This window comes from Pecten maximus, chromosome 16 (genome assembly GCF_902652985.1).
Source record: "Pecten maximus chromosome 16, xPecMax1.1, whole genome shotgun sequence".
Lineage (NCBI taxonomy): Eukaryota > Metazoa > Mollusca > Bivalvia > Pectinida > Pectinidae > Pecten > Pecten maximus.
In genome coordinates, this window is record NC_047030.1 from 5,549,886 (window position 1) to 5,667,931 (window position 118,046).

The following is a 118,046-nucleotide window of genomic DNA, read 5'->3' on the forward strand; positions in this document are numbered from 1 at the left end:
AATTATGTACAGGTACAAGTTTTCATATTTTAGTTATTTTTCGTATTATGATGACACTTGTTTGTGCCATCGGAAATTATTCAGACTTTGGCTTGTATATTCGTTTTATGGCTATGAAATTGAATAGTAACTGATTGACTATCTTGGTAATAATCATGCATGTATCATTTTTCATTAAGAGGTACGTTGGTTTAGTCGTAGGACGCAGGACTTTGTAACCGAATTGACTCTGGGTCGAGTCTGACACGGGTGCGCTGGTGTATCTTTGAACAGTATAGTTTACTCCATTGTGTACCAGCCGTCTCAGCTGTAAGCTAGTACGTAGCAGGGCAACACAGTGAGCGGAAATGGCAGCTCCGGCTGTATGCTCCCCGGGGAGTTGAAAAAGACATTGGCTGGTTGCTAAAGGTCCAATAACAAAGGATTATAATGTGTGAACCGTTTTAGTGCTGTGATATAGCGGTATAGGAAACTCCGAAGGATTTTTTTTTTAAATTATTATCAAATGTACTTAAACATTGCATACCAAGATTGAAATCAATGTAGTTGCTCGGTCTGATATTCTAATTTTAAAAATTGCACGACATATCATCCAATAATTTCATGTAGAGTTTATGTTTTATATTCCAGGAATAAAAATTGATAAACTTTATATGAATTAAAATGTGGTTGTTCATAAATATATACTTGCTTTGTCTTCTGTATGCATACAACCCAATAAGAGCATTCAAGAACGGTGTTTACTTGAATGGGCCCATATGTACCGCTTAAATTGCATTTCAGATTTAATATCTTAGATACACATGCATGACAATGTTCACCGTCCATTATACTGACACCGCAATTGGTAAGAAATATTTGGATAAAAGCTATATTAACATATCAAAATCGCCATTAAATGTTTTTAGATAGGTATTGCCGTTTAAACACAAAATCTAAGCAATTTTCTTAAAACGGATGTACAAACAAAAGACAAAGAATATAATGAAATTATAATAATAATAAAATAGCAATAATCCTTGACTTAAATAGGATGTCGTTAAAAATATTACAGACATCTTCGTTTAGAACAGAATAATTATATTGGAAAATATGTACGTTCCAACCTAAACAACAAAACGACAATTTTGGTTCTTACATAAAGTTTATTTCATTTCGTTTGTGTGGGTTTTTTTAAAGTATTTTATTATATCAATGATAACAATATTAATTACTGTCTAGCGTAGTAATATAGCTTATCGTGCTCTTCCTCGGAGAGGGTGTAATACCCCCTTCCCTGTGCGTCCCAGGCAACTGAATCCACGTGTTTGTTATAGTGGAAAGGAACACTAATAGGATTTTGCATGAGCGTGTCTCTCACACTACTTCCAGGAGTTCTCTGCCAATAGAATACCTGGTGATGAGTTTGTATTAAAATCTCATTACCGTCAAGGGAAATATCTCCACCCGATGGATCTTCATTTCCAGTCGAAAGAGGCAGGGTAGTGAGGTTAGCTACAACAGCTATAGTGGAGTTTTCCCAGGCGGAGCTGTCAATCATCCCGACTTGACCTTTGCCATTGGCTACCTATCGGTAACAAAACGTATTTAATATCACAGAGAAAAAAATATCGTTTGTCATTTCGCAGATGTTGAGCTTAGATTATTTGGGAGAATAGTCTCCCCTTCTTCCATATTTAATTATTTTGGCGAAACCTTAATATAATAACAAGGTTTCATATAAAATGTATATATTTCCATAACCTCATTTGGCATACAAGCATGGTTTCGTAAGGAATGGTATGCATTGACGAATATGAAATATTTTAACCTACAGTGCACCACTCAAAATAATTGTTGATGTCTCATCCTTGCTATATATTGCTATACTCCATAGCATATGCTGTAATCTTAAATCATTGTACAACATTTACCGATAGAGTAAATGACTTTAAATTCATTCTTGTGTATAGATGTTTGATTTTCGATCCCTTTGTCATTTTAGAACATGTTTAAAATCTGACATTACATTTTATTTTCAATTTTTTTTACATGTAGGAAAGGTATGTACCGAAGTTACGATGGTCAACGAAACTAAGTACGTTAGTCATTATTGTTTGTTCAAATTAAAAAAATAGTACCCTACCATAATTTAAGACAGAAAGTATGTTTTAAAGAGCTCATGCTAAAGTGTATATAGTACATCAATTATGTATCTAGAAATCATCAGATGATGCTAGGGGTCAAAAGTTTGGAAATCTAAAATTGTATTCAGGTTGAAAGTATTTACGATACAAGGCTACATTTACGATAAAACGTTATATTTACGATAAAAGGGCCAAGAGGGGGGGGGGGGGGGGGGGGGGGGATTTGTTTATGTGCATTAATGATTTTTACTGTATTAATTTTGATTTATGGAAATATCAAAATATCGGAGGTAGTGAAATGAGTTTCATAATAAACATGTTCTTCTAAGATACAATATAGTTACGAAAGGAGTAACACATACACATGAAATAAAATAAGAAGCATTTCTCTTGTGACTATTACTTACCTTGGATATTACATAAACGTTACCCTGGGGGTCTACCATAAGCGTCTCACTGTCCTGCTGGGGAGGGTTCCATCTGCATTTATAAATATTCTAGCTATAAATAACCATGTAGAAGGATAACTTTATCTTAAGCACGTATTTCTCTTCAAAACAAGATGTCACTAATTGAAAATGAAAATTCCATGATAACACATTTTTTTTTCGTCTGAAATGATTTGAACATAAACTATGATATTAAATCCCAACTCATCTTCTATGAATTCAAAGGGACATAACTCTTGATAGGATGGACAGTCGAACAGATTTCTCTTTAACACACTTCGTTGTGATGTACAAACAAACTGGTTCCGAGTACCGTTTTACTTAAACGGAACTCGGAACTCGGAACCAACTTCAGGCTCCCTCATTACCTGGCAACTGCCCCACATAGGTTTCGAACTCGCAACCCAGAGGTGAAAGGCTAGTGATAAAGTGTCGATCCCAAAATTGATGCAATATATAACATAATAGAATTGACAACATATTTGTGTACGTATTACAAGAGTCACATGTATGTACATGAAACGAAGTTGTGCCTCAACATCGACAGTTATGTCTCCACCCATCAAATCCATGACAGCTGGCTCCCGGATTTTGTAAATAATATTCCGAGCACCGTCTCCAGAGTGATCACCAATATCTCCTGGAAAGTGAAATTATGTCATTATTTAGTAGTCAATTTTAAATTGTGCTATTTAAATAGAAAAGCTTATTTCGAGTTATCAAAGTTATTAAAATGAAAGTAAGAATTAACCATACCTATATATATGCAGTGCCCCCCACTTCCGTCGCACGGCCCACACGCGATGTCTTCCCAATCATGGTTATGAGCACCATATATGTGAATAGTCTTCTGTCAAATAAAACGTGAAAGGTATACAACACGTCCATCATGAGAAACACACAAAACAATCGTTGATGTATTCATAATCTATAGTAGAAAAACTATGTATATGTGAAAATAATAATAATAAAAAACATTTTTATGATACCACTCACGTCTTTTCAATCGATTTAACATTGATGTTTTTAAAGGGCGTAAGATGACTTGCCACATACATTTACACCTTTTATACATGCCCTGGAACAGCCATGTTGTATTTTTGAATCCAAAGTATCAAAGAGGCATGGTTATTATTTACTTACATGTGCTAATTACTTCGTAGAGAACACATTTCTCCCATTGAAAGGACAACGATGACAAAACCTTACAGTACTACGGCATAAAGATACTAATAAGTCACACCAAGAATAGGAAATTACAATACATCACAAAAACGGGGGCCATATTGTCACAGTTCATGTACTGATAAAATACCTGTAATTCTCACAACGACAAGATCATGACAGTCGCATTAAATGTATAACACCAAAGCAGTATATCACAGAGACACAGTGTTATAGCCAATGTCAACACCGATAACTAAGCGTCACATCACATATAAAATACAAAAACGTCCTACCAGTAAGACATCATAAATTCACTGTATATATACACTGTATCATTATCATAAATTAGATAGTGTCACATCACATATGAAATACAAAAACATACTACAACTAAGACAACGTCATAAATTTACTGTATATATATTAATGTCATAAATTAAATAGCGTCACATCACATGTAAAATACAAAAACATCCTGCATCTAAGACAACGTCATAAATTTACTGTATATATATTAATAACATAAATTAAATAGCGTCACATCACATATAAAATACAAAAGCATACTACAACTAAGACAACGTCATAAATTTACTGTATATATATTAATAACATAAATTAAATAGCGTCACATCACCTGCAAGATATCAAAACATTTTACCACAGAGACAAAGTTATAGTCATTGTATAATATAACACCAACATTAAATATAAAATATCAAAACCTTAACCAAACAGACAACGTCATCAATTCACTGTATATATACTGATAATAAGGCGTCACATTGCATATAAAATACCTAAACATTCTACCACAACGACAAAGTAGGTGTTATCATTGTTTATACTGAGTAAAACTTCAAATAAAATATCTGAACATTCTACCTGAGCGACAAAGTGTGGTTGTCAATGTAGGTACTGAGAACATAGCGCCAAAATCACATAAAAATACCAAACATTCTACTGATAACATAGCTTTGAATTACATATAAAATGCCAAAACATCCTACCACAAAGACAAGTTACTGTACATGCTAGTGTCAAATCTAGGATTTTCTGTTAACAGCGTAGCAGCGCATATATAGCCCATTAAGGGTCATCTATATAGCAGAATAATGTTGAATTTCAAACACGAATAAATAGCTTAAAATTTGCACAAAAATAGTCATGTAATATACCAAAATGTTTGTTTGGACATGTAGTGTCTTAAAATCACAGCTAATTTGATGTAGATGCTAACAATTTCTTCTATGGAGTTATTTTGTGGTAAGTTGTAGCATGGAATAATTCTAAGCCACAAAAATAACCAAACCTGAAAAATAGTCCAGCTGTTATGCTCACAGGTGTCTATAGCACAGGGTAGGAGCATTTGACCGGATTTGACTTTATATAGGTATAAACACATATTTAGTTTTGACCTTGAAATGCAAATGGCGGCTGTGGATGATATTACACAAATATGGCATAAAGGGAGGCATTTCAGCCATTAAAAACGCTCCTCCTATATCATACATTTAAGACATCTGATTATAGTAAGAATGACCATTTTAAGACAAATTGTCAAACTGGTGTCTTTTACCCCAAACTCAACGGATGAACATTTTTCCCTAAAAACAGTCTTCCTGCCATGTCTAGAGTTCTCTATAATATCTAATATGAGCATTTTTGGCGTTTGAAATATCTTCTTATATGCCATAATTGCCTGATCTTATTCACAACCGCCATTTGCATTTCAAGGTCTAAATAAAATCAGTGTTAATACATATCATAAAGTCCAATCTAGTCAAACCAATGCTCCTAGTTTGTGCTTTAGACCCTTGTGAGCAAAACGACATGACTGTTTTGCACAATAAATGAGATACGAATGAGTTAATTATGTCCCCTGAAACATGCATTTTTCCCATGTTTTGTTGAAATTTACGAACTACTGAACAAATTGAATGGCAACAGCAAGGCCCAAAGTTTGACATGATACATATCAAAATTTCATCAAGTTACTTCTATTAAATTGCATTCTTGTAGGGATGTATAGCCTTGTAAAGTATCAACTGTTTTGGCAGGATTTGCTGTTTAGATGCCCCTTAAGACGTCCTTTTCACAGACAATAAAATACTGACATAAACTCAAAGTTACAAATATCCTACAAATCTTTGGACCACGCACAACATTAATCATAAGGCGTACTATACAATCATTGTTTGTGATAAGGTTACCTTTTGTTCCCCAGTGAGAGCACTGATGGCGTACAGTTTAGGTCCATCCCCCTTATCATTGTGAGCATATAGAATGTTTGGATGTACTCTGCTGGCGCATAAACCGGAAGTCTGATCAGGATGGGAAACGTGGCCCAAAGCAGTTCCGAGTAAGAAATGTGGCGAAGCTGAAATCATATCATAGAAATAAATTAATGCGAGATATCTCTTAACCAAATATACAACCACATTTAATTCTTACGCACGTACATAAATGTTGAAGAGGACGAAATAACGAAAGCATTCTAAAGAATCAACACTTCTTAATTAATAAGACATACCCAAACCGACAGTCAGTGTAATTTGACAAGTGTCAAGACGACACCAACAGAAGAAATAAAGCACACAAGGATAAAACAAGCAAAAACGATGAAGATACGAAATGTTGCAGTAGCAGCAGCAACTTTATAATGACCTATACAATATACCACAGATATTGTTGTTTAATGTCCTCGAAACAACAAGTCATATATAATAACGGGTGTCTAATAATACACAAAAATACCTAACTGGTGAAACCGATCTACATTAGATGATACATTACTTAGTAAAAAACAATAATTATTTAAATTAAAATAGAAGATTTTGATAATACTAAACTTTCTTTAGATATAGACCAATATATGAACGATATTTGATTTTCCTGTGGAATGTAAGCATCAGGAAGTTTAGCATACTATTTATACGGAATATTTAAATCGAACAAATACAATACGAATAACCAACTTTGGATAAAACGTAAACGGGAATTACAGAGTCAGAATCATGTCCCTGTAGAGGATTGTCACTTTTACCACAAGTCATCTTTAAATCTGAAAATATAAATTCTGTCTTTTCGGATTGCATACTCATTTCGTTTATCGTAATTTGTTTATAATGATTAATGATACGGGTTTGTACAAACTTATCTTAAATGTTTACTACTGTCAACAATTAGTTCATGTTAAAACCTAATTCCTTATAGAATAAACTATTTTAAACATAATTTGTTTGTATTAGGTATTTTAGTTTATTACATCCATCAATATATATTTTGTGTGACGTCCATCTGTAGCCAATCACGCATGTGGGTTAATGTTGCATTTATAATTAAAAAGAACAAAAAACATCATGTTTTAATATAAATTCAATATTTAATGATTTCCCGGTTAGTTCTGTTTGTTTTTTTGATCGGATTTTAATGTTAGGTGTCCAACGTCTTTATCGGGATGTTTTCGTCGTTCCTCGTGTTCTCGCGTGGTCACGTGACCGGCACGAAGGACTACATTAACACTTGATCGGTAAATATGGCCAGAGCACCCGACCAACGTATTTTGTCGTACAAACAAATATGATACACTTATTCATCGTGCTAAGAAACCGAGAAAAAGTGCTGTACATTCTTCTATTTATTCAAGTATGGTTACATAACGGCGTTATAAACTGGTGTTAATTGAAGAAATGCCGATTAATTGACTACTTTTTAAGTAATTTTGACGATGTTTGTCATTTTCGTAAGAATGTACAGCACTTTTCGTTGCTCTCATACAATTACCTTCACGCTCGTACCTGTTTCATAAGTATTGATTTAGGGTAGTCGGGTGCTCTAGGACGATTCATAGAGCAAGTGTTAATGTTCATTCTCCAATATTGGAACTCTTCAGTGTTTTAAGTATCGAAATCGGCATATAGAAACGAACAAACGTTAATAAACGAATGCAATGGATCGTAATTAATTCAATAAATTATTTACAGATGATTTCCAAAGACATAAGGTATAGTTAGAAGTGTTCGGCTGTACACATGCAAGTTTGTAAATTCGTCACTGTGATGAAACCACCGTCCTCGTCGTTGCCATGACAGCCGATCGAAGCTGCGATCACGAATACACTGACAAAGTGAAAGTTGAAGTATTTTTCGCAACATGCGGTTTAAACTTAAAACTACAATCACACCTCATATTGATTGGGGTTGTTTAATCATACCTGATCAATTGAATTATCAGAAAACTAACAAAAACATTAAAAAACACAGAATGAAGCCTTCGTGTCAGGCAGTGCAGACACAACGCGGGATCTGTAAACAATGTGACGTCATTGGAATGTACAAGTTGCAACAATGTACAACAATGTATATTTTACATGAATACACTAATGAGCAACAAAACGGGACGCAACATTAACCCACATGCGCATCCATGTTTAAATTTACTATTTGGATAAGGAGCACGTATAAAGTAACAAACCGAACTAAATATCCAAGTGTCATTATACGGATCGGTATTGCATAATGTCTTCTCAGTGAGGTCATGTAAGGACGGTATCTATGAACCGAACTCTCTGTCTAGACAATCTAAACGTAGCTCAAATGGATAGATTTCCCGCATGTGTAATCAAATAATAGAGTGTACTCGTGGTATACATTTACTATTCTGGTTTAAACCCGTTGAATCATTGTTATAACGCTCTTTCATAGATTTAAACTTCATGGCAATATTAAATACCATGTAAGCGGGTATGAAGGAGACAGCAGGAGTGAAAAATAAAATCACAAAAAGTAATAAAGAAAGAAGGAAAGAAGGAAACAAATAAACAATATGTAAATATTGTTAAAATGGAGACATCACGTCAATTATGGCACCTAAGTACTTCTAGAAGCAGCCACCTCATGAAGACTGCTAAGCTTAACAGAGGGAATGTTAAGACATACACCGTCAATCATAGAGTCTTCCATATGCCTATATACACCCAGCCGGGTCGGGGAAAATATGTATCCTTCCTCTCTTGATTGGTTACAGACAACGTCAGAATGGGAAGGGGAAATGGGCATTTGCTGCGAAGAGTTAAGAGGAGGAAAAGATTCATCTGAAACAGCTGAGGCGCCTGGAGAGGATTTCCTGTGCTTACCTATACCCATAAGGCTGTCAATTTCGGCCATGATGTCAGCTAGGGTATCTCCCATTTCCCCAAATCTACCAACGCTACCTATCATACTGACAACCCGATATGGAAACAATCCGACGTGTTAAAATCAAACGGATTCAGGACTACTGCTACGTACTGAAAAATAGAAACCTGACCGTGCACCACCCTCGCGACGTGTGGCTATAAATAGCTTTCACAAACGACACTGTTTATGTCCAGTGAATACCGCAGTATAACCATTTATGAAAATGCGCTATAAAATAATGTAACGAATTTTGGATATGACAATATGTTTTCTTTGGTCCCATGAAAATTATTATGAAAATGTTTACTGTATATATATACAATGTACATAGATCTGTATTCGTCAGTTAACACAAGGGTAAAGTGTACCTCTACTTTGCGTTGGAATGTTAAAACAATACATTCGTCCCAAAACAGACAGACAGGCCAGAATTAAGGCCAGCATGATTAGGTGTCGACTTGAAGAAAGAAAGATTAGATTGTAGAAGGGATCTCTTATAGGAGCACAATATTCTCCAGATAACGGTGCCCGTGTACATAAAAGATCCGAGCCGACATTCTGTTATAATATTTTTAAAGATTGTAGCACACATCACAATGGGCCTATTTTAAAATGAAAGATATATTTCCTGCAAACCTACGAAAAACACAACAAAACAGAGAAGTGAAGAAGTCGTTATGAATGACATACATATAACGAGTGTTAAATCTTAATACAAACAAAAATATATTTGCAGCAGTCCTGGCAAGAGAACAAGGAAACATGCAAGACGTGTATAAATTTAGGAAACAATGCACATATACAAATACACATATTTTATTCAGGCTCAAACACTTTTGGTGATAAATCTAGTATATGAATTACCTGTAATGTTTTTCAATTATTAGTAAAACATTTGGAAAGACAACGTATATGTACATGTATATTGTTTTCCATATTTAGTTTTTTAAATGGTCATGTTTGGATAATTATGAAGTAAAGTAGCATGCAGTCATCGTCATTGCAAATTGTTCACAGTGCGTCTTGTCAACGCTAAATCGTAACATGCACAAGGGAACTTAACCCCGGGAGGGATGTAGGGTTATCGTGTCTGTGACATTACGGTGTCAGTATAACGGTGCTCCTTGTTGACGCTCAGTAGTAAAATCACAAGGAAACACAACCAACCAATCGCAAATTGCATGGAACATGTATTGTTCGTAACCTTGAATTTATCGGTCTTTATTCCGTGAAACTACTGGCCCTAGTCTCTGACGCAAGGCATCCTGGTTATTGACTCGTTTGAAGAAAAGTGTGCAGTCATATACTTTTTAACAAACCCTTGCTTACACTTATTCTTATATAATTACTGCATGCGTATCCATCCACACCACCACACACAGAGATATATAAAGAGAAAGGGAAAGAGAGACAAAATAGAAAGACAGACAGACAAAATGGAGACAGACAGACAGACGAAAGGAGACAAGGGGATAGACATGTAGAGAGGTTCCCATACACTTTTATTTACTGATAAGGTACTACTGAGTGATATTTAGAAAATATAAATACAAAATTTAATTTCTATGTATGATGTATTATCAGGGCGTGTGCCATTTAAAGATAAAGATATGTATATATATTACACGTTCTTGTTAGAACGCCGATGTGGCGCAGTGGTATAAGCTGCGGGTATTTCTGGCTAGGCGATTGGGTGTCGTAGATCGTGAGTTCGAGGCCCGGTCAGGGCACGAGTCAAAAAGTTGTTTTCCTTCTTCATTTGTGTTGTTATACTTGTATATATTAAGAAAAAAAAACACATGTACCATATTAAGTCATATTTCTAACAAAGGCAATCCACTTTCTCCAATTACTTTCAAACTTCTTTTGAATGTTATCACTTTTACCTGAAATGATATATTTTTGTACACTATAATGATCTTAAATAACATTATAATGCTTAATAAGTGTTAGTATTTAATTATCAACCATATTAACATGTGGTGAAGCCATACCTTAATGCCTCCCATACTGTGTCCCATACTTCTTTTGAAAATTTCTCAAGCATGTCTCAATCTTTTGTGATAATGTCCTTATGTGTACTCCTTGTATCCTGATGATGTTTCCATAACCCTATATCACAGTCAGAAGTTAACCTCCTCACAGTTCACAATGACCTTTATAGATATATTTATTATATTTCTTATATTCCCCCTAAACATTATTTTTCGTGTGACGCTGACAAGTGTGATTCGATAAATATTGACAGAGTTTTTTTGGGTTTTTTTTGTACTCAGCTTTGGCTCATTGACAGTTTGGCTTGGTCAATCTTAACAATCAAACAAACTCTTTAAGAAGCAAAAGTGTTAGCATTAATTAGTAAAAACGTGATTTTTAGTGCACCTACGTTTGCTATTGCTTTATCATAATATGTCTTATTTGGTGCTTAGCACCGCGCCATTTCATCATCGTACATATATATTGACAGAGTTAATCTGTCATTGTTCCCTGCCTGCAAGTAGACGTTACTCGTACACGACGATTGATTATATTTTACAATATAATACATGCATTAACAGATGATACTATAACTAAAAGACACTCTTTCAGCTGTTTAATGAAGCCGACAACAATGAAGCAAAGTGATATATCAATCAAAGTTTTATATAATGTTCCAGATCTGTGTAACGGGGAAGATAAAGTGTCTCCTTCCCAGCCGTATCCGGATGAGTTCTAAGTAAATCCCTCAGTTCCGCCAGGATACACTGTTTGTCATCTGGTGACATCTGGGTTATACCAGACAAAGTTGAGTACATTTCAACTATACCGTCAGCAGTATACTGAAACAGAATCGATGATGTTAGCATGATATCTGACAGATCGATAGAAACTTTCGAAATAATGTATGCATCTTTACCTACAATAATACACCTATCTTAGACAGTGAAAATGTTTAAGCGGCATATAATTCTATCTAAATTCAGCCACCTTCATCCTAAAATACACCTGATTCTATTCACGTACTCCTTGTGAAGGATAATCCAGCGTTTTACTTTCCTGGTGCGCAATGCCTCCATCATTGTTGAGAACCTCCTTCCATTTGAAGGTGTAGTAACTAACTGTTTCCGGTATTAACTCTCTCCTGTTGTATACTTCACGTAGAGCCTTAACCCAATCCGTCCGCCTGTCTTCTATATTCCATATCAGCACTGTACAAAATAGTATATAATTATTAAACCACTTATCTATAGTCTAGTATCCCTTGTATATTGTTTGTAAGATAAAATATTTAACAATTAGCCACATGGTGGAAAGATAAATGAAAGCTCTTTCCCCGGGTTTTTAAAGTGACAGTAGTTGTTATGGCGTCGCATTGCTAAATCTTCATTCGAAACACTATGCTGTTTCAAAATGCTGCATGTAATTGTTCAAGGAAATATGGCCAGATATCATTGGGTTAAACATTTTTTCATCAATTTTGTGAGGTTTTTTTTTAAACATGTTTTTCATTGACTTAGATGATGGACTCCCGTAGGGAATAGTTTATACAAATCATATGGAGTATATTCTGCAACGCGTATGGAATATTCTGCAATTCATATGGAATAGTTTCTACCCCTAGTGTGATACATACTCTACAACTCGTATATTCTATAACTGGCATGGGCTATATTCTACAACTCGTATGAAATATATTCCACAGCTCGTCTAGAGTATTTTCTTCAACTCGTATAGGAGTATATTCTACAACCTGCATGGTATACATTTTAAAACTCGAATGGAATATTTTCATCAACTCGTATAGGAGTATATTCTACAACCTGCATGGTATACATTTTACAACTCGAATGGAATATATTCTACAACTTGTATGGAATATATTCTTCAACTCGTATAAGATATATTTTACAACTCATTTGTGATACATTCTACAACTCATTTGTGATATATTCTACAACTCGTAAGGAATATATTCTACAACTCGTAAGGAATATATTATATAACTCGTAAGGAATATATTCTACAACTCGTAAGGAATATATTCTACAACTAGTAAGGAATATATTATATAACTCGTAAGGAATATATTCTACAACTCGTAAGGAATATATTCTACAACTAGTAAGGAATATATTATATAACTCGTAAGGAATATATTCTACAACTCGTAAGGAATATATTCTACAACTAGTAAGGAATATATTCTACAACTCTTAAGGAATATATTATATAACTCGTAAGGAATATATTATATAACTCGTAAGGAATATATTCTACAACTCGTAAGGAATATATTCTACAACTAGTAAGGAATATATTCTACAACTAGTAAGGAATATATTATATAGCTCGTAAGGAATATATTATATAGCTCGTAAGGAACTGAAGAGGCTGTGTAAATCAGTTAGGTAATCAATAATGCTCTTATAAAATGGTCGCAGTTCACAATCATTTGTACGACGTTTACTTCCCTTCAACAGTCCACACAAGCAGCAACGTAGACTATCTAACTGAAATATTAACTACATTTTGAACAAATCAATAAAAGCGACAAACCAGGAACTGACTTTTTAATTCGAACTTATCGAAATTTATTTGTAAAAGTCACAATGGTGGTCATTGTTTTCCGAGATTAAAGATTGTAATTGCTTCTCTAGTAATCCTCTTAAAGCCTTTTCCTGATTAATTCTGAAAGTAAGTGTATATTATTAAACTGACTAATGTTATAAGGGATACAGTGTATAGGAGTGTCTTGAGCATATTAACTAGTTTTAAACATATATACTTGGTGTCATTGCGTCTGTTTGATTCTATACCATTAACCCTATTTGGCATGGTATAGTCTAACAGAATTTCCTGTTATGATGAACATTGGTTAATATATTAATTGTAGAGAAGTCTTTTACCGTTTGTTTTGGTATATTTGGCGTTTTACACAGAAATCAAGCTCATTACGCATTTTACGCTTCTGTAAGGTCCTTATTGTACAATGTTGCCACCTCAAATCGCTCGTATTTTGTGTATAGTTTATTACGGTCAAGTTATTCCACAATGTAAACAAGAGCGTACGCACACGATACACAGAAACATCAATTAACCGGATGGCCTACAAATGCATAAATAGGAACGTCTACTTTCAATACTCCACAAAAAGATCAACGCGACAGGTCATTCTGGTCAGAGTTTCATAAACTTACCAATATTTCCACGTGGTTTTAACACTCTTAGCATTTCTGATAATGCTTTTTCATTGGCAAACCAATGAAACGACTGGGCGGCCACAATCCCCTTAAATACAAAACATGATAATCATCTACATAATCGTTATTGAATGTATAGATATTTACTATCGTAAGATAAACTGATGTAGACCAATCTGTAATTTGATAATAGTAAAGAAACGATATTCAGCAACGGTGATAATTAAATTAACTCAGTCATTTCACTTAGTTCCGTAATGTATTAGTGATACTAATGAGATCACCTAAAGGCGATATGTTTAATTTTTAGTTGAAGTCATACGTTTCAATATGAGATATAAAGTACGTACCTGAACGGAGTTATCTGGGAGAGGAATTGATTCGGCGGGAAATTGTTTAGTTTCGACGGTTAAGCAATTTCTCTTTAATGTACTGAAGAAGTCTGGCATCGGTTCGGAAGATATAAATTTCCTCCCCTTGGAAAAAAAGGTTTGAGTAAATATAATATGTAGGGCGCTATGATACTTAATTAATTTCAATAATATATTATTATGTTTAATTTGTTTGATTGATACAAACCTCAGGAATCATTTTAGACAGGGACTTTGTGAACAAACCGGTTCCAGCTCCTAGTTCCAATATATCACATTCTGAAGAACTCAAGTCATCTTCTAAAATTGTCAACAAGTACTTTAATACATAAACGGAATAAATCACTATTAGGGATGCTTCGTACATATCATTCGAAACATTGCCTGATATTCATCCTAAAATAAGTAAATATTAATATTAGTATGGCGGTATTGTTACTTAAGCAAATCAGAACAATATCAGTATAATTATTGCTTTAAATATACATTCATGTATATACATAATGATAGGAGAAATGGTTATTCAAAAGAATAAATAAATAAAGAAATTCGGGATTAATATTGTAAACTTTCACTATTGTATCATTCCAATATAAAAACGTTGGATCTCTGGAAGCCTAAAAACTCTTATATTTTGAACGTGAGGGTCTAGGAAAACATATATTTCTTACCATGTAGACCCTCGAAGTTTGTAGAAAGCTTACGGAGGACCCATGTAATCGACTCATCAGTGTAAGTAGGTCGATGCTTGTCGTACCTGGCACCCTGAGTCACAGGACACACAAAATGTTATCAAGTAAATCTGATAAAACACAATGTACATGCTTTCGTTTTAGGTCCCCTGATAGGCACTGACCTAATATAATCGTATTTGTCGTCGTGGTGCTTCTTGAGTCGTGTGTCGGTAAACATTTTACTTTTTCGACTTCTCCGAAAACCCTTAACCAATTTCAATGCAGGGATCTTCCATAGCGAATGATCAATCACAATTGTAGAGTATATGGTCACCCGACCCCGATCCCAGGGTACTTAGAGGCGGGCCAATATTGGCCTAGTTGTCTGATTCAAACAACCTTTTCTCAAGACCAATACATAGTGAACCAAAAACTCTTCATGAATAGAAAACATTAGATGCTTTGCAAAAATTCTGAATTATATGACCCGGAGGTTTCACGTTTCCTCCTAGGAGGGGGCAAATTTCCCTATAGTTTATATATATATATATTCTGGTTTAACATCGCACCTCTATTTCAGCATAGCTGATAATATTCTTTTGGTCCCGGATATGGCCCCGGATGTGACGTTACTGGTCAAGAAGAAGTATGTGATAGATCAATGTAGCGGTAAATGCAAAATGCAGACATGCAGTTAAAAACGAAACAAAATTAAGATTGAATGCAAGCTGAATTTATAAGCGGATGTATCTTTTCAAATAACACACACATTAATAAAATTATATTCCTGATTCAAATACAGTCTTATTATCACCAAAATGATTCAAACTGATATAATTTTGTTATCCATGCTGAAACGTATTATTGCTTCGTTAATTTATTTCATCAGCAGTTTTACATTATAAACAATAGCATTAAAACTATTCCGTTTATCTTTTATAAAGATATTCTTGTTAATTTTAAGTCATCTTAAATGGCGATGTCTACACACTTTGATCTAGAAGAAACCTAGATATTTCTATTGTTTGACTTAAGACATTTCTGCTTTGTTGTAATGCTTAATTATGTTATCATGAACATTTTGGATCTCCAATAAGACAAAGAGGGCGGTGAATGATGAGATAATAGTGGAAGTTTATAGTGACACTGAAATGTGACATCCAGACCTGATAGTGTGACACATCACCTGGTCGCATTGTTACCGTTACAGGTACACCAGCCCTTACCGCAAACGTAATAGCTCAACATTAAACAACACGTACATGCCACGTCTGTGTAGCAGTATTCCACATGTAACATCTCCCATATCATTGATGTGTATTATATTTAATTGTATTATGCAACATCTGTTCCTACAACTATATTTGTGATTTTCTACCTTTATGTTTGGTTATTTTGAATGTTACATCAGTCATAAACATCAAAACAATTTACTTAATATAATGCTATTATGTAGGTGCTATACTGTGTGTGCAGTTTAATGTTCCCTACTTGATGAACGATGACGACGATAAAAATAATGATAATACACAAAATGGTTCATAGCAACTTGATACAGTAGCACATAGATGTTTTTTCAATCATTCGGCTCATCAGTTTAACTTAATTGAATTGAAGATATTAACAAACAGACGTTGACAACAGTCATGCCTGGATATACTTACATCAGTGAAGCCATCCCTGACAAGTGCGTGTAGTCTCGTGTCGGTAGACATGATGATACGCTTTTGTCCTCTTTTCTAGTCTGGTGAGCTTCTTGCTGACCTAGTTATAATTGTTATCTAACTTACATTGTAATATGTCGTTTTTCCATTATTTTACACAATGCACATGTTCCTATGACGACAGTAATATATAGTCTCATCATTAACGTACACAATGCACATGTTCCTATGACGACAGTAATATATAGTCTCATCATTAACGTACACAATGCACATGTTCCTATGACGACAGTAATATATAGTCTCATCATTAACGTACACAATGCACATGTTCCTATGACGACAGTAATATATAGTCTCATCATTAACGTACACAATGCACATGTTCCTATGGCGACCGTAATATATCGTCTTACCGTGATCGTATACAATGTACCAGTTCCTATGGTGACCGCTATATATCATCTCGCTAAGCAAAATCATTTAATGTTTCAATGTTGTTTTGCAAAATAATCGCTGTCTTCTCGTCTGAAATAGTTCCAAAATTTAACCAAAATAAAATCAAATGTTGTATGTAAATACGAGATGAAATGTTTTGTATGAGAAAATTTTAACTACTGATATTGTGGAGTACTGACAAAGAGTTTCAAATAGAACACTTGAATATGTTCATGGTTAATAAGATGATTAGGTTGATGTCCAGAAGTGGCCGACATAGCAAAACGATGTGCGCGAAAAAAACGGGGCAACTCTATTATAGTGTAAACACACTGTCATGCTACAACTCGACACTTCAGTGGGTTAACGCTACATCAGCTCATATGACGATCCAAAGTGCGGTGTCCATGGATATATTTTATCTTGAAGCTTAGAACATGTTCGGTCTACACTGATATGGTTGTGATCTCCAAAGAGATCATTTCCCTAATTGCTTTGGATGGCGTGCAGCGTGTATCTCGAATGTTGTTCAGTGAGGTAGCCGACAGCTACTACAGGGATATTTCACCTCAAAATGGCCCTGGATGTGCAAACTAACAAATACTCCATCTTATACATTTCTCCACTCACTTTTGCTTTTGCTGATAAGTCTTAGACAGAAGAAATTGCTGAATTATTTCAATAATTTATGTATTAATAATTTAATACAGATGAAATTGTACTTGCAATATTTTTTTTTTATAATTACACTAGGTCTCCCATTGCTTCAATGTTAAGCAGCTCCGCATCTATGAGCGGATAGATAAAGTCCAGAACACATGACATGATTGTTATGCTATGTTTGTCAATGTTATGGAAACGTTTTACTGTGTGCTACGAATGAATCAAACATAGCGATGATTCTGATTGATAACAATTGCATTACTATGTCCTGTTTTGGCGTTTTGTTGATAATCGTCACTACAAAGTTTTATACTTTGTGTCAGAATTGGTTGCGAACCAATCACAGAAAAGAATTTGATTTGAATATGCTATTACTTAACTGAACATATAGGGAAATGGGTAAAAAGGGGACGTATTTATTGAAGAAAGACTGAGTTTAACATATGTAAATGTAAATATAACATTTAACTCTCGTCCGATTGCCCTTATTTTTGTGATCATAAATGCAATATATGTGACGGATAAATATTTATTGCACTATTACATGAATACTTATGTCATCCAAATTGCATTTATAGTGACAACAAAAACAATATAAAAAGTATATGAAAACTTGAATTAGTACAGTATACTGTACGATTGTTTATGACCTCTTGCTGTTATAAAATGTTCCTAGCCATTGATAACCTTTATGCGTCGCGATGGAAGGTTTTCTTTGACCAGTCAATGTTGTTTCGTATGTATCGACATACTTCCATATCGTGAATGACTACACATACGAAAACCTATTATAACATAGTAACCCTGCCCTAAATAAAGGGTGTTGACATGTTAGTCTAAGTTTACAGATATGCATTTTTATCTTTACTCGTCGTAACTCAACATTTTAGAATATGTCTATAAATAAACACAGTTATTTGGACACAACATGAGACATACTAAGTAGATCAGAAGGATACTAATAATGAACCCTTAGTGAGATTGGAATATTGACCGAATTATAGGTCCTTAATTTTTACCGTGTTCATGAAATTTGTTTACAAGCGGATAGAATGACAGTTACATTTATCTTTATGACAGTGAATTTAAATTTGGGACATTGTGACATCACACTATTATGACGTCATCAACGCAACATTGATTTGATATTTCTAATAAAATTATGACTATGTTTTTGTCAAAGATAATTGAGGAAAATCTAGCAATTCTTATTTTACTAGTTTGGTTGGTAAATGATTAAAAATTATGAAATAAGAAATAAAGATTACAGTTGAACACAATTCAGTAATCCAGGATTCCTGGAAGTTATCAAAAGGACATCTTCGCAATAACAAAAATGGATATATTCAGTATTATGTGGATGGGGAACGTTAATGTCATTTTTCTTCAAATACCTTGACAGACTTTCAAATTTACCACTAGTATTTTAAGGTCGACTTTGCGGAAGCAATATGACTAAGGCCATGCTGATGGACATTCAACAAATTGGGGACATTTCAGGACGATGTCGTCTAAAAAGGTGTCTCCTTCTGATGTCATTTAGGTCAAGGGTACATTGGTGCTAGATTATACATCATCTGGTTCGTAAAACGACCACTTGGCCGAACCAAATTCAAATGTAATTTTAGAAATCATATATTGTTTATAATATGATGCTTCGTATATTACCTACCTCCCGGGTAATCATCGACATTAACAAGACAAACATTCAATACACACAAAACAGCATTAAACTTCGTTTGTTTTATTACAGTGATGACAATAATAAAAACCAACGAATGATTTAAGTGTTAATTCAGCTTATCTCGAAATAAAATTTTGTGAATTTACGTTGCGTTTTTATTCATTTGCTATGCCATTAACCACGTATTATCGTATGTTAGTTAAAGAATTACCACTAGCTACACATTTTTTTCGAAGCATATGACAGACTAGCTAGACCTCGTTAAAATGTGGAGCCAGGTGACCAATGATTGCTGGTCGACTTGGTCAGTATTGTATTGTATTTTTTATTATTATTTGTTTTGTAACAACACACGGAAGTGATAGATACAATATATTTTGACATGCATATGTATGATAAAGTATAGGAACAAATGATTCGATTTAGAACACTATGGTAGAACACGTTAGGATTTATTTCGAATAAAGAAATAAAAACATAGAGGCCTCTTTCACCGTTTTACGTACTGAAGCAGATCTACTACCCTTGGGTATATAATGGTGTTTTTTCCGGCTGTTGAGGGATGAGAATTCACGATTTTCATTAACTCATCGAGGGCTTGTTCTTTATTTTCGTCTGACATCCGGGCAAACGCAGATAATGTTGAATAGAAGGTTTTCATGTCCTCCATCGTGTACTGGAAATGAATTTCAATAATTCGGATTAATGAGGAATTTGCTTTGAAATGATAAGGGAGTCTGTCATTATAAACCATTTCAAATGTTTATACAAACAAAACAATTATGTTACATAAGAGACACAACATATCTTAAATATTCTATTATTCAAATATTGCTTCTTCCTGAAATTAACGTTTAAGTTTTTACAATGAACTGATAAGCCAGGTGTTAGTACATATAAAATGTAACCGGATGTGATGTCCGCATGCCAAGGTAGGATATTCCACTCTGATAACATTAAAAAAATATCCAATGCTAAATAGATATATGATGTTTAAGGTTATATCTACTCCTTCGCACGATAATTATTTTACATACATAATATGAAAACGCCGACAAAGATTATTTCAACATGTACAATTAAGTTCATGTACAGGTACCTCAGCAGAGGGGTAGCCCAACTGCTTCCTTGTTTCAAGCCTCAGTCCAGAGTATGCGTCTATGGCGTCTTTCCACCAAAACCTGACATACTGTGGTTCGTCATCACTGTAGAACGTCAATGCCTTTTTAGTGACAGCATCCACCCAGTCAACACTGGTGTCTGGAATGTTCCACACCAAAACTGGACAAGAAAAAAAGATCAACATAATTAATTCGTAGCTCAACGGAGACAAAATGGTAGGTATCAATAGTTTAAAGTCATAAAAACCATAGTATTGTTGCCTAATTATGATGCATGTCTGACAGCATCACGATTTGTGCATAATTGATATTGTTTCATAATTTGATATAAGAACACAGCTCCAGGTATAAGATATTGTCTATATATTGTCTCTTATTGACATGTTGATACAGAACTTTGCACTTACTAAGGCTTCCGTTGGGTTTTAAAACTCTCGTGATTTCCCTCATCGAAGCCTCATTAGCAAACCAATGGAAACACTGAGCAGCCACAATGCCCTGAAATTATACAAACCATATATTAAACACACTTCAACACACAAAACTGTTGTTCAATTTGATGTGCTATATTTTCGAGATTATCTCGGAAACTGTTGGCAAGTGAAACATATTGCATAGCAATGCCGTATCAAAGGACTGAACAGTAGATACAGGAGAGATGATACTGAAGAAGAGAATTATCATTTGATGTTTCTCATATGTCAATATTCAACGAACTAACTTGTATAGAATTATCTGGAAACGGTATAGAGTCTGCTGAGCACTGGGTAGTTTCCACTCCTGGACATTGTTCACGCAGTGTCGATAGAAATTCTGCCATTGGTTCGGTAGCCACAAATTTCATTTCCTGAAATATAAGATGAATCTATGTCATTAGCATTGTTCTAAAAAGGCCTATCGTGATAATATGTTTCCAGTTATAAAATATTATCAATCTACTTTTAAGTTTTTTTTTTGCATATAAATTAGCATACACTAATGCATAATTGTATTATAATATTGCTTTGCTATTATGATTTAAAATTGGTAAAAACATACTAATAATATGAAATGTAACAAACATCGTACTACATGTACCTTACTTTTTGACCTACAAACTGATTGGTTTTAAAACAATATTTGTTATTCATAAATAAATAAATACATTCATAATTAGTTATTCAAAAATAAAATACATGATTTTATATAATAAGGAATAAATCTCCTAATTAATTAACGATAGGCTGTGTATTGTCTTTGATTCATTCTAATGTCAAGACGTACGTTACTAATGTGGCAAAATGTACTATACAAAGAAAAACTCGCTAACCGTATTGCTTTAATTTTCAAAATGATCAGTTTCTTCAAAATTGAAAGATCCTAATATTTTTTTGTAAACCATATAAAGCTGCATTACAATGAAAGCTATCAAATTTAGTGAACATTGTGAATCTCTTGTAGAATCGGATTTTTCTCTTTCAGTCGTTTTTAAGACATAAATCCTACTCTTTCAGAAATGTCAACGCTTTGAAAGGCTACAATGGATTGTATTGTTCAATGTTATGTTCGTTATTCTTACCGGCGGTAACGCTTTCTGTATGTGTCTTGTTAGTTTTCCCGTTCCTGCTCCTAGTTCAAGAATATCACAGTTTCCATCTCAAACAAACAAAAACAAAAACAAGATATATTATTTCATGACGACTGCCTTGAAACAAAGATATATTAATAAAAGTGTTTGAAAGAAGAGGAGTGTTATAATTCAAAACAGAATTGGAGAATTTCAACATCAATAAAGTATTAATAAATTTAGCCATTACACGTAATGCACAAAAAAATCTTCAAGGTAATAACAAATTATCATTTTCTTCTACATTTTTAATGGTTTTAATTTTATCAAATTTATAAGGAAGCTAACCTATTAAAAACAAACTACAACCTACCTCCATTGGACCCACTTTCAGCACTGAGCATGCGTATAATCTCTGACGTTGTTTCCGGTGTGTAGTCTGGTCTGTATTTGTCATAATTAGAACCCTGCAATAAAATCAGTGGTGTATGTTTATATACAGAACGCGTTTAATCATTGTTGCTTTTATACTTCATTACTGCTCAGAAATTTCGAACAATTCAGAGTAATATTTGTTTTTCTTGTTCATGAACGTTTTGTTTATGTTGAAAAACACCAGTTTATCCTATTGCTGAAAACATGTCCAATAAGCCATGTGTTTTTGCGTCATTTTGATACTACCTAATCAAAGCGAAACTTTTGAAATACGGATACGCTATTTTGTAATGTCATTCCATACATGCAATAATGACTTATTTGCTGACTTAAAAGGTTAATATATCATATCATGATATGTGTATCTTGAAAACATTATGATATGTCAACTGAAAATATGTGAAACAATATCTTTACAGCGTTATAATATATAACATAGACAAACTATAATGTATGAAACCGCCCTAAACTCAACATCATGATAGTATCAGCATGAGACCGTCACATTGAGATCATGCATGTCTGGGAAATAGAAGAAACAGAACGGAAACGCTAAATCTACGAAAAAACCCAAATGCATTACAATGCATTCATTTGAACATCACAGCTCGTAAGGCAGTGTCATCCATGCTGTCGAGAAATGAAGATATATAGGGACTATAATGCAGTGCAGTACTGTAATCTGTATTTAACATCGCGTACATGATACATATAACATTAACTCATAAGAGCTATTATCAGGACAAATGTGATTTCACATAAGTAAGAATATATATATATTGATATATTCTTAAATCAGAAGATACCTGGATATCTTTTACATATTTTCCGAAGGCTAGTCATGTATATAGCGTACGTACTCCTATTGAATTATGTAAGCGAATACAGCAGGTAGATTAAGTTAGGGACGAAGAACATATCGGCGATCAATGAAATTATTATCATTTAACCATATATCTTCCTGTATATAGACAGCGTCTTCATTTAAAATAGAAATATGAAAATTATTATCCAATTCTACTATCAAAATTAATAAAACCTTAATATTAAAAAAAATAATATGCACAACTATAGTAATTTATAAGAAATTCGTTAAGCTGATGATACGTTACTCACACTATCTCAGTAAGACAAAGACAGAGGTTTAGTGTGATTACAGTTACTTACATCTGTAAAACCTTCTTTAACTATCTGGAATAGGTTGCTTCTCTTCTCCGCCATTTTTCTTGTCTGGTGTAAGATAGCTCTTAAGGACACCTTGGTCACCATGTACAAAGCCTCTAGTTATGTCAGCTTAATTTCACAAAATGGAGTATACCTGCTCAGCTTTGTTGACGCTAGCCGTTAGATATCTGAAATCTGAAATCTGGACACTAGTATATACATCACACCCAGTTCCCATATGTAATAAAAGTTGGGTCAGCCCAGCATATTCACGAATAAAACAAAACTTTAAGGACTGTTGACGGTATCGTTCAAAGATACGTGATATGGTATATGTGTCCCACATTATCCCCTCGTCGGTTTGACCTATTTTTAACATACACATATCACTTGTTATCTAGTAAGGTATGAACCCTTTTGCTACATACTGTGAAACATCTATCTACCTGTGTTTTAGACAAATTCACGCTTATCAATAGATGAGGCGCCTAGTGCACAAACCAATGCACAATGAATCAGCTAGTATGTGTGGTAGCTGCCATTGTTTGTTTACGTTTTGCCTTGATAGTGGCCCTGTAAATCGACATGTACGCCCGAGAAGTTCCGAATAGAAATAGAGGCACAATGAGGGGAAGCAATATGTAACATATCAAATGATTTTGAACGAACCTGTCTGGAAAAGTGCTGAATGACACATATAATATAGTTCATTATTTATTATTATATTCATTTTTAGTGTAATGAATTAATTGCAAAATACTTGATTAATGTTTCAATCCTGATAGTGTGTACCCATATATATGTATATTTCATGTTGCAAACTATAATACTGATTCAATAAAACTTGGGTAAATATGAACATAAAATAAGAACAGTTAGGTATTGGAACCACTGAGCTTATCAATAAGCATCGAAAACGTCTGAATTCAAGGAAAGCGAATATTCCAAACGAGACCAATCTACGTCTCTCGAAAACATGTGCTGCAAATTTCTGCATCAGTAGTCGAAATCTGTCACGGAAATCGTATGGACTTGTAAACACCGTAGTTTGGCGAAGCAGATGTTACAATATAGACATGGGAAATTTATAATTAAGGAAACTGAAATCATCACGCTTTTCATACAGCTGCTGATAACATCTAGGTAACAATTGTTGTTTACTAAGGTATAGTATCCTTGATTTCATATTCTACAAGATACATCAGATAGACCTGGTCAATAAGTTGTTCCTCCTTGTTTTTAAGGAAATCACATCGTCAATATACCTTGAAATGATATCGCAATCTTAAATAATGGTATCAGCGATTCATCATACATGTATAATATTTTATAAAATAGATCAAAACTGTTTTAAAAAGGCTATGGGTGAAAGTTGGTAGTCCAGCTTTGTATATTAAATTTGATATAGTCTGTTTTCGTTTTCCTATTTAGTCTTTAATACCCAATATTTAAGATAAATTCCAGACAGTGCCCACGTGGATGCCGGAGCAATATACGACACTGGAGCTATCTTAGGTAGTGCCCTTATAGTATGGCTATATATGGCGTGTACATGATAGGTAATCAAACAGATACCCTATCAAACTCGACACTGCGGAACTGTTATCTATCGACTAAAGTACATACAGACTGATTCAGACTTGTTGGATTTATTATTGTTCGGATGGGTGTATCTTCAGTAGTAGTAGAAATGAAGTAATATGGCTGCCGCTTTAGTACCCGACGAAGCAGACAAACCACATCAGGGATGCTCGTTTCATGGTGGAAAATCTCTTATTTACATATGCGAAGACGAAGAGTGTTCCAGACAGAAACAACCGCTTGCATGTACTGACTGTGTCACTTCAATCCACAAAGGACATAAGCTGGATTTATTGGCATCGCGAGTAATCGAGAAAAAAGAGACCCTACTGAAACACATTGAATTGCTTGAAAAAGTTTGTGGCGGTTTCAGTGACGATGGAGAGAGGATCAATAGTTCACTTATTGAGAATGAAAACGAAACCCAAATAATGCTGGATGCCATTAACAGTAGCGAAGATGATCATATTAGGCTAATTGATTGGATCACAGAGGAGAAAGTGGCCCGCTGTGTTTCTACTGGGAAGCAGAATGTAGAAACTTTGTTGAAATACAAGTCTCAGGTACAGATACAAAGAGAAACACTGCATAGCTACTTGTCGTCAGAATGCAAACAGAAAGTTACTCAGGGAACTGATATTGAAGTGTTCTGGATGAAAGACAATACATCGGTTCCTGCCCTTCCAAAAAGTCCTAGTCTTCCTTCTCAGTCATTTCAAAAATGTATCTGTACAAGAGACAAATTGAAAAATGTAGTCGGTGAACTGTCCACTGAGCCAGTCAGCGATACGGCTGAAACCACTCTGACTCTCGGAAAACAAATAGGTGTTCAGGAAAAAACGAGGAAACGTAAACTATCATTGACCTCCAAGATAGCATGTGAGACAGTCCCACACAAATTATGTGCTGGTCAAAACGGAACTTTTTGGATTCGCGGTGAAGATAAAGTCTTACTTTACCGACTTGATTATTCCGGGAAAATCGTCAACAGACTCGAATGTCTTGTGTCCATCACTGGTATGTGTGTTTGTCCAGTTACAAATAATGTTTGGATTTCCGGTGGAGATGGAAGCATAAGAGAAGTGTTTTTACCCCAAATCTTAGTTTTAAGATTTGTTGTGGAGGCCGTACCAACAACAATATGCGTAACCAGGAATGAAACTGTGGTTGTTGGTGACATTATGTATATCAAGTTATATAGCCTGAATGGGAAACCCATATGTACATACAGTAAAGATTCATTTTTCTCACTATCGTTTAAACCTCTGTACCCTGTAAAGATCGTACAGTGTTCTTCATCTGAACGTCTGGCAGTCTTATGCAGCACTCAGTCTTCAAAAATGAAAGATGGTAAGGAAATCCTTGTCTTCAATGAACGGCTAAAGCTCGTCTCGGTTGCTGTCTTAAGTCAATACGCAGACACTATCGACATTTTCTATATGAATGAACTTATTTTTGTCCTGTATAAGGCTATGAGAATCATTGTTTTTAACGCAGAAAATGCAAGCAATGAAACAGCTGGTTTGAAATTGAGAAAAAATATCATTTCAATGACTTTATGTGGAAAGGATTCTTTTGCAGTTGGAACTCAAAACGAAATCCGAATTTACTCTTTTCTGTAACAATGTATAATACGTGTAGATTGTAATCAGAATACTTAAATGAGATACCCAGTTGATGAAATATTGTTTTCGCAAAATAGGACGAAGCAATTGGATTGATACCATCAATGGTGGAGATTTTTGCTATAGTTTTTCTGTTTGCCAAATGCCGGTTAGGCTTATGTGTAAGAAAACGATATCACAATATTTTGTTCATTTTCAAAATGTAATAATTTAAACTTCAGGTTTGAAGTAGCATGCTTGTTGTTTTAGATCGACAATGTAGTCTGCTGCTCTATCTGTAATTGTTGTTCAATGTAGGTGTTTTCTTATTTTTGGCAAAATGCAGGTGCCTCGAAATTTTGACAATTTGTAATAATGTCGCTTGGATATAACACGACCTTTCCTTTTGTTTTGATAACCGTACAAAATCAACAAACCGAATGTAATTGATAGTAGCTTATGTCAATTTTTCAGTAATTCAATTTCAATGTGGTTTTGACAGATCAATTACTACATGGAATCAAACAAACGAAAATAGAAAATGTACTAGATACTTCATTAACTTGATTGAACCACAATTTAGCAAGTGTCGCATTGCAAAAATTATGTATAGAACTGTTAAGTATATAAATGTATATTACTCTTTTCCCCTGTTCTTATTGGATAAGCGACCGTCATGCGCTGGTTGATATATATTACATATCGACATGTAATCTATAAATTTTGAACTGGGCCATTCGGACCTCTGTGTTTTTATATAAGATACTGTACATGTATATCGACAGCCACAAATGAAAACATGATGATGTATTTGTGATAGTAGATAACTTGGGATATTCTAACTCTGTATTTTGTGTTTTTTGAAATGTTTTATTTTATGATACTCTGTGAAGAAAAAGAAATGTTTTCTGTATAATAGGTTAAGAAGTATCATTGATTTAATGTAGATATGTACAAATTTGAAAATGTGAGGACCTTCTCCCTCGGTTAATATTTTGTATTTGGTTGGTAAACACTACATTGTTCTCATGAAACGTCCATGATTGATAATTAGTTTAGCGCGCTCCTTACTGTATAAATTTCACTACGTTATGATGCATTTGCTATATATGTACAGCACGGCAACCATTGAATGTCCATAGATTCATCTTAGAGCTATTGTAATTTCAAGGTCATACGCTAATATTTGAGAGTGTCTAAGGAAGTAATACATGTTTTTTTTCAGACATCACAGATAAAATATTCAATGACTGATAATGTGTCTTAATTTTAGTTTAAGAAACATCTAAATAATAACAACTAGTTTCTGTTTTTGAGATTGTTGATTAATTATTTGAATTCACGATACTGAATACATACATTTTTAAATCAATATTGGTACATCAATGCAAAATCATAAATATGAACAATATCTACTTTGTATACGGTTTCTCAGGTGTACGTGAAACTATAACAATTTGCAATCTCGACATATCCCGTCTACTCTCAGAGGCAAACCTCTGATTTAAACGGTATGCAGACGTCATGGGATCATGTCAACGTCGGGGCTTAAACTATCGACCAATCGCTCTCTAATTGGATACACAGCTGGCTTAGTGAAGGCCGTTGTGTATTTTAATATCAAATGTTTACACACTTTGCGCTTTTACCAACCTTAAAAGTTTCAGCTTCTCTTTTCATCTTTTAAATTTATAATAAAAACTAATTACTGTAATTGCATACCGTAAAATGAGTATTGTTTTGGTTTTATAAGCGATCACTTTAAGACTACATTATTTTTTTCTGTAATTTAGATATTTCTTATTACTGTGTTGTTTAATGGATTTCTGTTATTATGATGTCACCATCTGAGCTAATAGAATAACATTATATTCGCAATCGAATAGATTTTGCTTTCTTGTCACTTCACTTTCTTGGCAAGACCAATGACACCGTCATTGTTTCACCGATACACCTCGAATCAAACTCGTTCTTACGACTTTGATTTTAATTTTCCATCTCTTATATGCGGCTTATTTTGTGAGTTAGATTCCGAATCGGCCTATATGTTACATTGTTACACTATGTTGTTGCTCTTTTTTTTTATCAAATATAATGTACATATGGTATTATCATTTTCAAATGTTGTTTTGAGTAAGAGCATGTTCTGTTTAAGAAGCAGTGGATGCTGCAACTACAACGAATGAAGTATTTTGACATCGTGTCATTATTGATAATGAAATCAGTGATAAAATCTATATGAGATGTCGGATCAATCAATATTGTATGGCTTAGATAATTAGATTGCATGTATCCATCTTTTCCGCAGAAAATAATCCAAGGTACACTGGTGTTTCAATGGTGCAAGTTCTGTTTCTGTTCAAAAAATATAAAATCCTGAAACAGAAAAAAATAGATGTTTATATAAATATTGATACATTCAAGATGATAATATTTACTGTAAATACATTTCTTACATACCTCTTACATATCAACTTGTCGTCATAATACCGACCTATTAGAAATAAAAATGGATATACGCCCCTACTGTTCAAGTGAATATGAAAACCGAATAAACCGAGTTACTTCCCTTTAAATGTGAAAACTATTATGTATTGTGTTACTTGCAGTACCGATACTTTATTATCTAAAATCTTTAAAAAGATGAACTCATTAATTGATTTGATGATTTGATCATCAATACTTTGAATTATTTTTTGTACATATGTAAGCATATATACTTCAACTGCCCTAGAATGAACGGAATTACAAAACTTACTAAAAGAAGTGTCGGCTAAAATGATAACATGAACTTTTTAAAACCTAACAATACTTTAAACATAAGTCACAGGTACAATTTAATTAATTAAAATAATTAGTTAATATAAGATTGTGAATTGTCTATACACGTTACATGTACTTGTCAGTGCTGTGTTGTAATGTGGAAAGTACCTTGTCTAATTTTAGTAACGTAGTGTCATGTACGTGTAGTCCATACTGTGTATGTCCATATTTGGTGGTGTTTACGACTTATATGTAAATTAGGGTATGAAAGTGTAGGAAACCGTGCAAGAGTGAGAGCGAGAATAGTAAAACCGGTGAGTTAGGGTAGAACGCCGCAGTAGCCGTTTATAGTTCGGTAGGACATATCCTCTGGGGTCCGGTGACCAATTATGTAACTGACATGTGTACAGACTTGCCGTTTTACCAGACATAACTGTCTTGGAAGTAATGTTATCCTGACAAATATGATAGAATGACTAATAATTATAATTTTATTTAATAGATAGAATTATTACAGTCAGTGAATATTTTGTCGAGTACATGTAGGCTACGTATGTATATCATACTTATACAGGCTATTTTGTGTTTCAGGGGTTTTCTTTTGTATCAAGTTATGTCCTTATCTCCGGTAATAAAATATAGAAAGAACCAGCAGGAGTGTGCTCGTTTTCCTTCCTGTGACACATATGCATTATATAGAGGATCTGTCATGAGTTTCCCTTCATATTAGATTTATGATACGAGTTTTGAATTTTTTATTTTTGCGAGCCTCTGGCGAGCAAAAATAAAAAATTCTAAACGAGTATCATAAATCTAACATGAAGGGAAACGAATGACAGATTCTTTTTATCATATGACGTTTTCTTTCATCATTCCCCATCAAAAACTGATTTTCTCTTTTGCCTTGAATCGTCACATCTCAACCAAATCACCCGAACCTTCGAAGTAGGTCAATTATACCGACGAGAGAAGAAATAGTTCTAACACAACTGACTCTTGAAAAGGATTCATTTTATTAAATACACGTCTCAAAACAAAATTTCAGCATTTTTTCATTTAATCTATAATAGATAAATTGTCCTTGGTGTTTGAAACAATGAGGAAAATATTTTAGTTTGAAAGTTCATGAGCGACTGGTTTTGATGTGACGAAGCCGTGACGTCACTTGGCGCGATAATGGAGGCTTCGTTGTACAAATGTCTATTCGCTGTCGCTGTCGTACAGAACCATTGTACGGCGCCTTTTCACTGCTTTGTGTTTATCCTCGTCCTCGCGGGAGTTTATGGAGATGTGAAATGTTCCACCGTGAATATTCCCACTGAACATCGTGTTCAGACTGCCGTGAAAAGCGACTTTGGATGCCGATTTGTTGGCAGTGTTGTTTGTTTTGACATTACACGTGTTTGTCGACGACAGTGTCAGCATGTTATTCTGAGTAACCGTTGAAGGCAAGTTGTAAAAAACTACATTGCCGTTTTTCATGAGGATTTTATTAAATAATGTTATTATTTGTTTATTTGAAAAGAATCTAGACTAGATATGTCTCATCGGACAACGCAACCGCAATTTTCTATCGGAGTTGAAATATGTTACTAGGGGTCATAAAATAGATGTTTGCCAGGCCTAGTTTAACATCTTATAGTATAAATATAATTAAAAAACTTAGGATGTTTACATCTTGGATTTTATCTTTGATTGTACAATATGTTATGTTAATAGACCAATTTGTCGTTCAGTTGATTTTTTTTCAAAGTTTACAAGCACTAGTCGCCATTTTTACGAGTCGTAGTAAAAAGAAGTAGGTCGTTCCCACGCGTATGAATACAGTTCTCACGGAACCAGCCAATCAGCGTAGCGGAAGGTGTTATTACACTAGTGTCATAAAGAAAATTTATGTGATGGGTTTATGACACCGTATAAACGGTAGTCATATGATAAATCAATGTATTATGTGTCCTCTTTATTTGTCATTTTATGTCCTAACAATATAGTTATTCCAGTAAGCATACATTATCAAATACCTTGTGTAACATGTACCTCATTTAAATAATAATATGCTTACAATGAGGAAAACGGCTCCCAGCATCACTGCTTTCAACTTGACATCCAAATCCATTGGAACTAAAACAAAAAATGGAGTTTTTGTGAAATTTATGAAATATTCTCTGAATGTTATCATTGCTACGATTTCGATACATTAAATAAAATATTGTATAGTTATTTGACTTCAAATTATTTTCATTTTTATGGGACAAAAAGACAATACAACAAGAAACAAACGATTTGAACTACATAAGTTGGTTGAATTAACATTTGTATTGGTGTCACATGTTTCCAGAGCAATGTCATAGCTGTACTTCATTCTTGAGATTAAATTTAAGATCCGAAATGGAAAGGAGCCAAACTTGCAGAAAATTGCACGGCCTCAACATTCATTCGGAAATACGTATATATAACATTATCCATAGAACTTAGATGAGATTAGGCATAAGTCATAGGTTTCGGTGTTAACATGTAATCTAAGAATACCGGACTTTGACTGCACTCTGCAGCTTAATTCTAATGTTCAAACATCAAACTCATGTGGTTAATGGGGAAACTTGTTAAACGGTTATTGATTGATCATGATTTTTTGTAGATCGCTTTTGCAATAGAATATCGACTGTTTACATTAAATAAATTACCGCTACCACGATATGGTCATTGTATTAAGAAAATCCATCTGCAATGACGTATGCTTCGCAAAGAAATTTTAAGTTCTAAGCGTATCAGGCAAAGTTATTTTTATTTAAAGTTTAAAAGTCTCCATGCAAATCCATATTTTAGTATATAATCTGCACTGATGTGAGCTATGGTCTATTCAGTATGGTTACTCTATGATGTCGGATTACTTCCTTGTTCCTAGGTGTCGTAAGGCCAAAATGACGTAGTTTAACATGCAATTATGTATTTCTTTTTAAAAATAAAATCATACCATCTTTTGAACAGCTTCTGAATCGATTGCCAAAAATGACACACTCACATTACAAACTACAAATACTGTTTGTGAAAAGCAAGGTTAACGAATATAAGCTTACAATTAATTCCAAAATTATCGACCTCTGTATTTAACTCCCTTGTAAACCCACTCCATTTCTTGCTGATCTTTCCTACCTCGTCTGTCCAGTCCTTAGACCACACCTGTAAAAGCATAATTTGATCATAGTGAGTGTCGCTGTATATAACCTGTAAATGTATGTGAAATGCATCAAATATAATTACATTATACAGTGTTTCGTGTAAATCATACAAAACACGCCTGATTTTCCTTTGTTTGAATTAGGATACCTATTGTCACCACCACACATCACCAAACCAAATGCAATCATTGCATCGTCATAATAAAGCATAATTAATGGTATGGTTTTGAATGAGGTCATTAATTCAGAATTTCGCAACGTCTAATATATGAATCCACGGAAAATATATATTGTTTACTTTAAAGATTTGTAATGAGTTTCATTATCGATAATGCTTCTAACAGTTTCTGTATCTCTATATTTGATATTTAAATAATGGAATGTTATCGAAAAATATGCTTCTAGTATTAATCATAATGTCCTGAATGCCTAACAGAAATTAATACAAAATCTAGATAATATGTCTTATGATCGTTGATTACCTGTAACTTTGTCGGGAAACTTTAAAATGACCTAAATCGTTTGCATCTAATGCGCCATGAGGTTTAACCTTTAGCAGTACTTACAATAAAATCTTGGTCCCAACAACATCCATTCACCACACAACAAGGACCCTTTATGTTAAATACAGTTTCCCTGCTAGCATCTCTGATGCTATAGTGGGGGGTCCACAGTGACCGCCTACGAAACAAAGGGGATAAGCTGGTGTTAGATTGTATTTAAACAAATAAAATATCCATATATTGAGGAAATAAGCCCCAAATCATCATCATCATCATCATCAGCAGCAGCAGCAGCAGCAGCAGCAGCATCATCATCATCATCATCGTCGTCGTCATTGTCGTCGTCATCATCATCATCGTCGTCATCATCATCGTCGTCATCATCATCATCATCATCTGGTTATTGCCATGCTATTTCTCAAAGAAGTTTGAATACTATATAATTATACCCGGGAAAAGGTAAATTCAGTTCTTGTTCTTAGAGATTTACCATGTGTATTCTGAATTTGAATAATATTTTGGTGTTTTGATTGTTATACTTCTAAAAGAAACACTTCTTTTTTTATAAAATGTGAAGCAAGTATTATCAACGTTTATTGACATGCTATACCTGTATCGGATAGAAGCGCACTTGGTGTCAACACATTAAAACAGACTTACTCTTGTCGTACATATCCCACAACTGTCCCTACAGGTGCCTCCACAGCTATTTCATGGGCCCATGCATCAAAGTTAGCCAGCCAGCATAGTCCGACGCAGCATTTAAAATCTCGAACACACTTGATGATCTCCTACAAACATGCACGTGTTATTAAAACAAATGGGATGTGCATTTAGACCAGGAGGTAATCCGTTCAGGAATTGAGGAAAGAATTTGCATATACCCATATGTCGTAAGTACGGGTGACCCCGTGTTTCAATCACAAGGCCTGATTCATCAACTGCATGCTCCCAAAGGTTAACAGAAAGATGAAGTGGAGGTCAATAACTAAGGTGTTTCTTTGTGTGCGTGGGTATGAAGTACATTAAGGGATATTGAAGGGCTTAACGGAATAAATGGTTAAGATCTTCATAATATTCTCTTTTTTCTTTCTATCAACGAAATCATTTTGCGTTCGTTATCATTGATGTGCGACTCGGGAAACTATATGTATTCTACTATCTTAATGGCTGTTGAAAACCTTAATAAAATAAAGGATGTGCAATCTTAACAGTGAACTGATGAAACCGTTGCTCAATGTACTTATAATCATCAAGACTACCTCGACTATTAATTGATAGGTGTATATGTATTAGGTTGTTATTTTATAGTAAAATTATATTGTAGCAAGATTTTGGGTATCCTCCCTTTCACACTATGTTCTCATGTTGTACCTCCCAGATATCTTTACATAAGGCTTACACATGCGAGATAATTAATTTACATGTGTGATCTACATGTACGTAATCTGTAACTATCTTTAGCCATGTAACATACCTGTCCGGTATTGTCTGTAATATGGAGACTAAAACCTCGGCTCGACCCACAGCATTGGCGCCCACACATGCCGGATTCTGTCAACCAAGGAACTATTAATACGAGCACCATATCAATGATTACTTGATTTTGTTTCAACATCGAAAGGGCCGACTACGTTCCTTGTCAATGATAAATTAACCCCTGAATACAACGCGTGATAGGGATTTAGTTACACATTTCATTGAAATACTTTTAGGAGTAATCTTAATGATGGCAAATCAATAACATCTTATCTATATTTTTTTGTAGAATAAGTGTGCTATGCTAACAACTTTGGGACAAACGTATATGTACAGTGTGGTGAGTTCGAAAATAATGCGGTTGATGATTATTATGGGTAAAACAAGTTTAACATTTGTAATGCTCTTCATTGATTTATTAGTTTACGGTCCATCAATAGTTAAGGACAAAAAACCATTGACATACGATGCTCAAAATAGTAAATAGATAAACGCATATTCCCCTTCAAAGTGCTAGTTCTGAACTCAAAGGTCTAACCATAACGCGGTGGTGATAATCTTAATACTACTGACTCACCTTCCGCTGCGAAATAGACTTGTTGTCCGTTTGTATTTAGAATTTTGTATTTGTTGGCAGCCTCCCAACCCGGTGAACACTACAAAATAAATGATACATATCAGAGCTGCCTTCTATACAATAACCATTTACCGACACATATTGTACATGTAGTGATATATTGGAGTCATAATTACAATCGGAATATCATTCTATATCATATTGATCTATTCGTAATACTCTGGAAAATTCGAAAACAAACCTACTTTATTAAAACAAACGCCTGTAGATTCTTAGGAGTAAAACTGACTTGAAATTACGCCTTGTTTGAAAATAGATAATTTGTTGTTAAGTTAATAAAGTACATAATAGTGTCCAAGGGGTCGGATTAGAACATGTAATGGGTGTTTATCATTATTCCTATACTTTGGTTTCTACACTATTTTCCAACCAAAGCTTTTTGGATGACACCTTCATCATCAGTCTACATATAGGTGCTATGTTATGGAACGTAGAAGCACTGGATTTGTCACATTTAACACATTGTAGCACATAAAGTTTGGTAAATCGTTTACAATATAAACTCCATCGAATGTTAGCTTCATTCGAAAATAGAACTTTTCTTAAAAATAAGCATGTGTGCGCAAACTATTTAAGACTATTTTGGAATTTTAAGGGCATATTCTCATGAAACTCTTTTAAGATGTAAAATTTGTATCATAGGAAATGTTGGTAAACTAGTTGATGTCGGCGAACTGATAAATGTCCACAGATTTATAACATGTTAGAAAATGACAATAAATTGCAAATGTTATCTACTGAAAACACCCTCCAGTAATATTGTTTAAAAAAGGACTAAATTTTGAGTATACAAAAATAGATATATATAAACGGAACAGATGTATTTTAACTACGGGCTAATTCCCTATTATCTGAACAATGATTGTCGCCCGTTGAAATTGTATTTTACATGATTAAGAATATCATCCCAAAACTTCCATTTATTAATATCTATTAATTTAACTGAAATTTGACTCAAAACAAATCTTCAGAATGTATGTTTTACAGTGTTAACTGAGGGAGGATTATGATACCAATGACTTTATACACGTGTCCTGCCTGTCGTAGCAGGAGAGGTCTATTTGGGTACGATGTAACCCATGGTTCTATCAGCACATCTAACTCATATCCACACCATTATATCATAGTATCAGGTTCTACATCTCTAGAAGGTCATATGTCAAGTTTTATATTATGTTTGATATAGTAATGGATCCCTTATTCGTAAACGTATATTCTATCGTTATATACCTTCGAGATTTTCCATTTGTTGCTTAATTATCAGCTGATCCAACTTTGTGAGATATTCGAGACCTTTCGGACAACCGGCTATTGAATCGGGTCGTTTCATCCACTGTATCAGATGAGGTGGACCTGGAATTTTGTTTACAAGGGAAGCTTCCATCTGGGCATTGCCACCTTGTAATACATGAAAACAGTCCAAATAGAGTGTTTTTAACATATCAAAATATAGCGAATGCATACTCATTATTTTAATATTTTTGTATAATTTGGTATCTTGAATCTTTTTGCAAATTCACTGATAACATACCAAACTTGATATGATGTGTAAAACCAGGTGTGGTGTGAGGGTAAAGGTATGGTACTCCTCAATGAGCTATCAAAAAGTTATTCAAAGTGGAAAATGACTTCATTTTAATGTTATATAAGGATGTGCAAGGTCACACATGCTTTAAGCATTTTCCTTTACAAATTAAGATTGAGATACTAGGGTTTTTTAAGTTTGATTACTTGTCATGAATAAGTGAGGATTTGCCCCTTTTGGCCTGATTACATAAAAGGACATGTACAGTGTCCGTAGATAAATGAGCCTTTCTCATTCGAGAAGATAAGTGCTAATTGACATCTATATTGAATAACATATCCATTGTATGCCCTATTGTTTTATCATATACTGCCCTTAAAGATGCAATATTTTTTCAATGTGATATTTGAATGTTAAATTCCCATATATCATTGTCTAAACAATGTTGAATTGATTGCGACCTACATATTAGACAAGGCGAAAACCGGAGTTGCAGTTTCGAAACAAAAAATACCATTTATTTTTTACACAATGTTATATCGGGGAAAACAATACATATTTATGTTCAGATACCATTTATCTCTGTATTTGTTGCTAGATTCAATGTTGCTATAAATCGTATCTACCAGTTTCAAGCCGAATGATAGAAACATGTTTGTATCAGTAACGAATGATTACCCTAACATTCCAATTTTCCATCGATAACTCAAATTTCAAGAAATGAAAAATAAACTCCAATTCTTTGGAACAAATGTCATAATGACACGTTAATACAACAACATGTTCAACGAAATGCATGGGTGCATTGGTGCTAATTAAATATTAATTCATCTATTTTTTTTTATTTTTCTTATACATGCATATGAAGACACAACGAACATCTCTATTCTGACTGAACTTACCGTTAACTGGTACTTTAATGACGGTGAAACCCTTGACATGTCTCTGTTGTTTTGAAGACATAATTATCTGTTGAAATAAGACAAAGCACAAGCTCTTGCCTCGTAATATTTAATCACATTGGGAAATCTTCAGTGTAATGCCACAATTCCGTATAACGACGAATACATTCCGTACTATCCAAAACATCAGTATGCACGAGAGTAAACAATATCGCAGACGTCTTTTAGTGAAGTTCGAATCGTTTATGCACTGATCCTCGGTATGAAATCGTCGATGTAAACAAACAAAACAGAAGATGTCGCTCCAACTACACCATGTGTTAAAAACGTCCAATTGACTCCAAGTACACACACCAGTTGTAATTGCCCAGACATGAACATAAGTTTTAAGGTGCGTACCGCTTATTACTCTCCTATAAAATAAATTTACGAATGGAATCACTTAACTTCCCGGCGTGCACCTATGTTTCTCGCAAACGTCTAAGTCACCTGGAACTGTGTTGCCTCTGGGGTTTCTTCACAGTTTTACTGTTTATCAGGTGGCACATCTAAATTTATCCTGCAGTCGTTTGATTGCACTGCTGGTCTTATCATTCTGGCGCGTAAAACCTCTCTGTTATTTTTATCACCAAAATATTTACGACTTTTTCATTCTCCTGCTATCTTGAAGTAATTGCCCCGCTATATCAGCATCATCCTAACGTTATATTCTTCTTTCCATTGAGTTCTTACTTATCTTTTTAAACGGATGATTTTTTCCAGTTTTATGACAAAATAAGGCCCCTGATAAAAAAAAGCATGCTTCATTTATCTTGAAGATTACAGAACATGCAAATTAAATCATATCAGTAGATTTGTATATAGAAAATACCCGTATCGATTAATACCCTGTTCATACCATTCATTATTATTTGTTTATCTAGTTTAATGAATATCCTACTTTCAATAATTCGCTAAAAATGCACCATTATTTCTTGATTAAATTTAATCAAATATTTTTTTATTTACTAAGAAGTTTGATGATTCTAATAATTTAAATGCTTTTTTATACGTTTTATAAAGAACTGACATTATTTACAGAATTCTTCGGCCGAAAGTTCAACTCTTTCCACTTTATTAAGAATATGTTTTGGTTACACTAGCAACTATCAAAGATCGGATCTTTAACCTTAAGTTTTATTTTTATGAGGACACTTTGAATGACACTGTACTGTTATTATGTGTGTTTCGTTGTTTATGTTGTAACATTCCTTAGGTTATATTTTCATTATAAGATATTCTTATGTAGTGGTATTGTATCAGCACGAGGTTTTTGACGTTACTCATATTTATTTTAGCATTATTGCTCTCCTCTGTGTTAAAAATAACCAGAAAGTGCTGACTTGTGAACAAAAATGTAAATCATAAAATGAGCAGTGAGTCTCGAAAGCATGTAAGGAAAAAGGCATGTGTTCTAGAAGATCAGGCGTCGCTAAACACAGATCCCGCCATATACTTATGTAAATAAATATAGTTCAAATGATGTTATTATTTTAAAATGAAATCGGGAAAAGGACAGCGAAATCACTAGGTATATACATTTATATGAACGAGCATCGAAATCGTCAAAAATACATCTTACACGGAAATGTTTAAATGTATTAATTTTCCACTGAGATCATAATGTCGATCATAAAATCGTTCTAATTGTAGAAAATCGCGATTACCAGTGAAAAAAATGGTTGTACTGCTTGAAGGTACAGTCAAACCTGTTCTAACGGCCACCTTGGATAAGCGGTCACCTCCATTAAACGGCCAGTCTGTGGTCCGCCCGGTGGAAAACACTATATAATGAACTTTAAATAAGCGGTCACCTGTCTGACGCGGCCAACGGCCACAAAAATCTGCCCGAGTCGTTGTATCGTCCTGTATTAAGCGGCCATTTTGTCCGGAGGTAGACATCCGCGATGATCACATGACCAGGTATTTTTATCAAATTCATCAAAACTTTGATCTTTGTTGGTTTTCATTTCAAAATACACTGTACATGGTATATTGTTATCAGTATCAACAAGTACATTATAATACGATAAATTCAATAAACTGCTGAAACAAGAATTGGGCAACGGGCCGTTTCTGGCCAACCTGGTTTAAGCAGCCACCTGTCTTAAGCAGCCAATATTTGTCGGTCCCTTGGGTGGCCACTTAATACAGGTTTGACTGTAGTAGGCAATGATGTATCCGCAAATACTTCAGTTTTCTCTGTCGAGAGGCAGAGTTTGTGTCATAATGTATATCGGTGCATTAAATTGTAATGCTATGCTGGTTTTGATTTTATGTAACTTACGAGACTAACGAAACATTAGGTTTTCCACTGCTATCTGCTTGTAGGTTTTGAAATTTTGCCTGTGTTCGCAAAACAAAAGTATCTAGATAAAGTACGTTTATATCAATGAACATCAAATTTCTTTAAGTTTAATCTCATCATGCAAACCAAAATGAATACACATAAAACCAAAATATGGATAATTTACATTATTATGCAGTACAATGCATTCCAAATGACGTCACAGAGACACTATGTCAAACTGTGTACTGCGGTTACCAAAACAAGTCAGCATAACAAAATCACTTACCGCCGTTGCTGGTAATCGCGGGCGATTTTATTCATGGTCATTTATTATAGCATGAAATTGCACACAGATGTATAAGGGTATTAACTGTAAACAGTTTACAAGTCTGTGTTGCGGGTAATGTATTATCCGAAACCTAGTTCTAACTGGACAACTGTGAAGTGGTAGCATCGTAAAATATAATATCCGAACTGGAACATCTGCGAAATTTAATATCCGAATGGAGCAACTATGAAATAGTAGCATCGTAAAATTTATTATCCGAAACCTAGTTCTAACTGGAACAACTGTGAAATAGTAGCATTGTGAAATTAAATATCCGAAACCTAGCTTCAACTGGAACTGTGAAATAGTAGCATCTTGAAATTCACTATCCGAAACCTAGTTCTAACTGCGTCAGCTGTATAAATATTAGCATCGTGAAATTTGACAACTATTGTATGTTACGAATATGATATCGTTATGGCAATGGAATGAATTTTATATAAAGAAAAAGATACCAATTATTTTCTGTTCTTTATGTCCTTTAACATTCTGTACATGTAAATATGTTCAAAGTACACCCGTGTTTGAAATCATTACCTGGGGCGGTTATCTATCTTTATGTTGTATTTGTATTACTTGCTCAGCTGACGGTAGCAAAACATGAACATCAAATTTCTTTAAGTTTAATCTCATCATGCAAACCAAAACGAATACACATAAAACCAAAATATGGATAATTTACATTATTATGCAGTACAATGCATTCCAAATGACGTCACAGAGACACTATGTCAAACTGTGTACTGCGGTTACCAAAACAAGTCAGCATAACAAAATCACTTACCGCCATTGCTGGTAATCGCGGGCGATTTTATTCATGGTCATTTATTATAGCATGAAAATGCACACAGATGTATAAGGGTATTAACTGTAAACAGTTTACAAGTCTGTGTTGCGGGTAATGTATTATCCGAAACCTAGTTCTAACTGGACAACTGTGAAGTGGTAGCATCGTAAAATATAATATCCGAACTGGAACATCTGCAAAATAGTAGCATCGTGAAATTTAATATCCGAATGGAGCAACTATGAAATAGTAGCATCGTAAAATTTATTATCCGAAACCTAGTTCTAACTGGAACAACTGTGAAATAGTAGCATTGTGAAATTAAATATCCGAAACCTAGCTTCAACTGGAACTGTGAAATAGTAGCATCTTGAAATTCACTATCCGAAACCTAGTTCTAACTGCGTCAGCTGTATAAATATTAGCATCGTGAAATTTGACAACTATTGTATGTTACGAATATGATATCGTCATGGCAATGGAATGAATTTTATATAAAGAAAAAGATACCAATTATTTTCTGTTCTTTATGTCCTTTAACATTCTGTACATGTAAATATGTTCAAAGTACACCCGTGTTTGAAATCATTACCTGGGGCGGTTATCTATCTTTATGTTGTATTTGTATTACTTGCTCAGCTGACGGTAGCAAAACATGATTAATCCACGTATGTGGTGTGCCGTTCACCTGTTCAGCTCGTACCCCACATAGTTTAACCTCCGGTAAACAGATAATACCTGATAAGCCGTACATCCTTCATCAGGATCATAGTAATGTATACAAAGTTAAAAGGATCGAGATGTTCTGTGGTGAAACACTGTATACAGGTTTGATTAGGAGATGGAATGGGTAAATATATGGTTCATTTGATACGGTATTTAATGTACATATTGCAAATATCATGTTGGAAGATATTATTTGGCATGTGCAAGTCTAAGAGAGCAATTCATCCAGAGACATTTTGATTTCGATGTCTGCAAAAATGCTTGTAGAAAAATCGCAGGATGTCCCATTTAAAAGCCCTTCCCAAACGTTAATCGCTTACGAGATATACAAACCACTAAATCGATAAATCATTTCACCCCATTAACATGAAACAAAACTGCATGAATATTACCGCGTACATTATAAAGAAATATCTTAGATAGTAATATTATTATCCAAATCTCCGTTTTTAATGACACGGTTTACTTCCTTTATAGTTGGTTTCTTTGTGGACGATACGATATCTTGTATCTGACAGAAAATGAATTATGACTTTAAACAGATGTTACTCTGGAAGCAAGTTAGATGGCTTTTGGGTACTTAAAATTATTTATATTTGCAATCGTACCTATACATGTTTATTCTCAATATTCCGTGGAATCACAAGCAAAAACATGTAAATGCTTGTTTCAAAACAAAAATAAAAGTGCACATATACCTGGGTATATTGATATATTTAAGGCTTACAATAACTCTCTAAACCTGATAAGAACTCCACTTTATAAAATACTGACGAATGCTGAATTATTATCAGACTGACAGGATGGTTGCTAATTCTATGTCATTCCATGGCAGAAATATTGAGCTATTGCATATCAATGTTAACCGGAAGAAAACAGTCACTCATATGGCACATACAGATAATGATAAAAACAAAGAATTTTTATTTGAAACATTTAAAATACAAATAAGAGAAAGACTAATGAAATCTGTTCCTGGTATGTTACGAGATATTTAATCTCCGCCTTCCTGTGAGTACTAAACGTTTATAGCCAACTTTTGTTGGTGTTGAGCTATATAACAATGTGTTTGTTATGATATCCTTGGCATCTGTACGGAAACAACTGGTGTTTTTACGAATTCTTCTGAGGAATCTTCACCACCACCTACATAATACAAGATTCCAGGTAAGTAACATGAAGACATAATGATAAATCATAAAGATGATTACATATACAACAGTTTTGCTGGTAATTTGAAACATTTACTATTTATACTTCAACATATTTGGACATCTTCCAACAATCCGACCCCTGTCATATAATCACAAATCCCAATCTTCGAAAGACGTCAATATTGTCAAAGTATATACTCAGTTCAGTATATCTAGTTCACCATTATATAGTTAACTACTTGTGGCACCAGCCTATCACGCTTCTCTATTAACTTATGCAATTAATCTATAAAGTGTATGCAATAATTCTGAATATAAATATGGTCTAAATTCGAAATCTAAACATTTCTTAACGATATTTCAAGGCGTATTCAATATTTGTGCATATTACAACTAAATCGGTACTTTAAATGGAAATTGTCTTAAAGGTGGTTTTGTTATCGAAGTTTCACATTAGAATGGTCACGTATAAGGAGTATATATCTGTTAAAAACAATGGCCACAAAAATTATCACATTCCCTAAAACATGGAAATAAGAAACTTACGTTTTTCACTTCTGTATATTGTTGCAGACCATACTCCCCTCTGTAAAACAGATCGTATCTCATTATCAAGTAATGATTTCAAAAAAAATGAAGGACATACTAGCATGGGATGTTTAAGAGAATTGTATCAAGAAAACCAAAAGCGACAGTATATTTTCCTGAATTCCCTAGCATATTCGAGTTAGTTGCATATTAACCCCATTGTAATTAGATTAATCATGGGTCCAGCAGAAACTAGGCACTAATTGAATACTTAATGAATCCATGTTGTCATATTACGACACTTTGAATATATCTACCCCTCTTCACTGACGTCAGGCTACAATAACCTTTTGCCTTAGGTGTCACAAGGACACTCACCCCAAACAAAATAATACAAATCTATTTTTAACATTATTCATAACATATCCCCGTCAGACTTTTGGTATTTTGGTAAACCTTTTGAGTAATAGTTATTTATTTTCGCCTGGTATACAGCTCCAATCCAATTATTCTCTCAGCGTTTGTCAATCATACGTAAATTAGCGAAGGAACATGAAATCCTTACATGATGGACTATACTTTGGAAGTATAATATTTTACCTAAGGCACAAGATAGATTGGATTTGGGTCGTGCAATAACGTAAAAAATCTTTAAAATATTTGGCATTATATTTTACAGAGAAGTACCTATTAATTATAATTAAATATATGTGTATCAAATTTTATTTTTTTGCTATTTGTTGTTAGAAAATGCATATTTTTGTTGATGTTTTGTTCATTTTGTTAAATTATCAATATGATGCATTGAAAAGGAAGATACATGTATGTCAAACTGATCAAAGTAAGTCAATGATACTCTGTAGTCAACAGTGTAATAAAATCAGCTTTTAGATTACAATATGTTGTCGTTCAGAATACGAAAAAATATAGCACGCATGTAAATGTAATAAAAAAAAAGTATCTACGATGATGAATGTATTGCTAAATTGGTATGTATCATGTAAGAGTTGATAAATAAACATATATATACATACCACTGCAAAGCTATTTCATATATAATACATCATATGTCAGTGGGTTCGTATGCACTTATTTTACTTATCTTTTATTTGTTATGCTTTTCTTAAAGAAATGTCACGAGATTCGACTATGTGACCACGACAATTACTTGGTTTTTAACGTCGATTTGAATAGTAATGTTATTGTATTACAATGTGATCACATAGCGCTGAATAACAAACGAAAGCATGCTAAAACAACAATGAAACTTACAGTTCACGCCCGAGTCCTGACATCTTGAATCCACCAAATGGAGCCATGTAACTGATGATGTTGTAGCAGTTGACCCTTACAAGGGAGACAAATAATGGGAATGTATTATGAATACACAGTCAAACCTTATTATCTCGAACTCTGATAAATCGAAGTAAAACTTCAGTTCCGGCAGTAAAAAAATATCTCGAAGTGTTTCCATGTCTGCATTGGCTTCGGGATAACAAGGTTCGACTGTATATAGAATCTGTGTCAAAATATAGAAGACAAAATCAAACAGACGCTGCTGTTTTGCCATAGTTTCAATATCATAACTCTCAAATCGATTTCTGTAATATCAACACCTGTTGCCCTCTTGATACCGGGACCGCCTTTAAACTAAACGGATAAACAGGGGAAATTAGCTGACCTATATCAGCTCAGTAAAATGTTGTGGCCGGGGAAAATCATGCCAATGTATCATGACATTTCAGTAAAATGGATTTCTTAAAATCAGTTGTTATATTAGTCATACATACGCATCGTTCTATAATGGTCTTATGCGGTAGAAATGATTCCATTTTTTTGTTTATGTTGTTGTTGTTTTTTGTTTTGTTTTTTCTTTTTTTTGCTGTTTTTTGTTTGTTTGTTTTTCATATTTACCAAACAGTTCCGGCCTTAACAGCTTGAGAGAATGTGAATGCCTTGTCGATGTCCTTGGTGAAGATAGCAGCTCCTAGACCATATTGTGTCTTGTTTGCCCTTTCTATCACCTCATCCATCGTTTTAAACTTAATGATTTGCTGGACCGGTCCAAAAATCTATTAAAAAGAAGCAAAATTATACTTTGTTGTTTTAAAATAAATTGGATATTTAAGAGAGATGATTGATTAAAATTCGCTTGAAAGACGACATTTGGCTTTGAATAGCCGCATACTGATTGGAGCAACACCTGTCATACAGATCTCATGTTTCCTCTAACTAAATAACTACACACAGACCTGCCTAGAATTCACCACTTTATCTTATCACCTGTCGAAAGGTGCTAACATATAAGTGTAGTCAATATCGCCTATAGTTCTCCTGGCCGTTCCTACTATATTTTAATAGATCAATTTAAGTTTGCCTCTGATAAATGAAAAATGTAAAGCTACAAACTATCAATTATAACATTATTCCCTCCAAATATATTTGCATAGTTCCAATAGGTCAATAATTATCCCTTTTCATAACCATATTGAAACCGTCTTTAAAAATTACATGTATGTTAACTTCTTGTAAATGTGGTATTCTATACAACTGTGTTTATATCATTAAATATGATTAGTATAAAAATACGCTCAGCCTTGTCTATCTATAACTAAGCAAGTTTCCGACCACAGCAAAACACATCGTACGATAAGAATATATCCACCGCTTCAACCACAACCTATATGTTAAAACCCTGATTTGAATGACAATATTAAAATCATTCCTTGTGTTATCATCAACGGAATGTCAATAATCCAAGAAGAGAATGCTATTCGAATACTTTCGTCGAGGTATAAATGAAGTACCGTCTGTTCAGTTTTTACGTGCAATATTTTAACAATATCTGCACAGCAAGCCTGTTTTCCTTACATCTATCAGGAATTGAAAGCTATGCACGTACAATTATGTTGTGTTTAGACAATTTACTATATACCCTTCAGCCTTGACATTGACCAAAATAGTTTGTGAGTAATCTCAGAAATGGATTGATGAGTCGTTACGCTCAAACCAGTATGATATATAATGAAAGTACAATAAATAAAAAAAAACTGGCGATGTACTACTCCTTCATCGTGGATGTGATAACCATTCAAACCCGCATTGCAATGGCAGACTAAACACATTCCGAGTGACTTGTCTTTCAAATCTAACATTTTCATAAAGAAGAATGCATATCAGGTAACGAACAGTTCATGCCGATCAGAGAATGCAAATAAAAGATTGTAGGACCACCACACAGACATCTGTCTTTTTTCTAGCTTAGCTATATGCCAACCGTGCCAACCTTCTGAGCCGTTATGTTAATCTTTCTTTAAAAAAACACATACAACATTTACTTTGCTCACTCCCAAGGTTACAGTAAATTTATCATTTTCGCTGGCAAATTCAGTTTAGCAGCAAACTAAATTAAAATGTTGTAGAATATTAAATGTAACTTTAACAATTTCAAAATCTTATAATAAAAACGATAGCAGTGCACTTCTGATTAACATTGCACAAGAATGAAGTCGTTTTGCTATCTACTATTATAACAATTTAATTGTAATATATATCAATTTTAACCGTTGAATGTGTATTTGATATAGACCTCTTCCTTTGCTATGCGCATGTCGTCTTGGACTCCTGAGAAGACAGTAGGTGTGACGAAGTAACCCTTGTCACCCAGTCTCTCTCCTCCACACTCCAATTTGGCTCCTTCTTTCTTCCCAGATTCAATCAATTCCATGACTCGCTTTAGCTGTTCATCGTCTATCTATAATACAAACAGCATTTATTCATTGTTATGTTTTATGTACATCCTCTATGAAAGTCATTTTTTTATTTGTTTATATTTATTAATTGGAATAATTGCTTAAATAAAACCCCGTCTTCTATCTTAGTTGCATTGTCAAGATTCATTCGCACCTGCGGGCCGTTCTTCGTAGCTGCATCGAAAGGATCTCCCACACTTCTGGCTTTGGCAATTTGCACACTCTTCTGGACGAAGGTATCGTAGATATCCTCCTGCACGAATGTGCGGCTCGCAGCCGAGCACACCTGCCCAGAATTATACATGACTCCTTCGTGCGCCCACATTACAGCGGCGTCCACTGAAATAGATAGCATAAAACCATAATGTGTTATATTTCTGTACATGTGCATTAATTTCTACTTTAAATCTATGCAAATATATCCGATTATTCACGTACTTGACGTTCTTCTGAAACTGTCAAAACAGTTGAAAGATGTTTCATATTTAATAGTGTTCTCTATACGTTAAAAACTGTCCTAAGGGTAGGGCTTTACAGCAATTGCACGATTCGTATGATGTGACTGAATACTGGATTCTATCTTTTCTACTTTATGCTCTTTCAGTAAAATGTGACTGGTCGTGCATGATTTATATCATTTCATTACGGTTACACTATAAAACTGAAATTGCTCGGCCCACTCATCTCAATTATTGTTGTGGAATTTCGTATTAAGGCCTTATTTATTTTAGGACATGAAATCGCAAAAAGTGGCGTGGATTGAAAAACAGTTGGATGCGACCACACGAATGATTTTATTGGGTGAGTAAGAATGTTAGGAACCACAAGTGGTAAATTTATGTAGTTTGTATAGATCCTACATAGTGATCCTTTACTTACTGTCGGCATCAGCAAAGATCACATTGGGGCTTTTCCCTCCAAGTTCAAGCGTTGGACGTTTCAGATTAGATTCTGCCGCGGCCTTCATTATCAGATGTCCGACCTATAAATTGTTTATAACATTGATAAGTTGCATTCGAATTACGATTATACTCTCCGGTAAACAATTGCTACCAAGTAGACGAGATTATGATTTATCTTCTTCTGCTGGGATCAAGAACTTCCCAAGCTTGTGCTATTTATATAAATGATGATATTTTCATGAATGTGTTGATTTTGTTTACTGATTCTCTACTATTCTCCACAACCTTCTAATAATTTCGCGGATTTATGCTCACGCAAAAGTTAATAGAGTGTGACCAGTATAGTAACAAATCCGTAATTTTGTTACACACATCATCTGACCATGTTCAACCCTTAAAGCAATGATACAAAAATGACATACCTCGGTAGAACCTGTGAAAGCGATCTTGTCCACATCCATGCTACCGGATAGAGCGGCTCCTGCAGTGTGGCCGTACCCAGGGACCACGTTTATAACCCCCGGGGGAAATCCTGCCTGTAATGTATGTAGTAACACAATGTTTATTTGGTTTAGGGGTATAATGTCCTCACAACAATGAAGACTTATGACAACATTCAGGGAGACACCTATAGAAAAAAAAACAAGCAAAGAAAGACAGGGACAGTGATGAAAGATCTAAGATTCGAAGTGTTTGCAATGAGGTAAAAGATATATTTTGGTATCTTCAATGTCCATTGAATAAAAGACACAGAAGAAAATTCCCAAATCTTCAGGGGCCCACTTTCAGTCGCCCGTAATATGAAATGAGGCCTCGTTTCGTTTTTGTAACCTCGCCATCTGAATATGCCCCCTTATTTAACCATAACCGTAGGTCAAATAACACCAAACATTGTAAGATTATGCTTGTATTATTTTACATTTCTTGCCCTCTTTATCATATATTTGTATCATATTAAAGAATTGGTGCCTACCTCCTTGACTAAGGCCGCAACGTAAAGAGCTGTAAGAGGTGTCTGTTCGGCTGGCTTAATTATAACCACGTTACCGGTGGCTATTGCTGGGGCCAATTTCCACATCATCAAAAGAATGGGGAAGTTCCACTAAACAGGAAAAAAAGACATAGTGATTTGTAATGAATGTGTTGTAACCACCTAGTCACAAAAATGTGACTTAATCAAGATAAGCATGGCGGATATCGTCGATGAGGCAGGGGACGCTTACCCTTCCGAAACATCTGACATTAATCTCCTTGTTCTTTTCATAGGCTGAAAACATGCGCTTATCGATCTATGTTGCCCTTCGTTTGAAGAGTTTGAGTAAGAATTAAGATTTCGTTTTGATATCGGTTTTAAACTATGACAAGAAAAAAATTCAACATTTTATCTGATGCAACATTGAAACTTAACCAAGTCACAGATAATATAAAATGTAATCACTTCATCAAAATCAGAATTGTTGACCGGAAGATTTTAGGGCCATTAGTGAGTTTTGTTCGGTAACTTATTTTTGGAAATTTTAACGAACTTACCGGAATAATTTGGCCGCATACTCCAACCGGCTCGTGTCTGGTGTAACAGAAGTAGTCTCCATCTGTCGAGGAGTATATGGTTTCTAATGAGGGCATATTCGTTGCAATGTAATAGTACAAACAGATCTTCTTTACTCCTTTTTACTTTCTTTGTGTGAGTTAAAAGAATACACAACGCCTTATGGAATCGTTTATATATACTAATGAAGATCAAACCGTGCAAAATAGCAACTACTGTCACGCTTATATTAGGTAAATAATACTATAAATAAAATGTATTTATCTTAAATGATTTCTATCACATTGTTTTTATTTGTATCACATTCTTACTTCCCTATATAGAACCTTTCCCATTATTGTAATTTTACCCAATTTTACTCACCAATGGGAATGGTTTTGCCTTGAATTTTATCTGCCCATCCAGCGAAATATTTGATACTACTAGCAGAAGCAACAACAGTTGGATATGAGTTCGTATAAGGCTTCCCGTTGTCCAGGGTCTCAAGGCTCTGCAAAATAAAAGAAAATCGTTGAACCCTATAGTTTGTGTGAATCTCTTAATCGAAACATTATAAATGTTTATAACTGGTTATCGGGTAGCTTTTGTTCGTGTCCATTTTTTTACGAGTTTTGCAACCCCTTCAAAGTGCGGCTCGCATCGGAGCGCGTACAAATTGCCGTGGCTGAATGTCCAGCCATACAATTAACAGAAAATACAACTTTAAATTTTGAAATATTTGAATCAAGTGAGGAAAAATAGTGAAAAATTCAAAAGGTACATTTTAATGATTTTCGTAAACACTGTACCTTACAAAAACAACCTGATTTAAAGTTAAGGTTTGGCCTCTTCAGTGTTCCCATAACAGAGGACACGGAGGGGGGAGGGGGGGATTCTGCTATTCTTCAAGGAGACACCTTTTAGTCGGCTTCTGCAATCAATATGCATTTGGATACAGCGGGTCTTATTCTAGGACTCCCCAATGTCCATCAACAGAGGAAATTAGAGAAGCTATCCCGACCCTGCACCACAATTACAACATGCAGTAAAATGCATATTATTCCCCTGCTCGTGCACCTCTTAATTATGGTTTACTCAAACAATACAGTGTTGATAAACAAATCATATAAGATTCAACAGTCCTTCTTACATGAAGCATGCCAGAAGATTAAACAAACCTACCGACAAGTACTCGGCATCTCGCATAATCAAATCAGCTAACTTGTCCAATAAGGCTCCACGTTTGCTGGCGTCTAGACGTCTCCATGGCGATCCAAGTTTGAACGCTTCTTTTGCTGCATCGATAGCCTTCTGAATATCTTCCTGAAAATGTATACATCATCAATGTCATATTAGCCTCCGGGTCAAACGATGTATATATACATATACATTGAATATTACAATGTAAAGGTTTGTATTTTAATTGCGGTAATAGCACATGTGTTCACGTATGCAATGGAATGAATTTCAGATTATCTTGACTGCATTGAGGTCAGGACATTTTCATAATAAATATTTGTTTCAAACTGCATAGTATGCCATTATTAAGTGTGTTGCGAATACAGCACCTATTTTTGCATTAAAATTGCACTTATTATAAAAAAATATTTGCACTGGAATTTTAACCTTTTTGACCAGTATCAGATTGCTGAAATTGTGGTAGCATTTCTATTCAGCTATATTCCTGCCAAAGCGATATAGAGAAGATAACAAATATATCGGTTGAAGTTCATGTCTTATTTGTAACGCCAATAACGTTCGTATAACTCGTGGCCTTCTTCACCTTTGTGAAGTTCATTTTGACCGCCACTTGTGTAATGTCAAGGATAGGCCAATTTGATAGTCTTATCAACGTTCAACGTGCTGATTCTGTCATAAAAAATATATACTGATAATTTCGGGAAAGATTACGTAACAGGGGCCATGATATAGTACGGCTAATATTCACAAGGGTAACATGTATTTCTCTCAAGTCGAATAGAATGTTTTGGCTGGAATTAACGAGGGTTATATGTACTCTCTCTAGTCGAGCGGTATATTGCGGCTAGTATTTACCAGGGTAACATGTATCCTTTCTAGCCGAGCGGTATATTGCGGCTAGTATTTACCAGGGATACATGTATTCGCTCTAGTCGAGCGGTATATTTTGGCTGGAATTAACGCGGTTTGTTTGTATTCTTTCTAGTCGAGCGGTATATTGCGTCTAGTATTTACCAGAACTACAAATATGTACTTAATTGCAAAGAGTCATTACCTTATCACCTTCCTGTATGTCTGCAATCTTCTCTTCTGTACAAGGATTCAATGTTGGAAACGTCTTCCCACTTACAGAGTTTACAAATTCATTGTTGATGAAAATCTGTAAATAAATAATTTTTGAACATCTTTGGAAAAAATGTTTCAACGTTTGATATTTTTGCTTTTGGAGTTTGAACCTCAGAATTCTATCTATTTCCCGAAATGCGTCTCCCTGATTCGCTCATTAATCGACCACCCTCTGAATAAAATGAGAGTATCTCATCCCACTCACGAAGTTTCGTTTTATTACTTACCTGTGTGTATTTGATCTCGGGTGTTCGGTTAGGCGCCGTGGTACCAGCCATCTTGTTGATTCGTGATAATAAGACTGATGCTCTGGGTGGCGTTGTAAATGATTATGTGTGATTACATGCATGTACATATATGTATACACATGTTTCATATTTGAGATTATATTCTAATTCACCCTTATGCTTGTTTAAGCAGGGATAGAAGATAAGTCAACTTTGACCTTTTCAATGATTCAACGATTTATTTGCAATTACATTTGTAATCATTTGTTTTAGAAAAGATAAATGCAAGAATTATCCACGAGTTATTAGCATTTAAGGAAACACATTTTAAACATGAATTAATCAATAGTAATAAGTAATAGAAACTAAACGACCTAGCACGTGAGATGTGCATCTGACCACTATTTCAAGGCTAAACCCTAGATAGCAGCTCTGAACGTTATATATAATCAGCTGCCTCTCCCTATCGGGACATACATAATGCAATGCCTTTCTAGATTTAGTGATTAGATTGTGTATGTATTATCAGAAGCAACTAGAAACATGTATGCCCGGCTCCCGTCTTGACGAAGATAGAGCTAAACACGAAATAATAACATGTCGAATCTTTTTTTAATTTTCATGCGAGTGAGTATCAGAAATCTCATCAAAATTCTTAACGAGTTCAGCATCCTTATCACTGTTAGATATCGTATGGTGAACTCTGCAAACCTCTTTACGGCATTGTTTACGGACACTGCATTCCTCTGACCACGTCACGGCGGGGTCAACATAAACTATTATAGAGGTCAGTAAGTACAGATTTGAGATTGTGTTGGTAATACTGGTAATCTTCAACGTGTTAATGAGCGTTAAGGAAATCTATGTATTATCAAGTTATGTGTTTGGAAAGGTAAATGATAAAAAGAATAAGAAAAATGTCATTGTGGTAGTAGACTACAGCAGGACAGCCTGGCCAGAGGTGATTATTTTGGTTAAACAGTTAACACTTGTATTATGAAATGCAGAGTATTATTAATGGTGTATTCAAAATGAAGTGGTTTATAAAAGATTCACATTTGTTGAAAAAGCAATGAATGGGTTATATATCAAAATTTGTGGACTATCCGAAAAAGCCTCTTCACAGGAAAATATAGCTTCGGTAGCGGTATGTGTTGGTTCCTAGCAGACGAGATAAGATAGCTGAAAAAGTTGAACATATGTCAAAACAAGATTAACTCTGCTATCGAGATGGAGATGTTTAATTTCAAACAGGTTTCGGTAATAACATTGTACAGAGAACTGTACTACATAACAATTATTAATGTCTTTTTATATGATTATCATTGTTTCCACAGGCCTGATTATAGAGAATAAAAAGGGTTTACCTTTCCTTCCATACTGTATTACAATCGTAAATGTTATACAAACATTACCCTTCATATTACATTGTATATACTTTTGTATTGGTAATATGAAGGGTTAACTGGTCGTTCCCCAAGCACGACTGTATTACGTAGTGTGCAATGAGCCGAAACGCTGCCAAGTACAGACATCTTATATAGTGCTAGTATGATAATGGAGGTAATTTACACAGTGATGACAAAAACCAAACATTTGAGGTTGCTAAATGGGACAGTGTTACGTTGATTTAATTGTTTGCTTAGGATTATCAAAATTAAGGCAAACTTCACGATTACAATGTTATTCGTGAAAGAATAAAACACTTCATATTCCGAATATACAACTCTTTATGCCCACTGTTAACCATGGAGGTGGAACTAGAAACAACAGTGACACAAATGGAAATAAGCTTTAATAACATGATGTTTACTCGTATGCTGATGTGCCAAGCTACACAAAAAGCTCATTATGGCCATTTAAAAAATTCAATCAAACTAATTTAGAGTATTACAATAAAACTGCTTCTTTTTCGAAGACAATTTACTGTTGAAAAATATAGATATAAGATTTGTTTTATTCATATATTATTGTAAATATATTATTGTCTTCAATTCATTTAGCCAGGACACTACCCGTAGATATTAGGCTAGGCTTTACGGAATACTGTGTCTGTGCGAAGTTTCAATGTAACCACTGCTGACTCTTTAGTCAAAATAAATACAAAAGTAAATAGTCAAATTATTTTATCTTTTATTGCACTTTTCCATTAACATGAAACACATAGTCTATGAAGTATACCAAAATAAGAAAAAAATCCATTACAGTTTTTTTGTCATAGTCCAAGTGTTATAACTAATCTTAAATAACAAAATAGCTAATTTTCCAGAATACACGTGTTTGCGTTTCATTCACGATGATATTAAACTCGCTAAACAGCGTAACATGTAAGAATATACACCAATTAATTTATGTTTTGCCAAGGGATAGATTATCTTACGTTCGTATCGTAATTTTAATTAGGAGTATCTGCATTCTTTAATATTGGTCCAATGGCTTTCTGTAATTAACTATTATTCCTGTCATTTTAATCATAAAAATCAAAATCATAATCTCCGTATTCGCCCCGGAATCCAAAATAGCAGCAACGGAAACTGGGTCGATCATATCTACTTCTGCATCTTCCTCTGAAGGCGAAGCGATGACGACATCGATATGGTGAGCAGGAGCAACCCCTACCCATCCCAACATAGTCGTAGTAATAATCTGTGGAAACAATAAAACAGACACATTGGTTAAAGTTAGTTCTGATCACTATGTAAAGGACCGAATTGGAATATAGTCAGTGCTTTGGTTTAACTTCCCCATACCTACAGTCAGAGACATATGATGTGCTACCATACAGACAATAAAATAAAGAACAGACGAGTCTGTAAGATAAATAGTACACAAAGATCCTGAGTATTGCAATATGGGCATCAGTGTTTGTTTTCTTTGATGCTCCTGAAGAAGAAATGCCTTAATCCCGACCTCCAATCCCGCCAATGACCTGTGATCAACGTAAATGCCTTAATCCCGACCTCCAATCCCGCCAATGACCAGTGATCAACGTTCGCCGCCTGTCACCCAAGAATGTACAAGGATACCGCAGGTCCAATACTTGCAATTCCGGAGAAAATAACCCCTGATTCTACTGGGGCCCCGTCATTACATTGTAGTTAACTGACATGTTACGATAGACAGCATGCATTTAATACACCTGCCATGCACATGAATGAGCAATCAAGCATTATTGATAGAAAACGATTTGTCATTTTACTAATCAATCTTTTAATGCATACCACCATTCATATGTTGTATCCTATAGAAAGAACCTTGTTCAACATATTCGTTTCCTAGTTGTTTAATGCATAAATATCAATGTTCAAGAACTCACAATATCTTTACGATTACTTTTTTCGTGTGACTTTTCCTTATAATACATGACTTATTCTACAACCCAAATGCGTATTGTTTATTTTATTTATTTTAGGAAGACCCATCAATGGTTTCCTGTAACCAGACCAATACCTCATTTGACCCATTCTTTGAACAATGCTAGTCATTTAAGCTCTTTAAAGTCACTTTTGACATTATATGAACCCATCCTCCCGTATTATTATGGTGAACATTTCAGGGATCGTCAATAAGCTACCTATTGATATATTATTGATATATACTGTACATTTCTGTCAAACGAAACACGGTGAAGCCAACTTTTTGTCTTAAGTACATTACGTTAGTAGCATTACATATCTAAATCAAATGTTAGAAAAGAAAGATCCGGAAGCTGGACGTGATGTCACCAACCATATTTCCATGTTTGTATCCAGGGACACAAGGAGTTTAAAGGCCCGAGTAGTGATATTTTGTTATTTTCCGGATCTTTTTTTTTTTAAATTTTGAAATGTTTTTTTATTTATTTTTCTGAGGCCACCTGTGGGAGAGCACATGATTCCCATGATAACTTTGCGGAACGAAACATCAATATTCTGGACTAGGACCCTGCTGATTCTAGAGAGCGGTTAAAGAGGCCATCTGCATCTTGGCATTCAGACTCGCACTCAAACAGAACAGGGGCCGCTACCACCTACCACCGGTCTACTCTAGTCTAATTTAGTCACATGATTTAGGGTTAATCCCCGGGTCACGTGACTGAATCCCACGCCAGATTAGTCTGAAGCCTCTGACTGACCACACTTAGGGCTGAAGAGGTCCACCAGGAAATGGTCGAAAGCTATCGATGAATAAAATTATGTGCTGAGTGACATTGCTGTAAAACTGTCATTAAATATCAAATGATATTACTGTCATAGTGTATCACGGGTCGTCCTCTTCTGTAAAATCCCCACGGACGCACTCCTACACCCCTGCCCGCCGGGGGATCCACTCCCGGAGGACCTGTAGATACTGGTTTATCCGTTGGTGGCTGTACAGTCTGCGATTTCGCCATGTAAACTACTACCAGTAGTATTAATACAATGATCCCTTTCATGATTATCTGGAAAGAAACATGCCACTACATAAGTTATAGTCACATCAAAAGGAATGGGCCAAACAATATAATCATAATTTTATTTCTTTCCCGTGGTTGAAATATTGTCCTGTGGAAACTATCATAGGCTTCGTTACATCGTAGTTACGTAAGCAAATGCTATATTTAAAACAAAAATTAAAGAGAGACTGTTTTACAAATTAATCGCTCAACCTGACGGGCAGAAATGATGTGTAGTACATGTACATTAATTATTATTGTAGAGATCAACATATTTTTCAGCGTATCGAGAAGACCATGCTAATGTTTTATATTTGCACTTTGATATTTATGTTCTTTGTCCTCGAATTCATATAGAAATGTTACAATGAATTCAAATACAAGTACCTTTTAATATGTTTCAATTAATCACATATATGCACGTTTAATTATGTTACAATGACTTCAAATAGGAGTACCTTTTAATATCTTGCTATGAATTCAAATAGGAGTACCTTTTAATATCTTACTATAAATTCAAATACGAGTACCTTTTAATATGTCAATATGAATTCATATAAAGAGGACCTTTTGATATGTTACAATGGATTCCTATACAAGGAACTTTTAATGTGTTACTATGAATTCAAATAGGAGTACTTTTAATATCTTACTATGAATTCAAATACGAGTACCTTTTAATATGTTACCATGAATTCATTTACGTGTACCTTTGCCCCTGATCTACATGTAGATACCGTGTAGCCGGCATTTCAAGGTACATTGGTGTAATCGCGATAAATTGATCCATGAAATAAGAATAGTATTAAGCCTGTCGATACATTAACCATCATAATTCGATATAAAGGTGACATTATCCTTGAGTAAATGTCTTTAAAATGAAATAAACAAAGACATTCTGGCGTTATGCTTGATATCTCGTCCCGGAATCGGTAAGACATTTCGCAGAAAAAGGTGGTGATCGACCGCTTTGCGTTTGATGTTATTGTCTATTACTTGTTTACTCCTAGTTTAAACTAGTGTCAAATATACACGATGTCCGTTAACAGTCAGTGTGTCCATTAACAGTCAGTATCAAATGTACACATTATCCATTGACAATCAGTATCAAATGTACACATTTTCCATCGACAGTAAGTGTCAAACATACACATTGTTCATCAACAGTCAGTGTCAAATTTATAGTTATATTGTCCATCAAAGTGTATACATTGTCAATTAACAGTCAGTATCAAATGTACACATTTTCCATGTTAGTGTCAAATGTAACTCTGTCCATCAACAGTCAGTGTCTTATGAAGACATACATTTGCCAAGTCGACACTAACATCTAGTCGTCTCAAATAAGGACATACTTTTGTCCAGTGGATACTACCAGTCAGTCTCAAATGAGGACAAAATTATGTCTAGTAGACAACGGTCAGTGTTGAATGAGAAATAATTATGTCCAGTGGGCACCAACAGTCTCTAAAGAGGACATACTTTTGTCCCATGGAGACAAACAATCAGTCTCAAATGAGGATATACGTTTGTCAAGTGGACACTAACAGGCAGTCTCAAATGTGGATCTACTTTTGTCCATTTGACACTAACAGCCAGTGTCAGACACAAACAACAACTGTCGAATGAGGGCACAATCATTTCCAGTGGGCACCAACAGCCTGTGTCGAATGAGGATGTGTACGTCTAGTGTACACAAACAGTATGTGTCAAAGAATGATATCATTATATCCAGTGGACACAAATAATACCTGTCAACAGAGGAAAATGTTATGTCCAGTTCACACAAATACAGTACCTGCCAACAGTGGATAATATTATATCTAGGGGACGGTAATAGCCTATTATTTTTGAGAGGCTGATTGGTGTTGTATATATCATTTGTGTGCTTAATTCGAAAGTTTGTTCGTTATTTTGATACCACTTCACCACTTTCACAAATCTTTCTAAAATCTCTTTCTCTTTTGGACCGTGTTTCTACTTTATTGGTGACCCATAATCGATAGGCCTACAAATCGTAAAAGGTCAAAGTAAATCCTATTCATTACAGATGACTCACGAATACGTAAAAACAAACGATGACTGTACTCCCTAATTAGTGTAAAGAATGTACGTTGATGACAGACATGTATATTCATCTGCTTATGGAATATACAAAAATCAGATGATATGAAAAATGAATGCATATGTATGTAATTAAAACCGCTGATATAATTCAACAATGCAAGAATTAACCGCGATACCTAAGCGAGCTCAGACATTGTGTCACCCCAAGGGAATATCGTATTCGGTAGTAACTGGTACAGTTAGTATGGCACATATCTTGTGTGTGTTCTGAACAATCTACGTAGTGTTATGCACAAATATTCTGGAGAAGGGCATTTCACTGTTTTTGCAAGTCAAGAGTATACATATTTTGAACGCATTACTTAATTAATTAAACATTCTGTTTTATTTCAGGTACTTAACACCTGTCATGTACAATACATGTAAATGAATGATTACTACGTAATATTGGACAAGGTTGTATATTAACAACAGGGACATGAAAGAATTTCAATAAATATCTAACAGATATCAAATAATGTTTATTAATGAATAAATAATAGTTAATATTGAGTTTCAAAATCTCTAACGTAATTTTAATAAATCAATTTTAACATTTGTAATATATGTGCTGATTAAGTGGACAAATGTGTTAAATTAAAAAGTATGATGATGACGTACGCGTACCTATGGGAGGGAAGAGGTTCTGTCAGTGTTTTGATTGATTAATAATTCATGTGTTTATAACACATGCCATACAACCGAAGTCATATGATTTGTAATAACAAAGAACACTAATAAGACTTTGCTAAATGACATTGATTTGACAGGACGCCCAATGTATCATATATAAAGAACGAAATAAATGCCTTCGTTTCTCATACTTAAATAAAACAGGTTTGATAGGTTGAAGTTTGTGATAGACATGACATCTAAATCCCATTACTGAATTACAAACACATCTGTTAATGTAGAAACAATGTGTGAAAGGTAGTTATCATCAGAACCAGCGTGGAAGCTGGCATTACAGCCGTCGACACCAGTGGACTACTGTCAATCTATACTGGATACATTTTATAACTGAATATCGAATATTGACTTGCTGGTATCATTTATATTGTTATGTAAGTGACAAGACACCAATAATAAACAGATGTTATACAGAGAGTTTGATGACATATGCAGTAAAACAATGTCATATATTTCTCTCTTCGCGTTATTGAAACGGTCTATTAAATTTTCTGGTATCAATTTATCAGGATGAACTTAAAATTATTTTAAAGAATGTCTGTAATTTTCTTTCCAGCTTCTCGATTAATGCTATATATGTTGAAACACTGAACCGTTATCCAGCCGTTCCATCAATCTTTACCGAACAATTTACAGTGATTTGGACAACCATGAATGTTAACGCTGTCCGTCCGTTCATCAAACTTCATTACCAATTGCGGTTAAGCGCTTTTCGATTAACTCTTCTTTTAAATTGCACGTTATCCAGGCTGGTTTGTATATGTATATAAATTTAATTCAATTTCAGGCTTGATGACAATGGTTTGCTATTCATACTTAAAAAAGTTGGTGATACTTTGAATCATGTTTCATTTTTATATTCCATCATATCTACCATGGCAATTTTGTATTTCTATGATTTTTACCGTGACCTGTTGATAACTCTTCTCGTTAAAATCGTTTACCACTTTATTAGGTAAGTCATTTAATTTATATTTAAACGTAGATATATTTAATATAATGATTGCTAACTTCAAACTAGAACTGGTAAATGATATGAACCTTTATCTTCTACAATTGATGTTTCTAATGTGTCTTTAGCATTAAACTCAATTTCTTATATATCTGCCCATTCATTATGAGGTGTATAACATATGCAGACCATGTATTACATATGTACAAATTATATAACAGTAAGTAGTTTGTGTTATTTATTATTACATGTATCTGATTATATTATTACACCACACTGGACTTACGATTTTACCGTACACTGCGTGTCAAAAAATAATAATATATCAAAACCGCTTTATCATTCTCTATTTTGGGGAACCACGTATGTACATGATACATCAAATATACACGTGATAATTATTTCAATTATCATTGTTATTGAAATCACGTATATATATACCTGTATAAGCGTACAGGAAACGTCTGTTTTCACAAGTTAAAACAGAAAATACATGTATGACATTTTCCTTTTAGACTTATTCTTAATCCGTCTAGTATTTCTTAATTTCAAACCGCTCAACTTAATGACTAATATTGTGTTAAACTAAAGTTGGTATACACGTAATATAGGTGTAATTAATAAGACAATTTACAAAAGAAATAATTACAATATACTCCTTTACAGCAAGGTTGTTTTGTTGCTTTTTTGTTGTTGGTTTTTTTTCATTTTAACTTGATTTAATATAAAATACAACTATACAACTACATAGATATTTAAAAAAAAAAAAAAACATAAAAGTTACTAAGATAAACACTTAACTATGTAATTACTGTCAATAAATTCTACATGATTATATAACAATTATATGATAATGATAATTATATGGTAAAACTGTTCCAAAGGTAAGGTTGTAGTACACTGACTACGAATATCTATTAAATATCAATAACCACATAAGGTTTACTTTGCAGCTTGTTAAATATTTCATTCGTCAAAGAAATTGATACCTTATGGTGTTCGTTAGCAAAATTAATCATTCATATTGAAATATTCATTTACCTTTACTTACCTTTTGTCAATACACACATGTACAAATTATCACTTGTCCAAGCTCTAGCGTGTTTTAAGATGAATGTGTAACAGTATCCTCTCTCTGATCGTTAGGTACGGTCTAATTTATGATAATGATCTGCTAATATTGAGGTAACTTCCGAACGTGTATAAATGATCTCACTCATAATGGAAACGTCAAACAGCACAATGTACATGTATTTTAATTTATTAATAATTGTGTTTACGAGACACAGGTATATAGTGCTAAATTAAGGAAGTTAAAAAATGAAAATGAGAACAGAAATATTAAATTTAGAATACCCTTCAAGTGCCTCATTATTTAATTTATAATACACATGTGGATGACAAACCAAAGCAAGCGCCAGGTACAGAAGTATATACAAGGGACCAACTGACCGTATATATATATACATATGGTTATTTTTACGTCAGGCAAACGCTATGATATTACGTACGTATGTTATAATTTAATGCAAATCTGAAAAATGAAACCAGACATATATAAAGATTAAAAATGATTCAGTATACCATGACATATGACAGTTGAGGTTTATGTGCAATATATGCTTTTAGAGATTAGGATGTACTTTTTTAAACAAAGTTAATATTTTAGATGTTTATCTTGCTTCTTTTTAACAGTCAGAAGCTCAAAGTTACATTAAAGAAATACCCTACACAACATGCTACACATCTTTTCTCATAATGATAGGTTGATAGCATTCTCTTCATTTCTATCAATGCACGTAGAATCAATTGATTTGAAGTTGTTTACATTGTTTACAAAAGGAGGAATCACTTTAACATAGTTCACGTTGTTTACATTTGTGACAAACACATGTCGACAAGTCCATAAGTATTATGTTAATTAATGCCGTCTTATCGTATATATGACTGTCTATTTTTATGATTTACTCATCTCGACTATTTGAAAAATAACATTGTTAATGGGAGGTATGCCCTTTCAGAGTTTACGTGCTTGAATTATAGCTACGCTGTGTAACTGTGTGTTGTATTCTTTTTATTGTACCTACTTTATAAACTGAACAAACAAAGCTGATACAATATACCTATACAGTATCATAGTCAGGAAATAAGTCTAATTAATCATTGGTATCATGCTGAAGTATTTGAGAGGTGGCTTCAAGCCAATTGTAATTTTCATTTAATCTCGACCGGTATAACTGCTAATGAAAGGCTTTCAATGTATCCTCTTAGACGGGAAGTTCAGAGGGATGAATTACAATATGACGAAATGGCACTGAACAATTGCTGGGTATAAACAAAAGCATTCCATCTTTTTTTAATTGTTTTCGGTTTATATTTATTTGATCATTGGTCCATAACGGTACAGATATGCCTGTGACACCTTCTATTTGTTTTAATAAAAAAAAAACATCCGGAACACATTAGGTAAACTATATACTTAGATTTCAGCATGGAACTCTTTTTGGAAAGGAGATTCCAATGTAAGGTACACCACATGTAGCATATACCCTTAACACTATTCGCAAAATACTTACGCATACACCTCAGGCATGCATCTCGCACATGGGGGGGGGGGGGGGGGGGGGGGGGGGGGGGGGGGGCTTTAAATAACCTAAGCTGTTGATAGGACGTTAAACAAAACCAAACCAAACCAAACGCAGCACTCTTTTTCCTCTCAATTTATTTACACTGAAATATAACACAACAAAGCGACTTAGGAAAGGAATTGAAACTACAATGATAACACATGCAGTACAGGTATGTCAAAACGTGTTCAAGCGGCGGAACGCTTATCAAGAAGTTACTTGTATAGCAAAACGCACTTGAACGGAAACAACCGCCGGTGATATTTTAAACAATAAGAAAGCAGCCCTTGTTTAGATGGAATTGCTTATTGAAGCTGAAAGTTGCATTAGGTACAAAAAATAAACAGAAGTCTATTTGGTCTATTGGATTTTGTCGTTAATGTATTACAGACCTAATATGTTATGTGTACAATCAATGTAGAAATGGGACCCATACGTATACGGAGGAGTATAATTGTGTTGTTTTTATTTGTAAAAACTGCGGAATCAGGTTTGTATGAAATAATACACGATGGTATAAATTTTATAAAAGTGAATATTCTATTTATTATAAACAATAACTATGTAGCTATGGATGTTAACTAAACCCAATGTATAGCGTAAAGGCAAGTTACCCTGCCAAACATTTTCAATGTATGTTTATATCGATGAAATAATATCATATTCATATAATCATGTTCTATTAACCTAAACTGATGGCAGTTATTAATGTGTGTAACTACTCACGATTACAGACCATATTTTAGTCATTACATAGATGTTTTAATGAAGGTACAAACCAATTCCGTACAGTGTTGTCGTGATAATGTCATTTTACTGTTTATGTACGTCTGTAATATGAATACATGTAGTGAGTTATACACTTATTAATTAATTAATTAATTAATGGGTTTTATGTGATTTATTTAACGCCTATCGTATGAAATTCATGTAAATGAATTATTTATGTATGTAATATTGGGCAGGTTTATGCATCAGTAACATTAATATCAAACTGGACTCAAATAATGTTTATCACTTCATATCTGTAGTATCTCAATCTTTTCACGTAAGGAAAATGACATTTTCCTTAAAACCTTGAACGAAATTAGTTTCTCCCTTCATCTTGATCGTGACATCTTTAAAGCAATACATATAATGATGAAATGTATTTTCATACAATATATATCAGAATACATTACAAAAATTAACACAATTGTATAAATAAAAAAGTGTTTCTCTGGTTGGCTTGAAGACGAAACAATATATTGTGTATATGTTTGTTTATGTGAAAAACGTTTACATTAATATAAGCTATGTCTGATTATGCACTTAATCATTTTTTTTTTTTTTTTTTTTTTTTGCAAAAAATAATTGTTAAAATGTAATTTACTTTTTTCTTCCCTGACAGTATGTGTAACAGGACGGAGAGACATTGCCCTCGTTATAGACGAGTCGGCCAGCGTCATGAGCCACAACTATGCAAAACAACTGGTATTTCTTCAGAACGTGGCATCTAAATTTTCCATTGGAAAACAGGGTACACAGTTTGGGGCAGTTGCTTTTAATACGAACGCTAGACTCGCATTTACATTAGACCAGTACCTGACAAAGCACTCTCTGTTGGCGGCCATAGGCTCAGTGTCATACATCCCGGGAGGAACGTCCATAGGTGCAGGAATAGAATTCGCCCGACAACACCTGTTTACCGCAGCTAATGGTGACCGTTCTGATGTGGATGATTACATGATTGTAATAACAGATGGTTTCTCCGCAGATACCGTGACGTCAGGTATCGCTGCGCGAAACGCGGGAATCACGCTGTTTGCAGTCGCCGTGGACGGATATGACATCAATGACCTTATCGCCGCAACGGGTGACGTCAGCAAAGTATTCACAGCACCCAATTACGATTCTCTGAATACAATTGTTGACCTGCTGGCAAATGCTTTTCCGTGTGACTACTGTAAGTATATGTTAATTTATCCAGAATATACAGGGTTTTCATCACGTAAAATAAAAGCAAGCATTTTGATTCGCAAAAGGAACAACGAGAAATGTTTGTATAATTATGTATAAATATTGAACATCGGTTCCTTTACTATTCTTATCTAATGATTAAAAGTATGTTCTGTTTTGTTTCCAATTTCCGTAAACAATTTCATTCCAAGACTTTTATAATCTATAGCATGCTGAAATAACATATATGTTAGTGTAGGGATGTTTTTGGTATTTTAATGATATTTGATACCAATAACAATCAATGCACAAAATAGAAAATTCAGTCAAAGAATACTAATTCATAGTGCATTCATTAAATAGTTATTATGTTATATGCGGCATATTCGAATGCATTTTATATTTTATTTAATAGTTTGTGGCGAGCAAGTTATAGGAAATGAATTTCCTGATAATACAGTGACCAATGCCGATTTAAGTACTGGTAAAGTATTATCTTATTACTTTGTATATATTTATTTCATTTGCATTAATTTTGGATTTATACTACATCGAATTCTAAAATAGTTTTGATAGTATTGTAATGACTAAAGACAAAAATGTGAATCATGAATCGTATACGGTGCTCATTGGTTGATTAACGCATTATGTTTCTAGCATCACCGACATTTGATCTAGAATAGCAGGTTCATCCACCGTCTTCGGAACAAAAGACGCTTTCATTTTGTGAACTTTGAAGTAACCGTGTAACAATAACAATAATATGTTCGTTGGTATACTACTTTACTGTAATCCACTCCAATGTCTTATGCACCTTCTCATGTACCTGGTGAATAGAGTATTATTTTCACTTTATTTGCGGAATGTGTGTTCTCGAAGTGGAAGTTGTTGACCAATATTAGCCTCATGTTTTGGATTTGAGATTCCTTGTATTATAAAATTTATATACGAAAATGTATTCACCCAGAAACTAAAGGCAAAACAGTTTAAGATGACGCAAAACAGAAATTGCTGCCTTTTGGCTTTCATCGTTTGGTTAATAAGCAGCAGGTCTTTTGTTCTTTTAACATTGTTCTACCAGCAGGTATTTACCATTGTTCTACCATCCTGTTTTTAATATTGTTCTACCAACAGGTTTTTAACAATGTTCACTAGCAGGTCTTTATTATTGTTCTGTCAGCTTATATTTGCCTATGTCATCACTCATCAACAGGTCAAGTCTTCTTGCTCACAGACGAAATGTATATACCGTCCTGCTGTGGGGTAGTGCGAGCTATCCAATTCGTACCTAGCCTTGCAGGTACTCTGGAATTCCTGGTTTGGAGACGAAATTCAAGTGATGGACAAGTATACATGCTTGTTGGAAAAAGTGCTGTCGTCGTAACAGGTACACTCCTTTGATATTAAGCTCAAGGATTAGATCTCCTTTGTATCAAACCCACATCTATCAAACAAGACCCATTACTTAAAACTATGTATGTATTAAAATTATGTATACAACGCTAAATTCTTTTCACAATAAATATTAACGGAAAAACTAGTGTAGTCAATGTAGTGGCTGATGAGGGCCATATTTTGCTTCCTCCATTTTAAGTCGAAAAAAGCGAAAAGAATCGTAAAACCATGAAAAACGGTCATTTCTTTCGAATCATGGGGTGTTCAAAAGCAACTCAATAAATTGCTAATATGAAAAACTGCTTTTGTGAAAATAAGCGAAAATATGCATATAAACGTACAAGTCATCTTCCTAATGTGAGATACATGTACGTATAGTATTTGGTCAAAGTACAGTTTCAATGGAACGGAAATAATCGGTGTCAAATTTGATCTTCCAATATACCACGAAGCGTTGAGTATTCTTACGGATCTTTATGTTACTAAAATGTTATAATGAAAAATATCCAAGAGGGAATTTTTTCAAAATGACTAATGCCTTCTGAATAAGTTCTGTATTAATATATTTGACTTGTCTTGGTTTTCCTGTTGTAGATTCACAAGTCGGAACGATGGTAAATTATACCTTCCAAGTCAGAAACCGTATAGCAGTTATAGACGGAGACACGTTTGGGTGGTATGTAAACTTGATCAGCATGGATCAGTTTGTAAGGCGCGTACAAGACACTTATCCTTCCCAATCGTAACTACTCGGCCATTTCCGTGAATGACAAATAACGAAACACTAAGACTCATTCTCATATTACTTTATTCGCATTTTAAATCGACTATGTTATTGGAGTTATGTCGGTATTCTCAGTTGTTTATCAAGGGGGCTCCCGACAAAGAAAATTGCCCTTTCTATAAGATTTATGACATAATTTAAAGCATTTGTAAATGTGGATGTAAATGTCATTGTACATTTTGTATGTATGTGCATTAAATGATATTTGATGGACGGTTATTTAATAATACATTTGTTTCTTTTGCAAAACTGAATATAATTTACATTGAATATACATATGTAAGAAAGAGCGAATTTAATTCAATTTTTTTTCTGAAATTTCTCAACGTTGAGGAAATGAAATATGTAATCAACATTCTAAGAGTACTTCTGTAAGTATGAATAATAAGCGACACTGCATGCAAAGAAGTAATTATTGATAGAATATTTTACTATGCTGAATCCATGAAGAGTCTACTTTTATAATTAGTTTATTGTAATTTATAAGGTACAGTACCGGAGCAGTAATACCGGCCTATGCGTTGTGCGGAGACGCCGCAACTTGTCCTTGGTCATATCAGATGGCTAACGTGACGTCACTGGATTCAGATGTGGCGACAGATTGGGGGAGTAACACTGTATCAGCGGTATCTGGCCGTGTGTATGATTTCCGAATACACACCAGCAATAGTACGTACATTCATATACACAAATCCACCATTCTGCTGTACATTAATCTGCTAAATAGGTGTTAATCTTCACCATGTTTAATTGTCATATAATTATCGCTTAAAAAATTAATTTAATTCACTCCGCCCTACAGAGAAGATAACATAATAAGACTTGACATATTCATATTCTGATCACGTTCTTAAATGTACATTATGTATGATTATTCAATTTTGAAATAGGGTGTTTTCTGTATTACTAGTTTAGGACCCTTTCCAATTATGTGGTTTACATTAAAGAAATAATTTCAATACCTAAAGCAAATAAACATGCACTCATTCTGGTTCATCAGTTGTCACCTAAACATTCGATTAATCCAAACCACAAACAATCACCAGTATCTGATCCTTGATCCAATATAGTAAGAACCGCTTCTTAATCGCCCGAGAAGATCAGAAATCATTGACTCGTCTGGTAAATTTTGATATTACACGAGTTTTACATGTTTTATATAAATATTTATATGTTGATATTTATTGTTTATGGTAAGACGAATGACAAAGGTAATTTTGATTCGTGTCTTATGAATCCATAATGTTCTAAATGTATCAAAAACATTTATATACATTGCGATCCAAATATTCATATAACTGACACGATTTGTCATTGCCAATATATAAACTATCGGATGGTTTATCACACCAACACTAAAAATGTTTTTGAGTGACGTCATCGATATCTTTTGGCAGACGGCTCGGTTGAGTTATCGAAAAATGTATGAACCACACACATTTATGTATTCCTTTGATCTTTTGGTTTTAAACACATGTATACACATAATGTAATAAACATATACATGGACTTTTCATCCTCTTATTTGCCTACATCCACCTTACTAACTGGTGCAGTTGCTTAATTTGTACATTTTGAATAATGTTGGCTCATTCAATTAAATAACGACCTCCTCTTTGGTTGGAAGTACGATTATACCATAAGGATACCTGACACTGGGCATTTTTTATAATAGCATATTCCCTTTTGATCCGATAGGTGAAACTAGATAAGCATTACCCGTTTGCAATCCATGACCATTAATATGCTATTGTTGTGGGAATCGGCGATAAGACGTTTTCCATTGTCGGTGAAGAGTCTACCCATTTAACAGTACGTGCCTGACCTACATAGTGAGCGTATGAACACCGGTCCACACAGCAGTCGCCACCTGAATTGTCAGACGCCGAAGTACAGTCCACAAATGTGGAGGTACAGGATGTTAAAGTAAGACCCCAAGCCTATAGTCCTCATTTTCATGATTTCGTCCAGCGTTGTCCAAATCCTCAGAGTTATGTCAAGCGTATCAGGCATTTTTTGCTTTTATCCATACGACGTTAATACATTGATAACTGATTCTTTGGTTTTACTCTCGTTGTAAAAATCTGCCGATCGGATCACTGTTTCTCCAAAAGCATCATGAATCGACTAGAATTATCAGCATTAAATTGGACCTAAATTTGTTAATACATCTAAGCCTTAAAGTGAACTACTATCTGTGCATGATGCATTTCTGCACGAGGTCTGACTCAAGCGTTGCATTGAGATCACCCGGCTCGTCTTTGCCCGCTGAATCACACGAGTGATTTCAGTCAACTCCTTTTCTCTTGCGTTCAGTTTGCTCATCTGGAACTTGTAGCGTCCCACATCTTCTTCGTCTCCTCTCCTAATTCTTCCCACTCTGTTTGGTGGTTAGGTTGTCCTGATTCTGGTTTCTTGATCACATCTTCGAGTTGTCATATTTTATTACAGTGTCTATACAACAAGGTATACAGACACTGAAATAGATGATCATGTGATCAATACGGTAGAAATCCAATCCGCTCGTGGTTGGGGATGTTAGTTGAAATCAATATCCTGGAATCCTGCGGTTTCCCACCAATATTCACAGGTTGGTGTGTTGCAGACACTTGTTTGGTTGGTGGAAGATTCTGCACTGTAAACAGGGCATCTCTGAACAGTCTGCACACCAGATATCAGTAGTCCTGGATTCCCCTATTCTTAGGACATGCCTCGCACAATTTTGACGGCTGTGATTCGGGTGTTTGACAGAGACGATTTATGGGGAATGAAGTCGACCAGGTATTGATATGCGCAAGTCGAGTCCTGTGTGGACGCAGGGGTCACACAGGCAGGGCATGGAAAGTAATGACTGTCCTTCTCCCCATTGACGTGATCAGCTTGTATGTGACCGCCGAGAAACGAACAACAGAATATGTGACCACTCTCTTAGATTTTGTATTGTGGTTGACACAGACGACACCGGAACTTCAGGTCATGACATGCCTCAGCCATATCTGCTATACTGCTGTGACCGCCAATTTATTGTATCGTATATATGTTACATGTACAGGTGAGCTGTAAAGCTTAAAGTCAATAAAATGAATTGAATTGAATATCGGTCCATTATCCGGACATTTCTGTGAAGATGATATCAAAACAATCTAACTAAGTTAGGAAGTAGTAAAGTTTGTGCCTGAGTTAAAGTTTATATTCTATGGAGCTGTATTGTCTCATTTATATTATAACGGTTATAACGGTTTGGATGAAAAGTGTTATCTGGAAAAAGAAATTTTCAGGTGTAGGAAAAGGTCAAAACTGCCTTTAAAACACGGATAGAAAACAATTTCTTATTCACAACTTCAGTATGTGGTGACTACGTCAGAGATACATTTCACACAGGAAATGAATAACAAATGTAGGGGTTGTACTACAAGGTATAGTCTTCACTCATAGATAACTGCAGATCCAAACAACAGGAGCAGGTGCACAACAGTGTGTGATATGTATGGGGGGCGAGGTCCGCTTACGATCCAGTCTACAATCATAACTATAACTGATTCATGTGTGTGGTGCAGCTCCACATTCATTTTTTTTTTTATATATATACTTTTATAAGTCCATTTTAATTTCCGTGGCTTCCCCAGTAGACTGGTATTTCATATTCGTTATTCAACATATCCTCTAATGCAAAGTTTATATTAATGTGGGCTTCACGTGTGCCTTTTGTACAATTCATATTAATTAATTTAGAGAGTACTATGCATTGTTGTAGGGAAAGTTACTCACAAAAACTTCTGATGTAGGTATAGTTCTGCACTCGATATTCTTAAATCAACATAGAATTATATTTGTGACGCACTAAAAACTTTTTAACGTTTTTGACAAACAAGAGTTAAAACATTGTTGTTCAATTTAGGTCTCAAATAATTATAATCTGGTGAACATGAAAGGTAAACAGTAAACGAGAAATGTTTTAGAAGATAACGAAAATAAATGCATGTACACATGGTCATCACAAACGGCTACGAAGGGAGATAACTCGAGCGTAATTATACACAAATATTTTGTATGAAGCATAATTTATTAGGACCTACCACGATGTGTATGGAACGGCGTAGCTGCCACATTCTGTATAGAATACACTAAAAGAACCAATATTTTCCTTTGAGAGTTCATATGCCATGTTTCGAATATATGGTTTGATTAACTTTGACACTTTACAAATTAGTTTTACTATTCCATATTCTATTATTATATGGTATGGTTTCAACAATATATGATTTAATTGATAGCTATTGAATTATACTCTACATTCGGAACGTTGTTCTTGTCTTTTATCAGAGTTTCAACATTTTTAATGTGTAAATTCTTTTATCATTACAAGATTTAGTGTAATCGTTATATTGATCGATTAAACTATTTTATCATGAAATTGTTAACAAACGATATGAGGCCATTTTACTTTTAAACGAATGTATCACCATCATGAAATTGTGATATCACTCTACTGAAATGATATCGACTTTTTATTATAGTGATATCAGTAATTCGTCCCGGAAAGCAAAAGCTATCTCATAGACAGAAACGGGGTGTTAATTATGTTGATATCACCATAACGATGAGGTTATACCAATATTTTAATTGAAGAAAATGCCTATTCGTTATGGTGACATCAACATAATTAACACTAATCACATTAATAATTGGTGATATCCTTACAATTAATTGGTGATATCACTATAATAAATTGGTGATACTCCAACATTGAATTGGTGAAACATATACATTGTATATAATTTTAAGTGATATCACTGAAATAGAACAAAAAAATTAACACGTCGCCCCTTAACAAACATTAATATTATGACAGGATCGCTATGTACAATTTTATTATGCATGTACATACATCAAATAGTGTATAGCTGAAATCGAGTCACATAAATATATAATTTAATAAGACATCGATAAAATCAAATCATATAGGAAGTCACAAAAAATATTCTATGTGCTCGGTGATACCCTTTTAGCCTCGGGCTATTAGTTTAAACAATACCCCCCCCCCCCCCCCCCCCCCCCCCCCCCCCCCCCCCTCTCTCTCTCTCTCTCTCTCTCTCTCTCTCTCTCTCTCAATGGGATACTATGAGAAGGGACCATTTTAACATTTATTGAATCAATGCGTTTTCTGCAGCTTTTCTTTTTTCACCATTAATTATTACTGTGTACATGTATATCATAAAGATTTAAATCCAGACAAACTTTTACAGATACCGCCCCCTCCTCTCCAAAGCAGACGACAGCCTTAATCCCAGACCATCTCGCCGTCGGTGACGCTGTGATGCCGTATGAACCAATTGACCCAGACAAGGCAGAGACATTCACACATGTCCTAAATCATACCTACTTCTATTATGATCAATCTAAAGGTTGGTTGAAAACATATTTTCAAGACGAAATGTCAAATGAATGTAAGCGACCATTGTCTGCCGAAAAGCCTGGGTTTAATATCTTATATCCCACTTAGTTCTATGGTTCCGCTTGGAGTATCTCGGATGTTACATATTTAGATGCTGCTAGAACGACGTACTGGCATTTTTGAATTTTGAATGCTGATTCATCCTGAACCAGAATTATATGGATTAATATAGTTATCCAAGTACATTTGTATATAGGCCTATTAGGTACACGTACATGTTGTAGAAAATAGTGGAAGTTGTGTATACATTTATGCATTTCTGCATTAAGTATAAAAATGAAAATGTGAATTTAGACTATAATTATTTTTAACACGTTCCTGTTTGATTTTATCAGGTGAAATCAAAGTGAAATCCTCACTTCCCCGTTCTTATGCGAAGTATGCTGTGACGATTGTTTCCACGGACTCATGCCAGAACTCCTTATCCACGACGGTCACCATCACGACATTCAACTCTGTAAGTAACTTAAAATCACTATCATGTTGTAGAGTTAGTAAGTGTATAGTTTCGTTTTGGAATGAACTAGTTTGCATAAGCCAAAGACGTATGAAAATGTGTCTATGTGTGTGGCCTTCTCTCATACCCAAACAGTTCTATAATCACGTAGTGCCACGCCCCATCTGCCCAAATTAAGCTGACAAACTGGCCAACACGTCTTTACTGTATCAATTTTTTGCTAGTTCTTCATCAGGGGACAGAACCTGTTGTAGTTCTGTTGCTAAGAAAGGCGCTAATAAATTCAAAAGACGTGTGTACAGTGTCAAGGACAGGGAAATAATAATATTAAATGGATGGCATATATTGATTTTAGTCATATTCATGCCAAACGTTCAGTGCACAAACGAAAAAAAATACAAATTTAAAGATCATACGAAATAAAATGATGAAATGTTACCCGACGTTATGAAATCCAAAAGATGAGTGTTCAGTGTCAAAGAAAGGAAAATGATAATATGAAATGGATGGCATATATTGATTTTGGTCATATTCATGCCAAACGTTCAGGCACAAACGAAAAAAAATACAAAACTAAAGAATATACGAAATAAAATCATGAAATGTTACCCTGAAAAAGACCTGAAAGGTATATCATATTCGATAACAATCTAAGTCTGGGGACGAGTGCTGTATTTCATTGTTAATATATTCAAGTACGGAGGTTTGTAATTGAACTGATATTGAATACATGTGTTCCATTATGACGCTACTTGTGACCCCTTCTTATGTAACTGTTTTGTCCAATCTAGCCTCCTGTTCTCGAGAATCTACCGACTGTGATATTCATCACCGATAACATAACCGCAGGGAAAACAATTTTCCATCTTGATCTTGTTGATAAAAGTAATGACTCGGTTTGCTGTCGTATTTCCGATGTTAACCCGCCATCTTCTAACTTCTTCCTCAACATATCCGACGACAGTAAGTACATTAATACATCACATTATGCACAGATTAATTTTTGGTTGGTTAAATAAAGAAACACTTCATAGTAATATATTTTGATGTAAATCGTCAGACCATATGATATAAATTATATGAGATGGGTCGCACAAATATACTTATATCAGAGTATTTGATACGAACCCCAGAAAAGAACAATAGCGTCATTTTAAACTGGATACGATCAAACGAGGACAAACTATGTACATATTTACATAGAGACGTCTGAAAAAGTACAGGACGAGGTGATCCGGAAGGGCGCGCGTCTTCTGATTTATAGACAACACCTGCCATGTTTAAACAAGTCAAGGTTTGGGTTATAGCTGACCACATGATGAGAATCCAATCAGATTACAATGTCAACCATAAAACTCCCCGTAGTCTTCGTCAACATGTGGCGTTCACAATGAGTTTGTACAGGATGAGGAAACAATGCAAACACGAGAAGAATGTGGATATAGAGTGATTTTAATCTCATATCAAATTGTTCTTCCCGAGGAGTAGCAATCTCTACCTCATGCACTCCTAAAGTAAATCTGTCATAGGTTATAATAGCATTATACTTCGAACAAATGTTGAAGTCATTAATTCATATACGGACTTATGAAGCCCAAATCATTTTATATATAAGCTGACACATTTTAGAAGAAATAATGTATAATTCATCCAATCTTTAAATAAAATGGTTATATAACATGAAAGTTTTGTTCAAAGTCAAAATGTTTTAGATATTGCAAATGATCATCGTAATGATTAGTCATTTTCCTCGCATCAAACTTGTCTCTCTCCTCAGCTACTGTAATACATAGTTTACCGTGTTTTACTTGCAGACCCACGTATTGTTACTGCTAACGAATCTCGATTTGATAATCGGTTAATAAGTAACCATTACAAGCTGACGGTGTGCTGTTCTGACGGTATCATCGCCACACAGAACTATCTGGAGGTTTCTGTGAAAGCAGCGACTAAGAAAAGTTTGTACGACCCACCAGGTAAGAAAAAGTTTGTACTACCCACCAGGTAAGAAAAGCGTGTACGACCCACCAGGTAAGAAAAGTTTGTACGACCAACCAGGTAAGAAAAGTTTGTACGGCCCACCAGGTAAGAAAAGCGTGTACGACCCACCAGGTAAGAAAAGTTTGTACGACCCTCCAGGTAAGAAAAGCGTGTACGACCCACCAGGTAAGAAAAGTTTGTACGGCCCACCAGGTAAGAAAACTTTGTACGGCCCTCCAGGTAAGAAAAGTTTGTACGACCCACCAGGTAAGAACAGTTTGTACGACCCTCCAGGTAAGAAAAATGTGTACGACCCTCCAGGTAAGAAAAGTTTGTACGGCCCACCAGGTAAGAAAACTTTGTACGACCCACCAGGTAAGAAACGTTTTGAACGACCCCCCAGGTGAGAAAAGTTTGTACGACCCTTACAGGTAAGAAAAGTTTGTACGGCCCTCCAGGTAAGAAAAGTTTGTACGGCCCTCCAGGTAAGAAAAGTTTGTACGACCCACCAGGTAAGAAAAGTTTGTACGACCCACCAGGTAAGAAAAGTTTGTACGACCCACCAGGTAAGAAAAGTTTGTACGGCCCACCAGGTAAGAAAAGTTTGTACGACCCACCAGGTAAGAAAAGTTTGTACGACCCACCAGGTAAGAAAAGTTTGTACGACCCACCAGGTAAGAAAAGTTTGTACGACCCACCAGGTAAGAAAAGTTTGTACGGCCCACCAGGTAAGGAAAGTTTGTACGACCCTCCAGGTAAGAAAAGTTTGTACGACCCTCCAGGTAAGAAAAGTTTGGGCCGCAAATTTTATGAGAGTTTTTGTTTCTATTGATGTTTTGTTTTTGTTTTGGGAAATTAAATTACTTTCTTATACATTTCTTATACATGTAACCACAGGCATCTACTTCTGGTTAGTCTTGATAGAAAACATATATTGGCCCCAACTATATATCAACAGTGGGAGTAAGGGCTAATATTTGTAGGGTGGTTTATAAGGACTGATATTACATCTGTATACATTTGTATGTATGAAAAATGAAGTCTATAAATATTTTATCTTTTGTTTTGTAGGATGGTTTACAATAGCGGTTACCATGAGCATGCTCCCCATCTCAACTTTAATCATGTCTGCATGCATCATTATGGGTGTAACATGCACGTGCGGCAAAGATGGACATATATCCTCCAAATCTAAATCTAAATCGGGAAAATCAAATTAGTTTGATCAATAGACATTTTTTGAACAAAAATTAAGCTAAAGTGTTGCATTTTACATACACCAATATAGACATACATTTTGTAATTGTGTGTCCGTCCTTGAATGACCTTGACTATATATAGGACGTTAACAATACACGTGTACTGGGAGACTGCAGTATCTTGTTTGTCTTGTTGTGATAGCTCGGATCGGATGCCGACTTTATCTCACCGAAGCACACTTCCGAAGACATCAACGGACGCCCAACACGATTACATCATAGGTTTGGTTTATTTTGTTTAACGTCCTATTAACAGCCAGTCACATTATAGGTCTCACAATACTGATTATTTCACTATATGTTATTTCCAATGACTCCGTCCCCTCAATCGCTCATTTGAAGTTCAATTGTTGTGAAATTTATATCAAATTAAAGTTTGAAGATTTCTTTACTAAAGATGACGTTATTCTATAGGTTTTTTAAAAGCATATAAGAGCACACAAGTACTTGGAAGACAGTAACCCTTATGGGGAATTCCCGCCTTTTTACACCTGGAATCATACGTCTTTTCTATTTATTCAAAATCTCAAGACCCTACTCTTTATTCTCGTATAGTACCCATTTCATGTGTTAGTTATTCAGAAAATAGCTAGCTTCAAACCTAAGAAACACATTTTTGGACATGTTTATTTTTTTTTTTTAGGTCGATAGGCAAAGTTGTATTTATATAATTAGTTGTGCGAGACCGATACTATATTTAACGGGTTTTACGTCCGCTATTACGGCCTTGTGGCCTTTCAGCTGACGAGGACACCTACATTTATACTGAGGTAACTACTATTTATAGACTGGTATTTTTTTTTACTTTTTTTTCTTCAAAATTATTAATTATGAACGGCCCTTTTGAACCACTAGTTCAGACCACTCTGTCGCTTTAATATTTAGGGTGGAATCGGTCACTAGGGCCACCCTTATCACATGTGTATGATTTTAAAATAATAACGACATAGGCGTGTCATGTTTATTGTATTGTCGTTATTTATATATTTATACCGTTTGGCTGTATGTAAGGCCTAAAGTTAAAAAAAAATGAATTGAATTGAATGTGTCTTGGTCAGGGGAGAGAACCCAGAGAATTTCTCACAGGGGCGAACGCTCAAGTAAAGGCCATAAGCGAGGCAGTGTCATTAATGGGGACATCAGGAAGAAGGCTGGCGCTTTGGGACATGTACTAGAACTCAAACGACAACAAAAGCATCATAATACAATGGCTGGTGAAAAACTTTAATGATTTGATAACAGTTAGTACTGAATGTAAAAGATGTATTCCAAACATAGAATGCCCTGTAGAAGAAAGCATTTATCAAGATGGTGTTATTCACACAAATTCAAATGATTTTTATACATTGAAATAAAAACAGGTAAAATCACACTTGCCTTCACCATTTCTTAAATCTAAATCGTGTAGAGAATGTATTGCTTACATTTATTGATGATGGAAATAATCTTAATCAATTTTCAATCATTTTTGTCGTGCAAATATTGAAAAGATAAAAATAACCCACAAACAAGAATAAAAGAAATTTGTGTACACTTTTACTATAACAATGATACATTGTCACTGCAAAACTAAAAAAATCTATCTACAGCTATCTGGCAGAGGTAAAAGTAAACATGTCAGAAAATTTACCAGTAATTAGGATTTCTAAGAAATCTTTGGGATGTTTGTGGGATGTTGGGATGTATGTGGGATGAAATGATGTGTTATTTCCCCAGATGCATGGTATGTAATATCGCTATTTATACCACATTTATAGTTGGTCTTTTTTCATGTTGTTTTAGCCTTTTTAATGCTACATCTGTTTATGGCGATGTATTCTTCTTGCTGCTTAAGGCCCAAAATTGGTATATTTTATTTTTCAAATCAAAAACATAAGGTTGTATAAATATGAAAATAAAAATCATTTTCTTGCATTTCCAATTGTAGAGTTTTTCTTCTATTAAAAGATAAGAGTCTTCACAATGTACACAAATTAAAAACATAAGCAGTAATCTGCTCAAAGTCTGTTGTAATACAGTACTTTGTTCAGTAAAAGTCCAAATAATATCAACAAAAGACAAATAAAACAATAGTTTGTTCAGTAAAGGCTAAATAATATCATCATCAAATCAAAACAGAAAATAAAACAATCTGGGAAAATGTAAGACACCGGTTGTGAAAGTATTTAAAAGTTGTCATGAGAAATGTCTGAAAGAAATGATTGTCATGATGACCTCGGACAATAAAAGAAGTACGAAAATGAATAAAATATCTATTCTTCTAAAAAATTCTATGGGGTTCCACTAATAATGCCGATGATTATCTGAATGCATAAGCATATATTTATACAGGGACTTACATTTTTTTCTAACAAGATCTATGATCTGTTGAAGCACTAATTACTAGTATTTGCTTTAAAAAAAAAATTCCAATTATGACCAATTTTGTGTCGGATTTCAGTCTATGTGATATTTTACACATTTTAGCTCAGGGTGCTACTTACACCACCAGCATTGGATTTTATATCAATTAAGCATATATAAAATACCATAGCTTTTATAGTCTAGGGGTATATGTTACAGTATATGTACATTCCACTATAATATCATTGACTTTATATCATCCTTAGGTGAGATACTATCACCCTTAGACATCGTACCTACAGGTCTAGCAGAAGTGTTTCATAGAGATGTAATAGCGTTTTTTCCATGTAGTTTTTTTTCTTCATTACCCGTACAAATATTTTCTTAATTCATTATGTATTTGACAGTTAGTCCAAATTTAAGACAAAATTTGAAAAAAGCATGCAGATTTTAATGAGATATAATCAAAATTTACCTAATATAAAATTTATTTAATACCAAACATATGTGTGGACTGAATATGCAAGCAACAACTGTAGCATAGGCCACAAAGTATATACAAAACGGTCATATAGTGTATGGTAATGCATAAACAGGTAATTTTACAAGGATAACTATGTAACTCATTACACAGAATGTATTTTCAATATATACACACACAACTAAAATGAACATATTCTGCCAAAAATTTAATTGTGAGATTATAGTTTCTGACCCTATATTTTCAAAACCTGTCCAGTAAGTTTTTAGGTCCATTTTAGACTAAACGTTATTCTTTATAAATCCTTTATGGAAGTTTTAATTATGTTAAAAGACATGTATATGAAAATATTAATACATGTATATTCTTTGATAAAAACTCTAGGGCAAAAGCTGAGTCTCCAATTATATTTTTAGACTATAATGACAAATACAGAATGGATTACACTTGTAAAATCATGTACGTAAACAATAACTTAATAACTACAACAAATTTTAACATGTATTTTTGCATAAGTCATTTAGTGGTATCCTTTACAGTGGTAAAATATACATATTTTAGGATTTAAAAAAAAATTGAATTTCAATGATATGGTCCCTTTTTCAGCAATATTTCAATACATTTTTAAATGTTACATTTTGAGCAAAGTTTGAATCTTTATCAGTACAAAAGCCGAAATTTAAAAGATTACATACTGATGAATGATTTTCAAAAAATAAAAGTTTATATACACTGTATCTGCAAATGTACAATAATTGAATGTTACAATATAGCATGTTAACACCTGGATTTAGAGGAACCACATTTTCAGAAAAAAATTCAGGATCTACAATTCAGTAGAAAAGTATTCAGAATTCAAATTAAGAATAAAACTTGAATTTTTTCTAAAAAAGCTCCAGGATGCATGGATATTAAACAAGCGTGCAGATTAAATTCCATCAATTACATTCACTGTATATTGTATACATAAAGACATAAAATGTTCCAGGCTTATTTCTGAAAGGCATAGATTTACATGGTGTATAGGTACAAATCACAGACACTGTATCAAAATAATACCTGAATATTGTATATCAAAATCTAGTAACTACGGATTAGAAATATAAAGATTTAGACATTAAGTCACTTAAAGAGTAATATGTTTTCATACAACACTTTGGTTACATGCTGTTAAATAGTGTCCAGTGATGTTTAAGTATTTATAGAATACAATATGTATTTATATTTGAAATAATAGGCATGCCTCTGCTAATGGCTATAGTTAAACATTTTAATGTTAGATGTTCTTTTCACAGAATGTGGTAATAAAACCTTTATAGTTTTTGTGAAAGTTTAAATTAACAGAAGAGTGTATGTTTTTTCTTTATCTGATGCCATGAACCAAAACTGTCACATTTCCATGTATATGTAGAGTTCAACATACCTTCAGTAGCCATTTTTTAGTCAATATGTATTGATCTAGTCATGTTTTACGACATCTTTTTAAAAGCTGTAATTGGTCATTCATTGATTGACAGTAATTTCAAGTGATTTCTAACACTTGTTTGATATTAATATGAATTTGTTCAATAATTTACCCTATGTTATTAGTACAAGAAAAATATTATCAACAACTTTTGAAGCATGAACAGTCTTACTTTGGTACCTAGCTGTCTGAAAACAAAACAATTAGGAGCAAATCTTGCTTATCAATAAAATAAAATGTTCTTCCATTATAACAATACAAGGAGGATAAGATGAACTTCTCGTCAACAAACTTTTAATGTTTTTTGTTTATAAGGTGTTTAAATTTCTTGTTTATAGGATAATGCAACACCTGTGTCCATTATATATCCACATACAATAGAGTTGCTGGTTTTCGTCTAATTTCCATGATAATTCACCTCAGTTTTAGTGCTGGTTGTTCTGCTTCTGCTCGAAGAACATGAAATCCTAAGAAAAAGAAAACAGCAATGTTAAGTTAATCATTACAAACTAACAAAGATATTAAAGGCATCAAATGATAATATACTGATAATCCACATTTTCTCTGTGACTGTGAAAATGGTGAATTAAGTATCACTAAATTAAGTTAATATTGTTTGGTTAATGAATGTTAATAACTTTCAATGTTTAGACAATGTTCAGACAAAAAAGTGCCTATTCTGGTCCTTAATGATATTTAAATAACAATGGCTATGGCGTATTATTTCTAATATCTGAACTGAAATCTTTATCTGTTTTAAATCAGTTACATGTTACATGTATATTATGTGTCGCAGTTTATACTACATTCTAGAAACATATATCTGTACTTAGTGACCTTGAACTTTGACCTGTAATATTACCAAAGGTTTATAATCAAAAGTACATGCTAACTTAATTCCCCATATTTATACATTTTTCTACGTGAAATATAAGGCTTGATGGTGAAAATATATAACTCTGTGAAAATTACATTTTGATTATTTTTACTCGTCTTTGATCAATCAGGTCATAGTATTGGGAGTGAAAATATCCCCTTGGCAAAAATACCTTTTTTTCAGAAATGTCAAATTGAAAGATTTATCTCCCTTCATTTAGGTTTATTTATGTCAACACATTATTTTAAAATATTTGTCATCTGCTGTCTTCAACTTTCTCTGAGGGTGGAATCTTGGACATTTTTACCTGTACTTCACACTGGTGAAAAATATCAAAGTTTTCACCCTACTCCATGAAATATAACTGTTATTCATTGAAAAACAAGGAACATCCTCTATTTATCAGTTAAATAGAAGATGAATAACACTTACAATGAGGAAAACAGCACCCAACATGACTGCCTTCATCTTGACATCCAAATCCATGGGAACTGAAGATAATATCAAACAGTAATTATAAGCACAAAATTTTCAGCATTTTCAATGTAAGGGTACCTCTGAAATAACAGCTACATGATGAGTAATTTTAGGCCAGAAATCTGGATCAGAATTTACGATTTCCTAACAAACCTTGAAAAAAAGCTGAATTGCTAGATAACAAATTTTTAGCACTTCATTCAAAACTTCAATAAGTCATTAAAACAATGAACTGCAATGATAACAAATGGAGATAACTCAGTTTATACACTTACATGTGATTCCAAAGTTATCAGCATCAGTGAAATACTCCTTGGCAAATCCACTCCATTGTTTGCTTAGTTTGCCAACTTCAGCAGTCCAGTCCTTTGACCACACCTGAATAGAAAGATTACATCATAAGCATGACTGCAACAAAGACAACTAGATATGCCTACTGTACTTGTGGTTCTATAATACTGGTAAAACACATGTGGTTCCGATTTCAATTTCAACAAAATTTTATTGACTTTCAATATGTCAAAAGGATTGGACATCAGACTAAGCCTATCTAAGTCCTCTCCCAATTATTAAAATCAAAATTAATATTTACATGTGTTATTCTGCAGAGGAATCCACTATCACAAGTAAGGGGAGAGAACTCTAAATTAATTTGAGAGTTATAGAAATTCATTAATTTATCATCATACCATTGATGCAGATTTACTGATGAGCTGCCACATACAAACTCTATGGGAAACAGATCATAACCTCCCTGTGTATAAATGCATCGACCATCTACCCAACAGAGATGTATGAAAGTTCATCAGCAACTCTACATATTATGATATTTCATTTTAGGAGAGTTTTAATTTCTTGGATAAATTGTGTTTCTAAACTGCTGTTAGACACTTGTGGCTATATATTTACATTTTGGTGGCAAAGCCACGATATAAACTAAGTAAAAAGATTTGTAGTCTATGTGACCATAATTGACACCCAAAACGTGACATCAATCCATGCCGCGCATGAATATATTCACCCACCGGAACTACTACTAACTAATGTAAATCGTTTTTTATGTTAATTAAAAAGTATCAAAAAGACATTTTATACAATATTGTTACACAAATAATTTTTTTTTTTTTAACAGACTGTGTTTTTTGCGTATTATTTCAATGCACCTTTTTGTTTGCCAATCTGCGCGTGACAAATGAATTTTGAAAAAATAGGCTGTTCTATTTGTCGAACCCCATTGACGAAATCGCTGAATATTTGCAATTTTTATGCTAACTCAATTTTAATTTTCAAAAATAACAAAACGAATATGTCGAGAATGTAAATATAAGCATTAAACTGTCTTTTTTTGGTGTCTATGGTCGATATAAATGCCAGAGCTTTGCAAACGTACGTCATATTGTGCTTCTTGCGCACAATATGACGTTTGTTTGCAAAGCTCTGGCATCTATATCGACCATAGACACCAAAAAAAGACAGTTTAATCCTTAAATAGTTATACTACTGTGGCTTTATAAAGAAGACATATGTTATACCTTTTGCTCACATGAAACTTTATATATAATTGACCATATTGTAATGCATGAAACTGAATGGTTTGATTTCATTTCATGTTTTTAGTAAAAACATAGAGGTAAGAGTCTCATTGTAGTAGCTTGTGGCTGCCTCACTCAAATCCTACAGGAGGCATATTGCATGCTATATATGTATAAGTATATCCATCGAAATGGGTCTAGGAAATCAATTGAAATCCTAATGCTATATCTGTATCTAGGTCAATCATTCAATATTTTAATGCTATAACTATATCTAGGTTAATCAGTCAATATCTTAATGCTGTATCTGTATCTAGGTCAATAAATCCAACTCTTAATGCTATATCTGTAAGTAGGTCAACACATTATAACAGGTATATCTACTTGACATGTGACCTTTAACATCATAACAGTATTAACATTGAACTAGGTTTGTAGTTCTCTTTACACCGAAAGTCCTTTATGAAACTTGACCTTTTACCCTTAAGCTGATGGTAACTTACGATGAACTCCTGGTCCCAACAACATCCATTCATTACACAGCATGGTCCCTTGATATTGAGGACGGGTTCGTGGTTGGCGTCTCTGATACTATAGTGTGGAGTCCAGCAACTCTGTCTGGAGAAACAATGGAAGAAATATTAGTTTCTGTAATAAAGCAATTCAACCTTAACTCACAGTCGAGGTAAATAGACATACCTTAACTCACAGTCGAGGTAAATAGACATACCTTTACTCACAGTCGAGGTAAATAGCCATACCTTTACTCACAGTCAAGGTAAATAGACATACCTTTACTCACAGTCAAGGTAAATAGACATACCTTTACTCACAGCTGAGGTAAATAGACATATCTTTACTCACAGACGAGGTAAATAGACATATCTTTACTCACAGTCAAGGTAAATAGACATACCTTAACTCACAGTCGAGGTAAATAGACATACCTTTATATAATTACTCACAGTCGAGGTAAATAGACATACCTTAACTCACAGTCGAGGTAAATAGACATACCTTTATATAATTACTCACAGTCGAGGTAAATAGACATACCTTTACTCACAGTCAAGGTAAATAGACATACCTTAACTCACAGTCGAGGTAAATAGACATACCTTTATATAATTACTCACAGTCGAGGTAAATAGACATACCTTTACTCACAGTCGAGGTAAATAGACATACCTTTACTCACAGTCAAGGTAAATAGACATACCTTTACTCACAGTCGAGGTAAATAGACATACCTTAACTCACAGTCGAGGTAAATAGACATACCTTTACTCACAGTCAAGGTAAATAGACATACCTTAACTCACAGTCGAGGTAAATAGACATATCTTTACTCACAGTCGAGGTAAATAGACATACCTTAACTCACAGTCAAGGTAAATAGACATACCTTTACTCACAGTCGAGGTAAATAGACATATCTTTACTCACAGTCGAGGTAAATAGACATACCTTAACTCACAGTCAAGGTAAATAGACATACCTTTACTCACAGTCGAGGTAAATAGACATACCTTAACTCACAGTCGAGGTAAATAGACATATCTTTACTCACAGTCGAGGTAAATAGACATACCTTTACTCACAGTCAAGGTAAATAGACATACCTTTACTCACAGTCGAGGTAAATAGACATACCTTAACTCACAGTCGAGGTAAATAGACATACCTTAACTCACAGTCGAGGTAAATAGACATACCTTAACTCACAGTCGAGGTAAATAGACATACCTTAACTCACAGTCGAGGTAAATAGACATACCTTTACTCACAGTCGAGGTAAATAGACATACCTTTACTCACAGTCGAGGTAAATAGACATACCTTAACTCACAGACGAGGTAAATAGACATATCTTTACTCACAGACGAGGTAAATAGACATATCTTTACTCACAGTCAAGGTAAATAGACATATCTTTACTCACAGTCGAGGTAAATAGACATATCTTTACTCACAGACGAGGTAAATAGACATACCTTAACTCACAGACGAGGTAAATATACATACCTTAACTCACAGACGAGGTAAATATACATACCTTAACTCACAGTCAAGGTAAATAGACATACCTTAACTCACAGTCGAGGTAAATAGACATACCTTTACTCACAGTCGAGGTAAATAGACATACCTTAACTCACAGTCGAGGTAAATAGACATACCTTAACTCACAGACGAGGTAAATATACATACCTTAACTCACAGTCGAGGTAAATAGACATATCTTTACTCACAGTCGAGGTAAATAGACTTACCTTAACTCACAGTCGAGGTAAATAGACATATCTTTACTCACAGTCGAGGTAAATAGACATACCTTCATATAATTACTCACAGTCGAGGTAAATAGACATACCTTTACTCACAGTCGAGGTAAATAGACATACCTTTACTCACAGTCGAGGTAAATAGACATACCTTTACTCACAGTCAAGGTAAATAGACATACCTTATATAATTACTCACAGTCGAGGTAAATAGACATACCTTAACTCACAGTCGAGGTAAATAGACATACCTTTACTCACAGTCGAGGTAAATAGACATACCTTTACTCACAGTCAAGGTAAATAGACATATCTTTACTCACAGTCGAGGTAAATAGACATACCTTAACTCACAGTCGAGGTAAATAGACATACCTTAACTCACAGTCAAGGTAAATAGACATATCTTTACTCACAGTGGAGGTAAATAGACATACCTTTACTCACAGTCGAGGTAAATAGGCATACCCTTAACTCACAGTGGAAATAAATAGACATACCTTAACTCACAGTCGAGTAAATAGACATACCTTTATTCACAGTCAAGGTAAATAGACATACCTTAACTCACAGTCAAGGTAAATAGACATATCTTTACTCACAGTCGAGTAAATAGACATACCTTTATTCACAGTCGAGGTAAATAGACATACCTTTACTCACAGTCAAGGTAAATAGACATACCTTTACTCACAGTCGAGGTAAATAGACATACCTTTACTCACAGTCGAGGTAAATAGACATACCTTTACTCACAGTCGAGGTAAATAGACATATCTTTACTCACAGTCAAGGTAAATAGACATACCTTTACTCACAGTCGAGGTAAATAGACATACCTTTACTCACAGTCGAGGTAAATAGACATACCTTAACTCACAGTCGAGGTAAATAGACATACCTTAACTCACAGTCAAGGTAAATAGACATACCTTTACTCACAGTGGAGGTAAATAGACATACCTTTACTCACAGTCAAGGTAAATAGACATACCTTTATATAATTATTCACAGTCGAGGTAAATAGACATACCTTAACTCACAGTCCAGGTAAATAGACATACCTTAACTCACAGTCGAGGTATATAGACATACCTTAACTCACAGTCAAGGTAAATAGACATACCTTAACTCACAGTCGAGGTAAATAGACATATCTTTACTCACAGTCAAGGTAAATAGACATACCTTTACTCACAGTCGAGGTAAATAGACATATCTTTACTCACAGTCAAGGTAAATAGACATACCTTAACTCACAGTCAAGGTAAATAGACATACCTTTACTCACAAACGAGGTAAATAGACATACCCTAACTCACAGACGAGGTAAATAGACATACCTTAACTCACAGTCGAGGTAAATAGACATACCTTAACTCACAGTCGAGGTAAATAGACATACCTTTACTCACAGACGAGGTAAATAGACATACCTTAACTCACAGACGAGGTAAATAGACATACCTTAACTCACAGACGAGGTAAATAGACATACCTTAACTCACAGACGAGGTAAATAGACATACCTTAACTCACAGACGAGGTAAATAGACATACCTTTACTCACAGACGAGGTAAATAGACATACCTTTACTCACAGACGAGGTAAATAGACATACCTTAACTCACAGTCGAGGTAAATAGACATACCTTTACTCACAGACGAGGTAAATAGACATACCTTTACTCACAGTCGAGGTAAATAGACATACCTTAACTCACAGTCGAGGTAAATAGACATACCTTAACTCACAGTCAAGGTAAATAGACATACCTTAACTCACAGTCGAGGTAAATAGACATACCTTAACTCACAGACGAGGTAAATAGACATACCTTAACTCACAGTCGAGGTAAATAGACATACCTTTACTCACAGTCAAGGTAAATAGACATATCTTTACTCACAGTCAAGGTAAATAGACATACCTTTACTCACAAACGAGGTAAATAGACATACCTTTACTCACAGTCGGGGTAAATAGACATACCTTAACTCACAGTCAAGGTAAATAGACATACCTTTACTCACAGTCAAGGTAAATAGACATACCTTTACTCACAGTCGAGGTAAATAGACATACCTTTACTCACAGTCAAGGTAAATAGACATACCTTAACTCACAGTCAAGGTAAATAGACATACCTTAACTCACAGTCGAGGTAAATAGACATACATGTACCTTTACTCACAGACGAGGTAAATAGACATACCTTTACTCACAGTCGAGGTAAATAGACATACATATACCTTTACTCACAGACGAGGTAAATAGACATACCTTAACTCACAGACGAGGTAAATAGACATACCTTTACTCACAGTCGAGGTAAATAGACATACCTTTACTCACAGTCGAGGTAAATAGACATACCTTTACTCACAGTCGAGGTAAATAGACATACCTTTACTCACAGTCGAGTAAATAGACATACCTTAACTCACAGTCGAGGTAAATAGACATACATGTACCTTTACTCACAGACGAGGTAAATAGACATACCTTAACTCACAGTCGAGGTAAATAGACATACCTTAACTCACAGTCGAGGTAAATAGACATACATGTACCTTTACTCACAGTCGAGGTAAATAGACATACCTTAACTCACAGTCGAGGTAAATAGACATACCTTAACTCACAGTCAAGGTAAATAGACATATCTTTATATAATTACTCACAGTCGAGGTAAATAGACATACCTTAACTCACAGACGAGGTAAATAGACATATCTTTACTAACAGTCGAGGTAAATAGACAAACCTTTACTCACAGTCGAGGTAAATAGACATACCTTTACTCACAGTCGAGGTAAATAGACATACCTTTACTCACAGTCGAGGTAAATAGACATACCTTAACTCACAGTCGAGGTAAATAGACATACCTTAACTCACAGACGAGGTAAATATACATACCTTAACTCACAGTCGAGGTAAATAGACATATCTTTACTCACAGTCGAGGTAAATAGACTTACCTTAACTCACAGTCGAGGTAAATAGACATATCTTTACTCACAGTCGAGGTAAATAGACATACCTTCATATAATTACTCACAGTCGAGGTAAATAGACATACCTTTACTCACAGTCGAGGTAAATAGACATACCTTTACTCACAGTCGAGGTAAATAGACATACCTTTACTCACAGTCAAGGTAAATAGACATACCTTTATATAATTACTCACAGTCGAGGTAAATAGACATACCTTAACTCACAGTCGAGGTAAATAGACATACCTTTACTCACAGTCGAGGTAAATAGACATACCTTTACTCACAGTCAAGGTAAATAGACATATCTTTACTCACAGTCGAGGTAAATAGACATACCTTAACTCACAGTCGAGGTAAATAGACATATCTTAACTCACAGTCGAGGTAAATAGACATATCTTTACTCACAGTCGAGGTAAATAGACATACCTTTACTCACAGTCAAGGTAAATAGACATACCTTTACTCACAGTCGAGGTAAATAGACATACCTTAACTCACAGTCGAGGTAAATAGACATACCTTTAACTCACAGTCGAGGTAAATAGACATACCTTAACTCACAGTCGAGGTAAATAGACATACCTTTACTCACAGTCGAAATAAATAGACATACCTTATATAATTACTCACAGTCGAGGTAAATAGACATACCTTTATATAATTACTCACAGTCGAGGTAAATAGACATACCTTTACTCACAGTCAAGGTAAATAGACATACCTTTACTCACAGTCGAGGTAAATAGACATACCTTTACTCACAGTCGAGGTAAATAGACATACCTTAACTCACAGTCAAGGTAAATAGACATACCTTTATATAATTACTCACAGACGAGGTAAATAGACATACCTTTATATAATTACTCACAGTCGAGGTAAATAGACATACCTTAACTCACAGTCGAAATAAATAGACATACCTTTATATAATTACTCACAGTCGAGGTAAATAGACATACCTTTATATAATTACTCACAGTTGAGGTAAATAGACATACCTTTATATAATTACTCACAGTCGAAATAAATAGACATACCTTTATATAATTACTCACAGTCGAGGTAAATAGACATACCTTTATATAATTACTCACAGTCGAGGTAAATAGACATACCTTTATATAATTACTCACAGTCGAGGTAAATAGACATACCTTAACTCAATATTATGTACAACTTTGGTAGCCATTATTCTGTTCTTTTCCAAGTGGTCAGTATTCAAGTTTTTTTTCATATTGAAATTAAACTGTAAAACTACACAAAGATTCTGTAACCCTGGTTACATGTATGAGTGTGTGTTTATCAGAGTGAGAGGTGTAAATCACAGAGATAAAGATTCTGTAACCCTGGTTACATGTATGAGTGTGTGTTTATCAGAGTGAGAGGTGTAAATCACAGAGATAAAGATTCTGTAACCCTGGTTACATGTATGAGTGTGTGTTTATCAGAGTGAGAGGTGTAAATCACAGAGATAAAGATTCTGTAACCCTGGTTACATGTATGAGTGTGTGTTTATCAGAGTGAGAGGTGTAAATCACAGAGATAAAGATTATGTAACCCTGGTTACATGTATGTGTGTGTGTTTATCAGAGTGAGAGGTGTAAATCACAGAGATAAAGATTATGTAACCCTGGTTACATGTATGAGTGTGTGTTTATCAGAGTGAGAGTTGTAAATCACAGAGATAAAGATTATGTAACCCTGGTTACATGTATGTATGTGTGTGAGTTTATTGGAGTGAGAGGTGTAACTTTATCTGATGTGTGTCAGTCATGTTATGGTTTATTTCATTGTTTAATTATTGTTCGTTTCACTTTTAGGTTTCCTTCCTAGAGAATAAAACCCTGAACCAATCTCTGCCTTGGGTATATTGTGTTTAACGACCCTGATGACAATTCTAACACACAACATATAAAGAAAACTGAAGTGATGACCATATGTAGAGCCTGGTAGTATGTAATACTATATACAAGGTATAGATATAGATATTCCTAACTTACTCCTGTCTCACGTATCCAACGACTGTGCCTGGAGGTGCCTCCACGGCGATTTCATGTGCACAGCCATCAGCATTGGCACACCAGCAGCACCCCACACAGCACTTGAACTCACGAACACATTTGATGATTTCCTGTAAAGTGACAGGAGACATGTCAGACATGTACACAGCATGAAAACTTGAACATTTTAAAATTTGAAAACATGTGAACAAATTGGTGGTTAGGGACTTCATTGGATATAAAAAGCAATCACGCAAGTTTCCCATGTTTCCTTCCACAGTAACACCCCTTGCACAATTCCATCTGGTATAATAAATTACTATAAATGGTTTTGCATGTTACCTTGTGTACATTTGGTAACTTTTAGTTACCATTAGCAAATAATATTTCCAATGAATGTAGATCTTTATCTACTATTAACTAAGAATGTATCCAGCATTAAGAGATCCTCTTCATTTAAACTCACCTGAGTCTACACCTGAAAAGACACCTGAGGCCACACCTGTGCGCCATCTGTTGACTTACCTGTCCTGTATTGTCTGTAATATGAAGGTTAAAACCTCGGTTTGGTCCACAACACTGGCGCTCACATGTTTCCGACTCTACAACATCAGGATAGAAATCTTAACCCCTCATTTAAAAACTTCGGCCCCACCACAGTAACTGTATTAATTTTCTAACGTACATGTATTTAAACAGGTGCTTTTGATTGATCTTTCATACACCTTCGATTAATGTAGACATCTGAACAGTACATATTTTATATATACATGTAATACAGGAACAATGGAATGGACAAGCCACAAAGTGTTTAGTTTCAACATACATGATAGGACTATTCCACCAAGTACTAGTATACCAAGGGGATCCCTGTCATGAGGACTCCAAAAAATAAAGAAATTCTATGCATTGTGGGTTAAGGATGAAATGTATTGAAATATTTCTGTGGTTCCATTTGACAAAGCAGGAGTCGTGATGTTGGGTAGATATTTTACTTGATAAATAGCCCTTAACACATTTATAAATATATATCTACAACATGGATAATTTTACATGCACCATATTTTGTATTGGGTTATATTAATTACTGACAACTCTCCAGCTAATTACATAAGATAATACACACAGGGACTTGACACAAATTCCCAACTCTGATCATGATTCAGACATATTAAATATATATATGGACCATGCACGGGTTTGGAACTTTTGCTGAGTCTCTGGTAAATCATATATGAGAAATCTACATAGTATAATGTATTGGAAATTACACAGAAACACATATTAGGTAGAATGACCAGCACCCCTCTGTGCCAAAGTTTAAAACTAGGGGGAGATAATCAAGTATTAGAATTTAGCGGAGCAATTGTTAACAAAAAATTGGGGGGCTGGTAGCCAGTCTAGGAATACATTTCAATACATTTACTTTCCATTAAATGACCTTCAAACTAGAAATGAATTCATATAAGAGGGAAAACATAAACTGAACCATTTTACCACAAGTAAATCGCGACAAGTATATCTGAAATACTAACCTTCTGCAGCGAAGAATACTTGTTGGCCCTGGTTGTTGAGAACTTTGTACTTGTTAGCCATTTCCCAGCCCGTGAACACTGCAATATATAAAATCAAATATAATGAACCTACTAAAGTTACAGCTCTAGACAACGAGAATGACTTCTTGTACATGCGTGCATATATCATTATTTTTAGAATGATAAACATTTACATAGAAGTATCCTATTGATATATTTCATCTATTTTAAACTATGTCAGCTTGTAGTATTTATCTAAAAATCTGTGAAGCATTCAAATGGCATTTCTGTTCCAGTTGTTTTGAAACAAGAGATCCCAGAGGGATCTTGGCGCCCACCATTGAATGTTCTTCATAGGTTCCATGTCAGATTGATCTTTTCTCTACTTTTCTCTTCTTCTAAGTCTTACTAGTCTGTGTAAATTCAGAAGAAACCTCTAGTACTTTTCAAACAAGGGAAACCTATATATGAAATCTAAGATTTAGGCACCAAGGGGAACCTATATATGGAATTTGAGAAAGATTCCTTCAGTACTTTCTGAGAAATAGCGATAACAAACTTCAATTGTCAAAATCCAAGATGGCTGCCTGTCGGCCATCTTGTTTTCTGATTGGTCTCAAAATGCAATATGCATAACTAGGCACCAAGGGGAACCTACATATGAAATTTGAGAATGATCCCTTCAGTACTTCCTCAGAAATAGTGATAACAAACTTCATTTGTCAAAATCAAAGATGGCTGCCTGTCGGCCATCTTGTTTTCTGATTGGTCTCAAAATGTAATATGCATAACTAGGCACTAAGGGGAACCTACATATGAAATTTGAGGAAGATCCCTTCTGTACTTTCTCAGAAATAGCGATAACAAACTTCAATGGTCAAAATCCAAGATGGCTGCCTGTTGGCCATCTTGTTTTCCGATCGGTCCCAAAATGCAATATGCATAATTAGGCACCAAGGGGAACCTACATATGGAATTTGAGAAAGATCCCTTCAGTACTTTCTCAGAAATAGCGATAACAAACTTCAATGGTCAAAATCAAAGATGGCTGCCTGTCGGCCATCTTGTTTTCTGATTGGTCTCAAAATGCAATATGCATAACTAGGCACTAAGGGGAACCTACATATGAAATTTGAGGAAGATCTCTTCAGTACTTTTTCAGAAATAGCGATAACAAACTTCAATTGTCAAAATCCAAGATGGCTGCCTGTCGGCCATCTTGTTTTCTGATTGGTCTCAAAATGCAATATGCATAATAAGACACCAAGGGGAACCTACATATGAAATTTGAGAAAGATCCCTTCAGTACTTTCTCAGAAATAGCGATAACAAACTTCAATGGTCAAAATCCAAGATGGCTGCCTGTCGGCCATCTTGTTTTCCGATTGGTCCCAAAATGCAATATGCATAACTAGGCACCAAGAGGAACCTACATATGAAATTTGAGAAAGATCCCTTCAGTACTTTCTCAGAAATAGCGATAACAAACTTCATTTGTCAAAATCAAAGATGGCTGCCTGTCGGCCATCTTGTTTTCTGATTGGTCTCAAAATGTAATATGCATAACTAGGCACTAAGGGGAACCTACATATGAAATTTGAGGAAGATCCCTTCTGTACTTTCTCAGAAATAGCGATAACAAACTTCAATGGTCAAAATCCAAGATGGCTGCCTGTCGGCCATCTTGTTTTCCGATCGGTCCCAAAATGCAATATGCATAATTAGGCACCAAGGGGAACCTACATATGGAAATTTGAGAAAGATCCCTTCAGTACTTTCTCAGAAATAGCGATAACAAACTTCAATGGTCAAAATCCAAGATGGCTGCCTGTCGGCCATCTTGTTTTCTGATTGGTCTCAAAATGCAATATGCATAACTAAGCACTAAGGGGAACCTACATATGAAATTTGAGGAAGATCCCTTCAGTACTTTTTCAGAAATAGCGATAACAAACTTCAATTGTCAAAATCCAAGATGGCTGCCTGTCGGCCATCTTGTTTTCTGATTGGTCTCAAAATGCAATATGCATAATAAGACACCAAGGGGAACCTACATATGAAATTTGAGAAAGATCCCTTCAGTACTTTCTCAGAAATAGCGATAACAAACTTCAATGGTCAAAATCCAAGATGGCTGCCTGTCGGCCATCTTGTTTTCCGATTGGTCCCAAAATGCAATATGCATAACTAGGCACCAAGAGGAACCTACATATGAAATTTGAGAAAGATCCCTTCAGTACTTTCTCAGAAATAGCGATAACAAACTTCAATGGTCAAAATCCAAGATGGCTGCCTGTCGGCCATCTTGTTTTTCGATCGGTCCCAACATGCAATATGCATAACTAGGCACCAAGGGGAACCTACATATGAAATTTGAGAAAGATCCCTTCTGTACTTTCTCAGAAATAGCGATAACAAACTTCAATGGTCAAAATCCAAGATGGCTGCCTGTCGGCCATCTTGTTTTCCGATCGGTCCCAAAATGCAATATGCATAACTAGGCACTAAGGGGAACCTACATATGAAATTTGAGAAAGATCCCTTCAGTACTTTCTCAGAAATAGCGATAACAAACTTCAATGGTCAAAATCCAAGATGGCTGCCTGTCGGCCATGTTGTTTTTCGATCGGTCCCAAAATGCAATATGCATAACTAGGCACCAAGAGGAACCTACATATGAAATTTGAGAAAGACCCCTTCAGTACTTTCTCAGAAATAGCGATAACAAACTTCAATGGTCAAAATCCAAGATGGCTGCCTTTCGGCCATCTTGTTTTCCGATCGGTCCCAAAATGCAATATGCATAACTAGGCACCAAGGGGAACCTACATATGAAATTTGAGAAAGATCCCTTCAGTACTTTCTCAGAAATAGCGATAACAAACTTCAATTGTCAAAATCCAAGATGGCTGCCTGTCGGCCATGTTGTTTTCTGATCGGTCCCAAAATGCAATATGCATAACTAGGCACCAAGGGGAACCTACATATGAAGTTTGAGAAAGATCTCTTCAGTACTTTCTGAGGATTAGCGATAACAAGAATTGTTTACGGACGGACGGAGGGACGGACGGACGGACGGACGGACCACGGACCACGGACGCAGGGCGATTTGAATAGCCCACCATCTGATGATGGTGGGCTAAAAAGATTGGCATTTCTGGTGTAGTTGTTTAGCAATTGATTAGCATTTCTGGTGTAATTAAAAAGCACTTGATTAGCATTTCTGTTGCAGTTGCGTAGCACTAGAATGGCATTAATGATGAAATTGTGTAGCATTTTGATTGGCATTTCTCTTATGGTTACACAGCATTCCTTAGCCATTAATCAATCACAATTATAAAAGGAACTTGTATAACATTCCATTGATGTAAGGTATAGGGTGTATATAGCTCATCCTGCCACATAGGATCAATAACTGGGACACTTCCCCTCATGAGATCTATATAACTTACAGAATTTCTACATCTGATATCCTCTATAGGGTCCTACAATGTACTCTAGTTTCTCATCAGGTCTGGACTCTATTAGTACTGTCATAAATACCCTCCCATATGGTTACTTAAACTAGGGACCAGGGGTGAACTTTTCACATCTGATGATAAGGAAGTTTTTGCTCAACTGATCATGAATGTTTTGCAAACACGTTTTGAGTAGGAAATTGAAGACATATTGAACTGCAGTGTAAATGTTATATAAATTTGTAGACATACTGAACTGCTGCGCAAATGTTATTTAGAAAATATTAATAAATGCTACATAATTATGTTCTACAGAAAGGTAACAATATTTCTATATATATGCTGAAAATAGAACAAAGAACTAGTATATTGGTCCTCATGTCACTTTGTGGGTTTGTTTGATACATTTACTGACAGCATTAAGGTGTTTTAATACATACACTCCAGTATTTCAATCTGCTGTTTGATGAGGAGTTGGTCAATCTGAGTGAGGTACTCCAGGCCCTGGGGACAGCCTGGAATGGCCTGGGGTCGGGCCATCCACTGTACCACCGGGGGCTGTCCGGGGATGTTCATTGGTACCATCCCAGCTATTCAAAAACAGCAAATTATTCAGATTAAAGTTGTCAAAGTATTAAATGTATACATGTCATTATTAATCATTTTCACTTCATTTTGCATTACCATAAAACACTGAACTATATTTGAAATAAAAATAGGTTGGCATAAAAAATTATGTCACAACGGAATGTAGAAATAGGATTTCAACCAAAAATTTAATGTTTTAGATAAAATCCTAAATAGCTTATAACTGAAATTAACAGTTTGTATAATATGATATTTTGATTTCCCCCATAAAATCTACCAAAAAAAAAATCTATATAAATTATGGTATCCTATATATGCTGATGCATGTACAAGGAATGCTTCATATTTTACACCTTAAAAGGGACTTTGTTTTAATTTTCCTTTTCTGTGCATGAATGTACATTTAGTCCTACCACTAATCCTGGCTTGAGCTGAATTATGATGGTACTCAGCTAGATATTAGACAGTAATTTCAATGCTATATCTGTACCTAGGTCAATCAATCCAACTCTTAATGCTATATCTGTATCTAGGTCAATCAATCAATATCTTAATGCTATATCTGTATCTAGGTCAATCAATCTAACTCTTGATGCTATATCTATATCTAGGTCAATCAATCCAACTCTTAATGCTATATTTGTATCTAGGTCAATCAATCTAACTCTTAATGCTATATCTATATCTAGGTCAATCAATCCAACTCTTAATGCTATATTTGTATCTGGGTCAATCAATCCAACTCTTAATTCTATATTTGTATCTAGATCAATCAATTGAAATCCTAATGCTATATCTGTCCCTAGGTCAATCAATCAAACACACATATAAATATTACAGCTATACAGACAGTTTAAAGATAGGTACATAAGAATATATTTTACATACATACATACCATACATTTGTACCTCACGACATAAATTAAACCTCTATATGGTAACTAAAAAATATTTTTTAATTTGACAAATCAGCCTATTTTTTCTTCAGGAAACCCAAAGGGGACAATTAATTTTTGTTCCTGTCATATGCATACTACTTGAATGAACAGAAATTCAACTGAGGACTCAGTGTGTTCTTGAGAATTTCATCATGCTATATATACCAACTATATATCTGCCATGATAATTTGAGCAATGTGTCTCAGACAAAATGTACATGTTTTTTTTCATTAATTATAAGCCCTATCAACATATCAGCCAATCACCTTAAATATATAGGTATATAAGTGAATGATTTTCTGTTTGCCAAAAACATGTTTGAGTAGCTATAGGTTTCTTAAATTGTTAACTTTCTTCCCAAATCAAATCTTGTTGGCATTTAACAAGCATTTCAGTGTAGATATACGGCAAATATTTTTCTGTTGCCATGTTTATAGACATTACAAGTCTTACACAATAAATAACATATATTACCCAACAATGTCAACACTTATAATAAACTAACTCAAAGTTTATTCTCGAATACACTAGCACATTTATTAATTAGAGGAATTAAAAATAATGAAGAAGAAAAGAAATGAAATTTAAAGAAGGAAATGTCCCCATTTGAATATTTATTCTGTTCAGTTCCAAAATGCAGCACTAGCCAATACAATTCAATATATTCAACTACAGGTACTACATGTATGTACATGACAGTCAGTGGATAGTAATGAAAGGTTGATCATCCGTTTACATTGTCCACATGTATTTGATGATGGAGGGATTGGCCTGGGGTAACACACTTTTATAAGGCCCAGGTACCAGTAATCAGAAGATGAGCAATTCAAATGAGACAGGGTTTAATCTACTCACGTTGACCATATGGAGCCTGCATAGGTTGTCCATACTGCTGAGGCTGGCCATACTGCTGAGGCTGGCCATAAGCTGTAAAGCCAATAAACACTTTTATTAGTCAATAAAGTTAAAAAAAACTTTATATATTATGAATTTAAACAGTGCAACAATTGTGTTGCATCAATAAATGCTAATTAATGAAAATGAAATTAACTTGTAAGAAAGATCTACAGTCTGTTCATAGTCGTGTGATATCATTTTCAGAAAGAATTGTTCTTAAAATTTAAATACACAAAATAAATGGAAACTGTACATAATTTCACTGATGTTACATTACAATGAATTAAAAAGTGTTAGATTATTTAGATTATTTTTCTTAATTGTATACAGAGCATTGATCAAAAGTATGTTTATCTGATCAATTAATATAATTTCTGAAACAATATATCTAAACCTTCAAACAATTTGGCGTATAGCTCGGCAATCATGATCAAAAAAGTTAATTTAGTGAGTATTTAGAACTGTGGAACCTCATCAATTATCTATTATATGAATTGTCTATTAATTTAACAACTGCATAAACAATTAAATCCATGTAAGGGATAGATTTCATATTTTATACTGGTGATGGAAACAAATAAATTATTTATCAAAATGGATAGATATTTAAGAGATAACCAAAAATGTACAACTCGACAGAGGAAGTTCCACAGTAATTCTATCTATTTGTAATACATAGTATATATCATCAGAAAACGTGAAATAGAATAGAGAAGGTGTTTGCATCTGTAATTCACACAGAGGGTTCAATTAACAAAATCTGGGCTATATATGTTCAGATGATTAATATATACTAGTAGAAATTTGTTCTATGAAAGGAAGTTAGTAAAATCAGTTAGTACGTAGTTAAAACAGGGTAGTCTGGTTAATATTATCAGTCTTATGGCATTATTGCTTTCTATTTACCTGGTATCTAAAAATACTAAGAATGTTTAACACCTCCTTATGAAATTATATTTATTTATGAGATAGATAAAATTGAAGCTTATGTAATACACCTATATGTACAATGTATATTGATCAGTTCTTTTATGATTATCCTTGATCTAAAAATACTTCATTGCAATCGCTTTACTGGGAAAAAAAGAAATATTGAGCACCAGTTTTACACATCATTCTTTAATTTGGATAATGTATTCCCATAGAACACTTGCCCTATAGTTGTCCCGCGGGCTGATATACATGTACTGAGTACAGAAAGATTAGTACCGTGTACAAAGTCTGTTAGGTGTAATCCTTATATCAAACACTACCCCTGTAATACATAATTTCCCTAGCTTCACTTTGTGCAATTATTTGTCATAACTTGACCTCTATATCACAGTATTGATCGATGGTACATCAATTTTCCGGTCTCAGTTAACTTAATGCTATACAATAGTCTAACATAATGCAAGCTATATACATGTACAGCTATCTGTAGGATGTGATCAATACTTTTCATAGTGAGAGAGTTGTAACTGGGACACCTATTCATAGCAAATTGATATAACATTGTAAACTGTATGGCCTGTATGATTAATTCATACTTTCATACGATCATCAGTTTGAACTGTTTTACATTTTTTAATTAAATGCCTTCGATTTCAAGTTTGTTATTTTTACTGGTTGCAAGAAAACTCTTAAAATGGTCAAAACACCAAACATCAAGTCATGAGTTATTAATGAACACATGAACAGTTTTTACCTTCATTACCATAAATGACTTTATCTGGTCCTAATTAGTTAATTCCCATGAGTTACGTCCATTATTGTTGTAGTTTATGAAACCTAATAATGAATTTAAAAACAAAAACTTTTCAGACATGAAGATTGATTATATAAATTTATATGAGAGAAATGATTTACTGTCAGTGTTAATAATCATAAGACTGACTACAAAAAATACAAAGTTGATTTATGATATTGAGAGTTCCTCTAAATTACAAAATGGAAGTTTCCTGATCATACCTGAAGTCATGTGACAAAGAGTCACATTCACAGTGTTTTCAGGGGGATAAATTGAGGATAAATACGGTAACATGAATACATATATATAATTTAGTTATGAACAGGTTTACCGATTACATCAGACTGTCAGTTTTTGTCTCGTTATATATATATATATATGGGTCAAAGAAGTAATATAAACAGTATAATCCAGATAACACTGGATCCTCACATAAATGTATGGAGGATACGAATTACTTGTAATGATTATATGGGGCAAAGAAGTAATTCAAACAGTGTGGACAATGAGGCTTGTTAAATTTTCGAGGCAATCCGTCCCTTTATCAAAACACAAAAAATACAAATACAATCACATAATATATATAAGAAGTACTGGAAATACAATAAAATACAATATATTTCCAGTACTTCTTATATATATTATGTGATTGTATTTGTATTTTTGTGTTTTGATAAAGGTGCGGATTGCCTCGAAAATTTAACAAGCCTTATTGTTTACACTGTTTGAATTACTTCTTTGCCCCATATATATATATATATATATCGCGAACTTGATGTACTAACTCAAACTGCACCACTAATCTTCATAAAAAAATATATAACAATTTAAGTACATGATCCTTTGTCCAAACTCCAGTAACACATGTATGTAATGTTGCATGTTTACATAAAGGATGGGTAAGACTTGGGACTAAATAATCCTTTTGGTCAATATTGACTTAAGGGAAAATCTATTGACAAGTAATACCATTATGAATAGGCCAGAATGTGTTAGAAAACTCTAGGCATGTACATTATGATTATGAAATGGATCAAATTTATATAGAGCCATCATTTCAATTTAAACAGATCCACAATCAACGTTGTAGAGAATCACTGGGCGTTCATGCCATATGTAGACTGTATGAGTATCCTTTTTAACAAGTAAAAGATATAGTTACCATTCAGTTTTTACATGACCTCACCGATCAGTAGCCAACAAAATGACCCTATATTTAACTTACTTTATCAAGGGACTTGCCATTCCATAAACATAGATGTCAGGTACATTTCATAGACAAATTTATCTATTATATATACATGTTTCATTTACTGAACCAGTCCATGAAAGGCAAAACGTTAACCTTTCAATGTGAAAAATGTCATTTAAATACCAAGACCTAGCCACACAATATAATTCATTTTATATACAGTGTAGCCCTAAATCTTTTATCATGAGTTAAAACCCAATGGTAAATTTGTCATGATTATCACTTCAATTTAAAGCTTACTGCAAAAATCAATACATCATTTAAATTCCTTGTCTTGATAAAGTTTCCTTTTTACATCTAACCTCCCCCATTATATTACCATTTTACTTTTAATCTTTGTTTAAAAGTATATAAATAATTCTAAAAAGATTTTGTGGGTATGTTTTTGTGTGATTCAAACATGACAATGCTGAAATAGGCCTCTTATATATAATTATATACAATAACTATTCACTGAATAATCATCTATTGATTTTTGACATTTATCAGATACCCAGCCTATATTGACAAAAGGTAATCACACTTAACTTATGACAAACAATTCTTTTCATGCGGGGTTACATTTCAAATGGCTATAAATATAACATTTATCACTACACATACCCGATATATATTTTTTGCTGTTCAAACTATATACAAAGTATATATATATACTCGTGTTACATACATACGACTTGAATTGAAAATGCATTCAATGACCGTTACACATTTCCTTATGTTAAAATTGTAAGTAAAACAATGGAATTATCAAAATAGTATTGAATCAGTACAGTCTAGCTTTAGTTCTAAACATACCCATTGTCTCATACAAAAATATTGTAATCATTTATTGTATTATATATCACAGTCTAATATCTTGCCTAATGTAAAGTTTAAAACAAAGTAACATTCAATCTAATCTAGATAATGTAAGTATTTTATATGTACATATACATGCACCAAAACTACAGCCGCTTTGCACATACACAGGGAACTCAATGTGTGAATTAGCCCGAGTTTTCTCTGGCCCTGTCACCAGACATGGTGACAGGGCCAGAGAAAACTCGGGCTATGTGTGAACATACAGAAATGTCTAGTAAAACATACGAAATGTTTGCTAATCAATTTTGATGAATAGACTGTGTGTGCTGGATCTTTTGTGATATCCCTCAGCAAATATATAGTCAACAATGGTGACTCGATAGTGTGGGCCTTAGCATAAAAAAAATCAATAAATTCATCTGAAGCATTTCGTTGAATTATCTATGTATACTGTAGGCGGTTGAATTATCTATGTATACTGTAGGCGGCATTGCAACTTTTAGCAATATGTCTAGGTATATATTCAACATTGCTGATTCAATATAAACACACTTCAAAACTGTCAAATGTATTTTTAAGAAATTCTACTTATAAAAAAAACCCTGGCAAATTGGCTTAACAGTGTACTGTAGTTATTTCCTTGATAAATTCACATCTAAATCACCTTTCTGTAATTCTATCTCAAAGCTTTTAAAAGGATGTAAACCTTCTATACATCCATTTAACTTCCGTGTACAATTATTTCTGTACCCCATTTAGGTTAGGAAAGTTTTGCTATGCTAATTAAGACATAAATGAAAGCATTTAATGATTTTGTATAGAAAGCCATAGGAAAGCAATTCTTTTTTATAACAGATTGCATTTGGGGAGAAAATGACTTAAAATTATCAGAAGGGGTATAGATCTACACACGGATGTATTGATACAGGATCAGTCTCTTTAAAAACTCATAATGAATACATCATGTTTTTTATATATAATAAATGCTCAATTTCATACTAGAGCATAAAAATAGTACAGTATAATAGAACACTATCAATTATAAGGAGCTCCAGTCTATATGATATATATCATTTAAACATATTTTACATATAAATGTATCAATTAGACAGTACTGTACACATCAATTACGTATACTGACACTGTCATCAATAGTCTATTCAATTGTTATCATATTCCGGCCTATATATTAAATTCATACTGAGGAGACCTGGGCCCATCTTCATGAAACCATACTCATGATTAAATATACACATTTATATGTGCTCTGGCTAAAAAATATTTGGTGATTAAATAATTTTAATCAATTTCGCACAGACTTCAAGAGAGATGTTATTTTTGATGTTAAGGTTTTTCTTTTTAAACTGCTATTTCATGAAATTGGGTTGAGCACAGCTAGCTATATAGATTTCATGTTTGAGCACGAAAATTATAGCATAAAGATATAGCCTTTCTACCCAACATCCTGACAAATACAGCCAATAATATACTTTTCTACATGGAGTCACATGTCATACAAGACACACAGGATTCGCAATACAATATGATTGCCCTACTAAAGTCTATTTATAGACACAGCTACGATTCACAATACAATATATGATCATCACTATTTATAGACACTGCTATGATTCACAATATAATATGATCTTTGGTGTCTCTATTTATAGACACTACTATTATTCACAATATAATATGATCTTTGGTGTCTATTTATAGACACTACTATTATTCACAATATAATATGATCTTTGGTGTCTCTATTTATAGACACTACTATGATTCACAATATAATATGATCTTTGGTGTCTCTATAAGAAAAGTTAATGAATCTGAGCGAGGGCCAATGCTTGTAAATATATAAATTTTACTCCTAGCAATTGTCAAATCAAAGACTTACTTTATGTTTGCTACAAAGCAGAATACCCTTCAAGTTCACAACATATATGGGTACCGGTAATGCATTTTATTTTGTAATGTGACCTTGACTTTGAACATTATTCTGAAAATCATAACATTCTTGATCCTCTAATGAAGGAGCAGACATGTGGCATAAAAAGTGTGGGTATCCTCCTCATTTGCATTTTTCCTTAATTCTAAATCTGCCTGGAACTCATACCCCAAAAAGAATGAAAAAAATCGTATCTATAAATGTCTTTACACACACTGTTTATAATGAAAAAAATCTGATCTATAAATGTCTTTACACATACTGTTTATAAGTATCTTTTTTACATTAGCAATAGTGATTGTCTTAATTGCATGTTCCCAAATAAACCAAAGCATTTATTGAAAAAAAGCATGTTCAGTTCACTATGACTACAAGCATATATAAGTTTATAGATATTAATCCAGCAAATTAGGCAGGAAGATTGAATTAGGTTAGTAATGTGATAATTTTATCAGAGATTGAATGGTAATCAATTAATTTAGATTTATTAAAATCATTCAGAAGGAAGTCTGTAGATGGTGCATTAACAGCAAAAGGGAATGTGCTTTAGTAGATCTAGTCGGAGATGTAGGTACTGTACTTATCCCTGGCAAGCCTTCTCCCAACGTCCACCTCAATTACTATCACTGTCATCTTCTCAAACCATGCTTTACTATACTTTTAAAACATGTTTCTGTTCATGCCACTAATTTAATATTCCTTATTTGGCAATTGACATGGCATGTCCTTGTTTTTATATTACATTTTTAGTTCATCCTAACAACATATTTTTGTTATACCATATATATAATGACATATATATTGTGCAGTAACTTCAAAATATGTACTAACCTAAATTTAAATTTCTCTGTAATATTCCCTGTTGGCAATGTGTATCACAACATTCTCTGATAATAGAAACCCTCATTATAGATGGAAAAATATGATTTGAACAATATTTTATTTACGGGTAACTACATCCAGTAGTGTACATTTTCAAATCCTGAGCAGAGAGCAAAAACAAAGGGTTTTCATAAAACAAATCATAAAATAAATCAAAAATACGAAAAGAAATTATACTAGCTTACTGAACCATACCAAATTACAAAAAAAAAACATATCTCAGCCTGAATAAGATTATTTGTATTTGTGTTCATGTAATTGTGTGTAAGATAAATAGTCCTTATACTTAAGATTGTTAGTTTAATCTATATTGGTCACACTTATTTAATATTAACTCTATTTCTTTGGTATGTAATTAATTACTATTAACATGTATACATACCCAGTATATTAGCCATTATATGTTTAGGTACATCTAAAGCAAATTATAATTAAGACCTATATATCACCAAAGTATATTCTCAAAAAAGTTATAACAAAACATGCATTTAATGAATGAGTGAATATATATATGCATGCCTAAGTCTCCCATGTGGGAATCAATTATATTCATTTTAAAAGCAACTGTGGTGTTGGAAGCGCTTGACTAATGACAGGATGACTACAGTACCTAAAGGCTGAGCCCCAGGTGGAGCTTGAGCATAATATTGCATAGGCTGACCAGGAGGAGGTCCAGCAAGGGGCTGACCAGGTGCAGGTTGAACTGGCTGAGGTGGTTGTTGGCCAGGTTGCTGAGTCACAGGTTTTTGGTCTGCCATATTTCTATTTGTAGCTGAAAAGTTAAGAAAATATTATAAACATTGAATCTGATGTATTAATAATCATTTTTCTTTTTAGCAAATTCAAGCTGTTTTAAGTCCATTATGACAAAATCTATTCATATACAATATTAATATCATCTGAGCTTTTAAAATTAAGACAATTTAGCATATTTCATTCAACCATCAGATGTGAAATTATGTATGCCAATGCAAAAATGCACAGATAATAAATTCATGATAAATAAAGAGAACACATACCCCTACTATGAAGACTGAGAGATAAGAAATGAAGGAGATATATACAGCCCGAATAAACTTTCTCTTTTATGTCAATCAAAGGTCAAAATGTAGGTCACATCACATATTGACCTACATTTGTTGCATCCAGCCCCACCAAGCCGTCCCCCCAGTTCCCATTGGGGGACTTAAAAAGTCATTGTTTGGTACTATTACATCCAGTTTTCAATGATTTTTATGACATTGCCAATTATCTGACCAGTTCATGTTGTCTAGAGAGAGATCTGTAGAGTTGTCAAAAGCAAGAGGAAATTATGAATAGAGAAAAGTTTTAAACCAGCTATATCATCATTCCTAGCCACATACAGTTGAGTGTAGACTAAAGGTTACACAAAGTGCACTCCGAGTGCACTCCGTTTGGACTTGGAGTGCACTCCGTTTGGACTCCAGGTAAACTTGGAGTGCACTCCGAGTGCACTCCAAGTTTACCTGGAGTCCTATCAGGCCCCAATTCTACCTTGGTCCACATGTATCACATGTACCTGTAACCAAGTACATATACACATAATGTTTATATATAGATGTATACTCATATACAATTAAGACTCCTAAAACATGTAACAATAAGATATGTGTTACTGTTTTATCTTTGTATATACCATATAATTTTGTTGGTTCATTTTTACTTGGTTAAGAAACAATGCATCTAATATAATTGATTTTTTTTTATTAGAAAACCCTGTATAAGTGACTGAATAGATATGGCACTTTGTTGAAAAATATATGACAGCATTCCTTTGATTTGAAGAATTTTAACAAGCCACGCCATAAATGAATAGATATTGGGAATAAACAGAAATGCATTTGGCAAGTTGTTTGTGGTCTCTCAAAATGTAGAGTCTGAATGTGTACTGGAACTATCTTGTACTCAAAGTACTACTGTTTTTAATATTTCAAATACTTTACTTCCAACAGTATATATATTACTTAACATACAATACAAAAGAAAGCTTGTTTTTTATCACCTTGATAGCATATTCTGGATCCAATGTCTAGTTTTGTTTAGAGTTTAACATCAGACTTACATTTCCATTTGGTAAACCAACTGTTTTTTTGTTTTGTTATACTTGCCTTATTAAATCCAGGTCATACATGGAGTTCTTTTAACTGTTATGTAAGATACAATCCTCCCCCCCCCCCCCCCCCCCCCCATCCCCACTCCCACTTCCAGAATCAATATTTACCTGTATATCAAGCGTGATTACAGGGGTGTGGAGAAAAGACAGACTTGTACACTGACCCCAATAATGACCCCTTCCTCCAAGTTGACCTTATAAGGTGTGAAGATCAGGACAGGTGTACACAGTCATCTAACTAGATAAAGACCCCCTTAATTGTCAGATGGAAACTGCTCATCACACCTTACCTTTACCTAGCCTGAGTTTCCTCTGGCCCTGACACTATATCTGGTGTATATGGTGTCAGGGCCGAGTGTAGGACAAAAGCCCCCCCGGACAAAAGCCCCCCCGGACATTAGCCCCTAGGACAAAAGCCCCTCCGGACGAAAGCCCCCCCGGACATTAGCCCCCCCGGACAAAAGCCCCTTCATTATAAATTTAGCTGGTATACTTTATATAAATCTGTACTTTTGAAAAACAAAAACTGTATATATACTGCTGTTTTTATCTCTGAAATTTGGAGAATAATTGTGTGTAAAATGAAGGTCCTTGGTTCAATGTCAGAGCTGCATTATATGTCTGTGGTTAAACATCATAATTTATTTGTTCAAACTTTATATTATTAAGTAAGCTGAAAATTTCAGGAAAGCTTATCATTTAAAACAAAATGTCTTGAAGTTTGTACAATAAATTATGATGTTTAAAACATATATTGTAATTTAAAAAAAAAATGAATAAATAAAAACATAAAAAATAAAAAAAATAAATATAATTTTTTTTTTTATGAAGGGGCTTTTGTCCACTTTTTGATTAGTGTGAAGGGGCTAATGTCCGGGGGGGCTTTTGTCCTAGGGGCTAATGTCCGGGGGGGCTTATGTCCGGGGGGGCTTTTGTCCGTACCTCGTCAGGGCCAGAGGAAACTCGGGCTAACCTATATACCAAGTTCATATATAGAATATAGGTACAGACTTGTGACTGTCTATATCTGACACTTTTGAAATGATATGATTGTTCATAACTATTAAAATACTATTACAACAACAGTTATAAGTCATTATCATATATATAAAAAAAAACATAACAAAAGATATTTTATTTCAAACTGGTACTATTACTTTGTGTCTTTAATATTATAATGTAAGTATGTATAGAGTATTAGAAGTCAATTATAATGTTAATCACCATAGATTAATATGATTTCCATGTTTGAGTTATAAGTAAATACTTATCAAACATTCCATACACTAACTGCAGCTTACCTTATGATATTTTTTTTAAAGTTTAAACATTTAACTTTATGATTTTATAATTGTCTTGAACAACCATTGTACATTCATGACCTGTATCTGTGACATGTATGAGTGACACATCGATGATAGATATTGACTGCATAGGAATAGAAAACGATGTAGTTCCAACAGGTAAGTTTTCCAGGTAAATGGTACATAGGTTGCCAGTGTCTAACTGCCACGGGGCAAATTGTACCTCAGGCAGTTTCCTGTTTCCTATTATGATCCCATTTCCTCGACGAGAACAATGTGTTCTAATTACGGGTATACGGCTATAGGTTGGTTTTGAGAAATAGTGAATTTACATTTATTATACCATTGGGAATTATACTGATTTTTTTTTTACTTTAATCTCTTTCTTTACAAATATTTTTTTAAAGCAATGTCTTTATATTTTTAAATATAACAAGATAAGAACTGCGTCATTTCTTAATTTGATTTACATTATTTTTTTCTGAACTTGTATCATTCAACATTTCACCTCTACATACCGGACACCTGCATAAATCGGCCAATACGTTTAGTCTCAATGACTTACAGTTTAGACAGGTTACAATGTTATAAGAAACAGCTTATTTTTACTTTCTAATTTCGGTATAGAATAACTTCATTTCAATAAAGTTGGTCTTCTAAAACCTGTTTACCAGTTTGTTAATGGTTTTACAGCTTATTTTGACATTTCCACCTTAATTATATCGGTATTTCGTTTATAATTTTGGTCTGATTAAGGCCTCTCAGATGGAGAGCTACAATCCTTTCCTTCAGGTCAGGAGATAATCTTACTGTTTTGATGGCCTGAGGCTACACACCCAGCTTTGCACAGCTTCATCATTTGAAGCCATACAACAACAAAAGATGGACATAGGTATTTCTGTGAACCCAGGACAGTACCTGTAGCTGGCTACTAAAACTCACCTGGCACAGTTCTCGGGTGTGTCAGGCCAGAGTCAGTCATGCATGGCCAATAATAATAGCAATTATAACAGATACTGTCATTTATTATGGGTAGTACAGAACTACATACTTGTGTGTACATTATGTAAGAACATTATTTTAACCAGGTAATGCTCGTGAATATTTACAGTTGTAAATGTATACTTTTTAACAATACATTTAAAAATGTAAACCTATGTAAACTATATTGATTATGTTTATTTTATAATTACTTGCCTGAACTGAGTACATATCTGTAGTTATATTTTCCTTTCATGTAGAGAATGTCTTATTAAAAAAAACACATAAGTCATTAAATACTGTAAACTTTCAATATTTTGAATAATCAATAAAATAATATAGATACATTATCTAAACTTCCTTTAAAGTCATGATATGTGTACAGAAATGAATATTCTAATTGAAATAATTTTTGACTTCCTTAATAAAATGAAATACAGTTTAATTACATTTTAATAAAATATGAAATAATAAGCAATTAACTGTCATAAAAACCTGATTATAGCATAAATTGTATAACTGTATTTTATGGATCTTAATAAATATAGATTTAACATGTAGGCATTATTACCATGTATTAACAATAAAATAAATATTCCTAGTAGACTATAAACAAATGTAAATAGTAATGTGAACAGAACAAAAGTAATTTGTAAAAATCTATTTATTTATAATAAATTATATTGAAAGCATCAAAGTATTAATATTTATATATGATATAGTCTGATTATAGACCCGGGGCAGACATGGTGTCTTATAGGACTCCAGGTAGACTCGGAGTCCACTTGGAGTGCACTCCAAGTTTACCTGGAGTCCAAACGGAGTGCACTCCAAGTCCAAACGGAGTGCACTCGGAGTGCACTTGGGTGTAACCTTTAGTCTACACTCAACTGTATATAACATTAATCACATTAACTCCACATTCCATACTTACCAATATACATCCATTTTATACATGTATATATATCAAGAGTTAATAAGACTCAACTCTATTTACTGGTAACACCAAAATAGAGGTACAGTAAGATTTGCGATTCCTAGTGATCATTCATGTCAGTGCATGCTGTTTCAAAACAGAGACTTTTTTCCTTCCAAATTTTTTTGTCTTTAAAAATGAAATATTATAAATATCAAATAGAATATTGTTTCCTGGACAGTTATAAGACGGAATAAAGATATTTTTCACTCCTGCTTCTATCTACACTCATGAATCATATTCATATTGTGTCACACTCCTGATATATATAGAGAGAGTACTTCTTGAAAAATACCCTGCCCTTGTATGACCTCTAGCACACTGTCAAACATTTTACCACTAGCTATTAGGAAAATTTTGGCTAGTCTCAGTTAGTTAAATGACCTGTGTATACCCTCCACTTTTACATTTTTATCTATACAATTATGATATTCAATGGAAACCATCTTATATCATCTATATTTACATACTGGTAATGTGGACCTTTAGAAATGTGATAGTCTAAGTCTGATCTTCTTCAGCGAGCTAAAGGTCTATTTTGGTTCCGACGCAACTGACACTGCGCATGCGCTTGTCATAACTTTCTTGTTGTGTTTTCCTCTAACATTGTTGGAGTAATTCTGTTCATGATGGAATATTTACATTTACATCGCAGCCCCACTATATAACTTTACCAAGCTCACTTTAAGGTTACAGGTCCATAACTTCCAAATCTTTATTATGACGTCATTATTATAGTGATGTCATAATTGCCACGTCGGTGATAACGAAAGATGGCTGTGGAAAAGGCTGTTCCGTCTTTGACGATAATAGCTTGTTCATTCATCGTCGGAGCAAAATTCCTGGATATAGTCTTTAAAAATCGTTGTCAAATGTAAATATAAGCATTGAACTGCTTTCATTTGGAATTTATGGGCTGATGAATGCCAACTGGACAGAGGCAAACACTTCAAGTACCAATGTTTACACACACACACACTTGAGTCAAATTAAAGACACTTGTATCTGGCAATTAACACCCAGAGTTAAAATTAATATCCTCTACATGTAGGTTAGTATCTGTGTATAGTATACATATCGAGGATATTGTATTTTAACACTGGGTGTTGATTACCACATAGTGTCTAATGGATAAATCTACAACGGAAGTATGAAGGGAAGTTGTATACAAGTACCTTACCTCTATATCTAACGTTCATAACGAATACTACTACTTCCTAAAATCAAGTGCACTTGTTAAAGTTGTTTCTTCCGGACTCGTGTTTACAAGATGAAAAATTATTGAAATGATGAAACTCATTCAATACTTACAAATAACGTCGGTAGTAAAAGAAAACAGAACTGTCTTCAAATCAGTTATCAACACGTATAACTTCGCTATCCGATGACAAATGCCCGTGTGCTATTTTCTTATGACAAAAGCAACAAGGCATATTACGAAATAGCATACCATAGGCTGATTCGATTCGCGGGCCTTCACTTAGCAATTTTATCAAAACGGACATTAAATCCAATGCTATAAACTTAAGAACTGAAATGTCAATTAAGAGCATGATAAATAACAACTTTACAATATGTATCAAATTAACGAAAACTTACATGAAACAGGTTAATCTTACACACTAGATTTCCAGCCGAAGATCCTGTTAGGGTGGGAACTCAGTCAACCAGAAATGTCAGTCATTGTTTGTTAAAAGCTTCTTATATACTGTAGTCTTACAAGCGTTCAACTGATAATGACGCTGTTTCGCTGTCGCTAGGTAGGCAAGGGAAGTCATAAGTGGCTATTTTAAGCGTCGTATTTTGAGCTGGTTTTTAAAACGACATGCAGATATTTCGTTATGTTGGTTTTTATAATATCGATTCTACTTAAATGATATATTCATCTATAGGCTGATAAATAGGCCTAGGGTGCATAACGTTTAAAATAGAAGTGCACTATTTTTAGATCAGATTGCTCCATGACACACGTGCTTACACGTAATACTTTGGATTTCGAAATCATGTGTTTCATATTGATCTAATAGCTATTGAAAAATAGCTTCCTCAATTGCATAATAAATAGTTTTGTAGAATATTCTAGATCTATATTCAAATTTATAATCTCCAATAGGATAATAGAAGGCTGACAAAATATCTGTATATCGATACGTTCCCGCTTAAATTGATTCATCTTAATCGGGAACACATTTTTCAACACAGATAAATAGATGATGCAATACAATAAACAAATGGATATAAGTTAAGAGCAACGGAAGCCGATATACCGTGTATAATTTATGTATGATGTACTGAAAAATATTAGGTTGCATTTAGTCTCTACGTACATTTTTGTGTGTACGTGCACGTGGTTGCTATCATGATCACAGATTACATGTATTGACCATATGTGCCTCTATGTGGAGACCATGAGTTGCTTCGTAGGTGTAGACTTCATAAATATACATAAATGTAAATAAATTACACGATGGGCCCTACCTCAAATTTTACATTTTTGTAAATTATATATTTCGTTTCCGATTCTTTAAAAAATTTGATTACTACCGTTCTGCGTTTACCAAATAAAAGTCGACATATATACATATCAGTGCATAGACCCTGTCTCTAGAATAGCATTATATATGAAATCGAGCTTTATAATTTTGGCCTGAGGTAGTGTAAGAATTTAACAGGACAATTCAAATGTACTCACGGTATCTATGACAAGTAAAGTTGTCATTTATTCGCGGAACAATATTGATCCAATAGTTTACCAAATTATATCAAATACCTTATATAATATATCATTTATGTTTATAAGATATCTTATTCAAAAATTGATATAAATTACATGTAGATATATATATAATAAAATATCAAATGAGATATTTCATTTATTGTATAAGATATCTTATAAAGTATCTTATATAACTTGGTTAAATCCTGGATCAACGTTGCTCCATGAATACTAAAAAGTAAATGACAACTTTGATTGCCATATACATGTATGTTTGTAGTTACACTACAAAATAATTTGAATTTTAACATAATCTCCGTATACTTCAAGATAAGTGCACATACGCTTTTAGATTAAAATACACATAGCCATTTTTACCCGTTACATGTGTGTATCTACATGTTTGCACACAAATGTAGTGTCTACATGAATATATTTACTTAATACAGAGACCTATATACTAGTATATAGGTCTCTGCTTAATACAGGTGTACATGGATACGACTTGTTGATATTACGAAGATCTGTCGTTAGAATCAAACTAACATGTGTGTATTAAATGCTATATCTAGTGCTAACACCAACATCTGCATGAACATGTACAAATACTCTGTGATCTATAATACTGGAACCCGTCTAAAAATTAAGATGTTGGCAATAATCTTATTCACGGACTTGGATATAGATATACATGTATATATATACACCCGGTGGTTAAATCGGGTTATAACGAGGATTTTATATGTACGTCTACTGGAATAGGGTGTTCGATGTATGTATTAAAATAAAATAAAAATAAGATTGTGTACTATTTACTTTTGTTTTGAAAATTGTAAAAGAAATGAACCCGTATCACGAACTAATTATAACACATATGAAACAGCTACTGTGTACACTATAGAGATCGCCGACGGGTTTCCGTATAAAGACAGAGGAGTTGTCTCCCATTGATTTACCAGTTTCAAAGAGATGTTATCCATAATGGATTGGTTTGTGAGGGACGAAACCCGGACAAAATTCTTTCGTTTGAAAATATCAAATTGGTGTTTATATAGTTACTTTAACGCCAAACATTCCTAGTTCCGGGACACAATTAAGAAACAAATGTTTTGATTGACAAAGGCAGACAAGTACACAGATTTTTTGACTACCAAACTTATAGCCACTGTATTTCTACTTGCCAACCAAACAGGATATATTGTACCCGTTTGATTGCATCTAATGAACCAAAGTTTGGAAACTACTTCACTTCAGATATTCTATATGTCTGTATTACTAAATTCTTTTGAATAATGACACCAGGGTCACACCCTACTTCATGTAAACATTTTAACTTTGGCCCATTAACCTATTCCGGACATCTCATTTGGATATTTCCACACATTCGCTCCTGTCATCACTGACCGCAAGGACCTGAGAATATCTTCGTGTATTTGGACCTTGTGTTTAGCACATTTTCATAAGTTTTGAGGGGGTAGATTAAAATTCGGTAAAAACGACAGACAGACAGACATTTATTTATTTCTCTAAGAAGATATTTAGATGTACACTTGTATGCCATTTGTTTTACATATTAATTAAGTGATTCATTTCATATATCATATTATGTACATAGTTTGTATGGTTTATCATTAGTCTGGACCATCTTGCTACCGAGAATAAAGCTACATTTATGATGGTCTTCTAGATTTTCAAAGTAGACATATTCATGAACAAGATAGTCAAATAGCTTGTCTCGACTATTGAACAGACCTGGACATTGAACAAGGAAGTGAACGGATATATTTTCAGTACACTTTCCACATAATTTACACGTGACTGACTCTTTTACATGGCGATATGATAGTTTTATCAGTTCTCCAAACTTCCATGTATATTTTGGAAATTTTCTATTGCGAATCCACAAAGGATTAGGGACATGTCCTCCTCCGTGAATGGAAGCATATAAGTCTTAATGACACTGAAGCCTCAATTTCGCCAAGCCATCTTATGTGGTAAAATTCATGACTCAACTCATTTGCAGAAAGATCCCTAGGATGCGCGAGAAGGGCAGAAACCTTGAATACATATTCGACTAAACTTGCCGATATGCCAAAGTTTGAAGCAATGGTAAACAGGTCGTGTATGAAACTTTTAGGACTTAGCGGTTTTCAACTAAATATAAATGTGCATAGCCTAACGACTAAAAGCATTTTCTAGACAAATTAACGTATCGCTTGCTATGCAAAGCTTATTCCAAAATATGAGTCTTTTCCGTTCAACTTCTATACGAATGAAGGAATGAATTATAGAATCTACAAGACTGAAGTCTGTTTAGAGAATTATTTACCAGAACTCACTCTCAAATTAACCAAAGCATACTGTAAATATAGAACAGGTAATACCAATATACCAATCGAAAGTGGTAGATGGTCTAATACGTGAATATAGAATTTGCACTTCATGTAATTCAAGAGAAATAGGCGACCAATTTCATTATTAATCTAGCGATGATCAACAACTTATACTCAAAAGCAGACGGAAATATATGTCTAGATATTATTATGATAGACCAATATATGTAAATTTTAAACTATAATTCAATTACGTAAATCAAAATGAACTTAATTCATTGGCTGCATTTATTATTGATATAAATGAGATAACTAAATTACAATACTCATGCCCATCCTGTTTACCATGCATTATTCTATTCTTATTCTCTGCACTGTACTGCTTACGACAATAAACATTTGTCCTGTCATTACGAGTCCTCGAAAAAGAAGGATTCACGAACATTATGAGAGCGGTCACACAAGCTTTGAGCTTTCCAACGACCTAGAAACAGTGCAAACACAACAGCTAGGTGATGTCTCTAACATCACTGACGAGTCCTAGAAGGACGAAACAGCTGTAGGATATCTCTAACATCACTTTACGAGTCCTAGAAGGACGAAACAACTATGTGATGTCTCTAACATCACTGACGAGTCCTAGAAGGACGAAACAGCTATGTGATGTATCTAACATCACTGACGAGTCCAGGAAAGACAAAATAGCTGTATAATACAGTTTATAATGGCCGTTTATCATTTGATGTGTCTGTTACTGAATTCCATTTAATGGCGCTATGCCTGTCGTTTTTATAATCTTTTATCCTAACGGGACGGAGATTTGTGGTGATCATTGTATTACCAGGTATGTTACATAACCTTTAATCTTCGGATCAACAACACATAATGCATATGACACACTATGCTAATGATTAGATATATGTAACATAGTGACAGACATGACGAAGGAAGATTATGGTACCTAAACGTCTAGCCAGAAATACCACAGCTTAAACCACTGCACCACATCCATGTTCTTAAAAAGAACGTTTCAATGAAACAGTGATAGTCGGCTAGATACCCTGACATGATCATAGTGACAAGTCGTTTATTAGATGGAATATATTATGGATGCGAATTGTACACATATTACATATATATATTTAACACAGCATAACTACGACAGGATATTTAAATCTCTTTCTTCAAATCAACAACACCTAGTGCATATGCTACAACGTTGATATAGTAGGAGTAGGGGATATTTTCTTCTATCAATACTAACCAGAAGCAGACGCCTGTGATTTCTTATATATGTATAGAATATAAATGCATTGAAAAAATGTGATCAATGAAATACAATGTTCATTTGTATCACATATATTACACAAAAATAGCCATGCCGTTATGTTTTCTAATGTCTGTAGCACACAAAAGAAGTATTTGTTTGACCGGATTTTACTATATATGTATAAACACTGAATCTATTTGGACCTTGAAATGCAAATGGCGGTTGTGAATAATATCACAACCGCTGAGTTTGAGGTAAAAGATGCATATCTCTGAGAAATTAAGGCCCCAAGCTCCACAGTTTAGGTGTCCTGAAAACATCCTTACTACAATGATCAGATGTTTTAATAGTATTAAATATGGCCATTTTTGATTGATTGAAATGCCTGCCTTTATGTACATGTATATACAATGGATACTTGTAAGCATAACAGCATGGATATTTTTGAAGTTCGATATTATATCATATATTATATAATGTGTGCGCCTTGTAATTGTTAGTTGCTATATCTTACCACAAAACAACTCTACAGAGAAAACTATTTGTATCTACAGCAAGTTATTGATGATTTTGAGAAATTACATGTCCAGAAAAACAGTTTTGTTAATTACATAACTAGCGCATATTTGTTGATATTTATTTGTGTTGAATTCAGTACTCCTATATAGATGACCCTAAACATTCCTTTAAAATCTAATATTGAAAACTATTTGGTTTATGGGTCTTTTGAACCTTTCCGTCAAGGTTTTAATTATTTTACATATTCTGTGGTTTTGGTCGCCTCCTATCATCAACGATGTATAGACCAGTATCATTACTGGCGAGTCCTAATAGCTGTGTGATGTCCATAGTATCACTGAGGATATAACTATATGATGTCCATAACATCACTGACGAGTTCAAATAGCTGTGTGATGTCCACAACATCACTGACGAGTTCAAATAGCTGTGTGATGTCCATAACATCACTGACGAGTCCTAATAGCTGTGTGATGTCCATAATATCACTGAGGATATATCTATATGATGTCCATAACATCCCTGACGAGTTCAAATAGCTGTGTGATGTCCGTAATACCTCCGAAGAAATAGCTGTATGACAAAAGGACAAAACTGCTGTATAATATCCCTAACATCACTGACGATTCA

General features: G+C 34.2%; 8 protein-coding genes across 11 annotated transcripts; 2 read left to right on the top strand and 6 right to left on the bottom strand.

Annotated features, from left to right (window-relative positions):
• Positions 1-1,125: 1,125 nt before the first annotated feature.
• On the bottom strand, positions 1,126-9,383 carry LOC117314787. Its single transcript, XM_033868891.1, has 6 exons — positions 9,291-9,383; positions 5,956-6,122; positions 3,332-3,425; positions 3,092-3,215; positions 2,534-2,606; positions 1,126-1,567 (listed from the first exon to the last, which is right to left on the bottom strand). The coding sequence occupies exons 1-6, from the start codon at positions 9,364-9,366 to the stop codon at positions 1,211-1,213; spliced, it is 891 nt and encodes a 296-aa protein (XP_033724782.1). The 5' UTR covers positions 9,367-9,383; the 3' UTR covers positions 1,126-1,210.
• Positions 9,384-11,500: 2,117 nt separating this feature from the next.
• LOC117314788 (uncharacterized methyltransferase-like C25B8.10) lies at positions 11,501-17,305 on the bottom strand. Of its 2 annotated transcripts, XM_033868892.1 has the most exons (7): positions 16,812-17,302; positions 15,145-15,238; positions 14,682-14,773; positions 14,453-14,578; positions 14,100-14,190; positions 11,926-12,110; positions 11,501-11,741 (listed from the first exon to the last, which is right to left on the bottom strand). In XM_033868892.1, exons 1-7 carry the CDS (start codon positions 16,860-16,862, stop codon positions 11,556-11,558), a joined length of 825 nt encoding a protein of 274 aa, XP_033724783.1. In that variant the 5' UTR covers positions 16,863-17,302; the 3' UTR covers positions 11,501-11,555. The 2 variants fall into 2 exon arrangements, with proteins under 2 accessions (XP_033724783.1, XP_033724784.1); XM_033868893.1 differs by lacking the exon at positions 14,453-14,578 and having other exon boundaries at positions 16,812-17,305.
• A 2,781-nt stretch (positions 17,306-20,086) lies between these two features.
• LOC117314561 (uncharacterized methyltransferase C25B8.09-like) lies at positions 20,087-23,919 on the bottom strand. Its single transcript, XM_033868627.1, has 7 exons — positions 23,866-23,919; positions 22,637-22,730; positions 22,276-22,352; positions 21,439-21,564; positions 21,125-21,215; positions 20,696-20,877; positions 20,087-20,272 (listed from the first exon to the last, which is right to left on the bottom strand). The coding sequence occupies exons 1-7, from the start codon at positions 23,917-23,919 to the stop codon at positions 20,087-20,089; spliced, it is 810 nt and encodes a 269-aa protein (XP_033724518.1).
• A 3,127-nt stretch (positions 23,920-27,046) lies between these two features.
• Positions 27,047-38,495, bottom strand: LOC117345209 (phospholipid scramblase 2-like). The gene is given in 10 exon segments (XM_033908227.1): positions 27,047-29,423; positions 31,873-31,931; positions 32,888-32,990; positions 33,556-33,670; positions 34,153-34,283; positions 34,970-35,046; positions 35,549-35,618; positions 35,620-35,627; positions 36,839-37,006; positions 38,036-38,495. Coding segments are annotated over 10 exon segments (834 nt in total). The 5' UTR covers positions 38,097-38,495; the 3' UTR covers positions 27,047-29,381.
• Positions 38,496-43,106: 4,611 nt separating this feature from the next.
• LOC117345095 (aldehyde dehydrogenase, mitochondrial-like) lies at positions 43,107-52,796 on the bottom strand. Its single transcript, XM_033908045.1, has 14 exons — positions 52,622-52,796; positions 52,324-52,428; positions 51,252-51,392; positions 50,454-50,580; positions 50,072-50,133; positions 49,515-49,643; positions 48,964-49,077; positions 48,519-48,621; positions 47,794-47,978; positions 47,477-47,641; positions 45,802-45,959; positions 45,160-45,234; positions 43,906-43,945; positions 43,107-43,351 (listed from the first exon to the last, which is right to left on the bottom strand). Exons 1-14 carry the CDS (start codon positions 52,670-52,672, stop codon positions 43,319-43,321), a joined length of 1,488 nt encoding a protein of 495 aa, XP_033763936.1. The 5' UTR covers positions 52,673-52,796; the 3' UTR covers positions 43,107-43,318.
• A 10,478-nt stretch (positions 52,797-63,274) lies between these two features.
• On the top strand, positions 63,275-66,031 carry LOC117314563 (vitrin-like). Its single transcript, XM_033868629.1, has 3 exons — positions 63,275-63,305; positions 64,801-65,355; positions 66,006-66,031. The coding sequence occupies exons 1-3, from the start codon at positions 63,275-63,277 to the stop codon at positions 66,029-66,031; spliced, it is 612 nt and encodes a 203-aa protein (XP_033724520.1).
• Positions 66,032-72,961: 6,930 nt separating this feature from the next.
• On the top strand, positions 72,962-78,590 carry LOC117314564. Its single transcript, XM_033868631.1, has 5 exons — positions 72,962-72,974; positions 73,318-73,439; positions 74,231-74,402; positions 75,254-75,415; positions 76,491-78,590. The coding sequence occupies exons 1-5, from the start codon at positions 72,962-72,964 to the stop codon at positions 76,637-76,639; spliced, it is 618 nt and encodes a 205-aa protein (XP_033724522.1). The 3' UTR covers positions 76,640-78,590.
• Positions 77,889-112,305, bottom strand: LOC117344519 (phospholipid scramblase 2-like). 3 transcript variants are annotated; one of them, XM_033907282.1, is made up of 11 exons: positions 112,178-112,305; positions 105,872-105,955; positions 98,527-98,598; positions 96,585-96,734; positions 92,687-92,764; positions 91,677-91,753; positions 91,152-91,282; positions 84,357-84,471; positions 82,597-82,699; positions 82,277-82,335; positions 77,889-81,434 (listed from the first exon to the last, which is right to left on the bottom strand). In XM_033907282.1, the coding sequence occupies exons 2-11, from the start codon at positions 105,939-105,941 to the stop codon at positions 81,393-81,395; spliced, it is 897 nt and encodes a 298-aa protein (XP_033763173.1). In that variant the 5' UTR covers positions 105,942-105,955; positions 112,178-112,305; the 3' UTR covers positions 77,889-81,392. The 3 variants fall into 3 exon arrangements, with proteins under 3 accessions (XP_033763173.1, XP_033763172.1, XP_033763171.1); XM_033907281.1 differs by having other exon boundaries at positions 105,845-105,955; XM_033907280.1 differs by having other exon boundaries at positions 105,794-105,955.
• Between the last annotated feature and the right edge of the window lie 5,741 nt (positions 112,306-118,046).

Excerpts from the sequence above, each read along its gene's own strand:
- LOC117314563 (XM_033868629.1), top strand. The coding sequence starts at position 63,275 with ATGGAACTCTTTTTGGAAAGGAGATTCCAAT. Across the intron at positions 63,306-64,800 it reads TTTGGAAAGGAGATTCCAAT|TATGTGTAACAGGACGGAGA; the intron begins GTAAGGTACACC and ends CTTCCCTGACAG. Across the intron at positions 65,356-66,005 it reads TGCTTTTCCGTGTGACTACT|CATCACCGACATTTGATCTA; the intron begins GTAAGTATATGT and ends TTATGTTTCTAG.
- LOC117314561 (XM_033868627.1), bottom strand. The coding sequence starts at position 23,919 with ATGGCGGAGAAGAGAAGCAACCTATTCCAGATAGTTAAAGAAGGTTTT. Across the intron at positions 21,216-21,438 it reads TTCCAGATAATTCTATACAA|GGCATTGTGGCTGCTCAGTG; the intron begins GTTAGTTCGTTG and ends GTATAATTTCAG. Across the intron at positions 20,273-20,695 it reads TGGGCTACCCCTCTGCTGAG|TACACGATGGAGGACATGAA; the intron begins GTACCTGTACAT and ends ATTCATTTCCAG.
- LOC117314788 (XM_033868892.1), bottom strand. The coding sequence starts at position 16,862 with ATGTCTACCGACACGAGACTACACGCACTTGTCAGGGATGGCTTCACT. Across the intron at positions 14,774-15,144 it reads AAACTTCGAGGGTCTACATG|AAGATGACTTGAGTTCTTCA; the intron begins GTAAGAAATATA and ends TGACAATTTTAG. Across the intron at positions 11,742-11,925 it reads TGGATTATCCTTCACAAGGA|TATACTGCTGACGGTATAGT; the intron begins GTACGTGAATAG and ends ATTCTGTTTCAG.
- LOC117314787 (XM_033868891.1), bottom strand. The coding sequence starts at position 9,366 with ATGCTGGCCTTAATTCTGGCCTGTCTGTCTGTTTTGGGACGAATGTAT. Across the intron at positions 3,216-3,331 it reads GGGGCACTGCATATATATAG|GAGATATTGGTGATCACTCT; the intron begins GTATGGTTAATT and ends TTCACTTTCCAG. Across the intron at positions 1,568-2,533 it reads ACGTTTATGTAATATCCAAG|GTAGCCAATGGCAAAGGTCA; the intron begins GTAAGTAATAGT and ends TGTTACCGATAG.
- LOC117344519 (XM_033907280.1), bottom strand. The coding sequence starts at position 105,941 with ATGGCAGACCAAAAACCTGTGACTCAGCAACCTGGCCAACAACCACCT. Across the intron at positions 91,283-91,676 it reads TTACAGACAATACAGGACAG|GAAATCATCAAATGTGTTCG; the intron begins GTAAGTCAACAG and ends GTCACTTTACAG. Across the intron at positions 82,700-84,356 it reads GTTGGGACCAGGAGTTCATC|GTGTGGTCAAAGGACTGGAC; the intron begins GTAAGTTACCAT and ends CTTTCTATTCAG.
- LOC117314564 (XM_033868631.1), top strand. Across the intron at positions 73,440-74,230 it reads CCATCACGACATTCAACTCT|CCTCCTGTTCTCGAGAATCT; the intron begins GTAAGTAACTTA and ends TGTCCAATCTAG. Across the intron at positions 75,416-76,490 it reads AAGTTTGTACGACCCACCAG|GATGGTTTACAATAGCGGTT; the intron begins GTAAGAAAAAGT and ends TTTGTTTTGTAG.
- LOC117345095 (XM_033908045.1), bottom strand. The coding sequence starts at position 52,672 with ATGGCTGGTACCACGGCGCCTAACCGAACACCCGAGATCAAATACACA. Across the intron at positions 51,393-52,323 it reads ACATACAGGAAGGTGATAAG|GAAGATATTCAGAAGGCTAT; the intron begins GTAATGACTCTT and ends ATACATTTTCAG. Across the intron at positions 47,642-47,793 it reads CTACGAAGAACGGCCCGCAG|ATAGACGATGAACAGCTAAA; the intron begins GTGCGAATGAAT and ends TTTGTATTATAG.